The sequence below is a fragment of the Halichoerus grypus genome, chromosome 3 (assembly GCF_964656455.1).
Source record: "Halichoerus grypus chromosome 3, mHalGry1.hap1.1, whole genome shotgun sequence".
Classification (NCBI taxonomy): domain Eukaryota; kingdom Metazoa; phylum Chordata; class Mammalia; order Carnivora; family Phocidae; genus Halichoerus; species Halichoerus grypus.
This window is the reverse complement of record NC_135714.1, coordinates 55061586-55205764: the sequence shown is the minus strand read 5'-3', so window position 1 is coordinate 55205764 and position 144179 is coordinate 55061586. Positions and strand designations below refer to the sequence as shown.

Sequence of the window (144179 nt, the reverse complement as noted above, 5' to 3'; positions counted from 1 at the left end):
TGGAAACCAAGAGTCAAATGCTCAACCGGCTGAGCCACCCAGGCACCCCTTGATGACCTTATTTCTATAGGATTCATAACACAAGAAATATCAAGTATCCTTGAGGGCTTGGGAAGTGATATGATGACAGAAGCTGGTAGATAAATTTTATGAAGATACAGGGGCCTGCACTCTCCATTAATTTCTTGCAGGTCCAGTAGTCGACAAACCTTCTCTAGATTAAAAAAGAAATAAAGTTGTTTTACCATGTACTTCTTGACACTGAGAGAAGGTGGAAGGCCCAATGCTAAGTGGCTTTCTTTTCATTTTCAAGACAAAAATTTCATGTTTGGGTGTTATGCATATATAATATATATTATAGGTAAGATGCAGAGCAGTTGATGGCTTAGGCCATGCTACAGGAAGCCTTCTCACGTATGTTATCACCTGGTAGATACAGTGGTTCTTAAAGGGTCATGGCATGTTGGGTTGGTTGGGAATCTGGAATATACCCTAAAAAGTACATCACACCTGGGGTTTCTAGGATGTCAGAACAAGTAAGGATTGTCATTTTGAGAAAGAGCTCCTCCTTGGGCTCTGGAGGATACTGAAGAGCCCACCCCAGCCACTAGGTGACAGTGTGTGCTGAGGTGACTCTTTAAATGGTTATGACCTAGTCTACCTACCTATAAATCAGTTAAAATCAGGTGGGTTGGGCCCAAATAGGTTCTGATTGCATTAATAAATTGTATAACCGGGTCATTCAAATTCCCAGTGCACTCACAAATGCCACAGAGACGTGGGATGTCCTCATGGGAAATAGTCTGTAAACAACTGACTTCAAATGAATGATCTTGAACCACGTTTATAATTTGCCAGCATCAGTCAGAAGTGACATTTTAACTTTGTTTCATTAAAATGTGATTGAAGGTATCATAAAAAATTTGGTGAAAACAAAATGTTATATACATACTCTTAAAAGGATTGTGTAAATGCTGGTGAATGGAATAATGACAGAAAATATGGACTGTGCTTTAAAATTGTAATTTATTGAAAAAAAAAGGAAAAAAGTCTCAGTCACTGCACACAATTATATGGAATGATGGCACTTACAGAAAAAGCAATTCAAAGACTTTTTACACAAAATTTCCATAATAGAAACTTAGTAAAGACTTCAATACCCTCTGTTTCAGTGGCCTTCATACTGGCATGATACAACTGGAATTTAGACAATAAACTGTTAGGAAAATTTAGCTTAAGGAAAATAATGATAATTCTATGTAATACACAGTAGAGAACTGAAAAAGAAAGATTGCCCTCAATTTGGTATTGTCCTATTCTAAAATAACAGTCGAAGCCTTTGGATAGGATGGTTTTACATGGTAGATAGGAGAAATTTAAAGAATGGAATTTTCAGTCACATCTGTAAATAGAAAAGGAAATATGTGGTTAGCTATACTACATATTTAGAGTTGAAGAGACACTTTTACGATATGCATATTTTAGTTGTCATTTTCTCTTCATTTTAAAATAAAGTTCACAGTGTTATTTGTGTTTTCCTGTTGCTGACAAATATATCCATTGCTCCTAATTTTTAAGTTTTGAAAATTTTTTACTAGATAGTATTTTCCTTTGCAGTAATATAAAAGATATGGCAAGGCAATTAGAAGAAAAAGCTTTCATATGCGTCAGGGTTTTATCATTTTCTTTAGTTTGATCTGTTGGAAAGGAAGTTTCCGCTATTGTGAAGGGAAACACACATACACGCACACATGCACACACAACTAAAAGCTCCAATATAGAAGATGAAGGTGATTTTAAAAAAATCTATTGACGTATCAGTCTGTTTGCCTGTTGAGAGATAATCACTTGGCTTCACTATGTGACTTGCTAAGGATTTCTACTGCAGTGATCACAAAGAACAGGATACAACTGCTGGGCTCACCTGTGTCTCAAAGTCACATCTTCATAGAAAATTAATAACATCCATACTCCTATACTTGTATAGTATATATAAGATATAATTTATCATACAATATGATAAATTATATTAGATAAAATTAGGTAATTTTTAAGTTGCTGTTTAAATATAGTATGACCAGGAAACAAAAATTTGCAAATTTCTAAGCCAATGTAATTATTTAAGTGCTAATGTGTTCACAAGTAGCTGGACTTCAGCAAAAAGAAAAAGAATTATAGCCTACAATCATATCTTTGTACTTTGTCTTCAAATGGAAATGGGATTAATGGTTAGGTAATTTCCAAACTTACCAACAGCCATAATTGTGGAGTTCCTGAGAATTCTTAATTTTTCTGGAAGAACAAAAATTGTTAAAATTATGTGATCAAGGTAGTCAGCAATAAAATGTTATTAGCTCAAAAAAATGGTTGCTACTTATTTTCTGTGTCTATTTTCCCATCACTATACTTTGCAAAGATGATTATATTTAATCACCTTCAGAGTTAAGAAAAATAAACATTGTTATATTATTTTAAGTAAACAAAAAACTCAGGATTTGAATTTAGGACTAGTGGGTACCAAAATCTGTGTTCTATCCTTATGTATATCACGGGTATAACCAAAAGAAAGGCATTCAAAGATTAATAAAAGTGCAAAGAGAATAAAATTGGGTTCTATATCAGGATTCTTTATATTTTTAATTTGGAGAAAAAGCTTTTTTTTTCTACCCTCATCAAGAATGAATTTCACTTATAGAATAGATAGCACTGCTCCACATGATCTATTAGGTTAACATTAACCATAGATGCCGCAGAAAATATTATCAATTTTCCATTTCAGTAGGAAGCACGAAACACTGATTTGCCATGTTGATTCTACATCTGTTTCTATGGCATGTTCTGTAAGTGATTTTCTTTTATGTCTTTTGGTAGAACATCAACATGCAGTAATTTAAATGAACTTACCACCACTCTGGCACAACATCAACGTTTTCAAAGTTCTCAGAGGCAATGGGTTTAGTGATGTCGTAGGATGGTGGGTAAGCAATATACTGCATGATTTGTGGAATATAATGCCAAGCAGCAAAGGGATAAGCATCAAGTTGGTAGAATTGTTGGAAAGGCTAGAAGGAAAGACCATTGAAAAGCAACAATGTATGAACAATTGTTGTTTCGAATCTCTGAAAATGAATCATTTCATTCATTTCTGACATGGCTATTAACAACACAAGAGATGATTGTGAGATCTCTGGAAAGAAAAAGAATCAAAGTTAACTTTCGAAGTCTGAATGAAGCTTCAAAGTTGGAAGAAGCAACCTGTTTGAAATACTTTTCATTTTAGAGATTTGAGAAGCAACACTGATTTTGCCAATCATATTACCTGGAGTCAATTTCTTCGGAGACATATGGGACATCCTCAACAATCTTTATAAGATTCACTAAATGGCAAGTAGTAGTTGGAGGGCTCCATGGCTGGTATGGATTTAACCTGACTGTTCACAGGAATCAGAACTGTACGGCAACAAATAGCTCATAGTGTCTGCTTATTGCCTTAAAAATGAAATCAGAATCCCTAGGAACACTGAGGAATCAATGGAATTTAGGGCAGGGGGAAAACCTGGCATCTGTTATGTATTACTGACAATCTCATTTCACAGATGAGAAAACAAGATCAGAGAGTATTTTGGCAGAGACATTCAGTATCTCTCCAGATGGTTTCTTCAGAAGAAACGTGTGTCAGCCAGTTTGAGAGTTTGAGATTCCTAAATATAAACTGAATTTTATTTTATTTTATTTTATTTTTTAAAGATTCCACTGATTTATTTGAGAGAGAGAGCATGAGAAGGGGGAGAGGGAGAAGAAGGCCCCCCACCGAGCAGGGAGCCCAATGTGGGGCTCAATCCCAGGACTCCGGGATCACGACCCGAGCCGAAGGCAGACACTTAACTGACTGAGCCACCCAGGTGGCCCTAAACTGAATTTTAGAAACAGATCATGGACATAAAGATATAAAATTAAGAAATATGTTAGAAGAGAAATTAATGTAACCATGGAGATTAATACTTCATAGTCCTTATGACTATAAATACATTGTTCCCATCAGCTGAGACACAGACTGGCACAGCTCCCATTCCAAAGAATAGTGAAAAGTAGTTCTAATCTCTCAGATCAATTAATATAAATTATCACTGAAGTTGGGAGTGAGAAAAAACTGCTGGAGAAGAAAACAATCACTTCCAAAGTGTGAGGCTTTTTAAAAACAAACATATTTAAACTTGACAGTATATTATTACTGTGTAATTTATTAAGCAAAATGTTACCGGTTGCAGGAGGTTGTTTTCATTCACTCTGCGAAGTTGTTGCTGTATGAAAGGAAATAAAGTACATTCTTACTTAGATATCTGGTACAACACATTCATTTTACAATGTACCAAGAACATAGCATCATCTGTGAAATTTAGGATAAACTGTATTCTATGCCAGAATTATGAAGAAGTAGCAAAACACTTTCTATTTTTCAACTTCAGAAAAAAATATTCAAGTAAGGCTAGGATTACTACAGTTTGGAAAAATAAAGAATTTGTAAGGTTCATATACTGGGAGAAAATAAACTACCAATTTTCTAAGACTACATATTTTCTGTTCATGGCTACTTATCAATCATTTATTTAAATTTGATCTTTGGTAAATTTTTAAATATTATCAGGTATGGTTAGTAGAACAACTTCTCTCTTGAGATATATTTCTGTTAAAAAAGAGAAGCACATAGTATAAAAACATAACACATGAAGGAAATATTAAAGTATTCTAGATTTAATAAATAATCTTACCTGGTTATGGAGAGCTTCCTAAGGAAGAGAAAACGTTTTATTTTAGTATATTGAGTTTATTCATTTATGAATAACAAACATTTACTAGGTACTTTCATTCATTCAGGGATGACTATGCTAAGCACCGAGGATACAACCATGAAATACGATGAATACCATTAGCAAGACCAGTATAGTAATAATAGTTGTGAAGGTTACCGCTTAGCCATATCATAGCTAAAATAGTAAAATATATCATTCCAGTAATTTCTTAGATCAGTAATGGTGAATTCCAGTGGGGTACTGATATATTTAAATTTATTTGGACTTTATTTTAAACACAAGCAACTTGGACACCGATATAAAAGTAACAATTGAGGTCCAAATTAAATTCATTATTGGCTTTCCTCTTCCTACATTCATAACAGAAGAAAATGAAAAATGTAATTTTGCTAAACTAAGATAGGGCTTTTTCCCTAAAGTCCTAATTAAGTTGATTTGCTGTAACTAAAAGTAAGTTTTTTTTTTCTCCCAAGTGAATGACTTTATAATAATCAAAAGGATCAAAACTAAATGGTTGTGCTGATTGATATGTTTTTGATCTATTCATACACTCAGCATGAAGAGTTTAAGGCATTGTAGTTCAAATGCACATCTTGATAAAAAAAAAAAAACCTTCATAATGTTTTCAAAAAGTTCATGAGCACAGCAAATTTTATAGAGACTGAGAAGTTAGGGCAGGAGGAGAAGGAATGAACATTTTATTGGACTTGCTACAAGCCAGACTCAGGGCTAGCTGAGTAGGTGATTGCTAATTCAATATTCAGAATAACACCAGGGAGCGAGAATAACTATATTTCCATTTCACACACATAAGGAAACAAGTCCAGAGACAATTAAGTTCAACTTGACCATCCTTTCTTAGAGAGCTTTGACAAAAACAATCTGGATGTTTAGGACTTCCGATTCCTCCTACAAAGTCTATACTGTTTCCTTAAATGGAAAGTTTATTTGGCACATCTGTGCTCTCATGAACAGGAATGTTTATGGAGTTCCCAACCAGGGCTGGCCTTGGGAAAATAAACGCATGATAAAGTCCTGAATATAATGCATCATCACAGAGATTATAAAAGGATTTGTAACGGAATTTAGTCAAAGTAAATTTCTCCGTGGTTAGTAATTATGGATAGGATAGACAGCATTAGTCTAGGCATAAATAGAAAAAATGGCTTTGACAGTAAATATATAGGCGATCATATGAATAGTTTTTGAATTATTATTAACTACCAAGGCTAGCATAATTTCTTGAGAAAAATGAATACATCTTTCGAAGTGAACCCAACTTAAAATTTAATGTATTTTAATTCTGCAGAATATGATTTTGTATTATAATAAATAAAATATTACCAGCTGTTGTTTGTTGTATTTGCTCAGTCTACGAAGCTGTTCCTATTCAAAAGAAAAAATATTCTCAGTTGCTTGGATACCATTCAGTACAACCCCATCATTTTCAAGTAATGAAGCTAGAATCCTACAATGCTTTTCCCAGAAGTAAAGAATGAGGAACTATTAATCCTACTTCAGTGTTATTTCTACCACAAATAATTTGGACTAAATCAATTATTTCCTTTTAAAACATTAGAAAAACTACTTTCTTAACTTATTTTAAGCTTAAAATAAGTTAAAATACAGTTCGATATAAGTGAGTATTCAGGCAATTTTACTTATAAAGTATCTTATGTCAGAATTACTAAGAAAATTAAAAATGATTTTTGCTTTCTGACCAAAGATTTAACCTTGGTCAAATGAAATAAAAATATTAGATGAACTGGGGAAGAAATTATGATGTTTCTGATATTAGCCACATTTATTTATCATTTACTTTACACTATGGATTGTATTAACTGCTTTCACATCATTTAATATTTATTATTGTCATTTTAGAATTTAGATTATAGACTTATAGCAGATAAGCAAACTGTCCAACATCACATGCTGGGAAAAGGTAAAACTTAGGGGCAAATTCAAGTCTGGCCAAATCTACAGACTGTCACTTAAATACTAGGCTATTCAGATCCAAAGCAGACTATACAACACAAATATTCAACTGAAAGTGTGAATTAAATACCTGGGATAAAAAAGTTGTTAGTGTTATTTTCAGAGAGGAATCAGTCAATATCTAGAGTCCATCAGACTACTTGTTATGGGTTAAATTTTAGCAGATAACGAGAAGGAGAAATAATTTATCAATATAACATTCTTATTCCTTGGTACATTTGCATTTGATAAGCTTTTAATGAAATTTTACCAGATAGCGTTGGTAGAGTGTGTCTTCTCTTGGAATTTGCTTCTGCTAAACAAACAAACAAACAAAACATATATATATATATATATATATATATATATATATATATATATATATAATTTGTTTATGTAAATTGTAACATATCTTGGATAATGGTATATTTTAAATTTAACAAATATATCTCACCTCAGTGTTATTGGGAACAACTTCCTTCAAAAAAATAGAAACAAGCACACTTTTAATTTTATGACTTATTAGTTTATATTTAAGGTAAGCATACTAATTAACCAGACACTATTACTAAATAACTGTGGTTAACTGATTTTAGCCACAAATTCCTGCATAACTGAGAGAAGATGAATAATTTCAGATACATGTTATATCAATAATTCCTTTTTTCTTCTCCGTGCTTTCACGAGGGAGGTTATTCAGAATGTTGAAGGTGGATATAAAATATTCACCTTTACTGAATTCACAGAAACTCCACATAATTGGGTTGGTTTTATTTTGCGATTTGGGTGAAAGTCTCCCAAAATTAATGGCAGGACCTCAACACCTTCTATGCCTGCAATTTTTTTTTTCTTTAGGATACCAAGAGGCAAAGATTTGTGATTAATTAACCTAGAATTGGTTGATTTCTACACAGGTTATAACATGTTTACATAATTGATTTAGAAGCATAGTCATTATTATAATTTTTAATGACAAGATTGAGTTCTACCAAAATCTGGTAAGGGCAAAATAACTAGGAAAAAAAAATGTTTGGACACCACAGATGGCCAGATATGATTGTTTGCCCAAAAGCAATTCTGTAATTTTGTCTCTGACAAATAATTGCTTTCTTAAGTCTGCTGGGCTAATAGTCACATGTGTTAAAATTAGAATCAAGCCATATACATAGCACCTTGTACAATGAGACCTCATAAAATATGTAACCTTCATGGTACAACAAGCTTTCATAAATGTTTCCTAACTAATTGGGATATTGAATTAACATCAAAATCAATTACCTCACTTGATGAACTGCTGCTAGATTGCTTTTGCTAAGAAAAAGAAAACCAGGGTTACTGATCATGGGACTTTTACAATTGGAAGGAAACTAGTTTTACACTTTCATCCTGGGTTGCTAACTATTGGTTTCCGGTTTGAAAAAAGCAGTTTGAAAAGCTTCAGGGCCAATATAATGTATTTTTTTGAGTGTCAATTTTATTTAAAATATATGGAGGGAAGAGGATAATAACTTGCCCAATAACTTAAATGTTTTTTATTAAAATAAACACAGATATATGGTGGAGTATGATGCAAAGTGGATTTTTGTGATAAAAATGAAGTTTAATTGTACATTCTTGGATATAAATAGTACTATTTGAGAAGTTTAGTCTTGCTCACTTTGAGAAGATAGTTTTGCTAACATAAAGCATACAATATATACTACATATGATATATAAGTGCGGTGTTTATAAAAATAAAGGTGTCTTACCTCAGGGTCTTCCATGGCCTGTCCCTTAGGAAAAGAAAAAAGAATTAATTTTATGTTTCATGATAAATATTCAAATGTAAAATAATAATAACCAAATAGTTTTAAAACAAACGATCGTTCCTCAGTTGATTTATTCTTATTTATTCTTAGTATTCTATCAAGAAAAGATAATCATTCGGGTATGAAGGATAGGAGATATATTTATTTTATAAATTTTGAGTACCTGTGTGTTCTCTTTTTTTTTTAAGGTTTTTTTATTTATTTATCAGCGAGAGAGAATGGGAGACAGAGAGCATGAGAGGGGGAGGGTCAGAGGGAGAAGCAGACTCCCCACCGAGCAGGGAGCCCGATGTGGGACTCGATCCTGGGACTCCAGAATCATAACCTGAGCCGAAGGCAGTTGCTTAACCAACTGAGCCACCCAGGCGCCCCTGTGTGTTCTCTTAATACTAAATCTATTAAAAATCTAGTAGACAATCCAGATTTTAAAAATCATGTTTAAATAAAGTGAATAATCAATTGTAACTATGTAAAACATTCTTGGAGCAGATATATTGCTTTATGTAATAGCCCGAATGAAGCATTTCTTCAGCTTTGGCAACAAGTACAAATAATTGACCAGTCCATAAGTGCATCCATACATGCACACATTCCTTCCTTCCTTCCTTCCTTCCTTCCTTCCTTCCTTCCTTCCTTCATCCATCCATTCATTCATACTAATGTTTTGTCTCCTCATAGCTATAAAGTAACAATAAAATCAGTATTCTTTAGAATTCTCCTCAAAATTCATTAGTTATTTTGAATGTCTGACTGAAAAGTTCAAGGAAACTATAAATGCCATAGAATAACTAATTTTTTTTCTGAATTAAAACAGTTTTCCTATTGCAAGACTACATTTTTTTTGCCATACTATTTAAAGAAAGTTTTTAGTACCTTGAGTACATCATTGTGTTTTTCTCTCAGAAGTTCTCTCTGCTGAAACCAATAAAGTATAGCTTATAAAATCTATTTTTGAAAGGACAAACTTTTAAAATAGTTTAAATATCATTGGTGTTCCTTACCCTGCTCAGTTCACTGAGGTATTCCTGAGGGATAAAAAAGAAAAGAGAAACAACATTCATGCACAGGGACAAAAATGAATGAACATCTATAAGAAAATGTACCTTGCATTGTTCTGCTGCAACTTAAAAAATAAATATGTTTCTTATGAATGTACTAATATTTCTTGCTATATCACTTCTAAAATTAGTTTCTCTTTGCTAAGCCTTCTTTGCCTAAGCTGTATGTAAATATGCACTTAAATAATAAAAAAAAATTTGTCCCACTACATTTTATTGTTATCTTTCATCTTGTTTTAGTCATACTTCTGAGTTCTCTTGATCTCATCTGTCTGGTTCAATAAGCCTATTTCCATAAAAAAGCAATAAAGAAGTGGACAACACAACACTTGCTTCTCTTGGTTAACTTGACAGTGTATGTTGTGGAAACTTCCTTACCTCTCTTAGCTCTCTTGATGTAGGCTACAAAAAAAAGAAAGAAAAAAGAAAGAGAGAGATGGGGGGGCGGGGAAGAAAGAAAGAAAGAAAGAAAGAAAGAAAGAAAGAAAGAAAGAAAGAAAGAAAGAAAGAAAGAAAGAAAGAGAGAGAAAGAGAAAGAGAGAAAGGAAGAGAGAAAGAAAGTGAAAGGAAGAGAGAAAGAAAGAAAGTGAAAGAAAGAAAGGAAGAGAGAAAGAAAGAGAGAAAGGAAGAGAGAAAGGAAGAAAGAAAGAAAGTGAAAGAAAGAAAAATTATGTTAAAAATCACTCAAGCAAAGTTGGGTTGCCTATCAAACTTTTAAAATAGTGGTCTTGAAGTAAAATTTCTATTTATGTTTTATTTGATAATTAAGTCACAAAACTATAGAAAACACAATACATAAAATGGTATTATTTAGAGATAGAGAATGTTCCATCAGAATGTGTATGGAAATTATGTGTTCTGACTAGGTTATGCAAAGGAAAGCATGTGTGTTTGTAAAGAAGCAAATGCACAGGTACAAATTAAAATTTAAAACAGCTCTTTAATATTTGAATATCTGGTTTTAATATTCTTTGTGGGTGACTGGGTGACTGAATGAAGGGAAGATTTGATCAAGCCAAGTGAAAAAAAAATTTATAAACCAAAATTAAAGTAAATTTCCCAGAAAAACATGTTTGTCTTTTAAGAAGAATAAAAGGATAATACTCACCAGGGCAAACCTGGGAAACTGTCTTTCTTTGAGAACTTCCTGTAGAATTAAATTGTGAATGATGAAAAAAAGGAAAACATACCCAAAAAGGAGCATGTTTGTCCATTTGAATGCAAGTTATCAATTTTAATTAGGTAAACCAACATATTTCTTAGGTAGAAGAAAAGATAATTAGTTTTGGTTTTATGATCTAATTTTTAAAACTAAAGAGACATCCTATTTGATTCCTTTTTGACCAGGCCTAGAGATTTAGTAAGTCTATGCTTAACAAAATGTTAAAGGAGGAATTAAATAAGGGTTTAATCAAAACAGAGTTTTGAGAGAGTAAAGTAGCTGAGTACGTGGATACATTTGAAGATAAATAAAAACTGGAGTGAAGAAGACATTCACCATTCATCACAGCTAACAAAAAAGGTTGGGGGCCGGAAGGGGGGTAGAGCAAGAACCTTACCTCTCTGTAGTCTGGTTCATTCTGCAAAGAATAAGAAAAATCAATAAAAAGGTATTATTCAATCAGTGGACACAGTGAAGGATCAATGGCTCTTGCAGAAACATGTGGTAGAGGTATCTAATTTAAAATCTGGTGTGCAAAATGCAATCAAATTATAAATCACATGTTAGAGTGCAAGCAGAAGAGAAGGAAGCAAGAATACATTAAAATAAATCATGTTAACATATTCTGCTTAATTATTTCTCTTGAATATTAAGGTTTTTATTAACCATGAATTTTTATCTAAGTCCATATGCCCTCTTCTCTAACAAAGTTTGTGAAAACAAATCAAAATTTGTCAGCACATGAACTGAAGATATTGTATCTCAGTGAATGTGAAACTGTTTTATAGAGAAGAGAGGAAAAGGTCTAGGGTCAATGTGTTATCAATACATCATCACTTAAATTCCATATTTGGAGGGAGTTCTTGGAACATAGACTAGAATACTCACTTGAATGAGTTCTGGGTGTCTAAGAGGAAGTTTCTGTGAAAAACAATAGAGAATTGTAAAACAAAACAAAAAAAAAAGCAATCAAAATACAATAATAATAATACCACAATACACATATACTATGAATTTAAACATTTCTATTTAAGAAAGGTTCATATTTTAATAGCTAAATTTATCTGAAACCAAGTTTCCCTGGGAACAAAAAGGAAAAAAAAGGAACCATAACTTTTATTAACAAATATCAAAGCAAAATAGGTTAATTATTTTCTCCTTAGAATATGGCAGAAAATTGAGAAAACTATGTAAAAAGACTAAAAAAAATTCTTAGTTTAAATTAATCCAAGGTGATAAATAAGCTACTTAGTTTTCTGAACTACTTACATTACATGAGAGCTCCAAAGGTGATTTTAAACCATTATAAATTTGTGGAGTAAAATGTATGCTTTCCTAATTAAATGTTTGTCTGGATATTATTTTTATCATCAACTACATTATATAAAAATTTTTCTCAATCTACACTCTGACTCTGGGGACAAGGCTTAGGTTGATTAAATGATAGCATAAAAAAATCTGATGTTTTCTTTGGAATAAGGGGTAGAATCTGTTTTCTGAGGAAACTTGATTCATTTCATTTGTAAAAGGACAAGAGAAGAACTACTCCAATGACACATTTCTGAGGACTTGGATCTTTTTTCCTAATGTTAAGGCAGAGATCTCTTTCTATTGGTGCTTAGAGTGTAACATAAACAAAGTTCTATTGGGTAAGAAGTTCAGTTACTGGTGATTTCTCATTATCCTAATAGGGATTTAGAGAGTAAGAGTCTCATCAATAGAATCATGTGTCAGCGCTTCAGAAACTTTTGCTTCTGTATTTGATAGTTGCAATGTTGAAATACCCCAGATCATTATTTTATGAGTTATTTTCTCGTCAGGCGATCCTTGTTTATTCCTCCCTCCTTCATTAGCTCCACATCACAAGGGAACAGAATAACACGTTGCTTCATGTAACTAACGGAATAGCTTTTTTTTTTAAATTATTTTTGAGAAGAAAGGTTCTTTTCATTACATTATCTAGTTTCACTGTCCATGGTGACCACAATAACTTGACCTTTGAATCAGCAGAATCAGCCTCATTTTTTATACATTGGGAAAGAATTGGTTGACACAGGCTGTCTTAAATGAGGATTGACTTTGTTTCCAAAAGTAAAATACACTGGAACATGTGTCTTTATGTTATATTTGGTAAGGAAAACTGAGACCTATTATATGTCTACAAATATGTTAATTCTGTGATGACCCAGGGAAAGAGCCTAATTTTATTCTTTGCTCTTATTTATTATCTTGTGAATACGTTCTTTTTTTAACTGTTCATTTTTAATTTTTTTTACTGGGTAGTGCTTATATTTCAAGTCAGACATTTTATTTAGAGTTAAGGCTTGTGAAGCATTACCACAGTTTTAATACCAAGCCTTTAATTAGAGATCATCCCGTGTTTTAAGATCATTATTCTCTATATTTTGTGTTTGATAAGATATCAGGTCATTTCTAACAAGAATCTACAAGCTTCTAAATTCTCTACTATACTCACAGGCCTGGCAAGAACAACAGCCACAAGGCAGGTAAGGATGAGAAACCTCATGGTTGTCAAGACCTATATAAGAGAAATAAAAAGGAGTTAGATCTTCTAATAAAATGAAAAAGAAATCCTTGATTTTCCAACAAAGGAAAATTTATGCTAAAATACGTTCATTTGAGAAGTGGTATTTTAATTAACATGATTTTTTAAATTTTGCTATTCAGTATAAATTTAGTTTCTGATTCCAGTTATCTTGCTCGGTGCTTATTTTAAGAAATACCAATTTCTTACCAATATTTTTATCCACTAACATTCTAAAACAAAACATTTGGTTCTTGAATATGGTAATATGGTTTTGTCAGAGGACTAGAGAATAATGAATATTTAAATACAATTTTAAAAAACCCAAACTTTTCCCTCTAGATCATCAGGTTTGCTAGGAGGGTAATAAATTGAAATCCAGTAAGAGCTAGCATTTAATTTTATCTGAAAATTTTGGAAAATGTCTTCCTCCTTTAAATCTATCTCAGAGCATCCTGCTCTTTTAGAATCTTCAGGAGAAGTGGTATCAGTGCATTATGTAGAAACTGTTAACCTCCATCAGTTATATTTTTAAAAGAATCTAGCTATCACTTCATGTTTTGCTACACTGATATATCCATGACATGACTGTATGAAGATGATTGGACAGAATCATAATATTCAGATGTCTTGTTATGTTTGATTTCCAGAGTTCCATCAAATTGCAATAATCTATAACTACTGATACTTAAATGTGGTAGGAAAATGGTTTACAGAGAAATTTTTTAAATAAATCATGTTATACATGCAATTTGTTTATGCCTCAGTCAACAAACTAATACTGACATTTTTATATATACTACTTCAGTTTACAAACTGTATAATCTAAACATATTAATAAAGAAGGCATATTTATAAACCCAAAATGAATTTACTATCTTTATCCATTTGCATCATTTCAAATATCCAAATTAAACCATCTTTACAAAAAGTAGTCTTTTATATCTATCATTGACATACCTTTATAGAATTAATTTTGTTAGCCAAATGATATGAAATAAAATTGGCTTTGAAATACTGTACCAAAAATGGTCTCTGTTACAGTAATTAAAAAGACCAGAAATTATTTTGCATAACGAGTTTCCATGGAATTGGGCAAAATAATTCAAACTATTTTCCCACAAGTCTCTACTGAAATTATACATCTGCTTTTTCAATATATAAGGTTTTAGTTACTAAGTCATCAAAAAATGATTTGGTCTTTATACTATATTAATTTTTCATCTAAAGATCTGAGATGGATGGTGACAAAATTTACAAATGCATCTCTAAGCTACCAGTATATCATAAGAAGGTATCAATGTTTGCAAACACTTAAAGAAGTTACAAATGCATCTTAATGAAGAATGAAAGAAAAATTAGACAATGTGAAATCATAGTAATTTTGACAAATGTAAAGACAATACCTTGAACCCAAGACTGGGAAGAAGAAGCAACCTTGGTAGATGACCAAGGTGATGGCAGATGTCTTTGCTCCACAGCTATTTAAACCTAGTGATTAGTAAAATGCTAATTTTGTGGTTTCAGTTCAACCAATAGTTTTATTTAAATTCTAAGAATTCTCTCAAATAGGAAATTAATTTTCAGTCTAATTTCTCTCCCCAGAAATTCTGAGGAGAGTTTCCAACAATGGAGTGATTCATACTATGATAACAGATTATACAGGAAATGGAATAATAGTATTCAAAATTAAAATACAAAAATGTCTAGATTTATTGTTATGATAGGAACATGATTTTATGTTAAATGGACAATTGGAAAGACCAATATGGCAATAAAATTCTCTTTTTTATATTTGGAAAATCTAATACCCATAAAGAAAATTCTTGGGACAAATTAAGGTCTTCAAATTTTTTCAATTTTTATCAACATACTAGATCATGAGAAGAATTCATTATTTATTTCACCTTTTAAAACTCAATTTGTAACATATTATTTATTTTAATTATTCACTTTATGGGGTAACCTACATTGTATGTGCTCAAATCTTTTTTTTCCAAAAAAGAAATAAAATTATCCTATAAATTTTGGTGGCATTTTAAGTACATCGCATAATTTTTTGCTTGCTTTGTTTTGGGAGTGCTAGTTGTGATAGCATTCAGTAATTGAGTTATTATATTGTTTAATTAAAAGTAATCATTATTCAAGAATTAAATTTTTAATGTTGCAAAAAGTAAACGATATCTGTGATTTCTCCATCCTTTAAAGTAAATAAAAGGAAAAAAAAATGAAAGTCCCTCTCTCTAATCCTTAATTCTACTCCTAGAATGAACTAGCATCATATATTTTAGAAAAAATATTATATGATGAAGAAAATATCCATACATAGAGAGGGCTTTTAAAAGTTATTACTGTTGATTATCAGTGCGTTTTTACCAGAAAGGAATCATACTATATATTTTAAATTAAAAAAATAAACTATAATGATATTTACAGCCTAGTCACAATTATAAGACAGGAACATTATTCTGAGTTAAAAGAAATACGGGAGTGGTTCAGTCTCTCTACAACAGCAATCAGAGGAGACTGTGGTTTTCCATGCTAAAGCTCTCTTGACATAGTGTCTTCCTTGCTGACTACATCATATCAATTTTAACAACTTATTAGTGTTTTCTTTTTTTTTTTTTAAGGTTTTATTTATTTATTTATTCTTCAGCGAGAGAGGGTGCACAAGCAGGGGGAGCTGCAGCCAGAGAGAGAAGCAGACTTCCCGCTGAGCAAGGAGCCCAATGCGGGGCTCTATCTCAAGACCTCTGGATCATGACCTGAGTTGAAGGCAGCCACTTAACCGACTGAGCCACCTAGGCGCCCCTTACTAGCGTTTTCTATTTACAAGCATACCTTGGAGATATTACAGGTTGGGTTCCAGACCACTGCAATAAAGTGAATATTGTAATAAAGCGAGTCAAATACACTTTTGGTTTTCCAGCACATATAGATAGCAGTTATGTTTACGTGGTGCTGTTGTCTGTTAAGTGTGTAATAGCATTATGTTTAAAAACCAATGTATATACCTTAATTTAAAAAATAATTAATTGCTAAAAAACACTAACCCATCATTAGACCTTTCAGCAAGTCATCATCCTTTGGCTGGTGGAAGAGGGTCTTGCCTTAATATTGTTGGCTGCTGAGAGATCAAGGTGGTGGTTACCAACGTTCGAGTGGCTCCCCTAGTCTTGCCACATCGGATGACTCTTCCTTTCACATAGGATTTTTCTGTCATGTGCAATGCTGTTTGATAGCATTTTACCCACAGTAGGACTTCTTTCAAAATTGGAGTCAAACCCTGTTGCTGCTTTATCAACTAAGTTTATTAATATTCTAAACCCTTTGTTGTCATTTTAACAATCTTCACAGTATCTTCACCATGAGCAGATCCCATCTCAAGAAACCACTCTCTTTGTTCATCCATTAGAAGCAATTCTTCATCTGTTTAAATTTTATCATGAGATTGCAATAATTCAAATACAGTAATAAGGAAAACGTTTCAATTATTGTGAGAATTACCAAAATGTAACACAGAGACACGAAGCGAACAAATGCTGTTAGAGAAATGGCGCCGATGGACTTGCTTGACGCGGGGTTGCCACAAACCTTCAATTTGTAAAAAATGCAATATCCACAAAATGCAATAAGGTGAAATGCAACAACATGAGGTATGCCTGTACTCTGACTCATTCAAGGGAGTGAGGACAAGCATCCTCAGCTGCATTATAATGCCATATTTTTGTCTTTTCTCAGTAGTGTATCCAGAATGACTAATTTTATGCCTTACTCAGAATCACACTATAGAAAAATCTACTGTGATTTATAAAAAGCTACTGTATCTTCATTTGTTTATTTATTTTTATTCATTTATTTATTCATGGAGGTGAAGAAACTGGGCAAGGTACTGGGGATATAAAAATTCAGCAAGACAAAATCACTGGCCTAGTATAATGGTGGGTAATTAACACACAAAAAGCGAATAATTTTATTATTTTTGATAGACCAAAAATAGAGATTTGAACAGGACCTCCAGAATACCTATGAACAGTTCTGTCTGGAGGCCATACTTTTTGGAAATATTTGATAGTAATAAGGCTTGTCATCAAAAGGAAACAATCAGACTTTTAGAAGTACCTAAAAGTCTGCATCTAAGGCAAGGCACCTCTCAATGAATTTGTGTATCTACCATGGGACTTCTCATGAACTCAAAATCCAAATTTTTCTATCGATAATCCCCAATGGATAAGGATTTATCTCCACATTGTCTGAATTAGGTATTGAAAATAGTTAATTAGGTTGTAATTTTTAATAAAACATTTTATCATTATAAAATATAACTGTTTACTATATTTTGAGAAAACATGGTGTGTTCATTGTAGATTTGTACAATGCCAAGTCCTGAAAAATTTTAGCCTAAATTCACTTGCTTTTATTGATATTTTTTATTTGCTTTATCAGTTAAATTTGATCAGTTCCAGCCATTAAAATAAAGCTCAGATTTGAAACACATATGTGGACCATTTATAGTCTGATGGGCCTTTGCCCTATGAGTAAAGAAAAAATGAGATTATTACCTGAATATCAATTTTCTTTTATAATAGAGTCACATGTAAGGTGAACATATAATTGATCATTCAACAGTGAACATTCATAATAATGAAATGTTCTGCTCTTAGTAATTATAATAGAAAAACAGACATAAACTAGGACAATTTTAAGCACACCACTCTAATATTATCACACAATTGGTTTTGAACTTCCAGGAGTCCCTAAACAAATGAAAGTGGAAATAGGTTAGTTAAGGGACAACTAAATAGAAAGCTTTCTTGTTTTCCAGTTTTTCAATATTGGAAAAATTTTTTCTTTCTTAAATTCATATTTATTAGTAAAACTAATTAGCACAAAAATGAAAAGAAATATCATAGCAATAGACATAGATTTTGAAAACTTACTAAGTGGTAAACTTTACTATGTGAGGTTATGTATATTGTTGCAGCATGTTCTGGTCCAGACTCACACCTCCTTTGGACGACTCACTTGTATGAGACAGTCAATAATTCAGAACATAAAGTTCCAAAATTAGTTTGTCACAATTCTCTCAGGAACATTTGGCTTTATGGCCAGTGAGACTTCTAGGAAAGTGTCCATTAACTATGTGACAAACAGTTAACCTTCCAGAAGGAAATCTACTGAGAAATGTGAAAGATACTTTTGTTTTTCTCTAGAAACCCACACGTCACTTGGAACCTACCAGAGGATTCACAATGGATGCTTAGTAACTGCTCTCGGGTATTGTATGAACAGAACCTTGGCACCCAGAAATAAAATGGAGTTCTTTCCAGGAAGTTGTTGTCTAGTATGAATATATGATATCACTGGAAATATGGAACCCATGTTTACTTTTGTGTTTGTATTTAGAAAAATTTCCTTTTTAATTCTTCAGGGGCCTGTAAATAGGTCTCTGGAGATCTAAAATAAAACACACAATCTGAGTAAAGTGGTGTAAGTGGTGGTTGCAAGGCAAGGGTTTGGGGTGAGAAGGTAAGTTTAAGTCTTGGCTCTCATTAACCTGCTGTTATCTGGGGTAAATCACTGTGCCTCAATGTTCTCATCTGTTCAATAACATCCACTTCTTACATGAGAGAAAAAAAATGAGATTACACACTTCGAAGTGTGCAGTACCGGAAACAAGGGGCTCATTTAAGATTATCCATTATTAGAACATGATTTTTTAAAGGCCTCAACTAATTATTTTGTAACCAAATTATATTCCTACCTCATAGATTTGTAAACTTTTGAGAATTTATGAATTACATTTTTATATTTGTATATGCATAGAAAACGTGTAGAAAGGTAAAGACAAAATTTCTAATAGTGACCACAACTAAAGAATGTTTGGGACGGGATATGAGAAAGGAGTAGAAAAGAGAGCTTAGAATTTTTATTAATGAAATCCTGTCCTATTTGATATTTTCACAGAACAGTGAATTAGAAGGTGCTTCTCAAATTTTAATGTGCTTATGAATCTCTAAGATATCGTGTTAAATTTCAGATTCATGCTCGGTAGGCCTGAGGTGTGTATTCTTAACTGAGATCCTGCATTCTTAACAAGTTTTCGGGTGATGTCATTGTTGGTGATCTATGGGACACACTTTGAGTAGCAAGCAGCTAGGAGATTTGAAAATGTAATGTATAGTCTCCTCCTTTAAACTTACTAACAGTGAAAGTTTGCATATAAAGTTTGCATACTTAACAGCATGGTAAAATTGTAAAAACATGTAACATACATAGCAAAAACAGATGTTAAAAAATGCTGAATCATATTTCCATGAGATTGTTTACCTTCATAACAATGTCTAGAATAAAGCATTTTTCTTACCCAACCCTAGATTCTTTTTGTAGGTAGGATGTTCTATTAGTAACAGTTTGTCTATGGCCAACTTCTTGCCACCTCCAACCAAAATTCATTCATTTTGCCACTAAGGAGGCTTTTACTTACTCAAGATGTCTGGGAAAATTGAGCTAAAATTTAACTAAATGCTACCTAGTGAGTTCTTTCTAAAAGACCTTGAAATTTGATGTGTAAAGAGAGTTTTGCCTATCAGAAATATATCTTCTTCTGACTTGACAAAACATAGCTTTCATTACTAATATGCTTTTCTGGATCTAATCATTAGATGTCCTTGTTTAACAATATTATAGACATCTAATGTCTTTGACAGACTGTATTACCTACCAGAACCAACTGTAGCTGCCCAGACAGAATAATAAGCTATCCACCAATAGAATGGGATATATTTATTTATTAATTTATATGGTTCTTAACAATGCTTAAAGTCTTACAGTTATTATTCTATTTGCCCCTCACAAGAACCATGCAATGTAGGGAAAGCGTGATAAGGAAACCAAACCTTCCCTACGTTAAGTGAACTGATTTGCATAGAAGGTCATGCATCAGCTAATGAGTAAATGGTGATCTTCCAACACACAAGCCTGTGTTCTTACTAATATACCACTCAACAGGAGCACTTGATGTATACAAGGTTTTGTACTTTTAGATAGGCAATAGAGGAAGTAAAATCCTAGCAAGAGAAGAATGCCTAACACGCGTGTAAGATGAACTGATTTAAGCCATCAGAGGATAGTGTGAGAGTAAGAGGAACTAGCAGAATAAAAAATGTCACAGTGTTGCTGAAGACAAACCTCACACTACTTCTGGAGAAGTCGGCGGACTGTCAGATATGCAATTTCCTAACTCCAGCATTATCCAACCACATTCTTCTGATCCTATTTCCTTTTAGTAACTACACCTTTATCAGTATTAATGTTTCTTCATTGATTAGCTAGCCATTAGTAGCTAGTAAGAATGTTTGTCATTCATATGGAAGTACAGAAGTGCCTAAAAGTAAAAATTAGAGCAGAGAGGAAAATTTTAGAATTGAAAAATTTTAAAGATAAAGAAGTTCTTGCTAATGGCAATAAGAGGCTAACTGGTGAAGTGAGGTGAAGGTCTTTTTTTATCATTTATTATTGAAATATAGTTGACATACGATGTTATATTAGTTTCAGGTGTACAACATAGTGTTTTGACAAGTCTATATCCTTCTCAAGCTCACCACGATAAGTAGCGTCACCATCTGTCACTGAACAACATTATCATGATATTATTGACTACATTCCCTATGCTGTACTTTTCATCTCCATCACTTTACTTTATAACTAGAAGTTTGTACCTCTTTACCCCCTTCATCTCTTTCACCCATCCCTCCACTCCCCTCCCTTCTGGCAACCACCAGTTTGTTCTCTGTACGTTAAGAGTCTGTTTGGTTTTTGTTTGTTCTTTTGTTTTTTAGATTCCACATATAAGTGAAGTCATAAGGTCTTTGTCTTTCTCTGTCTGACTTCTTTCCGGGTGAAGGTTTTTTAAGTTAAACAGGTCAGGAGGTCGATTAGACTATTTGTGTGGACACTAATACAGCCCAGGATCATGACAGGCTTCAAGAAGGAATGAATAGGAAACCTGAGCAAGGATAGCAGTAGGGAGCCCGAAGGACAGTAGATGGCAGCAGTGAGACAAGGAAGAGGTTGAACGGCAGAGTCCGAGACTTCAAGGTCAGGAGGCCCCTGGTATACAGTCAGGGCAGAAGGTCCTCAGGAAGTGGAAATGGTTGTGGAATGACAATTCCTTCTCCTCTTTCGGATCTCCAGATAGAGGCGGCAACAGGGGAGGGGCACCTTCTCCGACTTGAGAGAGTTATAGGGTGTTTTTATCTGGGAAGATTCAGGTTCAAATTTCTGTCTTGGAAGTAAAGGAGATGAAGGAGTTTCTAGGAATATCAACCGAATTTTTGTAGACACAGTGCAAGGGACCATGAGGAGGCTGTGGAGCTGGAGTATTTGAGAAGAGGGATAGCTCTGAGGTAAGTAAGGAGGAGCAGAGAGCAGGCGGCGGAGTTTTAACATGGTGAGTGATTAAGTTACAGCCATGAAGGGTGTACCGGCGTGGAAAAGATTTCACAGAGGCACATGGAAAGTCATAAAAACTTAGAAAGTAGTAGTTATTTTAGTTATTTATTTAATTTTTAGATGGCTGATACAATAAGGGAAGTACAACAGAAGTCCAGAAGACAGACTGGGATGAGGTGGTCAAAAATTTAAAACGACTACTAGTATGTGGGTGAGATTTGGAAAGTTGAGGAGTGAGAGAGGCTGACAGATGAGGGTGGTGCTAATGACACGTGGTTGGAGGAATTAAAACTAAAATAACTCTTTTGGGGAAACAAACTTATAAATTATTAAATTTTATGTATTGAAAAGTGCTATAGTTGTTGAGGAATACAAGAACTTTGAAGGCACAAAAGAGGATGTGTTCTGTTTGACTTGAAAAGATCAAGAAGGGAGTCTTGGAAGATGAGTAGAGGTGTGTGAGCTGAGGAGGTGAGGGAAGAGGGGAGGGGGAAAGTGCATTAATAGCCATGGTTGGAAGTGACTGCGCTGACCTCAAGCAGGACACGGAAGACGGCGCAGTTCCAACAGGAACTTGGACTTGATATTGAGAACCAGAATCTCTCCTTCTTGGAGGAAGGCAGAAGCCTGAAAGGCTGGCACTCTCTCCCTCGGCCTGGAGGTGAAGCTCTGCAGTGTTCTTCACATTTGTCCAGCCCTTCCCACCCCAGCTCTTTCCAGGATGTCATTAACTTCCTCTTGTTTCAGATCAGGATGGTCATTGATTGTCCCAACCCGAGTACCTCCAGGGCCTTCCTCTTCCTCTGCCTGCAAGCTCTCTGAGAAGGGTAGAGGACTTCGGTCCTGCCCTGGTCCAACAAATCACATGCCAGGTTTCTGGCCTTCAGGCTCTCTCTTTTCTAAGCACTTTGCTGAGATGACAAGGAAGGACATTCACTACCCTGTACTGGTGGTTACAGAGCCAGTCTTCTTTTTTTTTTTTAATTTAATTTTATTATGTTATGTTAATCACCATACATTACATTATTAGTTTTTGATGTAGTGTTCCATGATTCATTGTTTGCATATAACACCCAGTGCTCCATGCAGAACGTGCCCTCTTTAATACCCATCACCAGGCTAACCCATCCACCCACACCCCTCCCCTCTAGAACCCTCAGTTTGTTTCTTAGAGTCCATAGTCCCTCATGGTTCATCTACCCCTCTGATTCCGCCCCCCTTCATTTTTCCCTTCCTACTATCTTCTTCTTTTTTTTTCTTTTTTAACATGTAACGTGTTATTTGTTTCAGAAGTACAGGTCTGTGATTCATCAGTCTTACACAATTCACAGCGTAGAGCCAGTCTTCTAATGCAAGCAGATTCTTCCAACAGTAATACAACCTGACATTTGTTGAGCACTTTTTTTTTTTTAAGATTTTATTTATTTGCGAGAGAGAGAATGAGAAACAGAGAGCATGAGAGGGAGGAGGGTCAGAGGGAGAAGCAGACTCCCTGCTGAGCAGGGAGCCCGATGTGGGACTCGATCCCGGGACTCCAGGATCATGACCTGAGCCGAAGGCAGTCGCTTAACCAACTGAGCCACCCAGGCGCCCCTGTTGAGCACTTTTAATAAGCTAGGCACTCAGGCAAAAAAAAAAACAAAACATTTTTTTTTAATGTTTTTAAGTTTTTGTTTAAATTCCAGTTAGTTAATGTACAGTGTGTGTTAGCACGTTTTAAAGATTTGCTCATTACGAAGATTTTTCACATGACAATCCAAGGAAGTGAATATTATTTATATTTCAATTTTAGAGATGGAGAAACTAGGCTTACAATAGTTATACAACTTTCTTGGGCTAAGACAAAAATGGCTAATCTGGCTTGAACCAGGTTATTTTATTCCAAAGTGTTCCCTCTTAAGTACTGCGCTTTATTGTTAAAAATTTACCCCCAAAAGTCTTTCTGTGCTCTAGATACGAATCCAACAAATGACCTTATCATATTCTGTGTTTTATTATTTAAATTTTCATAATCAAGTAGATTAATGAAACACTGAGGCCAGTTTTACAGGTTTCTGATATTCAATCTGTAAGGTGAGATATAGTTTGAGTGACAGCTTTCACTTTTGTAGGACAGTTGCAGATTCAAGTTTAGTGGCTATTTAAATATTTATAAAATTTTAAAAAATCAATAAGAAAAAAACAAAATCCGTTAACCCACAACCCCAAAATAACCAATCATTGGTAAAAAAAAAAAATGTGGAGTATGTTTTTGGCTATATATGTGAGTGTTATATATAATAAATTCCATTGATTTTATAAACTGTTTTTTCCACCTTTTCTTATATCATCATTTTCTCACACTGCCTTAGATTTATAGGTTATATTATAATATTTAACACATTTTAAGCAATTGATCCTGTTCTTCAAAGTTCAAAACCTAAATTAGATAAATGTGAATTTGTTTGGTTGGAATAGTTCCCCACCTGATGGAATATTCTCCTTTTCTTTCCCGGAAACTCTTTTATTTATTTTATTTTATTTTTTTAAGATTTTACTTATTTATTTGACAGAGAGAGAGAGATAGTGAGAGCAGGAACACAAGTAGGGGGAGTGGGAGAGGGAGAAGCAGGCTTCCTACCAAGGTGCCCGATGCGGGGCATGATCCCAGGAGCCTGAGATCGTGACCTGAGCCGAAGGCAGAGGCTTAATGACTGAGCCACCCAGGCACCCCTCCCTGGGACTCTTTTACACTCTATAGACCACAGATAGAAAAACCATAGTTCTATGTAATCTTCTATAATGGCTCCACAGTATTTCATCTTATTGACACGTTACAATTTATTTAGCTACCCTTAAAGGGGCATTTATATTTTCAGAGTTTAGTTTTAGCTTTCTGCTATGATACGAACGTATGGTTGTAACATGCATACCATGTCTACTCATTTGAATTATCTCATATTCTTTGTCCTTCCCTTGAGGAATGCTTTTATATTTTTGTAGATTTTTAATCTACAAAAATTTTTCTTTTCGTCATTAATTTTGTGGACATATTTTCACAAATGTAGTTTGCCCTTTCATGTTATGATGGGTTTGATGTTGAGGAGTTTTCAATGTTTAATCAAACAAATCAAATTTTTTTTTTCTGTATTATGTCCCTCTCCCTCTGCTCTTCGCCCCTGCCCCCTCTCCCCCACTTTCTCTCAAATAAATAAATAAATAAAATATTTAAGGAAAAAATGAGGAAAAGTCATGGAGCGCCTGGGTGGCTCAGTTGGTGAAGGGTGCGACTCTTGATTTCGGCTCAGGTCATGATCTCAGGGTTGTGTTAGATTGAGCCCCGCATCCCTCTGCCCCTCCCCTCCTCTTAAAAAAAAAAAAAGAAAAAGAGAAAATATCTAGTCTATCTTTCTAGAAGATTGAGTAACAGTCCCCCATGGATCTCTTATTTTTCTGAATGTCTTGCAAGTAGAGACACTGGCCGCCTCTGTTCTATCTTATAAGAATGTTTTTATAGCAAACATCCTAGGAAGATAGTCTTCCTTCAGAATAAAGGGCAGGCTTGTTTGCTGTTATAATAAAGATAATGGCTCTCTCCAGTGTAAATATCAGGTAAGCTTACTTGCTCATTATGAAAAAACGGAGATCCTGAAGTTTGTGGAGTTCCTGCCCTGTAACACCACGTGCAGGTACCACCTGCCCCTCGTCACGGTAAAAATGGGGAGGAGCCAGTGCAGACCTGAGACGCTATGGTGATGGCTGTGTGTAATAAAGTGTTTTGTCTTGTGTTCAGGAGCCTAGCGTCTTCTGCAGTATCCCCGTGGCAAGCTGTCTCCTTATCTTACAAGGCGGATAAAATCACAGGCCCTTTGAAGTTTCTGAAACTGAAGTTCGGAGACATTTTGAAGTACGCAAGAGTCCGCTCGATGGGAATCTTTTTAAGCAAGCTAAGTTTGCAGATCTTGTTTTGGGCTCTTGATTTGGGGAAAGAAGAAACTAAGGAAGGAGATGAATACCAGAAAGACCATAAAAAATGAGGTCAAGCTTTTCTCTGACGGATGACTCTGGAAAAAAAATAATAAAAGGAAAATAATGAGAGAGGTAGCAAAACACAAGACTGAAGGTGCGACCTGAATAGAATGCCAAAGCTCTTTGTCATTGACTAAAGTCAAGTTACCTTGCAAAATGATAATTGTCATATAAATACATATAAATAATTTCTCTGTTTTGGAATATTATTGATATGACAGCACCAAATCAATAAACCCAGTAAAGGGGTTTTTCAGTATGACTCAAGAAATTGTCAGTCTCTTGGCATCTAGAAAATAATATGGTAAATGTGACAATTTAACATTTAATAAAATTTTAAATAGGAAATCACTCAAAAAAGTTATCAGAACTATTCAAAAAGTTGTGAATCAAGGCTTTCAGTTTTATTCATAATTATACAGCAGCTTTATATTTACCAAAATATATAAACTTGTCTTCACTTTGGGGTTATTCGATCAAGATTCACAATTCCAATATCCCGCTTGGGTCATGTTGGCTATAACAAAACATAAAGAATTAGAATCTGGTTCTTTGAGCTTCCACAGTGAGAATCAGGCATGTGCACATGCCCTCACACTAAGACTACACACAACTGAGGAAAGAAATATTTCCAAAAGGAATTCAGAGGGCTATTTAAAAGTGGACGTTTGAAGATTTACATAATATAAACCCTACCCAAACATGGATGGAAATTATCTCAATTGTACTGATAAATCAAATAATCGGTAGCTTTATATTTCTATAGTCATCTATATTTGATGCATTGGAGCAAATCAGGATGCATACGTTATAGATAGAATTTCATTTATCAGTAAGGAGAGTAACTAGCACATAAGGAAATTTTAATATAGATAACATATATCTGCATGTTATTTATAATCTGTTAATCATGATATATATTTATTCACTTTTTATTTGCTGGATTCTCCATTAGAATGTAGGCAGGAATCTTTTTTGTCTTAATCTTAATACCCAGCAACGTGCTTGGAAGTGTATGTGCCAGACACAGAGGTAATGCATCTCCCCAGATAGATAGGAAATAAATAATAAGGCTAGGGTTTGAATTTCATTTTTCTGAGTTCTTCTCGTATTATGCAGTAATACTCTCACTCTAATTACTTTAATTAACTCGAAAGAAACTGGAAGTCCCTTTAAATCATATATGATTTTCTGGCTTTCTGGCTTTCAATCCCATAAAAAACCGTGCTCAAGAAGTGCTTTGATTTGAATATATGTGGCTGCTTTTCAAATCTATGAAAAGAAATCACTAAAACAGTATTTATATATTGCATTTATTATGGAAAGTTTTTCTTATCCTTATAACTATGAAAGTAATTACCATAAGATGGGGTTTTCTCCAAATTCCAAGAAGATTAATAACCCTTGAGAAACTTACAAGGCTTGACACAAGAAGGGCCTTCTTTCTTGGCAGTGTTATTTCACTTTAAGAATCCTGCATAAAATAAATAAAGTTGTGGAACAATCAGTGCTTTTCTAGCAATCTTGAGAAAGTTAGCATATTTTTATCTTCAGAATTCAGCTGATAACTCTGAATCTGCATTTTGTAAACTAAATAGCACTTTGCAAAATGTTACCAGGTAAAGGGAAAAAAAGAGATCTGTGATCAAATATATTTGGTAAGTGTTGGTTAAAGACTATCAAAGTCAGGGTGCCTGGGTGGCTCAGTCAGTTAAGCGTCTGCCTTTGGCTCAGGTCATGATCCCAGGGCTCCCTGCTCAGCGGGAAGCCTGCTGCAGCCTTTCCTCCCTGGTTGTGCACTCTCTCGCTATCTCTGTCACTATCTGTCTCTCTCTCTCAAATAAATAAGTAAAATCTTATATCAAGGTCTTTTTTTTTTACTGCAAAAGTTTTCAGATCCTTTAACTCACTAATCTGTCTTACAAATTTCCAAGAGAAAGGTTACACAGTGCAGTATTTCCAAAACATGTTTGATAAAGGAACTCTTTCTTTTTTGACCTACCAACTACAGGTCCTTGAAAATTTGGGGAAATACCAGTACAGATAATTAGAAAGAGACCTGTTGATGCATCTTATTTTTTTAAATAAATTATTTGCTTTGATTATTACACATTCTCACCTGTTGCTACAAGTTCTGCACAGACTTCTGTTTTGATAGTGATTTCCCAGCTTCTCAGTGGTTTATGTTGTCCATTCTCAGGTTGTCAAATACATTTTCACTGGCTATTCTGAAATAAAATGATGAATCCCCCGGTGGGATAAAAAAAAGTTTTAGTTAGCAAGTTGAGGGTTTCCAAGATATAGAGTATTCTTTCACCATGTTGTAATCCAAATGTAGAATAGACCACAGACTAAGAGCTTTGAGAATTTGCATGACATGATATAGAACTTTACTTTTCCAGGATCTGTTGTAGTCTATAGGTTGTATTGTCTCATAGCTGAGAGAAATTATAATTCTGATGGTAATAAAAACAAATCAGTAATTATTCAATATATGTCAATTACTATACAGGTAGATTCAACTAATATGTTACTGTTGAATGAATGAATAAATGCATGAAAAGAAGACTTAAAATACTGAGATCATAGTCCTTGAGAACAGAAGGTCAAAAGAATATATATGATAAAATTGCTTATGGAGATTTAATGTCCTAGTACTCATTTTGATCCCTTAAATTTAGTATTCAGAAGAACATTCCAGCTGTAATATTCTAACAGTAACAGAATTTTATGTGATATTTTCATAGTAAGAGAATTATTCTATATTATATTCATATAAAACAGCAATAAAATTATGTTGCATAGGCAAAAAGTAGAGTAGAGGTTATTAATCCACTTTATAGAATATTCTTTAACTTTTAAAACAAAGTTTTCTGGGGGTGCCTGGGTGGCTCAGTTGGTTAAGCAACTGCCTTCAGCTAGGGTCATGATCTCAGGGTCCTGGGATTGAGCCCTGCCTCAGGCTCCCTGCTGGGTGGGGTGTCTACTTCTCCCTCTCCCTCTGCCCCTCCCCCTGCTCATGTGCTTGCATAAAATCTTAAAAAAAAAAAAAACCACGAAGTTTTCTGGCAAATATTGCAGAGATAATGCTGATCTTCCCTACAAAAGTAATATCCATAAACTCACACAATACAAAAACATTGTACAATGATCATATTTTTCTTAGGAAAAATTTTGTAATCTACCAAATGTACCTGGATTGCCAAGATGCTAGGTTTTACACCATTGAGTTAGTTAATTTTTTTAAACGTGGAATTTAGTTAATAATTTTCCAATTTCTTGAAATGGGAAATCTTACAAATCTTACAAAAACCAAGGACCAAGAGCATAAATGTCTAGGCTTACTAGTAGGACCGTAATACTCCCCTTTTCACAAAGAACACTAAGAAAAAAAAGATATATGTGTATACACACACATACACACACACACACACATACATATTCTCTTTTAGAAAGGTAATTTAGCAATACCTGAATAAATGTTTCTAATCTAATCCAGATTTTTTATTCTATTGATTGTTTGTTGCTTGTTTCTAACAAAGCAGCAATGGCAGAGGCTTCATTGAAGTTTTGGATGGTATTAAGATGAAGATCATGTCGTTGGCATATACCCTGGGAAGGGAAAAGTAGAAAATTCATCCTGACTTTTTATGTTATCGTGTATATTATGCTGAATTAAAATAATAAAATTTCATCTCCAAATTTTGGTGTTCTACTAAGAAGTCTGAAAGAACTAGAGCAATGAGGGAGAGGACTTAAAATTACAAGCAAAAACATGGATATATATCTGTGCTTGAGCCCAGTTCATTCTATAGTTAAAGTAGGTAAAGAAACTGGATAAGGAATATAATGAAACAATAGGGCACACAGACCTTTCTGAGGAAAACTAGAAGCCATAGTTGAAAAAAATTAAAGAGATAAAAAAAAATTTTAAATTGAAGAGATAAAATTTTCTTAAAAAATTTAACTGAACACTTAAGCATACTAATTTAACATAACTTTTCTAAAATGAAGGCACACTGTTTCATTGGTTATTCAATTTTCTGTCCACGGCTACTGGGTAGGTAGTCCGGGGCAATCTTGGGAAGCAATGGACAATCTGAACCCTCCAATCTACTATGGCAAAGATAGAATAGGTACTAAATCCAAAAAGAGAACATTTCACTAGTGTCTGGACAATATATAGACTATTTGTTCAAAAGTCGGAACGAAGGCAATGGGATCGGTGTGCAGTTACGTGGGATGCCATGGATGAACAGATACTGCTCCAAGCTGGCGATTTGGACACAAATGATACAGCTCCATTTCCTACATTAGGCAGTGGAACTTTCACATCTAGCTTCTTTTATTCTCCCAAGTTTCCATTTTGTTGGCTACATGGCACCTGATGAATTATGTCCAAATATCTTAGTTTTAATTATTCACATATGGAGTGAAACTGGAATTATCTTTCCAACCAATTCTCACAATATTGTTTTTAACATAACCTGTGCATCATTCAACTGGCCTATTGCTATTTCTCAAACTTTGGTTTTTTCCACCTCTCTGCCTTTGTGACTCTTGACCAAACTATTGAAAGATACTTACCTTCATGTGAAAGAAGTAACTTAATGAAAAAAGAATGAGATCTGAAATAACACAGACCTCAGTTCAGCATCAAGCTCCATAGAGTGGCATAGTTAGGCACCCAGAAAGTCGTTTTTTCATATAATTTTAAGGCAGACAGTTTTCTTTCCTTTGTCATTCCTAAAAACGTGTTTAGTTTCCCTTAGTTTTGTAAAATCTTAGCAAAATCTTGACTGGTAAAGTTTAGGTTAAAGAGGTGTTGAACTGTTTTGTAAAATGATGTGAAAGAACATCTGTTAAGGGTGAAAACATATTAACATATTAACATGCTAGTTCATTTTTGGCTTCCATTAGGCACCTTAGGACAAGGGATACGGGGCCTTGAATCTAGCTAAGTATGACAGGATGTGAGTTACTCTGATTTCAAAAGAGGCAAACAACAGCATATGACAGCTGGTTGGTGCCAAGACAAATGAAGTCTTGTGAAAGATTTTCTGTTGGAGTTTAGCTAATGGATGTCAGGGTCATTTATGATCATTTAGTCTCAGAGGTTTTTATTTTGTTGTTGTTGTTGTTTTGTTTTGTTTTGTTTTTCTTTCCCCTGCACTGTAGTCCCCTTTGACATTATTATGTGGTAAGGGAATTCTGACAAAGTCAACAGCCTTGTGTAATTTACACCTCTGGGAGCAGAGAAAGCATGTGTTCATGCTTGGACGAAAATAATACAGTAAGAATAATCCAACATGAAGAAGTTTTGATGCAATCATCAGTTCAGAATGAGGATTTTAAACTGTTTAGAAAAACCACCAGCAATATTCTGGAGGGGGTCTCAATTTCCTACGGTGACACAGGATGTGATTTTATGGTGTCTCATTAAGATATTTTGAGAAAATAATAGTCTTTGAAAAAGAGAAAACTCACTGTGTGACTTTGGGAAGTTAGAGTTTATGAATCTCTACTGAAAAGTGGAGGTGAGGATAATGATGACTCCTGGTGCTGTTATACAGATGAAGGGAAATAAAAGAAAATGAAAGATCTGGAAATACATCATGAATGTGGAGGTGCTCGATAACTTTAAATTCATTCTTCTTGGCTCCTCCTTTCCCCTTGACGAATAGCTATGTTCTCATCTCCTTGATTGCTTCAGTAGGAAGCAGTTTATGCTCACTCTCAACTTTTAGAGTACATTGAACTTCTACTAAGGTATTTAAAGAACTGTAACATTTATAATGAGAAATTTGTGTAACCTCTCTTCAAACTTCTCCTTTTCTCCTTTCTTCCCACCCTCCCTCCCTTCCTCTCCTCCTCCTCCTCCTCCCTCTCCTTCTTATTCTCCTCTCTTCTTCTTTCCCTGGAAGGTTAAACATTATTTGTTCTTGTCACCCTCGAAGTATGTTGCATCTGATAGAGATGCAATATTTCTAAACAGATATGGAAATAAATATATTAAAAGCTTGGAAGTATTACATTTCCTGGATTGAGATACACCATGATTTTTGTGTCTCAGAGACAGCAACTACCAACCCATAATTATGGATTTGAGGTTGGAGGTGTAAAGCGAATGTTATAATACTGTGCAAACAATAGCTATTCACGTATTTTCCCCCTTTAACGCATGTCATTTTTAGCAACCAGAAATATTCAATGATTCAATCATTTAATGATGAATAACCTGAAACTTGGTATGTGTGTTAGCCAATGAAGAAAGCAGGAAATTAAGGTAAGGAGAGATACAAAAAATAATAAGAGACGTAATCCATGGTAATCTTTGAAAGTTCTAGTCAGCATTCTATGAAGACCATTTAACTATTTTGTTATAATAAGTTGAACTGCAGAGATGAACCCAATTGATGATACCATAATTAAAATTTGAATTGTGCTATCGGCCGAAAAATTTGCCACTCAGAATTAGGTTCTAGACTTTGTTAGGATGGTAGATAAACAGGAATAGCCCTTTAGTATTTATTTAAAACCAAACAGATACAATTTCACATGCATATACTTAATCCTAGAACTTGGAAATAACAAAATAAAGGTGATAACCTTTGAAATATGAGTCCATGTGATCGAATCTATTCTTTCAGAAAACGTTGTTTACCCTGGTATTAGATAGACCTAATTTTGCAGAAATACTCTGTTACCTGAAGTCGTAAATAAATTGGTAGCAAAGGGAATTACATTTGCCATTTGACAAATGCCTTCTGTGTGGCAGGCGCCTTATTCTCACAAGAGGCCTTCACAGCTTTCTTCTTCCCTGACCATCTTACCATACTGATCCCCACCAGCCTGCTTTGTTCTTTCCTTTTCTTTTTTTAAAAGATTTAATTAATTAATTAATGTGAGAGAGTGCACGTGCACGCGTGTGAGAGGCGTGCACGAGCCGGGCGGGGGGCGAGGGAGAGAGAGAATCTCAACAGGCTCTGAGCTGAGCAAGCGGAGTGTAGGGCCCAACATGGGGCTCAAGGCGGGGCTGGATCTCACAACCCTGAAATCATGACCTGAGCCAAAATCAAGTCGGACACTTAACCTACTGAGCCACCCAGGTGTCCCAAGTTCTTTTTTTCCAACAGGCTGCGCCATATTCTAATGTAATGTATAATTTGTATTATGTCTGTTAAAAGTTTATGTTCTGCTACATCCCTATAGAACTCAAGTACTACAAGATAGGCATCTTTGTCAGCGCTGTTCAATAATGTATCCTAAGTACCTAAAAAAGCGCTTGACCCAGAGTATATAGCCAATAAATAGAATTTCAATAGTTAAAAAAAATAAAATATGGTTACCAAATGGTAATTTAGAGATTCTTAAATAATATAAAGGCTATTTTGCCTTATACTAATATGCCATACCTTACAAGTCTATTCTTATTCTAAGAAATCAAATTTAGTTTTCCCTTTCTGGCTTCTGCTATTGATTTAAATAGTGTTTAGCACTGGGCAATGCATGGAAGTGTTGAATCACTATATTGTACTCCTGAAACTAATAATACACTGTATGTTAACTAACTGGAATTTATATGAAAACTTAAAAAAATAAGGTTAGTGTTTATTTATTTTTTTTAAGATTTTATTTATTTATTTGACAGAGAGAGACGTGGCAAGAGAGGGAACACAAGCAGGGGGAGAGGCAGAGGGAGAAGCAGGCTTCCTGCTGAAGCATAGAGCCCGATGTAGGGCTCGATCCCAGGACCCAGGGATCATGACCTGAGCCGAAGGCAGATGCTTAATGACTGAGCCACCCAGGTGCCCCCAAAGTTAGTGTTTAGATGTGTACATTTCAGGAGTATACTAATTGCTTTGTGATCTCTAAATATGTTAAGTTTATGGATATTTCTTTATAAAATTATATGAGTTTTATAAAAAAGCGTTAAAATATAGATAAATGATGAGGAAAATAGTGTATGTTTTTTGGCATACAATCATTCATGAGTTTGAAATAATAAAAAAGATTAAAACGAGGCACTGGGAAATTAAGATGTCACAGATAAAGTGCCTGGAAAATAAACACTGTACAATTCCGAGAAATGCTTTTTTTTTTTAAGATTTTATTTATTTACTTGAGAGAGAGAGAGAGAGCGCGCGAGTGGGCTGAAGGGCAGAGGGAGAAGCAGACTCCCCACTGAGCAGGTAGTTGGATGCAGGGCTCGATCCCGGGATTCAAGGATCATGACCTGAGCAGAAGGCAGACACGTAACCCCCTGAGCTACCCGGGCGCCCCTCAAGAAATGTTTTGAACTAACTGGCAACTATTTAAATAAAGGTAGACTTAGAATCAGGGAATTCTTTGCTAAGCATATTTCAGTGACATGAGGTCTATGGTGTCAAAATCTTTCTTCAGCCAAGATTAATGTGTAAATTTGAATAAGAACACACTAGTCTTTGACTCTATACCACAGACTAATTACACTATGATCAAAAGGCAGATTGTAATCATTTCACATGTGCTCTTTAAACTTGGAATCTCAGAATACTGGAGAGGAAAGGACTAGAAAAGTATTATCTAATTGAATTATATAGTGTAATGGAATTCAGTTCTGCTACTGATCTGCTAATATTGATATATCAGTTCTCACAGTTAAAAATATAATTTGGCAAACCTTATAAATACTTATCCTTCTCAGGATTTGAAGCCATATTGAGCTCAGAAAAAAAATCTATATTTAATTTTTTAATATTTGGAAAAGAAACAGAGGCACAGAAAAATGTTGATCATAATAGATAATACTATTATGTCTTATGATATAGAATATGGGCACTGATCAATGGCTTAGGTAATGGGAAAAAAGACACTTGCATTTTGAAAATATATTCTGAAAGTGATATTTATATTTAATATTCATAAAACAAATGTGTTTGTTAAATATGGTTGAAATTTCTAATTAGCAACCATACGTCATACCTAACCAGTAAATATCAAACCAGTAAATGGCTAGCATGGAACCACAGTAGCTACTGAGGCCCCTGGCAGTCTCAATCAGAAATTAGTTTCACCGAGTTTTTGATTTTGGACTTAGTTCTTCTTTTTTTTTTCCCTCTTTTTTGAGATTTTATTTATCTATTTGAGAGAAAGAGCTTGAGAGAGAGCACGAGCAGCGGGGAGGGGTAGAGGGAGAGGGAGAAGCAGACTCCCGGCTGAGCAGAGAGACCCATGCAGGGCTCTATCCCAGGGCCCTGGGACCATGACCGGAGCCAAAGGCAGACGCTTAACTGACTGAACCATCCAGGCGCCAGTTAGTTCTTCATTCTTAAAATGTATTTTGTCCTGATCGCATTGTTTGGTCCGTGGGGTTCAAACCTATCCTTTCCCCTTACTAACCAGATGAAATTTGTACTATGCTTCATCCCCCCAATTCAGCTGATGATCCCAAGTCTTCCTTGATCCCTTGAGACTTCATCCTCAAATTACCCTTTTGTAACCACCTCTTTGCATCAGGTATTTGATTTTATGAGTGGCTAAATGGTCATAATGATCCTAAATAGGCTTACCTATGCATTTGGGCTCAAATTCGGAAAATATCAAAGATGGGAATAGAAGGGAATTTAATATGTTAGAGGATGTGGTAATTTAGAAGAAAAGAACATCAGAAATAGGAGTCACGGGGGGAAAGCAGAAGGAGAGAAAATAGGGAGGATAAATTTTTGAACCTCTGCCTTACTCAGCATACTTTACAGTATCTAATATGGCTATCTAGTATCCCAAAGGCCGAATATTTCCTTTCACCTGAAACATTTAAATGTTTGCAACATTAAAAAACTTTCATACATAATTCAGTAATTGTAGCCCTTCTAGATTATAGCAGATAACTTGACAAAACTGGGTCTACATTCCTACAGGGCTAAACTGACAGAGATTGGGTTGTGAGTGTGTGCTTTATAGAGGGTATGCACTTTCATTTAACACACTTACTACTAGACCCTTTTAAGTTATACACAGCCTGCCTCATTCATTTCCTTTTGTTGTTAACTGCCTAGACCCATAGAAATTTGAGTCTGCACAAAGTCCGACTAAAGTGCTAGTTATTTACTTATGTATTCAAAAATACTTATTAATGATCTAGACTGCAAATTTTTGTACAAATTATACAAAGATATTTTAAAATATGGACCTTATTTTTGTAGAGACTAGAGTATAGGAAGGGAGATAAATGAGCACAACATCAGCTATAATAAAAGTAGAAGAAGATAAGCATTCCAAGAGATCTTATCACCATATAGAATAGAGATAATGTATTTCCAGTTAGAATATTCAGGAAAGCTTGATGAACAGAATAGAATCAGAACAGAAACTTGATACATAAATGGTAGGTAGATATTATGGAGTTAAGTTGAAAGGTAAATCTTGTTATGTCTCTATAGGACTGTCAGTATTAGGCATTAGATGAAAGTAATTTAGGTTTATTTATATGATATATATATATGTATATGCATATGTATGTAATTTATGTGTGTGTGTTATATTTAATGACACATTTGTATGGTCTATGTAGATATAGAGATTATATTGATATTAGTCACTTGTGCTTATGTGTCTGTGTGTGTGTGTATTGGAAATTTTACTGGAAGATCTCCAAAGTTTTAATGATTATATTGTATTCTCTTCCATGCGCCTAAAAAAAAAAAAAACACCATTAGATTGTTTATTAAAATAATACTTGTTTGTTGAATAATTAAAGTTCCAAGTATTTTACATAAATTATGCCTCTTAATCCTTATAACAACCTATGAAATTATGTCTAGTTTGTGGATGTGGAGTCCGAGTCTAAGAGAGGTTGAACAATTTGTCCATGGCAAGATAGAAAGTGGCAAAGCCACGATTTGAACCTAGATATGCAGCCTCAGAGCTAACAGTACCGTGATATATAATGACTATATTTGCAATAGCAACCTCTTTTGTCAGTGGAAAAGAGAAAACATTCAAATACAAGGCCATCACAATTCAACAACTCAAGGACACATACTTTTCTCATCTGGTTTGTTAATATCTCTTGAGCCTTCTTCTTAGAAATGAATAGCACCCTCACACTCCCCTGAATTCTCCAGGTGACTGTGATTAAAAAAGAAAAAAACCAAAACAAAACAAAACAAAAAACATAAAACATACAAGAGTTTGAAATATTCTGGAACCTATCCTGTTAAACATTAAATTATTCGCTTGAAATAAGAGGAATTACATCTTAATACAACATAATATGACATGTTAAATAAATAGAAATTTAAGGAAGAAAATCATGTATTTTATTAGTCAGCTGGGTTAGTAAAACTGTATCCTTTATGGTACTATTATTTTTTAAAATTTTATTTATTTAAAGTAATCTTTACACCCAATGTGGGACTTGAACTTCCCTGAGAGTTCAAGACTCTTGAACCCGAGACCAAGAATCACATGCTCCTCCAACTGAGCCAGCCAGGCACCCTCTTTTGATACTATTCTTAACAATGAATGTCCTCAGGAGGCCAAGGGATCTTTGAATCGTTACTTTTCAGTCACCCCTACATTCAATTAAATACAAATTTATCAGAGCTACCCGTTTAGTCTCTTGCAAATCAGCCTCTTTTCCATTCTCTTCAGTATAATCCCCACCTTCACACAGCCTCCGTCTCTCTCCATTTGCTGGAGTAACCTCCTGACTGGACTTGACTTTTTCATCCTGCAGCTTCTGTAATGTATCTAAAGCTTAAATATGAAAATGTCACTCTCCTGCCTAAACTCCCAAACCTTCAATAATCCCTAAGGCTATTTACCTGCCTCTCCTCTGTACTCTTAACCTCTCATGCTTATTCTTATCACAACACGTATCTCACTATATTGTCTATTTACTTATTTTTCCAGGACTGTGAATTTCTTTGGAAGAAACAATAACAACAAAGGTTTCTTTAATCCCATATCCTACTGCTAGGGTTCCAAAAGTTTCTTGGAATAATGTCCTACACTTACGCTGCTTATATTCTTCCTCCCATTCCTTATGTACTATAAATTTGCCCTTTGCCTCATTATCCCCAGAAACTGCCTCTTCCGGGGTCACTAATGACCTCCTTCTGGTTGGTTCCCAGTGGATACTCCTAGACTCTCCTGCTAAATTTCTGTGCAGTATTTGTGTCACTGATTCTCCTATTTTCAAAGAACCCTCTCTTCATATGTCGTCCCTAAGAACACATCCTTCTAATTTTCCTCTTCTCTCCCTAGTTTCCACGCAGAGTGGAAAAGAAAGAAAGAAAGATAGGAAGGGAGGGAAGAAGGAAGAAAATCAAGGCTGTATTGATCACTATTCTCAGTTGCTGACATAAAAACCTATTACATGTTTAAGCAAGGAAAAGAATGTATTGAAAGATTTTTAGTAGTTTACAGAATTTGGTTCAGAGATCCAGGTCTAGCACTAGACAGGAGCAGTGCTAAAACCTCAAACATGGCATTTCTAGGGATGCCTAGAAAATAGAGCTGGCTCTATTTCCTTAACCATCTCTTATATATTGATATTTTCAGGGTTTTTTTTTTTTTTTTTATGAGCCATTGTAGGAGATATTTCTTATGTGTGAGTGATACTCAACTTCTTTGGAATGCTATCTATATATTTTGCTAATTTCTCATCTTATGACTCCTCATCTTCTCATGGTGGAAACCTAAAAATTTACTTTGTGAGCCTCTTTAGCTACTGCAAGGCATGTGACCTAGGTCCTGCCCATCAGATTCACTCTCAAGGTACTACAGGTGCAAATTCAGTGAACACGAAGAAGCAGCTCTCTGGGGAATTAACCTCTTAGTGAGGATGATGACGGAGGCTCTAGCTCTTTGCCGGCTGGGGTGGCAGACCTTCTGGTGTTTATTCTCCAGTATTGCCTAAATGAACTATAAGTCCTCAGGGGGCTGGCATATGCTGTGTGAGCTTCAGTGTTTTCCCTAGAAATGCCATGTTTGAGGTTTTAGCACTGCTCCTGTCTAGTGCTAGACCTGGATCTCTGAACCAAATTCTGTAAACTACTAAAAATCTTTCAATACATTCTTTTCCTTGCTTAAACATGTAATAGGTTTTTATGTCAGCAACTGAGAATAGTGATCAATACAGCCTTGATTTTCTTCCTTCTTCCCTCCCTTCCTATCTTTCTTTCTTTCTTTTCCACTCTGCGTGCATTTCTTGAGTGATCGGATTCACTGCCATGACTGTGATTATTATTTTTATTTTAAAGACACCTGAATCATATGACCCATGCAGACTTGTTTCTTAAGCTTCACATCCGTATATGAAGGATGCTCTGTGCCTCACTGGTTCATTTCTCCATTCAACAAGTAAGAAGTGTGTGTTCACCATCTGCCAACATCAGACTAGCTTCTAGAAACCCAAAGATGAGTTAAAGTCAGACTCAGTCTTGTCCTCATGAAAGCTGACACTTAGTGGGTCAGGAGACACGATCAGCATAAACATATGCAAAAGAGCAATTTTGACCTGTTCAGCAAAGGAGAGGTGCATGGGGGCTCTGGGAGCTGTGAAAGAGGTGCTTGATCTAGACAGGTCAGTAAAAGCGTCTTTCCTGAGGAACTGGCTTTAACAGCTGCAGTCAACAGAATGAGAGAATTGAAATGAGTATTGAAGAGCATTTCTGGCAAAAAACAGAGCGTGATGTGCAAAGCCTGTTGAGGGAAGATCAAGAGGCAGCTGATGACTGACAGGACCGGCTGTTTATTGGAGTGGAGGCGAATGGGGGAATGGGAAGCAGAAACGTGATGTATGATATATGAGCTTGGCCATTCAGGGATTTGTAGGCCAATTTAAGGATTTGGCCTTAATCCTGAGAACAACAGGAAGCTATTGAAAGGTTTTGAGTAGGATTATGGCGGGAGGCGACAAGATTTTAGCTCAGTCTGTTACACGCAAACAATGAATCATGGGACACTACATCAAAAACTAATGATGTACTGTATGGTGATTAACATAATAAAATAAATTAAAAAAAAAAAGCTCACTCTGGCTTCAGAGAGGAGTGAAAACAGGTAGACCAGTTCAGAGCCTTTTGAAGTTATCCAAATAAGAGATGGTAATGCTTAAATAAGAAGGTTGGTGGGGATGGAAAGAACTGGACGGATTAAAGAGACCTCAGAAAGGAATATGTATATTGAACTTTGCAGCAATGTTATGGAGGGTAAGGGAAATAACACACGCATGGAGAGTCTTTCACTCACATAGCCAACTCTGAGGTAAAGATCAGGAAAGCCTTATAGGCATGTCAAACTCAGGGTCTCAAAGGAACATACCACCTTCTGCCCTAGCCTAACTCTTGTTTCTCTAGATCCTTCCCTCGATTGCTCAGTTCAGACACCTCTATCTCTTTCCCCAACTGCCAATCTAGCTCTAAATGGTTTTGGGTCTACCTACCAAATGTCCCAGGTCTCGGTGAGCGTCATGAGCGTGCTATGAAGGCGTACACACAACTTGTGTCTTTCCACAATGTCAGCTTTATTCAGTCATAAAGCAAAGTTAATCACAATTACAAAGCACGTTCAGGATTCCAAGCTCTATAACATTTTACCATGTGGTTAAACTTGGCTTCTTACACAGCACACAGAGCAGGGCATAAGATAAACCACACAACCATCGAGATAACAGGAGGATGCAGGAAGTTAACGAAGCGAAGGTGGAGTCAGTCCATGGGCACACAGTTGACATAAGGCCTCTCTCATCTTGGTCCAGGTCAGCTCTCAGCACTTACTGCTTCTTATGTTCAAGCAGTAAAGGATCTCGGTTCTGTTCAGAGAGCAAGGGGGCAGAGCCTGGGGTGGCAGCTGCCTTTTTTAAGTGGTCAGACATAGAGAGGTCACGTCTGACAGTTTGCTGCCAAAATCATCCCCGTTTTAAAGGGATTTAATGGGTTTCAGGCCCCTACAGACCTCCTCTGGTTCTGCCTGGGTGTCAGCTGATGCTGGCCCCAGCAATGTCTTGTAGCTGCAGAACCTTTAACTGCTTGCGTCATTGCTTGACACGGGACCCTACTTGACGTGAGAGACTCCATTTCGCTCTCTATAGTAAGCCACCATCAACTCACTGGAGCTCTCGTCTCTTCACCCCTCTCACTGTTTCTAATATTGTTCCTATCTGATCTGCGTTCCACGCCTGAGCAACAACGCGTCTCTCAAAATGCAAAGCTGACCATGGTACCTGTTTTTCCACTGTCTCCCCATTGCTTATAGGATAATCGTTTGTCACCTAAACTCACCTATAAATCCCTGCATGATATGAGCTAAAGAAAGCTCCACCTCTTACCAACCAGCACACTCATCTTTTCTGAAGGACACATCCACAACAAACTTCTTTTGGTTTCAAAAATGCATGAAGCTCTTACTCCTCCATCCCTATGCATGTTATTTCCTTCACGTGGAATGTTTCCGTGTTCTATTACTACACTACCTCCCTGCTCTTCCTCGCCTACCCCAGCTTTGTCACCACTTCCCCTCCACTGTGTAAGTGACCCTTCTTTGAGGTCTTTTGGACAGTGTTTAATGTCCACGTGATCAGCATATTCTATCAGCACCATATTTTAATTGCTTACTTACACTTTTGTCTTCCCCTTCTTATTTGTGAAATCTTTGAGGGCAATGACAGACATCACTGTTTTATCAGCAACTTACAGCACTTGAAATATAAATTGAACTGAAATTGAATTAGCTACTCATCCCTAACCCCATAGCCTTGACATAAACTCAAGGAAACAAATAAGGACATGAGAGTAACAAATTCATTTGTGTATTTTGATGTCTAGTATACCTAATAATTTTAAATATCTAGGACCTGATCCATTGATAATAGAAATATCTAGACAAATTCAAATTAGTAATGCTTATTTTCTAGCAAAGATAAAATAATTCACATGATTTGTAGAATTTTTAACTGAAGTATTCTGCTATGATCTTTAGTGATTGACAGGTCATATTTCAGGAAATTTTAATAAATCTGTTTAATATTATTTCAATCCAGTCCTGCCTGCCTAATTAAAGATAATTGCTTGCCGGACCTGTTCCGCTTTTCTCTGACTTTACATTTATCTGAGTATATTATGTTGCTCTTTGGTGCCACCTAATGATCAAAGGGGGGAATCAAAATAAAAATAAATCCATTGTCCCTTCTCAAATCTGGAGGGTAGAGGGGAGTATGTCTCCCTGGGGGGTCTGTGTGTGTGTGTGTGTGTGTGTGTGTGTGTGTGTGAGAGAGAGAGAGAGAGAGAGAGAGAGAGACTGAGTGAGGGAGAGAGAGAGAAGGTGAGGAGAAGGAAGTGGAAGGGAGGAGAGGTAGTACTTGGTAGTTTCCCTTAGTCCATTCACGTAACATTGCTTTGCCACCACAACACTTCCCCAGACACAAAACTCAAACATCTTCATTTAGAATGGTCAGAAAGCACCTAACCTAGAAAGCAAAACTCGGCACTGCCTCAAGACTTGTAGTATGTTTCACAAAGGTGCGTGGAATTAAATCTTGAAGTCTGGGTTTCCCCTTAGCTTTCAATGTTTCTTCTCTGATGCTTCCATTTAAAATCCTTAGGTTTTACCTCCTCCTACTGGAACTAAAGAGAATATCACTTGCAACACCATCAGAATTTGAAGTATCAACAATTATTTTTTCTTTGAATATTTAATAGACCTCTCCTGTGAAACTGTCAAATCTGATACTTGTTTTCTGTAAAGTACTAAATTGCTTATTAAGTTTCTTTAAAGGCTATAGTATTATTTAATTGCTTAAATAATAATAAGATCTCAGCCCTCTTTCCCTGAACCCACAGTCACATCACAAATGAGTAAGGGTGAAGCCTTTTGCCTCCTACCTCAAACTTCTCTGTTCTATCTAGTTTTCCGAGGATTGAAATAGTACGTGGCACATGGTAACACTCAATCTATGTTAGATAGAATATAATACAGTGGTAATGTCTCATTAAAATGAAAGGGAAAACTATTAGGTGAGTATGTTTTCCTAGTAAACCCCAGAAAAAGAATAAATCTGATTTCTTTTTATTTTTCAAAGACAACCAGGGTTAATAAAGTGATAGAGCAGATTACTAACCATGGTTTTATTCTTAATAAAATAGATGTGGAAAAATGTAAATAAGATTCTATTTATAACCAACTTGTGTTCATGGAATTGATTATGCCTGAAATTGCAAATGGCAAGTTTTACTCAAGTTTGTCCTTACCAGAGCTGTTTGACGTCATATAATTTGACTTAATATATGGTATAGACATTCACAAATAACTCCAATTGTGACACTGCTGAAAAAATATTATCATAATGCCTTGAGTGGATTGATACTAGGCCTCAATTAGTTCCTGTACTTAATTTACCTGTTAATGTGATCTTTGGAATGAGTTAGACCGGTGGTTTTTAAATTTAACGTGCTTTAGAATCATCTTGAGGAATTAATTAACCTCGAGGGCTAATTAAAACACAAATTATGGACCCCACTTTCAGAGTTTATGATTCACTGGGTTTGGGGCGGGATCTGAGAATTTGCATTTCTCAAATCGGTTGATGATATTGATGCTGCTGGTCCAGGGATATCACATTTTGAGAACTGTTTGGTTAAAACTATGTGGGAAGACTATTAGAAACGTGTGGCATCTTACAATCCTGTAACAATTCATGGATGCCTTTTAAGGTATGGGGTCTTTGAATAAAATGCCATATCAGAGAGTTATAAAGACGTTTCTTATTCACCTACTTCCACAACCCTCTGGGAGAAAAACTGCAAGGTAACCATCCTGACATGTTGTTACTGTAATGGGTGTGTTCTCTGTGTTCTCACTTACTCTTCAAGCTTTGCTCTTGCCATTGCTCCAAGGAAAGCCCTCTATCAAAGGCAGCCAGTGATCTCAGCCCTCTTTCCCTGAACCCACAGTCATATCACAAATGAGTAAGGGTGAAGCCTTTTGCCTCCTACCTCAAACTTCTCTGTTCTATCTAGAAATTAGTCCCAGAGTCACTTAAAATGTCAATCTGAACATTCAACTTCTTGCTTAAAAACCATAAAACCATCCTGAATCTCCTGCCTATAGATATACACAGACAACTTCACATTTTTGTCTTTGCCCATAAGACTTGCTAGCCTTGTCTTGCATTATATTGATCCAAGTTGTGTGAAGTTCCCTTTACGCCCTGGTCTATTTTCCTCACTGCTCCTTATTCATTCACATTGCTTCATGGCCTGGGATGCTGTTTCTCTCCCATTCTCCATCCGATTGGTGAGGGCCTTGGATGCCGATTCTTGGCTCGGACCTCATCTACTGCATGATTCTCAATTCACCAGGTCGAAGTCACCTGACCTTGTGCGTAGTTTGATCTTTGATCTGTAACACTATTTTATTTACGTATGTACATGTCCCGAATATCTCTTCTGAAAGAAACGTGGACACCAGGTAACAGCTGCAAAGAGGACTTCTTTCAGATAATAAACACATATTTGTCCACATTTACAATTTTGTGAGCCTGTGTATCTTACTAATGGAGCATTTATGTAACTTTGGATATGTTGAATGTTTTTGTTTCTTTTTTCAAATGCCAAAATTGAAGCTGAGCTGGGGGAATCTTTTCTTGTTCTTCCAGTCTGGATCCTTCAGCAGACTGAATTCTAGAATCACTTACCTATCCTGGGCTGAGTCATTGCAGCTCTGTCAGTCAATCTGCCTGAGGAAGAACTCCAACACCACCATTCCCCAAAGTTTTAGTTATCTTAGCGCCAAGTCTTACATTACAGTGTTGTGCATGGGGCTTTACCCTTTACTCTGATGCCCACAGGGCTCTCTGCTCTGAATTTTTCTCCTTGATTACCTTCAGATGCCCTACATCTGTGTCCATGTTTATAATTCTTCCATATGCATTGCTATTTTTTTTTTAAATTTCACTATGGAAAAAACATTTCTGTGGGTGTGCTAAATGTGCATATGCAGAAAGCACTTAACTTTCTACCTAGCCATTAGAGGTAGTTGAACAGACCTCTGCCTTTGGATGTCACAGAGTCTACAAAGTGACTTATAATTTGCCCTTCTGATTTCTTTATACCTATGTCTCACGTGGAGAGAAAGGTCAGACTCAACAAAAGATGCTTACTTATCAGCAAAAAGAGAGGTAAAAGTCCTTGTGAACAATCTAATCAGTTTGTTTCTAAATATATTCATGAAAGTTTCTTGCTTAGCAAGATGTAGATAAGTTCTGTTTTCTTCTGCTTGTTTTTTTCATTTTTACTTCTTGTCACTATAATGGTTCGTTCAAAGAAACCTATTTTGTCCCGGTTTATTTTTCTATTTCCTTTGCATTGCATTTTCTCATGTCTAGCTTTCTGGAATACTTATTAAACAGGTTTTTGAATATCTAGATACGTATTCAGTTTAAGTCTTCTCCTACATTTTATGTCCTCTTGACCTTTGCACTAATCCGTCCAAAAAAATTTCTCTTTCATCTCCTAGGTGGCTGATTTGATATTTTATTTTAATATATAGAGAATTTATTTCAATAATCATGTAATTAAGTTCTAGAAGTAATAATTTTTCCTTTTTCAAAGCACTTGATTTTAAAATAGGTATAATATCCTACTGAATAATGATGGGCATACCAATTATTCATTTTCTAAAGTTTTTTTGAGTTTTCTGCATAAACCAGTTTCTTCAGGTATTAATGCTTCTTTTTGTAACTTGGGGGCCTCTCCATCATGCTTTTGGTTGTCTGTTTATACTAGAACATGGTTCACTATATTGCGTATCATTAGTCTCTATATTTAACAGTATTCTTGAGGTATATCACACAATTAACAGCTAGAAAGAGTAAGACATGTATTCAGTGTGCTTTTCTTTACAGTGTACATTTAACTTTTGTTTGACCAAGTCAGTTTGTTTTCCTTAGTGGTCTTAAGTTACCAGGGTTGTACTTCTCCATCTATAGTATATGTTCTAGAAATTTCTGTTACCAACTAAAATTTGATTATTGTAAATTCTGTTGTCAATTGAAATTTGTGTTGGAAAATCCCATTTTAGATAGCTTCACTCCCAGCTTTTGTCCGGGAGAAACATCCAGAATCAGAAGCAGAGCATTAAGACAGCTATTTGGCTACCCATAGATTAAATGCACAGCTGCGTCCACAGGCATCTCCTTCTGTGGGCTTCTGCCGTCTCTGATCTTGAGGTTGTCCTCTTCTGCTGAGATAACTCAGTAACTTTGAAGACTCTTTCTTGTCTCCAGGGGGTTGTAATTCTACTGACAATACAATCTCACTTGTTTTATATATTCCAGATAGTTGTCCCTATTTTGGTCATTTGGTGCTTATCAGAGTTTGGGGGGATGTGTGCTTATAGTTTTTCTATGATTTCAATATTCTTTAGGGAAAGTGAATATGTAAAGATATATTTTCAATCAGCCTTCTTGACCCAATGACTGTTCATTCTTTTCCAGATGTTTAAATATTTTAACATTCTGGACATAAGACATACAAAGGCTTACAGGACTGATTTTTTTTTTTTTCTGCTTAAATACACTATTCAATGGCTTTGGGACATAATGCATGCCCCTTGCCAACTGGAGCTGCTACAAAAGAATTGGGCTGTAATAGTAATCATCCAATTTTATTTCTAAAAGCATTTGCCTTCCAGGTAATCTCTAGAAAGCTTAATCTAGAAGTTAGTTGTTTCACCATTTAACAAACATCTTTATTACTATCTAGCTAAATACTGTGTTCTTTTTCTCTTTTTAAAACATGAGATCTTTTCCCCCTTACACACCACACCACAAATCATCATAAATATGTTTCTGTCCTTCCTCCTTCCCATTTCAAATCTCATGTTATTTTAATGCTTTGACTATGCTTTTTTTTGTTCTAACTGATTCTACACTTTGTTCCTCAGTCTCCCCTAAACAAAAAACAAAACAAAACAAAACAACTCATAATATTTTTCTTCTTTTACATTCATACCTGGAAATAAATAAAATTACAAGTGCCTCACATTGAGTATAAAAACAGTCTCAGTATCAATCTGGAGAAACGGTCTCCCATTGGTTGCAAATTCTTTCATTTGGGACTGAATATATAATAGCATATCCTCAAGGGCTTTTCAATACTTGCAGATAATGTATTGTTGTTCAGAACGTAAAGGACGTGATCTTTTCTTACCATTATTTCTACCAAAGGGCAAAGAATCCCTGATTCAAGCATCTGAGATGACTTTCTAGACAAATTTAGGACTGGGAAGGGTAAGGCTTACATATCAAGTTGATTTCAGAGTTCTGGGAAAAATGTTTAAGGAGGTTCGGTTACACCTTCTGAATTAATAACTTTGTTAACAGATAACTGTCAGTGCAGTGGACTCCTGAGGCTCCAACACAAGCCTAAACATGACCTATGAAGATGTTCCAGAACATATAAAAATCTCAAACATAGGTATAGAATCAGGAAAGCACAAGGTTTGTGTAAAATTAAGAACATACCAAAAAAATGGAGTTTTTGTAAAGTGCATTGGAAGTAAAGCTGAAGCAATGACTAAAACATATTACAGAAAGAAAGAATGTGTTTACACCAAAGATTTTTTAAAGTATTTAATTTGAAAAGTTTAAATCATACTCAAAAGTAAAGATACAACAAGATCCATCTACCCATTACCCAGATTGAACATCATTTTTCAAAGCTTGTTTCACCTACCCCATCCTCAGTTTGATTTTTCTTGGAGTATTTTATTCTTTTTAAAGATTTATTTATTTATTTTAGAGAGAGAGAGAGAGAGAGAGAGTGTGTGTGTGTGTGTGTGTGTGCAGGGAGAGGGGCAGAGGGAGATGAAGAGAGAGAATCCAAGCAGCTTTCCTGCTGAGCTCGGAACAGGTTGCGGGGCTTGATGTGGGGCGCGATCTCAGGACCCTGAGATCACAACCCTGAGATCATGACCTGAGCCAAAACCAAGAGTCAGACACTTAACTGACTGAACCACCCAGGCGCCCCAGTTTTTCTTTGAGTATTTTATTTTATTTTATTTATTTTATTTTTTTAAGATTTTATTTATTTGCGAGAGAGAGAATGAGAGACAGAGAGCATGAGAGGGAGGAGGGTCAGGGGGAGAAGCAGACTCCCTGATGAGCAGGGAGCCTGATGTGGGACTTGATCCCGGGACTCCAGGATCATGACCTGAGCCGAAGGCAGTCGCTTAACCAACTGAGCCACCCAGGCGCCCTCTTTGAGTATTTTAAAGCAAATCTCAGATATCATACCATTTTGCCCCTAAACATTGTAGTGTGAATCTCTAAAAAGTATTTTCAAAAATATAACCACTGCTATAGACTGAATGTTTATATACCTCCAAAATTTATATGTTGAAATTTTAATTCCTAACATGATGGTATTTGGGAATACCAAATACCTAACATAATCACCTTTGGGAAGTGATTAGGTCATGAGGGGGAAGCCCTTGTGAATGGGATTAGAGCTTTATAAAAGAGGCCCCAGGAGAGCTTTCTTGCTCCTTCTGCCACAGGAGGACACAGCCAGGAGACAGCTATCTATGACAAGGAAGAGGGTTCTTGCCAGACATGGAATCTGCCAGCACCTTGATCTCGGACTTCCCAACCTCTAGAACTGTGAGAAATAAATTTCTGTTGTTTATTAGCCACCCAGTCTATGGAAGTTCATTATAGCTGCCAAAATGGACTAAGACAGCCACAGTACCATTTTTATACCCAAGAAAATTAACAATATTTTATTAATGCCATTTAATGTCAAGTACTTACTCAAATGTTTCTGATAACCTTTAAAAAGTCATTTTTTGAATCTATTTTTCAAATCAGGATTCAAATAAGTTCCATTTTTAGTATCTCAGTTTTTTTCTTGAGTCCTTTTTTTAATCTAGAACAGTATCAACTATTTTCATCATTGTTATTGAAACATGGAAAAAATATTTTTAATTATTCTATGTATTTTATTATATAGAATACAAATTTTTTCTTAAAAAATACTCTTGAGTTCTCTGTCACTGATAACATGATTGAGATACTTATTTTATATATTCAAGTCTTCTTGTGATCTGGTACTATTTTGTTATAATGCATCCCAGAAATGAAAATAAAATAGTTTTAGGAACTCATGTATTTCCATCCACTAGTATATTTAGAAATCATATGAGATACATATCTTCAATGAAATCAGTTCATGATATTTTTACTAAGGTAAAATGGCAAGAAAGATTTTATGGAAAAATAAAAATTGAAGGAGAAAAATTACTTTCAACTTAGATTTCTAATGTCTTAAAATAACATCAACTCTACAAATCACATTGTTCCCCTTCCAAACAGTCATGTTAATAATAAGACATAGAAATGGCTCTGAATATGATAAATGGATTTGTTACACTTTAAACCATTTTCTTAAAATAAAGCATAATTTAAATCCTATTTTACATCTCTACTTAAGTTAATATTGCATTAAAATGATTTACATGAAAGACTAGTTCTATCATGGTGGTAGTATGTCTAAGAAACATTCTTTAGCATTCACATAACTATGTTACGGGTATTTCAAAATTCACTTATGTCTTCTAGCATATACCAAACCTTCCAGTAACAAGGATAAAATTTGACAATGCTAATCTCTATCTTGAAAGCAAAGATATTTAATATTTATTATTACTGCCTTTGGAAAATACATTGACTTCCAAAAACATATGTAAATCACCCATAGTAACTGGTAATAAATTTGAGTAATACTCAAAAATTTATCACTTGTGGTTGAATCTCTACAAAGGTACTTTTTGTTTGTTTAATGGACAATTTTTCAAAGAGAATTCCTAGGTGTCCAGAAAAATTGCACAGAAAGTACATAGAGTTCCAATAAATCCTCATATAGTTGGAATCATACAGGCTGCATCCATTTCAGACTGGTTTCTTTCAATTAGCAAAATGAATTTAAGGTGCCTCCATGTCTTTTCATGGATTGATAGCTCGTTTCTTTTATTGCTGAACAATATTTAATGGTATGGATGTGCCACAGTTTGTTTATCTGGTCACCTATTGAAGGACATCTTGACTGCTGCCAACTTTTACTGATTATTAATAAAGCTGCATAAACATTCATGGGTACATTTTTGTATGCACATGTTTTTTAATTCATTTGAGTAAATACCTAGCATTGTGATTGTTGGCTCAAATGGTAAGATTATGTAGAGTTTTGTAAAAAATTGCCGACCTGTCTTCCAAAATGACCACATTATTTTGCACTCCCACTGGCAATGAACAAGAGTCCCTAATGCTCCACATCCTCACCAGCACTTGGTATTGTCATTGTTTTGGATTTTTGCTACTCTAATAGGTGTGTAGTAGTATATCTCACAATGGTTGTAATTTGTAATTTCCTAATGTCATGTAATGCTGAACATCTTTTCATATGCTTATTTGCCATCTATATGTCTTGCTTGTGGAGATGTCTGTTCAGATCTGTTATCCATTTTTTTTTATTTTGAGTTTCGAGAGTTTTTTGTACATTTTGCATAATAATTATTTATATGGCTACCTTTTATTTTATTTTATTTTTTAAAAGATTTTATTTATTTATTTATTTATTTATTTATTTATTATTTATTTGAGAAAGAGAGAGAGCAAGCTTAGGAGCATGAGTAGGGGAAGGAGCAGAGGGGAAGAGAGAGGGAGAGGGAGAGAGAGAATCCCAGGCAGACTCTGCACTGAGCTGTGGGGCTTCCTGGCTGGATCTCGTTACCCTGATCGTGACCCTGAGATCATGACCTGAGCTGAAACCAAGAGCTTGGTGGTCAACCGACTGAGCCACCCAGGCACCCCTATACGGCTACCTTTTTTTTTTCTTAAAGCAATATTTACTTCTGTTAAAAATATGTTTTTTAAAAAGGTGTTCTTTTATCTAGTGAAGTACAATTATGAGAACTAAGAACAGTATTTCAATGTTGGTTTCTAAACTATGTTTTACTGAACTTAAAAAATCAGCTCTCACATTTTTTTGTTGATCAGCGCTCATATTTCTGCTGCAACATAACCAAACCTATTTATTTCATATTAACATACAACATTAGAATGTTTTAAAAATTGTAACTATAATGAAAATCTAAGAATAACATTATTGGCTGACAGCAACATTTTGAAATTCTACTTCCACATAGCACTTTAAAACTTTTTTCTTAAGAAAAAAAAGACAAAACCCCTAATTATCTGGTATCAGCTTAAGGATTTTTCAATATCCTAAACTGCAATTTATGGAATCAAAAAAAGTTTAGGAAATATGTTTGATTGGTGAGGAACAAAGAAAGGAAGAATAATAAGGAAAAAGAAGAAAAAGAAAGAACTAAAATAGCAGCGGTTCCTACAGCCTGGTAAATATCCAACTAAATGTTTCATCTAAATAACATCTTATAAAGTAACATCTTATCTCTCTCTCCAACAGTTTATTAACTTATTAACGGGGTGTGGGGGTGGGAGGCAGGATATTGTTTTTAGTCGTGGTGAAAAAAACTGCTTCATAAATTCGTATGTTATAAAAGCCAAGCTTACGAGGGAATGCCATGAATGTAATTAAGAGATAAACCAGGATATAATCTTTTTGGAGTTCCACGATCTCCACAGACATAGTCCATTTGTTTCTCTCGTGGTAAAACACTTCAGATTCTGCCAAACAGTTCCCAATTGCCTTCGCCCAGGTTTACATCAAACGCACAGAACACTGTCTGTGTTATTACTCCAGCAACACCACAGCAAATCGTTCCTATTTTGGGGTGTTCCTCTTCCACTTGGGTTGCTAGGTACCCTGACCGTGGCAAGAAGATAAGTGTCATATCTCAGTGGATCCAGTTACGTATCTGTGCCCGCAACCAGAAACTCCCAGCTTTGTAGTAGTTAATGTTTTATAATGTTCGGACACCAGAAATTGGATTGAGCTGCAGGGAAAGATTAGAATCATAACGGCTTCCTTCCCTTCATATGATGTCAGGTCCTGCCTTTTGGGGAACAGCTCACAATGCAGAAAATGCCAGGAATGGCATCATGGGAGGGGGTCAGCCACTGCCTGGGCTGCTGCCCGACAGGGAACTGCAGTGGCCAAGGCACGACCCAAGGCCATGGTTACAGGCTGCCTACTGCCTGAGGCTCTAGACAACCCACTTACCATCCCCAAATCCCATTAGCCCTAGGGTCACTTCTTAGCAAATCCCTCACTTTAATTTTTGTCTAAGTAAATGGACCATGGCCTGGATAGTTGCAAAATCTCCAACTATTCTTTCTGCTCTTCTCTCATCCCACTTCCAAGCTCATCTTTGTTTTCGACACTCTTTTAAAATAGAATTTGGATCTCTTAGTCCTCTACTTAGATTCCTGTGATGAGTTCTCTCAGAGGAGCCGAAGTTGCCCTGGGCTACAAAACTCTGAATCTGGCTTCCCATCTCTCCGAACTCGTGTCCTCCTTTCTGTCCCTTTTTCTCCTGCATCCATAGTAATTGGTTGCTGTTCCCCAAACATACTGACCATGTCCTTGACTTGGCACATCTGTATTAGCTGTGACCTCTTCTCTGGAAATGCTCTTCCCCAAAATATCTGCAGGGCTCACTCAATTTATTTGGATCTCTGTTCGAATTCGACCTCCTCAGAAAGGACCTTATTTAAAATAAATATTTAAAATATTTAAAATAAATTCTTATCCTACTATCCTGCCTTAGTTTAAAAATTAAAGCTATTTGACTTTCTAAATGTTTGCTGGTTTATCTATTGTCTGCCTCATCCCAAAAGATTTAGATTTAGATTTAAGCCTGTTTTTTGGTGCCTACTAAGCCCTTAATAGATACATGTGAAATAAATCAAGTGAAAATAATGTCTTTTAATCTCTGTACTGAAAATGATGAGATTTAAAAAACCAGCTGGGAGACAGCCACCTTCAACCCTGGCACAAAAGTTTCACTCTTCGATGGAATGAATACTAGTGCTGTGGTAAGTTTTTGATCCCTATACTTGTTTGTGTTGTCTGAAAGTAAACATGAAATTCTTGGTGCAGGGATCAGAGGTACTATTACAGTGACAATCTTACCAGTCCCCCGTGCCTGCTCTCTCTGCCTTTCTCCTGAAGCAAAGTGACAGACTGGGAGTGCAAAGGCAATTTTTGCACTACAGGAGAGGAACCCCAAAAAGGATACATTTGGGAGTTTATATATGTGTCATCCTTCTCTGGTGCTGAGAGATAGAAGGAAGCTTAATCTCCCCAATCTAAACAAATGATAACTGGGACATGAATAAGAGGGTTTCAAGGTACTTATCCTTTGGAATGTAAAGGATTTCTAGGGGGAAAATAGGTCAAGTCCTGCAGTTTTGCAAACCCAGGAAAGTTTTCTGATTTCAGACTTTACTCCCCTTTGAAATGTAAACACCTAAGTCCAAGGGAGAGTGAATCTCAGTTCTCATTCTCTATTTAGCCATTTTTTAACTTCCAAGCCTTGTTTGTTAACTTAGGTCCTAGATTTATTTGTTCAGAAAGCCTTAACCACACAAAAATATAAAAGTATTTTCTCTACCATCCTGCCATCCAGTCATCTTTTTATCTATGCTCTTTTCTTCTACTGAGTGTGTTTCTTCTTCTCTACAAGTTGTTCTTAATTTCCCAAGGAATACACTAATACATACACACCCACGCACATAATTCTATTTTATCACAAAATATAAATTCAAACAATTAGATAAAGCAAAGTCACTATTCGATCCCACCCAATTTCACATCTTTTTTTGGAGGTCCTTGAAGATCAATTTGCAAACCTTTCCTTGTATGTATACATACACTAAGACACAGATACATATATTAAGAAATACGTAGTATTTTGTTTATTTTACCTTAAGGAGAATACACTCTATGAATTGTTTTTCCCCCAGTTTTTGTCACTCAAGAATATCTTGGAAAGAATTTATTTCAATAGATACACATCATTACTTTTAAGTACTAAGTCATTAGATGTCTTGTGTCTGCTCTTCTTCATTGGAATGCTATTTCTCACTTTCCTCTTTGCCCTTTTAAGAGATCTGAGTGTCAGAATCTCTTCCGGTTAATCTGAAGTTCAGCACAGAATACCAGTCCCACTATATGGATTATGGAAGAAGTAGTTTCTTGTGGATAAACACACTTTTGAGGTTAATGGAAAAGGTTGCAGGAACACAGTGAATAAAAAAAAAAAACTTTTCTGAGTGTTAAAAAACAAAGATTTATTAATTGATTAAATTTGATGATGAAATTGGCTTTATTCAACAATTCATGAATCTAGCAGCATCCCATCTAGCAATGAGCTGTAGAAAACTGAGCTGTAGAAAAGGAGAGACTTTCAAAGGTGGAAAAGGGGCAGAAAAAGGAAATTAGTTGCAAAGAATGCATTGTTTCAGGCAAGGTTGCCTTCCTAAGGAGAATGGAGGGCCTCTGGCGTGGGTGACCTTACTAGTGCTAACAAGGTAATCCCAGGTTAACTGGTTAAAGTTACATTCCTGCCTGGGTGGGTGGGGGGATTGAAAGTGCAATGAGCTTAGGTAGTTAAGTCTTGGTTTGCTGAGGTGGCTTTTAGTACAGGTGACTCCATTCTGAACCTGATAACTCCTTTTCAAAATAAGAAATAACCTAAAATGAGAAAAATAATTAAAACCCTCTTTTCCTCTACCAAGCTCTAGCAGATCTGGTTCAAAAACTAGTTTTTTTATTCAAGCTGATAGCCTGTGTCTTTTGATTGGGGCATTTAGCCCATTTACATTAAGGGTAACTATTGAAAGATATGAATTTAGTGCCACTGTATTGCCTGTGAGGTGACTGTTGCTGTATATTGTCTCTGTTCCTTTCTGGTCTATGTTACTTTTAGACTCTTTCTTTGCTTAGAGGACCCCTTTCAATATTTCTTGTAGGGCTGGTTTGGTGTTCACAAATTCTTTTAGTTTTTGTTTGTCCTGGAAGCTTTTTATCTCTCCTTCTATTTTCAGTGACAGCCTAGCTGGGTACAGTATTCTTGGCTGCTTATTTTTCTCATTTAGTGCTCTGAATATATCATGCCAGTCCTTTCTGGCCTGCCAGGTCTCTGTGGATAGGTCTAATGTTTCTACCATTGTAGGTTACAGACCTCTAGTCCCAAGCTGCTTTCAGGATTTTCTTTTTGTCTCTGAGAATTGTGAGTTTTACTATTAGATGTTGGGGTGTTGACCCATTTTTACTGATTTTGAGGGGGGTTCTCTGTGCCTCCTGGATTTTGATGCCTGTTTCCTTCCCCAAATTAGGGAAGTTCTCTGCTATAATTTGCTTCAATATACCTTCTGCCCCTCTCTCTCTTTCTTCTTCTGGGATCCCAATTATTCTAATGTTTCACTTTATGGTATCACTTACCTCTCGAATTCTCCCCTCGTGATCCAGTAGTTGTTTATCTCTCTTTTTCTCAGCTTCTTTATTTTCCATCATTTGGTCTTCTATATCACTAATTCTTTTTTCTGCTTCATTTATCCTCACAGTTAGAGCCTCCACTTTTTATTGAACCTCACTAACAGCCTTTTTGATTTCGACTTGGTTAGATTTTAGTTCTTTTATTTCTCCAGAAAGGGATTCTCTAGTATCTTCTATACTTTCTTCAAGCCCAGCTAGTATCTTTATAATCATCATTCTGAACTCTAGTTCTGACATCTTACTAAGGTCTGTATTGATTAGGTCCCTGGCAGTCGGTACTGCCTCTTGTTCTTTTTTTTTTTTTTGAGGTGAGTTTTTCCATCTTGTCATTTTGTCCAGAGGAGAATAGATGAATGAGAGAACAAAATGCTAAAAAACATGCTAAAAGGGTAAGAACGACCCCAGAAAAATATACACTAAACAAATCAGAAGAGACCCAAAACCAGGGGGGAAAGGAAGGGAGAAAAAAAAAAAAAAAGAATATGATCAGGCTGGTGAATACAACAGAGCCACACACTAGATTTTGGGTGTATTTTTGTCTGTTATAAGAAATTGCCTCCCAAAATTTTAAAGAAAGAAAAATTATATATATACAAAAATAAGGGTAAATATGATGAAGGTATGAAATATGACTGTTAAGATGAAAATTAAAAAAGATTTTAAAAAAGGAATTGATAAGAAGTTGGCTGAAAAAAGAATGAAAAAAATGTAAAAATTAAAATTAAAAATTAAAAAAAAAGAATGTGATCAGGCAGGAGACTAGGACAATGTCATACACTAGATTTAGGGTATATTTTGGTCTATTAGAAGAAACTGTATCTCAAAATTTTAAAGAAAGAACAACTTATATATATATATATATACAAAAAATAAGGTTAAATACAATGAAGAGATAGAATATAACTGTAAAAATGAAAATTAAAAAAGATTTTAAAAAAGGAATTGTAAGATGTTGGTTGAAAAAGGAAAGAAGAAAAATTCAACTAAAAAAATAGAAAAAGAAAAAATAAAGAAAATTTTAAAAATTAACTTTGAAAGACTAAAGACTATGTGCTGTTTTCCCCTAGCACTGGGGTTTTGCCATTCTCATTGACTGGTAAACTTGGTCTTGGCTGGCTATTCTGGCTGATCTTCTGGGGGAGGGGCCTGTCGCAGTGGTTCTCAAATGTCTTTGCCAGAGGCAGAATTGCCCCGCCCTTGCCAGTCGGGCTAAGTAATCTGCTCGGGTTTGCTCTCAGGAGATTTTGTTCCCTGCAAGCTTTCCGAACAGCTTTGGAGCACGAGTGAAAATGGCGGCCTCCCAATCAGCCCCAGAGGAGCCGAGAGCTCGGGGCCCCACTCCTCAGTGAGCCCCCAGAGAAAAGCAGTCAATAACTCCTGTCTCCCTGGTCTCCGGCCGCACTCCCTGCTCACCTGGGTTGTGACCAGCATTTCTATCTCTGGCACATGACCCCGTTTGGAGTCTCCAAACCCAGCAGATCCCTGTGGTGCGCTCCCATGCTGCTCCTCCCAGAGGAGGAAGGAGAGTCTCCTCGGATCTGCCGCTTGTTGGGTCCCTGCTGGAAGAGCAGTGGCCCAACTGTGCTGCAGATCATGGTTTATGGCAACCCACTCCTTGGCTCTGTCTTTGCAGCCAGCTTCCCCACTCTGATATCTAGGATCGCTGCCCCACTCAGGCACCCCTGGCCTTTCTGTGACCCCGAGGGTCCTGAGACCACACTGTCTCAGCGAGGGTCCCCCCCCCCCCAGCTTAGCCACTGGAGCGACGTCCCTCAGCGGAGCAGACTTCTAAAATTTCCGATTTTGTGCTCCACTGCTCTATCACTTGCTGGTAGCAGCTGACGGAGGCCCCCTCCCCCCGCCATCTATCTTCCCAATATGGCCTCGGATTCACTTCTCCACACGTCCTACCTTCCAGAAAGTGGTCGCTTTTCTGTTCAGAGAGTTGCTGCTATTCTTTTCTTTGATCTCCTGTTGAGTCTGTAGGTGTTCAGAATGGTTTGATAACTATCTAGCTGAATTCCTGGGACCAGACGAAATTTAGGTCTCCTACTACTCTGCCATCTTGCTCCTCCTCCCCAGCAATCTTTGTTGTATACAATTCAATATACTAATGCAAAGTGTTGATATTTAACATATAAAGAGCATTTATGAAATAAATCCTGCAAGACCTTATTAGTTTTTATACTCTTTCTTCTTCCACTGATTCATAATGCACGGGAAGGTGATCTAGTGCTGTTGGATCTATAGTAATGAAATACTAATTTATTTAATAAAATATCCATTTATTTTGATTTTTTTAAGATTTTATTTATTTATTTGAGAGAGAGAGGAGAGAGAGAAAGAGCACGGGCAGGGGAGAGGGGCAGAGGGAAAAGGAGAAGCAGATTCCCCGCTGAACAGGGAGCCCTGATGTGGGCCTGGACCCCAGGACCCTGGGATCATGACCTGAGTGAAGGCAGACGCTTAACTGACTGAGCCACCCAGGCGCCCCTTTCATTGTATTTTAAATATACTGTGTAAAACATTAATATTTTATTATTTTCTACACTTTACAAATGCATTTAGAAATATTTTGTTATAAAGTTAAATAGCTGCTGACTTCAGTATATGATCTCAGAAAGGAGTTAAGACGCCTCAATAAGAATCAATAATTTTAATTTCTCCAGATCTTTTTATGACAGAGTCTTCCAATTTACTCAGTGATAGAGGTAAAGGGAGATATCAGAGAATGGGTTTTCTCTTGCCTTTTATCCACTTAATTAGCTTGAGCCCATAATCAATCAACTATTCCAATTGCTAAATTCCCTAAAGTCAACTTTCCTTTATATTTCTGCTTAATTTCTTAAAAGACTTAAGGACAAGAAGTTTTTAATAAGTACTAATCTTTTTATATGATAAATATTGAAATTACTTTATAGGGATATGTAACAAAGCCTAGGAGGAAACATCTGAATTTTTGGAGATTCTAATGTCAAGATTATAACATTGTACAAAAACAAAGAGATCCTCTCAGGAAATAAACAAATGTACAATACAGACCTTTGAAGTAATAGAAAACAAGCTTGGGGGCACCTGGGTGGCTCAGTCGTTAGGTGTCTGCCTTCGGTTCGGGTCGTGATCCCAGGGTCCTGGGATGGAGCTCCACATCGGGCTCCCTGCTCAGTGGGAAGCCTGCTTCTCCCTCTCCCACTCCCCCCGCTTGTGTTCCCTCTCTCGCTGTTTCTCTGTCAAATAAATAAAAATCTTTAAAAAAAAAAAAGAAAACAAGCTTGTTTTGGCAAAAACTTATTTTTTTCTTTCTTTTCTTACTACATACATTGCTCTATGAGCAATTCACCAATCCCAAATTGTTTGGAACCAAAACTATTCTGCATCTCCTTGTTGAGATACAAGTTTATAAAAGGTAGGGCAGGGGCGTCTGGGTGGCTCAGATGGTTAAGCATCTGCCTTCGGCTCAGGTCATGATCCCAGGGTCTTGGGATTGAGCCCCGCATTGGGCTCCCTGCTTGGCGGGGAGCCTGCCTCTCCCTCTCCCTCTACTGTTCCCCCTGCTTGTGCTTTCTCGCTCTCTCTGTCAAATAAATAAATAAAATCTTTAAAAGAAAAAAAAAGGTTGGACAGTTACTGAAAATATATATGCTCTTTTTGTTTTTGCTATTTTAAAAAATATGTTCATAAGCAGAAAACCATTAAGATCATCTTTGGAAGGTACAATTTTACAAATAGTTTATTTATGAAAGTGCTCTTTGAAGCTGGATTTCTTCTGATATAGTAAAAGCTAGGTGGCTAGATGGCTACACATAAAGTAATTATATACTCTTGGTCATTGTTTTCTTTGATTTTTTTCTCTTTACAAACTGTTAAGAACATGTCTTAAAGTTATTAATATATCAGTTCCCTGTGAATTTTGTTGTAAAGGATCTAAGTCAACTTGCTCCATATATATGGTAAATCATGTGGGTTTTTTTTTTTCAAAAATTATGGAAAATAAACATTTCCAATTTGAAGCATAGCTAAAATGGTATTTCTTTCCATCAGATTTCAGTGGCCATAACTTCAACCATTCACTGACAGGAAATGAAATATGTTCTGTTGTACGTTGGAATATAGGTCTCTTTTTTCCCCATGAATCACTGCTTAAGCCTAAGCCAGATGAGACAACAAAATCTTCAAGGATAGTATTAATTTGACTCACCTTTTTCTTAGCACTGTAATTGTCTGTGTTAGAGGGATGAGGGAGACAGTCTCATATTCATGATTTAGGGATGAAAAGGAGGAAGAATTGTCCACAAGAAAGAATTAAAAAGGAGGCCTAAAGTACTCTAATTTATGAAACCAATCCAAAGGTACATCCTTGTGCAGGTCATTGGCCAAAATCTATGCGGTGCATAGATTAATTACTTAATTTAATTTTTTAGTTTCCACCCATGATTATTCAATTTAGAGATTATCATTCATTACATGTTTGATAAAGAGGAAGGGGATAGGAATAGTTAAGAAGATATTTTTCTCCTATCATTATAATTGCTTTTTCAGCCCAGCCTCAATAACCTGATCATTGAATACTGTAGACAATTAAATAGGCCATATCCTTATATACAGACTTATGATGATGTTACCTCCCTATAAACTCATCATAAGTTGAAAATGTATTTAATACTGAACATCATAGCTTAGCGTAGCCTGCCTTAAATGTGCTCAGCATACTTATACTAACCTGCAATTGGACAAAATTAATGCAAATCCTATTTTATAATAAGTGCTGAATATTTCATGTAATCTTTGAATACTGTACCGTAAGTGAAAAACAGAATGGTTGTGTGGGTACAGACTGGTTGTAAGTGTATCAGTTGTTTATCTTCATTATTGCCTGGCGGACTGGGAGCTGCCGCTTGCTGCCGCTGCCCAGCATCATGAGAGAAAGCTTCATACTGCTTATCACTAGTCCAGGAGAAGATCAAAAGTTAAAATTTGAAGTTCAGTTTCTACTGAATGCCTATGAGTTTCACACAATCATAAAGTTGAAAAATCATAAGTCGAACCCATTATAAGTAGGGGACCATCTGTACTTTAGTTCCATTTCTCAAGACAAACGAGACACAATCTCATAAAGACCAGAGTGACTCCATCCTCTCTGCTCACTTAGGATCTATGGTCTCTTGTTTGTGAGTAGCACCTACTCACCACAGATGCAATCACCAAGTTCTCTTTGTATCCTTTCTTCAGACCTCCACCGAATGTTTTTGCCTCAAGTACTCTTCAGTCCCAGAGCCTAATCATATTTTTGATATTAATAAAAACTCTACAAATTGCTAGTTAGACTCCTTGAAATTGTCTGCTTCCCTCTGCATTCCATTCAGGAGGGTTTGCTACATGACTTACACACTGTCTCTTAAATTACCCATGTCTTACTTCTCTTTTATGACTTACTTTATGATTACTTTAATCCCACTCTCTCACACACAACACATATGTATATGTTCAAGATAGATAAGGATGTTTCCTTAGAAAAATGGGAAGAGAAAAGGGGGATGGAAAGGAAGAGCACATTTTTGTTTTTGGTATTATACAACTTCTCTACCTATATTGACTCTCTTATACCCTTTTTGACAGAAAAGTTTATAGTTGTTCCATTTTTTTCCCCTTAGGAACAACCTGGGTCAGTGAAATATTGGATTTGATCTATAATAATGGGAATGTGGAGAAATGTAAGCAGGACGCAATATACAAACGAGTGCCATTCATGGAATTGATTGTTCCTGGACTCCAGAATGGTATTTTCCCTGAATGTTCCTTTTTACCATAAGAATAAATCCCCTTACCATTTTGTGATGTTTCAAGGAATCATGATGGAATTTCTATAGACAGAACTTGGACAGTTGAATCCTAAGTGTCTATAATAGAAGAGTAAGGATCTGGTTTTACTAATAACCATATTATACTACTCTTGCACCCAAACATAATAATATCTGCATAAGAGGAGATTTTGATGAGTATATATTTTCCTTTTTTTTTTAAGATTTTATTTATTTATTTGACAGAGAGAGACACAGCGAGAGAGGGAACACAAGCAGGGGGAGTGGGAGAGGGAGAAGCAGACTTCCCGCGGAGCGGGGACCCCGATGTGGGGCTCGATCCCAGGACCCTGGGATCATGACCTGAGCCGAAAGTAGACGCTTAACAACTGAGCCACCCAGGTGCCCTGAATATATATTTTTTCTTAATTGCACAGATGGAAGTCTTCAACATTTAAATGTATGATCATTATATGCAAAAAATTCAGAGTTTGATCCAATATAAAATCATGTCTACTGCTTGTTAGCTGATGTTCACAGGCTCAAGAAACAGAATTATGGATGGTCTTGCATTATTAAAATTTTAAAAATTAATTATGAGCTTCATGGCTTAATTGATCTTATAATTTGAATATAAGAAAGCTGGAAAGGGATTTTGAAATCTTCCAGTTCAACTTCCCCATATAGTAAATGAGAAAAAGAAAGATAAATGAAGGAAAAATTTGGATGTCTTGACATTGGCCTATTCTTGTTTCTGCCTCAGCAAGGTGTTGTATCTGAAGATTTTACAGACAGTTATTGTCTGTTCTACATAGGAAATAAAACAGCATCACTAACAAGAATTTATCATTTTTGATCTCATGGTAGATTTTATATGTATCTGAAGCTATATAGTTATTTCAAGACATATAGTGGGGTTAATGTTTACAAAGTCTTAGAGTTTATTGTAATTGACCTTTATGATTCCACATTTATAATATAGATTAACTTTTGTGCTTGTAGGTGTGGAGGAGTTGAAAAAAATGCAGCCTCCTTGATTAGTGAAAACACACCTACCTGTTCAACTTCTCCCTTCTTCATTTTGGAAAAATAACTGCAAGGTAGCAACATTTAAAGAAAAAAAATCCTTATTTGTGTTGAAATTTCTTTTATTCATCATTCAGAAATTAGGATGGGATATTACAACCCCTGGGTAAATCATTGCAAAAATAATAATGTGGTCCCTATATCCAAGGGTTGAAATAACACCAATGGACACCAGTGCTATAGATATATAGATACAGACTTAGTTCCCAAGCACTGAGAATTTCTCAGGTTTTCTGTTCTCTAAAATGCCTGTCTTTCTAAATCCCTTTAATCAGGATCCACTTTTAAATATTTCATATCTAAATATTTAAATAATGCTAGAACTGCTTCTTCATGAAATTACAAATATGGATTTATAATTATATATATCTTATATATATGGGCTCATTTTAGGCTTCTTTTTAAAATAACCATTTTAATTCAAGTATAACACATATGGAGAAAAGTACATAAATCTTAGGCATACAGCTTGATGAATTTTTACAAAATGAGCATTCCCATGAAACCAGCACCCAGATCAAGAAATTGAACATTACCAGCACTCCAAAAGCTCTGTTTCTTCGCACTCCGGGCAGCAATCCCTATTTTCAAAGATAACCACTATCTTGAATGTTTTTATTATAAATTAGTTTGTCTGCAATAGGAAAGTATATAATCTTGAATATTTAACTTATTTCATTTAACATAATATTTATGAGATCAATTCTTATCATGCTGTCACCTTGTTTTTGTTTTGTTTTCTTTAATGTAGCCTGTGGATCACAAAATGTGGTACCCTGAGCAAAAGTAGCCATGTGAGAGAAGCAAATCTTAGGTTCAATTCAGACCTACTGAATCAAAGATTATGGGGATGAGGTCCAGAAATCTGAGCTTTAATAAAACCTCCAGGTGAATTTGAGTCATGCTACTGTTTGAGAATCACTGATATAAGGAATTCCATTAGGTCTATGTGAATATTTCACAACCAACTTACCCACAGTACTATTAATAGATAGTTGGGTGGTTGCTAGTTGTCAGTAATTAAAATAGTACTTCAATGTACGTTCTATCTACACTGAGGTAACTGGAAATAGTCCTCACTAAAGAACTTAGAGGTGATGATGATAGAGGAAAACAGTTGGCTCATTACCATAGTCTCTTGGTATTGAAATAAGAAGTTATTGGAAATGTTTATCTCAAGAACTGTCTCAACTCTTAGAACTCTATACTCAGTCTTTCAAAAAACCTCTTTCCACCCACTCCCTTCTTATCCCAGAATATGAGAACTACTATCAGTGATTTGGGAATATAAAACTTCCCATTTCCTTTTCCCATCAATTGGAAGAGAAGAAGAAAGCTGTTTCTAATTAGAGGAAAGATTTCTTCCTGAATGCATTTTCCCTTAGGGATTTATTTACTGCATGGGTGGCTGAGGCCTCAGTATTATTAGATGTACTTCAGGGGAGAAGTAAGCTTAATGGATTTCAGTGGACTTGCCTGAAAACCTAATTACCACTGAGACATAACAATGTCATTTCTATTGGAAAATATGCTCAAAATTTCTGTTTCTAAGCAATCTTTAGGGCTCTATACATAAAATAAATTTTAATCTCACACCAAATCTTATAAACAGCAATGATTGTTATGTGATCGTGAACAGAATGAAGAATGTTTAATCCTTATTGATTAAATGTACCTGAATAATAATTTATTTTCAATTAAAAATAGGACATTTTTTCAGCTTTAAAAATTTTACTTTAGAGGCGTCTGCGTGGCTCAGTTGGTTAAGCGTACAACTTTTGATTTCAGCTCAGGTCATGATCTCAGGACTGTGAGATAGAGCCCCACATTGGGCTCTGCATTGAGCTTGGAACCTGCTTAAGATTCTGTCTTTCCCTCTCTCTTGGTCCCTCCCCCCACCTCATGCACGTGTGCACTCTCTCTCTCTCTAAAAAAAAGTAATAGTGAAAAAATAAAAAAAATAAAAATGTTTATCTTTTTATGTTTTATAACTTTTATGCTTCTTTTTATATGTTTAATAAGTGACAGAAAAAATATTTTAAATTTAAGAACAATATTAGCTCTTTTTTGTTAATTTAACATTTACTGTAATTCTTATGATACTCATTTTTCTGTGTTTTAAGAGATGTTCTTTTCAAAGGCTAAAGAGAAACAGGGTGTGAAAGTACAAGCCTTTATGTTAAAACAATATATAGTTGTGATATTCTATGTCAGGATATACACGTAAATGCTGAGATCAGGAAATAGAAAAGAGAAAATAAGCATTCTTGCAAGATAAACAAAAGTTTACAAACTATTAAATAATATAAATGAAATGATGATTTCCCATATCTCCCCACAGATGGTCTATGTGGCACGAAATGCTAAGGATGTGGCTGTGCTTTACTATTATTTCTACCAGATGGCAAAATTACACCCAGAGCCTGGCACCTGGGAGTGATTCCTGGATAAACTCATGACTGGGAAGGGTGGGTTCAACTCTTATTTTAATCAAGGAGTTCTATAGTGAAAAGTCTTTTTTCAAGGAGATAGAAAGATCAAATATAAATCTGTGTTTATTATAAACCTAATATGTGCCCAGCACTCTACTGTTTTAGGAAGACTATAGAGGAAGCAGAATACATAGTTGTCTCTTCCCTTTCAGAACTTTTGGGGAATAGGTAGCACAGATATTTCAGTTCTTAGTCTTATTATTTCATTAGTGCTTAGTGGCAACTGGTTTCTTCTCTTGCTGTGCATCCATTTTATTGTTTTGATTTTACACATATTTCTTGGACTCTCTTTTCTCTATCATTCCCTTATTTTTATTATATAAACTGAAAATTCTTGCATAAAGATTTTATCCTCAAGGCTCTGTTTCTCTACCTGTGTATTCTCTCTTTCAGGGAAACATATTTATGCCAATAGTAGTAGCTCTACTTAAAGTTCTCATATAAACATTCTTCTATAAAAACTCTCTTTTCAAGGCAAGAACATCTCAATATCTTGCAAATTTTTACTCCTGCTGCTACCTGGACTATTCTCTGCCCATATGTCTACTCATTCTTATCATTATTAAAACCCAGTTATTCTTAGATCCAAATATACTCTTCCTCGGCAGCCCTTCCTTAACTCTCCATCCCTATGATTTTCTCTCCCTTTCTCCTTCTTCTATGATCTCCCCTGCCACTCTTTTCCAAGTAGATTGCAAATTCAATGAGAACAGGGGTAATTATCCTACCATCCCTCTTTCTTGAAGTAATAAGTGTGTTTGTGTTGATAATGATGACTTGGATTAATATTTAACAATTCTTTATGTAAATAGTTTTAATTTTCCAAAGATTGTATCTTTCAATTTAGTGGCTTATGGTTCTTGGTATGACCATGTGAAGGGCTGGTGGGAGAAGAGGAATGATTATCGTATCCTCTACCTATTCTATGAAGACATGAAAGAGGTAAGAGGCAATTATAATTTCTTTTTTATTTTTTAAGGAAACCCAAGATTCATCTGATTTTGTATCACATTTTCCTTTCTTCTTGATCTATAAATATTACTAATCCACTATCCTGCTAACTCTGCCCTGAAAATCGATCTCTTACTTAATTTACTTTTTTCTACCACTACTGACTCCTGCTCTAGTTTAGGCACCTATCTTGACTTACTTGGAGTATCTCATTTTGCTTCTACTGTCCACTCAGAGAAAATGATCTTGAAACCTAAATGAGAGTATGCCCACTGCCTTCTTCAAATATGTCAATGACTTCTGTCTCTACATGAAATACAAAATCATTAAGATAATTTAGAGTTCAACATTATTTAGTTCCTGTCTATCTCTCCAACCTCTTCTGGTGTCACTTTTCCTCTTCTTACCAAGTAAGCCTGCCTGAAATATTTTTTCCCACTATTTTCAAATTAACTTTTTCTCATCCTCCATGTCTTAATTTCAATGTTAACTCTCCACAGAATTCTGTTCATGTCCACAATGTCAAATAATTCACCTTATTATTATCCATTAAAATCTTTTGCTATTGTTCTTTTCATAGCATCTACCACCACTTCTAATTATTTTATATATGTGTTTCTTACATTTTCTTGGTTTCCTCTAGTATAATGTAAGCTCCTTGGATGTAGGGATTAAAATTATCTTATTTGTGATTGCTTCCCCAAGGGGCCAGCACAGTGGGGAAAATATGTTATTTAATTTATAGAACATCTAGTTTTTATTTTTTCATCTTCTATCTGGTTATTAGCATGAAAAATAATTCACTCTCCAATTTGATCAAAAACTTATCCTGATCTGATTATTTAAATAGTCCATTTAAGAAATGTTTCACATCTCTTAAATTGTATGTGTTTCAGGAAGCTTGTCCACACCCAAATTCCTTTAGATAACTATGACTACCCTTCATCTCTTATTTGGGAAATCTGTTCTATAGCCTCTAGGGAAACCACCTTACCCAGCTAAGGTGACTCCCTCTGGTAGATTCATTAGTTAAATTCCCAGCTTCTTCTACATCCTGTTCAAACCACTTTTTACCTGTCACTCTGGATTAAGGGGTGACATATTACCCTAATTATGTGTCTAGAAGCAACAAGTAGGGATTGGGGTGGATCTTGGAGAAGATAGGTGTTACCTGGAAAGAAAACTACCCACCTTAGGTATAATAAGGTCTTTAAGCAAAAGAAGTTTAGTCTCCTCAAATATGGGAGGAGAATCTACATCTGCTGGCAGAAAAGGCTCAAAACTACCCAAGGGTTCTAGAGTCTCTGTGCCATCAAATCCACCCCAAATATTCCCATTCCAAGCCTGAGCAGTGTACCTTTTCCCCATCACTCTTCCATTTAACATTCACAGGATAGACCTGACATAACTGGGACTTCATTGTGATTAAGATGTGTGTCTGATTTCCACCAAGTTCATTACTGTTTCTACAATGAATAGATTCTTTTAGAGCCACTACAAAGACTCTCTGGTTCTGTTTCCATGAATTGAGATGGGTAGCTCAATAAAGCTAAACAGATCACCTTTCTGCCTGATCTCACAATGTCACTAACATTATGGCTCTCAGCCTCAGTTTGGTTTGGACCACCAAGAAGATCACCTCTCCAATGGGTAACAGGGCACAAATTATTTGGGCTGAGTGCTACTCTTTCACTGTTCTTAGATACTCCAAGCTATCCTATGGAGTCTGAAGCATAGAGAAGTGAAATCATAAGAAATACATCAAATATATCTCCTCTTCATCATTGCCTCTTTCTCTTCTCCACCATTCCTTAGGCTGGAAATGGACAGGATTTTATTTACTTTTCTCCTCATATATTCATACTATCAAAAAAATCTATGTAGGAGTGAGAGGTAGAAAGAGTATCTTCTTTCCACTATAGCTCTAAGTAATAGGTAATCTGTTTTTTTTTATTGTGACATAATTGACATATAACACAATATTAACAATATAATGATTCAATATATGTATATTTTATGAAAGGATCACAGTAAGTCTAGCTGATATCCAACACCACGCATAGTTATTTTTTTTCTTGTGATGAGAACTTTTAAGATCTACTCTTTTAGCAACTTTCAAATATACAGTGCAGTATTGTTACCTATAGTTATTGTTGACTATAGTTCTTGATCTTAGAGGACAAGCTTTCAGCTTTTCATCATTGAGTATATTAGCTATGGGCTTGTCATATATGGACTACTGTTGTGGTATGTTCCCTCCATACCCACTTTAAGAGTTTTTATCATAAATGGATGTTGAATTTTTTCAAATGCTTTTTCTGCACCTTTTGAAATGATCATATGATTTTCATCCTTCATTTTGTTAATGTGGTATATCACATTGGTTGATTTGCTGATATTGAACCACTTTTGTATCACTGGAATAAATCCCATTTGATCATGGTATACAAACCTTTTAATGTGCTGTTAAATTTTGTTTGCTAATATTTCATTCAGGATTTTTGCATTGATGTTCATCAGAGATGTTAGCCTGTTACTTTCTTGTGTTGTTCTTATCTGGTTTTGGTATTTGGATGATGCTGGCCTTGTAAAATGGATTTGGAATTGTTACTCCCTCTTCTACTTCTTGGAAGAGTTTGAGAAGAATGGGAATGGGTATTAATTCTTCTTTAAATGTTTGGTAGGTAGGATTGCCTGCGTGGCATCTGCCTTCCGCTCAGGTCATGATCCTGTGGTCCTGGGATTGAGCTCTGCATCTGACTCCCTGCTCAGCAGGGAGCTTGCTTCTCCCTCTCCCTCTGCACCTCTCCCCGCTACATTCGTGTTCTCCCTCGCTATCTCTCTCTCTCTCAAATAAATAAATAAAACCTTTAAAACACATTTGGTAGGTAATCTATTCTTTATATTCAGTATGATTTAAAAATGGAGGTCAAGGGGGTGCCTGGGTGCCTCAGTCGTTAGGTGTCTGCCTTCGGCTCAGGTCATGATCCCAGGGTCCTGGGATCGAGCCCCACATCGGGCTCCCTGCTCTGTGGGAAGCCTGCTTCTCCCTCTACCAGTCCCTCTGCTTGTGTTCCTTCTCTCGCTATGTCTCTCTCTGTCAAATAAATAAATAAAATCTTAAAAAAAAAAAAAGGAGGTCAAGGATTTTGAAAATTATACCTTATGATAATAGTAGCTTGCTTTATTACCATTCGTTATTCTACAGGTTAATTCTATTTTTGAGTGTGAAAGGTTGAATATCAACACTTTTTTTTCCATTTTTTGAAACAAAATTATGGGTCATAAGGAGGGCACTTGCTATGATGAGCACTGGGTATTATATGTAAGAAATGCATTGCTAAATTCTACTCCTGAAACCAATATTACATTATATGTTAACTAACTAGAATTTAAATAAAAATTTGAAAACAAACAAAATTTACTCTTCCTTTTAGCAGATGGTTGCCTGGCCAAGAATAGGACATGTACTTTGAAAAGCAAAATGAAAAATGCACATAAAAATATAAAATCATTTCTTTCACCACATTGACAAATGTAGAACCTTATTAAATGCATTGCCTATTTCATGACTAAATCTACCTGAAATAATTCTTTTTCTTTGTAATTTTTTTAGGATCCAAAGCATGAAATTCAGAAGTTGTTAAAGTTTCTAGACAAAGATCTGTCAGAAGAAACTGTGGATAAAATCCTCTATCATAGCTCTTTCAATGTGATGAAGCAGAATCCAGTACAAATTATATCACTGTACCAGATTTTGATATGGATCATTCTGTATCTCCCTTCATGAGAAAGGGTGAGAAATCATATACTAGTTTCTATACAGTTCACTAATTACAGTCATGGAGAGTGTAGGTCGGAAGCAAATAGCAATATTATAGGAAATGGAAAGAGATTGAGTATGCTGGCAAGGAAAAAAAATAGGAACAACAACAACAACAACAAAAACCTTAGGGGAAATAATTTGTGGCAAATAAACTATAATTTCTGTAAGCCTGACATGTAAGACAAACCTTCTAATGAAAAATGTTTACTCAAGAGTCTATGCCTTGATAAGCATGAGTCTTGGCATCCTTTGCTGTATCAGAAGAATGTCTTTCATTTGTCTGAACTCTCTAGATATTCTTCATATTCCTTTAAATTTTTGCTGTAGTGGGTAGCCGGGTTAAATGATGTTAAGCATACCAAATGAATAATGAAAAGTGTCAATTCCTTGAGGTTGTTGTTATGATATGGTAAATCACTGCATCTTCAACACTGATCTCAATGTAGTAGCTAGCATCTTGCAAAAAATAGTCCCTTAATAAAGATGTGTTGAATTGAATCATGTGTGTGTAAGAAAGAGAGAGAAAAAGAGAGAGAAAGAGAGAGGAGAGATTCTGTTAGTTGTGTATGTATTAGTTTTGCTATGAAACAAACAACTCCAAATGGCACCTGGGTGGCTCAGTCAGTTAAGCGTCTGCCTTCAGCTCAGGTCATGATCCCAAGGTCATGGGGTTTCTGCTTGGCGGGGAGTCTGCTTCTCCCTCTGCCTCTGACCCTCCCCATGCTTGTGCTCTCTCATTCTCTCTCTCACTCAAATAAATAAAATCTTAAAAAAAAAACAAAAACAAAAAACGCACAACTCCAAGAATCTCAGTGGCTTAAAACCACAAGTTTTTTTTTTTCTTTAATGTTGTTGAATGTTGGCCACCAGTGGCTGCTGCAGTTTTACTTACTCTTTTTGATACTGATCAATTTTACTTTGACTTTCATGGTCTCAGCCTCTTATGTCTTCTCTTTATGAAACATAGGCTGAAAGAGCTACCCACTTGTGGGATATGCCCAATATCATGGTAGACAGGAAGAGCAAAAGAGGCACTGGAAACTTACAATGTCTTTAAAGTTTCTGTTTAGATGTGGTATATATTGCCCATATTCAAATTCCATTAGCCAAAGCATATCCAAAATCCAAGCCCTAAGTTAATGAGGCAGAAAGTAAGCCATGGATAAGTCTTTCTAGGACTATCTGGATCTCAGCCAGGAATGATTCTGCCTCCCAAAGAATGTTTGGCAACATCCAAAGACATTTTTGAGAGTCATGACTAAGGGTATGCTATAGGCATCTAATGTGTACAGGCCGAGGATGCTGCTAAACACACGATAATGCACAGGACAATCTCACATCTGCCCAGCCAATGGTCTGGCTTTGAATGTCAACAGTGGAAATATAAACAAATAAAATAACATACCAAAGTTGGGAAATCCTGGGACAGATTAACAAAGTTATTTTGGCATGTTTTCTTCCCTGCTCTTTTTTTTCCCCCCCAAACCTTGGCTTGCAAATGACTTCTGGATTACCTGTGAGAAATGGCATTGTTTTTATCAGATATTCTTTGCAAATTAATATATGAATATATCTGTCTTTCCTTCAAGGTCTTAAGATATGGTTAGTCTTTGGAAAATTGAGAAATCCTGTGATAATACATATGTTTAATTACATTTAACCCAGTGATTTCCAAATCTTACTTGATCATAGAAATTTTTTTCATGAATTATCACTTGACATTGAAACATATAGTTTTAAAAGGACTGAAAAATTCTTTACTTTTTGTTAACAAAGCTCTTGAGGCCAAAGAATAAAGATTTTGAGACATTGGATTTTCTCCCAGTGACATTTCTTGAAATATTGAAGGGATTACTTCTTTCTATAAGATACTGGAAAAATCCATGGGATTTTTTGGAAAACTAAGAAGTCTTCTGTTATAGTTTCTACGTTAATGTTCTTAAACAGCAACAAGAAAGTAATCAACAAGTTTACTGACTAGGAACTTTTCGCGGTTTTCCTAGTCAGTAAACTGGCAGTGCACACAAGAGTTTGGGAGTGAGGAATGGAGTTATGGAGCAGATATGAAAAGGTTAAAGGTTTAAGAATACACGTGTGGAAATTCAAATGAAAACTGATCTAAGAAGGAAATTTTGTAGTAGTCTCAAATGTACCATTTTATCTTTCTTTTCAGGTATTTCAGGAGATTGCAAAAACCAGTTCACTGTAGCCCAGTATGAAAGATTTGAAAAAGATTATGAAAAGAAAATGAAAGGGTCTACACTGCGGTTTTGTTCAGAGATTTAAAAAACCTGCTCTTTCTCTGACTCCCTCAGCTGGCACTTAAATTAAAAGAAAAACAATTCCTTCAAACATTTAGTGACAAAAATTCTGTATGTTAATATTTCTGTATTTACTAATATTTGTGCTTTGTAATAGAATATTCAAAGAATTTCAAAGTCCACATATGAGAAACCAATACTGTCTCTATGATTTTAATTACCTTCCACAATGTTCTTACTATTCTTAAAGACAAAATAATAAAATGAAGTTTAAAATCTATAAATATACCTGCTTTATTTTTTTAAATTCAAGTTCTAGGTCATTGGACTTGCAAAGAAGATATTTGAGGGGGGGGGTCTTCAAGATGAGTGGATTAGAACCAAAATATTCCTTTAAAAAGGCTTTATTTAGGGGCGCCTCGGTGGCTCAGTCATTAAGCATCTGCCTTTGGCTCGGGTCATGATCCCAAGGTCCTGAGATCGAGCCCCCCCTCGAGTCCTGCATCGGGCTCCCGCGGAGCAGGCCTGCTTCTCCCTCTCCCACTCCCCCTGCTTGTATTCCCTCTCTCACTGTGTCTCTCTCTCTCTGTCAAATAAATAAATAAAATCTTTTAAAAAATAAAGGCTTTAATTTCCTTTGTTATATGCTTAGAATGATACCAGTGTAATATAAGGTTGATGACATTTTTGTACAAGGAGTTCACTGAAAAGTGTTGCCCTAGAATGGTTTAGATCACTGAAAATCTTCTCTGATGGGGAAATAACAGATGTTCTCAAGTTTCATGCATTTTGAGACAATAAGAGAAACTGCTTTGTTTCAAAAATCTTCAATAGAATAAATAATAAATATTCTTGGATTCTGTTTTTACTTTTTCTTGACTATGATATATACACATAGCAGAGATTTAATAATAAAAGAATCTGTATTAAATGCTACAAACTGAGTTTTCAAACTTCTTTTAATCCATATTTATTTCCTATTTTGCCTTACCTTAGATCTTGAAGTGTCCTCACTTTTCTTCACCTTGTAGATATTCTTAATAATTATGACTGAGGTGCCTGGGTGGCTCAGTTGGTTAAGCACTCGAGTCTTGATTTTGGCTCAGGTCACAATCTCAGGGTTGTGAGATCGAGCCCCACATTGGGAGCCCCACATCGGGCTTGCTTCTCTCCCTCCCCACCTGCCTCTCTCCTTCTCTCTCTAAAAAAAAGTAAATAAATCTTTTTAAAAAATAATTAAAAGATAGTATTAATTATGACTATTTTAAATATCGAGAACAATCACAAAGAACTTAAATGATTTTCCCCAAATCATAAACTTAGGAAGTGTTCTCTAATACAAATAACTGACACTGTTAGGAAACAGGGTAGTTATACCTTGAGTACCTTACATTCACCTAAAACAAATAAGACAGTTGCTGTGTTACTACTCTAGACAGAGCCATGTGACACTCTTCAAAGTAAAATGAGAAAGAAAAGATACTCAAGATTAAAACTGTAGGTGGTTGCTTTTATGTTGCAGTAAATGATGTGTAGTCACTTTTCTTACGATATTAATTTAGCAAACTAATAATGTACTGATACATAATTATAAATAGACCTATTCTAGTTGATTACATAATTTTAAAAAGTGTGAAAAACATTTCATAAATTCATAAATTTCATAAATTCAGTAACTATATAATATTATTATACTATTATAATATGATGTTAATAATTATATTAATTATAAAATTATAATACCGTATTATTATATTACATAATGTTATAATATATGTGTACCAACTTAGGTAATATCTTGGAAGGTTTATTGCTTATACAGAGCCCAAAGAAAGAAAGGAAGAAATTGGAGCTGCTCCTAGGAAAGAAGAATATGAATAAAAATATATATGTGATTCAAATTCATGCATATTCTATTCAGAATGGTAACATTTAGAAAAATTAAAACCAAATAAATAGAATTCTTAAGGGATCATTAAAAGGGACTGTTTCTCTAAACCACAATTTCCTATACTTGGTTTTCACTGGTTTCCATCAACCAGTTAATGAACACATGGATCTATGTTTCTCTCACTATACTAGTCAACGTTAGGAACAAACAAATGCAGAGCACGTAGCTTCTTTCTTTGGGGAGCTTACAAATAAATAAGTCAAAGAGAGATATGGGACTACATACTAAGTGTTAAATTGTCTTGTTCAGACATGAAATATCTCTGGAATTCTGATATGATATTTCTTTCAGCTGTGAGAGACAGAGTATATATTGCCTGTCAAGATTGTTTTTGTCTCTAGGAGGAAAGAGGGGGGCATTTTTCTTTAGAATTTTATAAATTAGAACTTCCTAAACAATTAAGTATCACTGGTCTATATGCCAAAAGATAGAGACCAGGAAGATGTGGAGAGAATTATTAGAATCGAAACAATAATAGATATGGACCAGAATTTTCATATTAAATGTTAAAGAAAACAAAGGAAGAATTCGTTAAAATAGTTTTAAAGAATTAGTAAGATAGGAAGAGAAGGAGGAGGGAAAAAGGAAAGAGAGAAAGAGAGAATGAGAGAAGGAGAGAGAGAATTCCATTTTATATATGTGGTCCCTCTCCTATTAGACTACTGCATCCAAAGAGGGAAACAAACTGACCTTCCATTGCTTCTAATTCTTTAGAGAGAGAAAATTTTTCAATATGAAAAGTCAGTATTTCTCTCTAAATCTTTCTAGCAAGTATAGAATTACATGTGATTCTTTGAACAGTTTAAACCAAAAATAAACTAGCGTTATGAATCCTGTCCATTAGTATGCCCTGTATTTTTATTTTTCAAAGTGGAAAAAAACACATAAATACTATGCTGAAGAAAGTGGAAAAATATTAAATTTTTTATCTCAACCAAGGACTTTAAGAAAGTCCTGGTAAAAATATAAGGGTTTATAACTTTAACCAAAAGGTATGGGGGAATCCCTGAAAAATTTTAACCAATATTGTCACAGCCAGATTTATTTTTTAAGATAACTTAAAAGAATGGATTGTATTTTATATATAAACTTGGTATAATATTTACATATAAAATATATGAGACGTATATAATTTATGTATATAATTATATGTAAACATATATTAATATATCTACCTTTCTCACACAGAATAGTTTTACTGTCCTAAAAATCCCGTTTTGCCTATTCATCCCCTCTTCCCCACTAACTTCTGCCAAAAAACAATCTTTTTACTGTCTCGATAATTTTGCCATTTTCAGAATTTCATATAATTAGAATCATATAGTAGATAGCCTTTTCCCATTACCTTGCTTCACTTCGTAATAAGCATTTAGTTTTCCTCCATGTCTTTTTGTGGTTTGGTAGTCCATTTCTTTTGAGTGCTGAATAATACTCCATTGTCTGGAGTTTAATTATCCATTCACCTACCATAGGGATATCTTAGCAGTTTCCAACTTTTGGTCATTATGAATAAAGCTGCGATAAACATCCCTGCACACATTGTTGTGTAGACATAAATATTCAACTGTTTTGGGAAGATGCCACAGAGTGTGATTGTTGGATCATAAGATAAGAGTGTGTTTAGTTTTAGAAGCAACTGCCAAACTGTCTTCTACAGTGGATATGCCATTTTGCATTCTCACCAGCAATGAATGAGAGTTCCTGTTGCCAGGATTTGATGTCAGGATTGCAGATTTTGGTCATTCTAATACGTTTTTTAGTGGTATCTCACTGATGTTTTAATTTGCATTTCCCTGATGACATATGATGTGGAGCATCTTTACATATACTTATTTGCCATCTGTATAATTTCTTTGGTGAGGTGCATGCTAAGGTCTTTGGCCCCTTTTAATTGGGTTGTTTGTTTACTTATTTTTAAGAGTTTTTTCGTCCATTTTAGAGAATAGTCCTTTATCAGATATGTCTTTTGCAAATATTTTCTTCCACTCTGGCTTGTCTTTTCATTCTTTTTTTTTTTACTTTTATTTTTTTTATTGTTATGTTAATCCCCACACATTACATCATTAGTTTTAGATGTAGTGTTCCATGATTCATTGTTTGTGCATAACACCCAGTGCTCCATGCAGAACGTGCCCTCCTCAATACCCATCACCAGGCTAACCCATCCTCCCACCCCCCTCCCCTCTAGAACCCTCAGTTTGTTTTTCAGAGTCCATCATCTCTCCGATTCCCCCCCCTTCATTCTTCCCCTCCTGTTATCTTCTTCTTCTTTTTTTTTTTTCTTAACATATATTGCATTATTTGTTTCAGAGGTTCTAATGAATCCAGTTTATCAATTCTTTCTTACATGGATTGTACCTTTGCTGTCATATCTAAACAGTTGTCACCATGCCTAAGGTCATCTAGATTTTCTTCCTATGTTATGTTCGAGGAGTTTATAGCTTTTCCCTTTACATTAATTTTTGTAAATGGTATAAGGTCTGTGTCCAATAGCTTGCAGTTTTTATTTTATTTTATTTATTTATTTTTTGCAGTTTTAGAACTAAATTTATATCACTTTTCAGTGACTTGCTTTTCTTTAGAATTGGTATGTGTCTTCAAGTCTGTTTTAACTGATCTTAATGTGTCTAATAATTTTTTTCTGATTAGTATTTTGCAGGTATATCTTTAACATCCTTTTATTTTTAGTCTTACTCTTCTTTATGCTTTATGTATTTTCTTGTAAAAGACTTCTGCTGCATTTTTTTTCCTAGTCATCTGTATTGTGATGGTAAATTTAACCCCTTTTTAAAATTACATTGCAGATACATTTGGATTTATTTCCGCCATTTTATTTTATACCTATATTTATTCTCTTTCTCATCTTCCTTCTCTGTCTCCTTTCACCTTTTTTCTTACTTCTTGCTTCTTTTGGATTGATTTTTCCCTATTCATTCTTCCACTTCTACTTGTTTGGAAGTTACATGCTTTATTATAATTATTATTAGTTTAGTAACTTCTCTCAAAATTTTTCCTGGATAATAAACAAGATTTAAAAATAATCAAAATCTTGAACTTTCCCTTCTAAATAATAAAAGGAACTTAGAATCCTATATAACAATCCATGCATCTCTTCAACCAATATGCTGATTTTGTCTTGTATTTAAGTTTTGCCATATATTATTAATCCTGTAATTCCCAGGTTGTTTTAGTTTTACACAATTAAAATTTGTTTATATTTACTATCATGCTTTCTCAGCATTTCTTTTTTTTTTAAAGATTTTTATTTATTTATTTGTCAGAGAGAGAGAGAGAGCACAAGCAGGGGGAGCAGCAGAGGGAGAGAGAGAAGCAGGCTCCCCGCTGACCAGGGAGCCCCACATGGGGGGCTCGATCCTGGAAACGGGGATCATGACCTGAGCCGAAGGCAGACGCTTAACCAACTGAGCCACCCAGGTGTCCCTCAACATTCCTTCCTGAACCTCAGAATTTTCTACCAGGATTGCTTTCTTTCTTCTTGAATTTTATTCTTTAACTTTTCTTGTAGTGAAGTTCCACTGGTGGTACACTCTTAGCTTTTAGTTAAAGGCATAAAATGTGTTTAATTTAGCCTTGCTTTTAAAAAAATTATTTTGCTACACATAACTCAAATTGCACAGATATTTTTTCATGGCACTTCCGTATGTTATTTTACTGCCCCTGGCTCTTATCATTGCTTGTGAATTTGATTGGCAGTCCAATTGTTATTCCTTTATGGTTCATCTTTTTTCCTGTTTTAAAGATATTTTCTTCATTTTGATATTTGCAGCTTCACAACTGGATTTTTTAAAAATATGTATCGTGTTTGCAACATGTATATCTTGAGCCTAAGAAGCCACATATTTCATAATTTCTGGAAATTCTCACCCATCATTTCTTTAAATAATTTATCTCCCCTATTCTTTCTATTTTCTCCTGCTGGAACTTTAATTACACATATGTTAGGATTCCCCTTCTTATCTTATATTCTACATCTCTGTTCTCTTACTCTTTCCTTTCATATTCTCTCTTGCTGTCATTCTTTTTTAGGACTATTCAGTTTTTTAGTGTTGTTCAGTTGTACTCTTGTTGTATGCCCATCTATTGAATTTTTTATTTCTATGATTTTAATTTTTAAAATTGTGTTCCAGTGTTTTCTTGCAGCTGCATAGTCATTTTAATAGTTTAATTTTTACTGATATCTTATTTCTTAAAATATTTTATCACAGTTAATTTAAACTCTCTATCTGATAAAACCAACACTTCACATATTGAAAGACTTAGATCCATCATCTTTGTTTCCACAATCTCTTTTTTGTAGTGGATTACTTCTTCCTATATTATGCGATTTTATTGTGAGGTAATAATCGGGTGAACTTTACATATTGGAACCCTGAGAGACCCGTATTTAAGACAGTATTCCTTAGAGAATATTTGTATTTGCATTTCTCAAGCATCAGTGGCCACTACTAACCTGGAATCATTTTATTGCAGCTTTAATAGCCGGGCTTTAATTTGCAGGTCTGCGGAGATAGGACCCACTTGATCATAGACTCGCATGAAGGCAGGCTTATGGTAACAAATTCTAGTTATTATCAACCCACAGTCTTATCAGAGAGAGACATCTTTCATTGTGGGGTGTCCCTGATTTCATTAGCTCTGCAATATTTGTTGTGATAAATTCTATTTTATCGTGGAGAGATTTTTTTTTGAATGTTAGTTTGTCACTGTTAAAAATCCTGTTTTGTGTTTTCATTCTTTCCTTCTGATTTCTAACAACTCCCGGTGACTAGAGGTTACTACATAATGGAGCAAAAGAAAAGATTTTATGCATCCTTTGCCAAAAAATTTTTAAAAAAGGGACCACACAAAAATTTAAAAATGCTATTTGCAGCAGCACTGGCTTTGGCACTGTGGGGTTTAGTGATAGATGGTGGTGGTTTTTACTGCAAGCAACGCTCCCAGAAGGATGCCCATGAAGGGCACCTGGATGGCTCGGTTAAACATCTGCCTTTGGCTCAGGTCGTGATCCTGGGAGCGCCACTTGGAGCTCCCTGCGCAGTGGAGAGTCTGCTTCTCCCTCTCCCTCTTCCCCTCCCTTCCCCTCCACTCCTGCTCTCTCTCTTTCTCACAAATAAATAAAATCTTTAAAAAAAAATGTGCCCGTGAAACCAGACTCTATTAGTATTCAGCTGGAGCGAAATTGGGAAAAGAAAAGAAAGAGTTTTGTATTAAACGAGCTTTAATAATTGTGAATTCTTGCTAATAAATATGAAGCCATATGTTCTGTTTCACTCTCAGACTACAAACGCTCCTCATTTAAGGCAATGTTAAGAAAAGAGTAACATCTGTGCCAATATGGTTCTGACAGTCCAATAATTTGCACTGATCATTACCTTGTTAGATATCTGCTAAAGATTTGAACATGAGGCCTGATAAATCAAAACCATAATTTAACTCAACAATCCATGGTATGCTTTGCTTTGGAAAGCAAATAAAACTTCTGGAAAACAGATGTTACAATTTTTATCGCTGTGTCTGTAATAAGAGTTTCTATGTCCAAAGCACTACGAGGGCTTCAAAATTCCTGAGAGCAAATTTGGTAAGAGCAAATGTGAACAGTGTAGGGAGCAGTGGATGCCTATGGTGTCTGAGTTTTGGGGGTTCGGTTGTTAAAAAAAAAGAAGACAGTAAGAAAACTGGAGAGGGGAAAGAATGCAGACATGCATTGACACTTTGATGACACATATTGATACATAGTAGCAATGCTGGGTGTCCTGATGGAGCTTCCTGAGACAATGGAATGGAAAACCCTAAACATAATTTCTTGTAGTTTTAGCAGAGTTGAGAGGGAAGCCAGCTGTGGATGGCAGTTCTATGGGAATAAAGTTACTCCTGTTGTGGACAAAACTCTGAGCAGAACTGCATCTGGCTTATTAAAAATTCAGTGAAATAGCTCATTTCTGCTCATAAACCATATCCATTGCTCCAGCCTATCCTGCTATTGAATTAGAAAGTGAATACAGGAAGAATAATGATAAAAAGTTCATACTTGCTTAGTGCTGCCTACCACTGGAGCATGGTAAAAGCGCTTCACAAACACTTTTTGAAATTTGCACATTGTCTTTATGAATTTAGTACAGTATTATCCCCTTTTTTATATAAGACATGACTGAAATATAGAATAGTATGTAGCTTCCCTAATGTCCAACAGAACTGGTATTTGAATCTAGGCAGCTCTGCTTTGCTACACAATCCTACTTCATTCTAACCAAAGTTAGTGCTTTATAACTTAGAAAATTGGCACTGGACAAATTAAGGAATATTTCCCAGGCTATCCTGATAGCAAAGTGACAGAGACCAGGTTAGAAAGTATCTTCAGTTCTGACCTTCAGCCCTACACCTCTAACATAATTGACTGAAAATGGTGCAGACCCGACAGTGAAGTGGATTTATTTATTTTTTAAAAAAGATTTATTTTATTTATTTGAGAAAGAGAGAAGGGGGAGGGGCAGAGGGAGAGAAATCTCAAGCAGACTCCCTACTGAGCACAGAGCCTGACATGGGGCCTGATCCCACAACCCTGAGATCATGACCTGAACTGAAATCGGGAGTCCAACACTTAACCGATTGTGCCACCCAGGCGCCCCAGTGAAGGGGATTTAAAAATGAAGTCATGACACAACAATTTAGATTATATCCTGGACAAAAGAGACACAGGCAATGTGAATGAGGTAAGGGTGTGAGTTGTAATACACCATTCTACACTTTCTATGCCTTTACCCCTCATAGATTTTCTGTGTAGAGCTACAGTTCTTCAGGAAAAGTTAAAAATGATACCAGGAATAGCAAATACATGAGCCATGCATATTTACAGAAGTTTGAATCACCATTCTGTGTTTACTTCCTGGTTAAATTTCTTTATTATTTTCTGAGTACATTGAGATATTTATACGGTGTATATTCAAATTGCTACATCAATTAATATACTGTATGATCAGGTGACATGACATTAAGCTCTATTTCCTTAGAAATATACAAAACCATAAAAGGCCTCACAGATCTCAAGTGAATTTGAACTTTGGAAAGCTCAATAACTAAAAGATATAGTATCACCTTGATTTTACCAAAAGCAAAATGAAAATTTTATTATTATACCTTTTAAAGGAAAAAATATATTTTATTTCATGAAGGTAAAATAAAAGCAACCATTTGTTCTGTATTTCATATAGTCATAAAGTGAACATCTTAGACTAGTTGCTCTTTGATATGTTTACCTCATCGAGTTATGAAAGTTAAAATTCCTAAAAGCATTAGGAATACAACTTCTTCTAAAACAGTAAATGAGGGAAATTATTTGCAAAAACAATTTGAGTAAAAATCTAGAAGGTATGTGATTAAAAGACAGCAGAAAGCTTTTCTAAGAACTTGTTCAGCTATGAAATTATAATTTCTAAAGTTATCTTTAAAATTGGTTATATAGTATTTTTGATTCAGTTACTGATGCATGTCCAAAAAACTACTACTCAATCTAAAACACAAATTATTAAATATACATTTTAAAAAAAAAACTTATACCAAGCAATGTCTTCAATAGGGACTCTTGCCCAACCACACACTTCTGGAGGCTGAGAGTGGACAAAATTCAGATATGGGGTAGGTGTCTCCAAAGCTATAGAAATCAGAGAGACAGAAGCAATGGGGCAAAGGTTGAGATACTAAAGTGCAAATTAAATGTTAACAGAAAACATAATTTCCATGTTTTGCTGAGATAGCTATAAGGTCTCAGGCCAAAAGCTCCCTTCCTGAAAGGAGCTTTTGTTGTTTCTTTTTCAGGAAATGGAAGCCACAGGCAGAAGCATGGACAGTGGAGGCAGCTTTTTCCCAGGCCTGCTAAAGGAAAGAAATAGTCAACCTGTGTTTCTACTTGCTTCTTCCCCCACTTGGAATACGAGGAGGGAAGATCTCCAAATCAAGCCCTTTAACATTATGTTGAACAAGAGCGGGATTACGCTCCTTGTATTTTTGTGAGTCAGAGTGTGTGTGTTGGGCTGGTTCCCAGGAAAGCAGCTTTCTTGTCCTGTCTTTCTGCCTAGAAAGGGAATGTGTGTGTGTGTGTGTGTGTGTGTGTGTGTTGTGTGTGTGTGTGTGTGGGGTGGGTAGGTGTGGATAAATGGGAAGGAGACCAGATATCAGGTAAGAGGTTTCCTTGTTTCCTTCTCTGGGGGCAAGAGAAGGCCAGGGTGATATACAAAACCACAGCTGCCAAATGGGGCTTTTCTCTTTGGCAGCTAAAAAAGTCAACACTCCTGTAACACCCAAGATTGCAACTTTTGGTGCTGAGACATCCACTGTCTATTGTTCTATAAAATCACTTTTACTAACAATGAGAAAGAAAAAAGAAATAATACATATCCATACACACAGCCCCAAGAACCTCGTCTTGCCTAACCAAAAAACCTCCCTTTCTTGAGGAAGAAGAGAATATATGTGACTGGTGGCAGTTATATATAAGAATGTACTTCTGTGCTCATTTTGGTTTCAGTAGGGTTTACCCAATAAGCGACAAGTGGAAGAATTTGAACTCTTTTATCTTCCAGATACATAAGTTCATGATCTCATCACTGTACTATGTTCTCAATGAAGGCTAATTACTTGGATTTTGGAACAAATTAACAATTAGAGGTAAAAGTAATTATGAGATTAATTACATGCTAGTATTTAACAAACACAATTGTCTAAATAAAATCAATCTACTTCCTATATTTAGGACTAAAAACTCTTATTAGTATATCATCTAACTATAGTTATTAACATAAATCTAAAAGCCTTTCATTCATCAAAACATTTAGCAACGCATTCTAAGGGTTGGGATTAGTGCTAGTCTATAGCACCAGCAAGTACAGTTGTGTATGTTGCACACTCTGCAATTCCAGGTCATTCATATCGCAGTGCACAACCTGGTGTCCCTAAGTGAGACCTTGAAAGTCAATTAGTTTATGAAGAGGAATAAGCTCCAGGTTTTGCCATTATCAAAGGACTTTGAGTTAGTGTTAAACAAGTGGATGCCTTTGCTTTTGAAGACATCTAAAGAAAGAAGATCCAGATTCTGTCAAGCCCACTTTTGGATATTTTCACTTAGTTCCCAATGTCAGTAATTTTTATTTCTTGTGGATATTTCTTATCCAATAATGACCCTTCACTGCTATCATTCTTCTTGCCCATTAAAGATGACTTGACAAGGATGTCAATATTCAGATGAGGGACTTCTCCAGTTCTGAAGAGGGAAGTGAGGAGAAAGCATTTTGGTGACACATGTCAGTGTAACCTGCCTTCAGAGAGGGAAGTAGATTCATGTCCATCCTAATCCCTGCCTTCTCAGGTAGATGAGCTATGATGACACAAGGAATTTCAAGGAAGTGACTCTTACCATTATTTCTATCATGAAAAGAAAAAGATGGCCCTATGCCCAATAATTTACATGGAAGCAAAAGTTGCACAAAAGACTGGCTTCTCCTTTGGACTCACACATTTGTAAGAATGGTAACTGAGAAAAATATACATGCAGAAACCACTAGTATAAAAACAAAGAAATTGAGGAACATAGATATTAGAATATTAAATTGTACACTCTTAGATAAGGAAAATAAAAACAAATGTGATCAGAATTTAAAAGGAAACTAGGAAAAACATAATCTGAGAAAAACTGTCATTACCCTGAGTTAAGTGTCATGAAAATAGCATTTCCAGTTCTAACATTTCCTCTCACTTTCCATTTTTGAACTTGCTCTTTAAAAAATTTAGAACATTTAGGGTGCCTGGGTGGCTCAGTCAGTTAAGCATCTGCCTTCGGCTCAGGTCATGATCTCAGGGTCCTGGGATCCAGCCCCTTGACGCTTGGGGGGCTTCCTGCTCAGCAGGGAGTCTGCTTCTCAATCTCTCCTTCTGCCCCTCCCCCCTTTTCAAGCTTGGGCGCTCTCTCTCTCTGTCAAATAAATAAATAAAATTTTTAAAAATTTTTTAAAAATTTTGAAACATTTATTCAGTATTACTAGGTTCACAATTTGAGAATATTGTCTTTTAAAATATGCAGTAAAGAGGGCGCCTGGTTGGCTCAGATGGTTAAGCGTCTGCCTTCGGCTCAGGTCATGATCTCAGGGTCCTGGGATCGAGCCCCGCATCGGGCTCCCTGCTTGGCAGGGAGCCTGCTTCTCTCTCTCCCTCTACTGCTCCCCCTGCTTGTGCTCTCTCATTCTCTCTGTCAAATAAATAAATAAAATCTTTAAAAAATAAAAAAAAATAAAAATAAAAATAAAAAATAAAATATGCAGTAAAGAATACCACGCACTGCGGTCATCATAAGCTTGTGTGGCTACAATTTAGAGGCTCTTTTCCTTACCCATGCTGATATATAAAAAGCAAGTACGTATTCAGCATTTCTTTGTAATTGCCTTGCATATGCCCTGCATATGCAATTTTTTAAAGCATAAGACACATTCTTTGTCTTCAAGGAACTTACCTTCTTATAAGATAAGTAACAAAAAACTGAAATTTATTAATAAATACTAAGATATTATGCAAAGGTAAATTGCATGCCACAATTCCTGTCAAGAAAAGAAATAATTAAAATGACAAGTTTGGGAAATATTTGTTCTATTTATGGAAGAAAAATGATTACGGTCCTTAATATATGAAGAGCTCTTAAAATGATTAGAACATAAATATTTTAATAGAAAAATGGGAAAAGATTAATTAAGTTTACCCACCCCCTTAAAAACAACATTAAATCAGGATAGTATAAAAAAAAGTCAAGCTCTGATATAAGTAAGGAAATGCCAACTAAAACAATGAGATGACTGACAATTTTTGCCTATAAGATTATACAATCTCATAAAGTTTTGCCATATCAAATGTTGGTCACTAGGATGGATAAAAGGTGCATTGGTATTCTGCTGATGAGTATTTAAATTGGTACAAACTTTACAAAGTACATACCTTTGATTCTGCTTCCAAAACGTTTCTGAAGAAATAATTTTTCTTAATAGTAAAATTAGGGGCACCTGGGTGGCTCAGTCAGTTAAGCATCTGACTCTTGATTTCGGCTCAGGTCATGACCTCAGGGTCCTGAGATGGAGACCCATGTCAGGTTTTGCGCTCAGCGTGAGACTGCTTAGGATTCTCTCCCTCTCCCTCTGCCCCTCCCCTCCCCACCGGACATGCACTCAGTCTCTCTCTCTCTCTCTTTCTAAAAAAAAAAAAAAAAAAGTAAAATTCATCTTAAACTGCTGTGTATAATATAATTTCATTGGGGGGGAGTTTTTATAAGATTGAATTTATTTATTTGACAGAGAGAGACACAGCAAGAGAGGGAACACAAGCAGTGGGAGTGGGAAAGGGAGAAGCAGGCTTCCTGCGGAGGAGGGAGCCCGATGCAGGGCTGTATCCCAGGACCCTGGGATCATGACCTGAGCCGAAGGCAGACGCTTAACGACTGAGCCACCCAGGCGCCCCTAGAATATTCTTTAAATATCCAAATACTAATAGTGATTGTTCCTGTAGGTGAATTTTAGAACAAATTTAAGTCCATATTTTCTGTATCTTCTAGAGTTATTTTGCAGTATGCAAATATTATTACCCTCATAAATAGAAAAAAGCAAATATTATACAATGTTAAGTGCCTCTCAAATTTTTTCTTTCCCACCTGCCATAAACAAATTTCCTAATATTTATAACACCTCATTGAATTTATTTATTTACTTACTTATTTTATTAGGCAGTGGCACTGAAAGAATCTAAACTTCTCAAATACTTCTGTTTAGAGTGGTTGATGTATACACAGGACCAATTTCAAGGAAAAAGGAATGCATCCACTGTGAATCTTTTCCACAAATCTTTCTTAATCTCTCTTCCATCTCCATTACTTAAGCCTACATGACTTGGAAGTCACAAGTTGTTTTCTGAAGCTGATTTGTTACCCAGTATTTGTAAGACCTTAGCCAAATGATTTAGAATCTCTGAACCTCATAGGTAAAATTTGAGTTACTAACAGATTTAGAATGCCCTAAATCGATAATTATTTATAAATCAGCAGGGCAAACACAATGCCTTTCTTTTTTTCCTAATATAGTGTCTAGGACATGATAGTTTTGGAAACTAAATAAATCAATGAATGGATAGATGGATTAATGAATGAATTGACCATAGAATACTAGTATCTCCTTGAAAGCAAGAGCAAATTTTTATTCATGGTTCTTAAAAGTATGGTCTTCAAACCAGTATGGTCTTCAAACATCAATGGAGTTTGTTTGAATTACAAATTCTAGGCTCCACCCTGGAGACTGGGGACTGGGACCTAGTAATCTGCATTTTATCAAGCCCTCCAATATCATTCTGAAGCATGCTAAAATTTAAGAATCTCTGACTTAGGTTGCTTTTCAATTGTTAGTATGTACTGATTGGAGTTTGATGAGTTCATTGACAATGTAGCTCCTAGGCAATCCATGCACATCTAAGTAGAGTTCTTCTGAAATTAACACCTAGTGCCAAAGTTTGCAAATTGCATTCTTTGCCATGTGCCATACGAAAGTGTTTATTTATTTGGTGCATGTAGTTGGTTGTCAGTACTTGAACATTTAGCATTTGGACACTTTACAAAAAGAATCTAGATCTCAAAAAATGTTGCCCTCTTTTTCTTCATGGCAAGACATGCTGGACCTTAGCTCCTCCAGCATCATCATCATATTATTCTCCCACTCCAGAGATCAAGTATTAGTTTATTATCTTGCTTGAACTGTTGTTTTTCTTAATCTCAAGCTGTTTCACAAACTGTCTATGAATGCATGGGTGACTCATTTTTCCAGTTTGTCTGGGACAGACTCAGTTTATACCTTTGTCCCACCTAATTATTCATAGTCTTCCCTTTGTCTCCAAAGTATCTTGGTTTGGATGATAAATTATAGGTCATCCTATTCATAGGTATTTGCTTTTGCAATTCCAGACTTACCGTCCCTTTTCAAAGTTAATATAGAAGATCCTCTAACAAAAGACAAAGGTAAATGTGATCCTAGGTATGGGAAGAGGAAAGAGGGCAAGTTTAGAAGCAGAGCCCAAATCATGTATGCCAAGAATAAAATGTCTTTAAATATTATCATTTTGTCTTAAAATCTATGTATGTGGACGTTGGTGCAGTGTGCATGTGGTTTTGATGAAAGCTCCCACTCACAGAGTTTGGTTTCTGTACAAAACCTCATTACATCAGTACAAATGTACACACACTTATTGGTTTGTACACTTCTTATGAAAATAAACATACAAACAAGAATAACAAAATCCTAATTATTATGTGGAAAATTTCTTTACCAGTACTCTTTTCTTCTCATATATTTGACACAATAAACTAAGCTAATTACCACACCTTTCTCTTTGCTGTCCCACAGCGTGGCCCATGTCTACAGCATGGAGTCTAACCATTTCCTTATAATCCTATGATGCATGAACTCATAAGATAATTCTAATGTGGACTTCAAGTAATACTTAAGCAACTTTTAATTTGTTCTTTTAGAATTTGTTTTCTCTTGTATTGATACTAAGCCTGAATTCTCTTTCACATTACAAAAAATTCAGGTGATTTTTTTCCTTTAAGCTTCATATGATTGGATTTTATATGCTGATGGTAGTATGATTATATTAGGTATTATTTAGAAATTTCTCACAGGACAGATACCAAGGTTTCAACTCATTTGTATCTCTGTAATAAGAAATGCTGAATTTTTAACAAACATGTTAATAATAATAAAGTTTTTTGGAAAGATGTCATTGCCAGGATTGATTCTAAGCATGTTGATTGTGTTAACTCATTTAATAATCAGAAGAACTATGTAGAGAAATTAGCACCCTTGTGCATTGTTAGTGGAAACGTAAAATGGTATAGATGTTACTGAAAATAGTCTGGTGGCTCTTCAAAAACTTTTAAATATTTATTACCATATGATACAGCAATTCTATTTCTGGGTATAGATCCAAAAGAATTGAAAGCAGAATTTCAAAGAAAAATTTGCACACCCATGTTCATAGCAGCATTATTCATGGTAAGCAAAAGACAAAAGCAGACCAAGTGTTCATCAATGGATAACTTGATGTGGATATGGATAACAAAATGTGATTTATACATACAATAGAATATTATTCAGCTTTAACAAGGAAGAGAATTCTGACACATGCTACAATATAAATGAATTTTGAGCACATTATACTAAGTGAATTAAGTCAATCACAAAAAGACAACTATTGTATGATTCCACTCACATGAAGTATCTAGAGTAGTCAAATTCATAGAAACAGATTGAAGAGTAGGCCAGAGCCTTAGGGAGGGGGAAATGGAGAACTGTTTTTTCATGGGTATAGAGTTTCAGTTTTGTAAGATAAAATTTCTGGACATTGGTTACACTGCAATGTGAATATACTTAATACTCCTGAACTGTACATTTTAAAATGGTTAAGGGGTGTCTAGGTGGCTCAGTCAGTTAAGCATCAGACTCTTCATTTACATTCAGATCATGATCTCAGGGTCATGAGATTAAGCACCACATTGGACTCTGCCCTGGACATGGAGCCTGCTTGAGATTCTCTCTCTCTCTCTCTCCCCTTCTGCCCCTCCTCTCTCTCATAAATAAATAAATAAATAATAAATAAGTTAAGATAGCAAATTTTATATGATGTGTATTTTCCTACAATTAAAGCTAAAAAAGATGGCATTCTCCATCCCAATGGAACAATGGAGGCACAGAGAGGTTGAAATGGTGGCCTTATTCACAAAACTGGTGGATTACTGAGCTGGAGATTTAAAGCCCAGGGAGTCTGGGTCTGTAGACCATCCTCTTGCTCCTCCCACTGCTTTCCATGTGCCTGATGTCGTTTTCCATAGCTTCACTAATTGCAGCTGGGATAGTGCCATCAGCTATTTCACCTATAAGTTCATTTAAGAAATGAAGGTATAATTCCTGTAATTCCTGAGGTATAATTCCACAGCTCTCTAAGTTTTGCCTGATTCCAGGCAGTCTAGATATCCATTATTATCTTGCCTATGTAGTTTTTTCAATCATGGATCTGTATACCTAATTGAAAGTACAATGACATGAGCATTTGTTTTTGGTGGTCCACTGCTGCACGTGGAAGAACTGTGTTGATCCTGTATCTTTGGAACGTGTCATTTGATTACATGAAGCTTGGCAGGAAGGGAAGGTGATTTGTGGGAGTCAGTGGCTTTATGCACATTGTGTGTCATCAAAAGGAAAAATAAAATCCTAACCTTAGTTTAGAGTCACAAAATCATACAAAAATGGACAAACTAGCTCAGAGAACATCTCAGAAAAATCAACAGTTCAGGATCCCTAATCAAAGAGAGCCAGATTAGCATTACTACGCTCAGTCTCGATGTTCTCCAGATTTGTGAACCTGATGCACCATACCCCGTGCACATAAACATTTTTTCTCTCTGTTCTTTCACACACTCCTACCCTCCACACAAACCAAAAATGAAACAACACCGGCTCTCAGAGAAAACTAGGAATTCGTTGGCAACATGTTTTAAAGACACAAACACGTTTTTAAAATGTCCTTAAAGATCTTAAGTAAAATGGAGGGTCTTAAAGAACATGCTAGTTTCCTTCTGGGCTTTTCTGTATTTCCCAGCTCTGCACAGGTATAATCTCCACGGCAAGGGCTGGGCAAGCGCTGTATACAGATCGCGGGATCTGTCTTGTTAAGGGCCCTCACCTAAAGGATTGATACTGCAACTAGACCGTAAGAGAATCTCACAGGGTGGCTGAAATAACAGGGGTAGAGAACAGGAGCATATTTCTGGGGCAAAGTTTCTTCCCCTCCACACACAAGCTTGTTGTTGTTTAATCCTTCTTTGTGTATATGTGACTCAGCTTACAAAAAAAATAAAAACAACAACAACAAAACAATATACTGAGAGGTTGTAGAAATGATTAGAGTGACAGAAACCATCAGTTCTACCCTGTTTCCACTTGCTGAAATGGAAATTGTTTAGTATTATCTTTAGTAAATGTTTGTATATATTTGCCCTTTCCGTGACATTGGAAACTTCGGTTTCTTTCGGATGAACACACACACACACACACACACACACACACAACACACACAGACACACTCACACACAATGACTTTTTATCATGATCAAAGTTATTAGAAGACATTCCTACAAACTGCAGAGAAGCAACAGGCTTCCGTACACGGATGCTTCAGATCCTTCCCCTAGGCATTTCTCTCAGACCCTTTGAAACCCTGGGGAAACCTTCAAGTCCAGGCCCTCTGACTGTGCTTGCCTCTGGCCACCACCCTGATCCATTTCCTTCTCAGGCCTTCCCGGCTGCAGCAGCTGTTGAAACAGCAGTGCTGCCTCTGTGTGCGTGTATGTGTGGATGGGTCAACCTTTTTATATCTTAACTGCCTGTAAAGTCACTGACTACTACCTTCAGATCAAATCCGGAACTGACTTTTCTCCCGGAGACAGAAGTGAGCCTCCCAGTCTCCCCCGGCCCTGCCCTCCTGGGACTACCACCACCTCCATCCCAGGGTTCTTGTCAGCACCAATACCACTGGCTGAAAATGAAAACTGAAAGCGGAGACTAAAGCGTGAGGTAAAATTTGCTTTTTAAAATCTCTTTTCTTGAAGTTTTTGTCTGGCATCTGCAGAGCATTTTGGGCTTCTGCAGTGATTTCTGCTTTGAACACATGCTTGCAATTTAAATACTTTTGCCTAATTCCAATTTTCCCACAGGAAACTCGGTATTGTTGTTTATGCTGTGCACAATCTATCAGGCTTTCCGTGATCACTTTTATTTTTCTAGGTTCAACTGGACTCTTCTGAAGCATGCCAGTATTGGGGGTTTTCGTATGAAACTGTAAGCCTCATAAAGGAATAAAGCTGGACTTTATTAGAGTGAAATAAATGGAAGAAATATTCTTTTCTCATTAAAAGAACCATTCAATTTTATTTTTTAATTTATTTTTATAATTTTTTAAAAGATTTTATTTATTTATTTGAGAGAGAAGGAAAGAAAAAGAGAGAGAGAGAGAGAGCACAAGCAGGGCCAGGGGCAGAGGGAGAAACAGACTCCCCACTGAGCGGGGAGACAGACATGGGGCTCGATCCCAGGATGCTGGGATCATGACCTGAGCCGAAAGCAGACACCTAACCCACTGAGCCATCCAGGTGCCCCAACCATTAGGTTTTAACGTCAGATATCTCGGTTAGTTTCTCCTAAGAGGGGTGTTGTTTTTCATTTTTCTCTTTTTTTATCATTGATCTTTTTAGAAGCCAATTCTAGACATTGTAATTTTCAGCCTATCACTCAACTAGGAAGACCTGTGGTGTCATGTAGACTCTCATATATAACCACATAAAATTCTAAGTTTTTGGTAGGATTTAAAAGATTTTTATAAACTAATTTTTATGATTTTAGAAGTCACTCTTCAGGGTATCTGGTTCAGTGACATTCGTTATGTTATGTCTTCCAGCCTTACCCCCTGCATCCATCTTCCCGTGTGATTCTGAACTCATCATCATCCATGGGTCACAACAAGAAGTGCAATTCAGGACTACTAGTCTCAGATTCCTAAATTGGTTACACCCACTTCCCAGATGTGACTAGGATGTATTCAGAATCAGCTGCCTTACTTTCATTTTGTTACTCATATCCATGCTTCTCTGACAACATTTTTGCAGCATGAAAAGCTTGAGGTGTTTGTCAGAGGAAGTTTGCTTTGTCAAAGTAAAATTTCCTTACAGAGTGTGAACACCCTGATTTGGATGAGAGAAAATCACAGACACTTCGACTCTGGTGCAGGCCTACCCACAGTAGATTTGTGATATGACCAAGTGCTCAGAACTGGGGAAACTCATCTATTTCTGGTTGCCACTCACTTGTCATGTGTCTTTGAGCAGACTCTCTGAACTTGTTCCTTAATCTCATCCACAAAATGGAAGTAAGACTTATCATCAGGGTGGGTAGCACAGTCAATACCATTTATTTTCTAGAAGACGTTAATTCATTTTGATAAATCATTTATATACACCCTATAGAGAGTAGATGAAAAGTGGCTTAAAGTCATACTTCCCATTTTTCTTGAGCATGCTAATTACTTGGGGACTTTGTTAAGATATAAATTCTGATTCTGGTTTGGGGCCTGAGATGTTGCATTTCTAACAAGCTCTCAGGTAATGCCAATAGCACATGGTGCTTGTACATGAACTGTATTTGAATAGCAATAGTGAATTGATTATATAAATATAAAACAATAGTACAAATAAATCAAAATTAATAAAGAAATGAAAAAGGATGAGTGAAGACATGAATGGACCCAGGAATGATGTTATAAATGTATAAAATAATGTTAACCCCCCACTAAGTGGGGAACAAATTTGTCCACATGATTTGTAGCAGATAGTATAAAAATGGGAACTGTGTCCTCAATATTTATTTGCTTTCCCCTAATAATCTGTATGTATAATAAGAGTTGGTTAGTGCAATTATACCACTACTAAATTTTATATTCTGGAGCCAAAGAAGAAAAAGAGAGCCTCACTTATTTTCCTCAACTAAAAAAAAAAAAAGCATCCAAATGATATTTGGGATCAATATTTACCCTTATATAATCTGGGAAGAAACAATTAGCTAAGAAATTAGTAGAACAAAATGTTTCAAGGAAAACTGTTTCATTTATTGTATGTAACTCAGGTCTAATACCCAAATATACTATGTTGACTTCTGCTGTCACTCATTCTTATATATGTATATTCAAACTGGGAAGTAACACTATCCCCAAGATCTTAGAAGATTCTGAGTGGGACATGCAGGTTCAATCATTCACTCTTTCAGTTCATTCAACATCTGCTTCATTCCAACTACAGAGCTTACAGACTTAATTTCACTTCTTTGCACTTCCTGCTTCTGCTGGGTTCCTGACCAACCATATTATTTATTCCTTTCCTGAGGCTGCTGACATATTCCACAGTAACTCATGCTGGAGAATTTCTTCTACTGGACTCTGCCCCTTCACTAACAAGGGACTGCGAAGGCAACCAGACATTTACTACAAAATAGAAGATAATTAAGAAGCTTACAGAAGGCAACAATTTAATATGGAATTCTTAATATAATTTTCCTAAAATGCCCTGGCCACTCAGCTTTCATCAGCATTTCACCTCAGGATCTTGCCTTCTCTAAATTTATGTGTGTCTACCCATGCATCTGCTTTTCCATCAATATACTCTTCTTCAGGTCTCTGAAGGACCCAGCTCTTTTACTTTATGAGGAGTAATAAAGATGCAAAATTCTAACTATTTTTACTGTTTTTCTAGCATAAGATGACATATGTTTAAAGACAAACCCATGATTTAATAACAACTTTTCCTAGAGAAACAAAAAGACACATTTTTGTGTGCATACCTATTAACTATAAGATATAAAATTATGATATATAATGCATGCCTTACAATGTAAAATGAAGAAATCTTTGTCCAGATTTCTCTCTTCTAGACTGTTTTTTAGGGGGTGTGTGGAAGAGTTGCCTCTAAAACATCAGGCTGTTGTATTAACAAGGTTTTCCTAATAAAAAACATACCTCTTTCTGTACAAACTTATTTTAGGGATAACAGTTTAAGCAGCAGCTAGCTTTTAAATTAGGGATTTTGTTTGTAGCTCCCATTATACAAGTAAATATTGAGAGCTTAATAAGTACAGTCACTGTTTAAAGTACCATCAAGGAATTTTGGAATCACCAAATTACTTACAAAATATTTATGTGATAAAACCTCTGGTTGGCAATCTTTGAAGCCCAGTTATAGTTATTTTACTAGCAGCAATAAGAGTTCATCTAAGATATTATATAATTCAGATGGTTATTAATTAAAACGCTATTCATATGTAGTATATATTACGTATTATTGTTGATTGACAGATTCTCTGAAATAAATGGAACAATAGATTATGAAGGATCTTATAACTTCTACATTTTACATTTCCATCTATTTCTAGGATGTTTACATTCTGTGTGTGTGGAGGGAGAGTTGTAAAATGAGAAACAGTGGTTAAAGCAGTTAGAGTTTCACTTACAAAGTTCAGTGGAGATGAAGTGGAAAAAATAAACAATGAATAGCTCTCCGTGATGGCCAATTTTATGTGTCAACTTGATTGGGCCACAGGGAACCCAGATATTTGGTCAAACATTATTCTAGGTTTGTGAGGGTATTTCTGGATGAAATTAACATTTAAATTAGTAGACTGAATAAAGCAGATTGCCTTTTCTAATGAGAATGGGCCTTATCCAATCAGTTGAAAGCCTGAATAGAACAAAAAGGCTGACCTTCCTGGGAATGGGGGAGAATTCATCCTGTCTGACTCTCTTAGATGAGACATCAGTTTTTTTCTGCCTTCACACTCAAACTGAAGAGTTGGTTGTTCTTGGGTCTCAAACTTGCTGGCCTTCAGATTAGAACTAAACATTAGCAATCCTGGGTTTCCAGTTTGCCATCTACAGATCCGGGGAATTTTCAGTCTTCATAATTGCATGAGCCAATTCTTCATAATAATTTCTCTCCAAACATATATATAATATTGGTTCTGTTTCTCTAGAGAACAGAGAATAATAATGTAGTCTCTTCCCAGGACTCAAAAATTTTGGAAGATTTAGAAGAGCAATGAGATTCTAATTCAGAGTTAGTATTATTAGTATGCTTAAGATTAGAATAATTACTAATCAAAGAGTTTGCAAAGCAATTTTTATTATATATACATATGTACATTATAATATAATGTATATAATGTACACATGTACATTATATATATATATATAAAGAGATTTATTATACCTAATTGGTTTATGTAGTTTTACAGGCAGGCAAATTGGAGATCCAGCAAGATAAGTTGGCAAGTTGGAGACCCAGCACAGCTGATGATTTAGTTCCAGTCTGAGACTAAAGGCCTAAGAACCAGGAGAGCTGATGGTGTTTTAGTTTGAAAGCTGTCAGGTACAAGACTCAGGAAAAGTCAATGTTTTAGTACCACTGTGAAGACAGGAAAAAGCCTGATGTCAATTCAAAGATTGTTAGGCAAGAAGCATTCTCTCTTATTTGGGGGATGGTCAGCCTTTTTGTTCTATCCAGGCCTTTAACTTTAAGAAGGGCAATCGGCTTTAGTCAGTATACCAATTTAAATATTAATGTCATCCAAAAAACACTCTCACAGAAATACTCAGAATAATATTTAAGCAAATATCTGGGTATCTCATGGTGCAGTCAAGTCTATCCATAAAATTAACCATTGTAGTTTCTAAGCGAGATGGAGTAACAGGAACTAGATTTACTGTTTTGCATGAAGCAACCAAATGAAAGATAGTGGATAGGAAACAAGCAAACAAAAATTGAACCATATGATTTACCCAGATTACTGCCTTGAAGGAACTCCCAGGCCACACTTCAAGGAGACGATAGCAGACACCCAATAAAAAAATATCAAGCATGCAAAGAGGTAGAAAAAAAGAAACCATAATTTAAAAAAAATTATTCAATTGAAAGCAACCTAGAACTAACATGATGTTAGAATTAGCAAATAAAGGCCTTAAAACAGTCACTATAACTGTATTCAATATGCATCAAAAGTTGAGACAATAAAAATATAATCATTTCCAAAATGATATTCTTGAGGTGGAAACTACATCTGAGGTAAAAATGCAATAGGTGGGATTAACATCAGATTACACATTGCAGAAGGAAAGGTTAGTGAACATGAAGGCACAGCAATAGATGTTATTCAAAATGAAACATAAAGGGAGAAAAAGATTGTTAAAAATGAATAGAGCATCAGTGAGCTATGAATAACTGTATGTGACCTGGGGTCTCAGAAGGAAAGAGAAAAATTATTTGAAGAAATGATTGTAAACCCACAATTCCAAGAAGCTCAATAAATCTGAAACATACACACACACACAAAACTTGTGAAAATGACCACACCAAGGCACATCATAATTCCATTGCTCAAAATCAGTGATATAGAAAAAAAGAAAATCTTAGTCACAGGAATATAAGGCCCAGCATAGAGAATATAATCAGTGATATTATAATAATGTTGTACAGTGACAGATGGTAGCTACACCTCTGAGGAACATAGCTAAGTATAGAGAAGTTGAATCACTATGTTGTACACCTGAAATAATGCAACATTGTGTGTCAACTACACTAAAAAAAAAATTTAAAAAGAAAATCTTAGAAGCACACAGATAAAACACATGTGTTATGTACAGAAGAACAAAGGTAAGAAAGAATGGATTTCCTAAAAAGAAAAATGAGGTACAACTAAAGTGTAAAGATGAGTGGAAGTTTCATTTTGCTTTAAGTCCAGATAATTCTTAGCATATTTCTGTAAAATCTGATTTTCAATTCTAAGATGTGTAGTTTCATTTCTGTAAAAAGCTTCCAGTAAAGACCTTTGTACTGCTTGTCACTGAGCCAGTTGCTGCACTTGCAATCTACAACTTCATAAACACAAAAATGCCCTTTGTATTTAGATCTCTGCATGCTGAGTGTTAAAGGTCAATTTCACTTTATATCAAGTAACAGTGTCTTAAGAATAGCATTAGTTATTCAGCTTCTGATTTTGATCTTCTTTATTTTCCCATGATTGGATTGTCAGAAAATATTCTATTAAGTATTTGTACAACGTGGTACAAAAATGATTTCTCCAAAAGATCTCCTGAGAAAAAATCTGAAGATCATTCATGGCTATCCCCTGACCTATGCTTTTGCAAACAACTGGGAAAGGATTGAAGAGTTCCACAGCAGGCCAGATGACATTGTGATAGCCACTTACCCCAAATCAGGTGAGTTTTGTGGACTGACAGATGCAGATCTGGCTTCAGTCTTTGTTCCTTGAAAATCAGCTTCTCTCTCTAAAATCATTATCATCCTATATAAAATTAATATTCCTAGCAGTCAGTCTAGCCGTGTACTTTTGAGTTAATTTAAAATGAGCATTTGGGGCACAGAAAGGGAATTTGCAGAATTAAGTTTCTAATAGAATGTATTAAGATGGCAGACTACCTGTAGGGACCTTTGCCCCCAGATTCAAGTGATGGTTACAAAAAATGTTGTCTTTCACTACAGGTACCACTTGGGTTAGTGAAATTGTGGACATGGTTCTAAATAATGGAGATGTTGAAAAATGTAAGCGGGATGTTATAACAGTTAAAGTTCCAATGTTGGAAATGGCCATCCCTGGACTAAGAACTTCAGGTAATTTTAAACTACTTGAGAATTATAATTTTTAATATTATTATTTTTTAAATTTTTATTATTTTTTTAAATTCAAAACCAGATTTTCTTTTTAATTTAATTTCAGTTAGCCAACATTAGTTCTCGATGTAGTGTTCAATGATTCATTAGTTGCTTATAACATCCAGTGCTCATCACATCACATGCCCTCCTTAACACCCATGACCTAATTCCCCCAACCCACACCCACCTCCCCTCCAGCAGTCCTGTTTGTTTCCCTGAGTCAAGAGTCTCTCATGGTTTGTCTCCCTCTCTGATTTCCTCCCATTCAGTTTTCCCTCCCTTCCCCTATCATCCTCTGCACTACTTCTTATATTCAACGTATGAGTGAAACCATACGATAATTGTCTTTCTCTGCTTGACTTATTTCACTTAGCATAATACCCTCCAGTTCCATCCATGTCAATGTAAATGATAGGTATTCATCCTCTCTGACGGCTGAGTAATATTCCATTGTATATATGAACCACATCTTCTTTATCCATTCATCTGTTGAAGGGCATCTCGGCTACTTCCACAGTTTGGCTATTGTGGACATTGCTGCTATGAACATTGGGGTGCATATGGCCTGTCTTTTCACTACATCTGTATCTTTGGGGTAAATATCTAGTAGTGCAATTGCTGGGTTGTAGAGTAGCTCTATTTTCAACTTCTTGAGTTGTCTCAAGAAGATTGCCTAATTCGTTGGTGTATACTTGCTCATAATATGTTCTTAAAATTGTATTTCCTTGGTGTTGGTTATGATCTCTCCCCTTTCATTCATGATTTTACTAATTTGGGTCCTTTCTCTTTTCTTTTGGATAAGTCTGGCCAGAGGTTTATCGATCTGTTTTCCAGAGCGGCTGCACCAGCTCGCATTCCCACCAACAGTGTAAGGGGGTTCCCCTTTCTCCACATCCTTGCCAACATTTGTTGTTCCCTGTCTTATTAATTTTAGCTGTTCTAAATGGTGTAAGGTGGTATCATTGTGGTTTTGATTTGTATTTCCCTGATGACAAGTGATGTGGAGCATTTTTTCAAGTGTCTGTTGGCCATTTGGATGTCTTCTTTGGAGAAGTATCTGTTCATGTCTTCTGCCTGTTTCTTGACTGGATTATTTGTTTTGTAGATGTTGAGTTTGATAAGTTCTTTATAGATCTTGGATACCAGACCTTTACCTGTAATGTCATTTGCAAACATCTCCTCCCATTCCATAGGTTGCCTTTTAGTTTTATTGACTGTTTCCTTTGCCATGCGGAAGTGTTTAATCTTAAGTCTCAATAATTCATTTTTGCCCTTGCTTTCCTTGCCTTTGGTGATGTTTCTAGGAAGAAGTTACTGTGGCTGAGGTCGAAGAGGTTGTTGCCTGTGTTCTCCTCAAGGATTTTGATGGATTCCTGTCTCACATTTAGGTCTTTCATCCATTTTGAGTCTATTTTTGTGTGTGGTATAAGGAAGTGGTTCAGTTTCATTCTTCTGCATATGGCTGTCCAATTTTCCCAGCATCATTTATTGAAGAAACTGTCTTTTTTCCATTGGATATTCTTTCCTGCTTTGTCAAAGATTAGTTGACCATAGAGTTGAGTGTGTAGATTGTTCTGGGCAGCATAGACATTTTCACAATGTTTATTCTTCCAATCCATGATCATGGAATGTTTTTCCATCTCTTTGTGTCTTCCTCAATTTCTTTCATAAGTGTTCTGTAGTTTCTAGAGTACAGATGCTTTCCCTCTTTGGTTAGGTTTATTCCTAGATATCTTATGGTTTTTGGTGCAATTGTAAATGGGATCAATTCCTTAATTTTTCTTTCTTCAGTCACTTTGTTAGTGTATAAAAATGCAACTGATTTCTGTGCATTGATTTTTTTATCCTGCCATGTTGCTGAGTTCCTGTATGAGTTCTAGCAATTTTGGAGTGAAGTGTTTTGGGTTTTCCAAATAAAGTATCATGAAATCATCAAAGAGCGAGAGTTTGACTTCTTCTTTGCAAATTTGAATGCCTTTTATTTCTTTTTGTTAGATGATTGCTGAGGTCAAGACTTCTAGTACTATGTTGAACAAAAGTGGTGAGAGTGGGCATCCCTGTCGTGTTCCTGACCTTAACGGAAAAGCTATCAGTTTTTCCCCACTGAGAATGACATTTGCTGTGGGCTTTTCATAGATGGTTTTTATGATATTGAGGTGTGTTCCCTTTATCCCTATGCTTTGAAGAGTTTTAATCAAGAAAGGATGCTGTGTTTTGTCAAATGCTTTTTCTGTATCAATTGAGAGGATCATATGGTTCTTGTCTTTTCTTTTATTAATGTGATCTATCATGTTGATTGATTTGTGAATGTTGAACCACCTTTGCAGTCCAGGAATAAATCCCACTTGGTCGTGATGAATAATCCTGTTAATTGGATTGGATCCCCTTGGCTAGTATCTTGGTGAGAATTTTTGCATCCATCAGGGATATTGGTCTGTAATTCTCCTTTTTGTTGGGGGTATTTGTCTGGTTTGGGGATCAAGGTAATGCTGGCCTCATAGAACAAGTTTGGAAGTTTTCCTTCCATTTCTATTTTTTGAAACAGCTTCAGTGGAATAGGTATTAGTTCTTCCTTAAATGTTTGGTAGAGTTCCCCTGGGAAGCCATCTGGCCCTGGACTCTTGTTTTTCAGGAGGTTTTTGATTACTGCTTCAATATCCTTGCTGGTTATTGGTCTGTCAGTTTTTCTACCTCTTCCTGTTTCAGTCTTGGTAGTTTACAAATTTCCAGGAATGCATCCATTTCTTCCAGATTGCCTAATTTGTTGGCGTATACTTGCTCATAATATGTTCTTAAAATTGTATTTCCTTGGTGTTGGTTATGATCTCTCCCCTTTCATTCATGATTTTACTAATTTGGGTCCTTTCTCTTTTCTTTTGGATAAGTCTGGCCAGTGGTTTATCAATCTTATTAATTCTTTCAAAGAACCAGCTTCTAGTTGTGTTGATCTGTTCTACTATTTTTCTGGTTTCTATTTCATTGATTTCTGCTCTAATCTTCATTATTTCTCTTCTCCTGCTGGGTTTAGGCTTTATTTCCTGCTCTTTCTCAGAGTCCTTTAGGTGTAAGGGTAGCTTGTGTTTTGGGATTTTTTTAAGTTTTCAGAGTGGCTTGTATTGCAATGTCCTTCCCTTAGGACTGCCTTTGCTGTATCCCAGAGGTTTTGAACTGATGTGTTTTCATTCTCATTAGTTTCCATGAATTTTTTAAGTTCTTCTTTAATTTCCTGGTTGACCCATTCATTCTTTAGTAGGATGATCTTTAACTTCCAAGTGCTGGAGTTCCTTCCAAATTTCCTCTTATGATTGAGTCCAAGTTTCAAAGCATTGTGGTCTGAAAATATGCAGGGAATAATCTCAGTCTTTTGGTATTGGTTGAGAACTGATTTGTGAACCAGTATGTGATCTACTCTGGAGAAAGTTCCATGTGCACTGGAGAAGAATGAGTATTCTGTTGTTTTAGGATGGAGTGTTCTGTATATCTCTGTGAAGTCCATCTGGTCCAGCATATCATTCAAAGCCCTTGTTTCTTTGTTGATCTGCTTAGATGATCTGTCCATTGCTGTGAGTGGGATGTTGAAGTCCCTACTATTAATGTATTATTATCAAAGTGTTTCTTTATTTTGGTTATTAATTGGTTTATATGATTGGCTTCTCCCATGTTGGGGGCATAAATATTTACAATTGTTAGATCTTCATGTTGGATAGACCCTTTAAAGATGATATAGTGTACCTCTACATCTCTTACTACAGGGTTTGGTTTAAAGTCTAATTTGTCTGATATGAGGATTGCTACCCCAGCTTTCTTTTGAGGTCCATTAGTGTGGTAAATAGTTCTGCACCACCTCACTTTCAGTCTGGAGGTGTCTTTATACCTAAAATGAGTCTCTTGTAGACAGCATATGGATGGATCTTGCTTTTTTATCCAACCTGATACCCCGTGTCTTTTGATTGGAGCATTTAGCCTATTTACATTCAGAATAACCATTGAAAGATATGAATTTAGTGCCATTGTATTGCTTGTAAAGTCCCTGTTTTGTAGTTTGTCTCTGTTTCTTTCTGGTCTATGTTACTCTCGGGGTCCATCTTCACTTACAGTATCCCCCTTAATATTTCTTGTATGGCTGGATTGGTGGTCACATCTTCTTTCAGTTTCTGTCTGTCTTGGAAGCCCTTTGTCTCTCCTTCCATTCTGAATGGCAGCCTTGCTGGATAAAGTATTCTTGGCTGCATGTTCTTCTCATTTAGTATCCTGACTATATCAACCTATCTCTTTCTGGCCTGCCAAGTTTCTGTGTATAAGTCTGATGTTATTCTGATGTTCCTGCCTCCATATGTAAGGAACCTCCTCTCCCAAGCTGCTCTCAGGATAGCTTCTTTTTCTCTAAAATTTGCAGGCTTCACTATTATATATCGGGGTATTGATCTATTTTTATTGATTTTGGGAGGGGTCCTCTGCCTCTTGGACATGAATGCTTGTTTCCTTCCCCAGATTAGGGAAATTCTCAGCTATGAGAATTATATATACTACATATATACCTATGAGAATCAAATATGCCTTCTGGCACCCCACCCCCTCAGGCACCCCAATAATTCTAACTTTTTTTTCTTTTCAGGTCATCAAATTCTTGAAGACTTCCTTCATGAGCTCTGAGTTTTCTCCCTCTTTTTCCTCAACTTTCTTCCTTTCCATCAGCCTGTCCTTTGGAACACTTATTCTCTCTTCTGCTTCATTTACTCTAGCTGTTAGAGCATCCAATTTAGATTGCATCTCAGTTATAGCATTTTTAAGTTTGGCCTGATTAGATCTCATTTCTGTCCTTAGAGATTCTCTACTGTCATTTATGCTTTTTTCAAGCCTAGCTATTAACTGTATAATTGCTATCCTGAATTCCATCTCTGACATCTTACTTATATCCATATCTATTATCTCTATGCCAGAGAACATTGCCTCTGGTTCTTTCTTTTGTTGTGAATTTCTCCTTCTAGTCATTTTGCCCATGCCTAGGATAAGTGAGTGAGCAAAGTCCAAAAAAACCATGACCCAAGCAAAATATACCCTAGACAAATCTGAAGTGGTTGGAAACCACAACAGTAAAGCAAACTAAACCAAACCAAACCAAACCAAACCAAAACAAAACAAAAAAAAGGAAGTGGGGAGAGAGACTATAATCTCATAGGGTGGACAAAGCAGGGTGATCCACTTGTTCCTTATTGAATATTGATCTCTGTGTTAGACACTACATCCCAAAATTGCAAAGAAAGCAAAACTTATATATATACAAATAAAATTGAATAGAGTGGAAAAAAAAGACTAAAATGAAGCATATATCTATAAAATGTAGATGTAAAAGATAAAAGTTAAAAAGTGACTTAAAAACATAAGTTGGTAAAATAAGAATCTAGTTGAAATGGGAAAAAGGTAAAAAAAAAGAAATGGAAAATTTTAGACTGAAAGATAAACGAATTGTGAGAAAACACGGGGAGATTAATATACTATTTTCCCCGGGTACTGGAATTTTACAGTCTTGTGGGATCCATAAACTTGTCCACCTTTCTTTCAGTCTGTTTTCTGGGGGAGGGGCCTGCTGTGCTGCTCTTCAGGTGTCTTCGCCTTGGCAGAGTTGCCCCACCCCTTGCCAGGGGGCTGGGCTCAGTGTAAGCTGGTCCTCTGTGTGGCTTTTGTCCCTGGAGGCTTTCTGCCCCTCTTTAGAGGATCAGAGTAAAAATGGCCATGCCCAGATCTCTGGCTCAGAGCTGAAAGATCGCGTTCCCACTTCTTCAATAAACCCTCTGGGACAAACAGTTCTCACTTTTGTGTGTGCCAAACTCTGCAGACTCTTGTGGTACAAGCACACTGTAATCCACCCTGCCACACCGGAGGGAGTCCCAGGGACCTGCGAGCATCACTACCTTTTGGGACTGCGAGCGGTTGCAGGCTTGTACATGTACCCTGTCCCTGCTCCCAAGCCATGGCTGGGTGTCGCCCTACTGTCCTTTCTGGGGCCACCGCCACCCTGAGAGCTGTTGCCCAGTTGTGGGTGCAGCCATTTCACCCCTCCCAGGAAATGGTAAATGGCCTGTGAGTCCCAGTCCTTTTCAGAGTGTGCAGGCAGAGAGCGGTCACCCGACTGGCCCTGCTCAGGGCTTATGGCGACCTGAGCTGAAAGTCCCCTCCTGGGCTCGCTGACCATAACCAGTTTCCCTGCTCCACTGCTTGGGCCATCTACTGGGTCAGGCACCCCTGTTCGTTCTGTCATCTGGAATTCTGAGACCACAATGACCTACCTAGAATTCTGCCCTTTTCATCCCTTGAGCCCCTTTCAGAAAGGGATGTCTCTCACTGGAGCAGATTTCTAAGGGTTCGATTTTGTGGTCCAGTATTATATCACTTTCCTGTAACCAGCTTATGGAGGCTCCCTTCCTGCTCCATTTATCTTCCAATATCTCCCCATAGATTCATGACTCCATACCTCCTACCTTGCAAAAAGCAGTTGCTTTTCTACTTGTAGAGTTCTAGATATATTTTCTTACATCTCAGACTGAATTTGTGGGTGTTCAGAATGGTTTTTTTTTTTTTTAAAGATTTTATTTATTTATTTGAGAGAGAGAGAATGAGAGACAGAGAGCATGAGAGGGAGGAGGGTCAGAGGGAGAAGCAGACTCCCTGCTGAGCAGGGAGCCCGATGCGGGACTCGATCCCAGGACTCCAGGATCATGACCTGAGCTGAAGGCAGTCGCTTAACCAACTGAGCCACCCAGGCGCCCCAGAATGGTTTGATAGATATCCAACTAAATTCAAGGGACCAGATGAAACGAGGTCCCCTACTCTTCTGCTATCTTGCCTCCTCCTTATATTATTTATATAGCACATTAATTATTGTATTTGTGATTTACATTCAAAGAAAATGGAGTGAACTTGGTAACATAAAATGGAAGTTTGTAAGCAGTACAATCACCAAGACGTATAGAGAAACTGTAGTTTAATTCATTGTATATCCAAGTACGATGACCTAAGATGAAAGAGTTTTGTTGTAGAAAATAACTAAAAATTTGGTTAATAACTTAAAAAATGTTCCTTATTTTTTATTGACTTTTGTTGTATAGAATGTGGTAGATTAGATTAATAAGTTCCTAGTTTAGGACATTGCTGTAGTTAAGTAAGTAAGGAAGTACCAACACCTCTCAAACATAAAATTTATTATTAATACAATTCATATTTCATTCCACAAATATTTATTGAGTGCTTCCAAAGAATTATGCACTGTGCTATGGGCTAGATATAAAATGATTAGTAAATTCAATGATTAATAAATTCAAGGAGTTTGCAGTAATATCATGCCATTAAATAAGTAAATAAACTAATAATATGTGAATATTTTTAGGTTCATGTACCCAAAGAATAGGGAACAACAAGAGAGTTTACTTTAGATTGGATATTTAGGGATATCTACTCTGCATTGAGATGTAGAGCTATGCACATAGTTGGAGAAAACATATTTCATGAAGGTGAGTATTAGGTATGAAGGCTTAGATACAGAAAGACCCTGGTGTAGTCTAGGAACCAAACAACAACAATGAAAGGGGAAAAGTGAGATAAAAAAACAACTGGAGACTAGACAGGGACAGATCATGTAGGGCGTGTAGTTTTCAAGAACTATTCAGTGATCTAAGAGAGAATCAGGAGTATGGTGTCCGGTAGGCAAGTGAGAAGGGCTCAAAGAGTGAGACCTAGCCTTCAAATGCTGCTGGAAACCTGGGATAAGAAGACATAAGTATGGTGGTGAATGTTATTTCAATTTAAAGAGCAGAATCTAAATTCCCTTCCCTACCAGAGCTATTTACTTCCATAGGCAGAGAAGAACCAGCTGAGAGGGTGTCATTCCTTCCATGTGGTTGCCTGAAGTCAGAGCAAATGATGAATCTTGGAGCTAAAATAATTATTCTGGGATAAGCAAACAAAGTGAGTGCAAGAATGAGATAAGACTCCAGAGCCATTAAAAAAGTAGGAAATGAAAAAGTGATAGAATCAAAGTAATTGGGGTGGGGGAGTCAGGGATGACTGGTGGGAAATGGGGGTTAAAGGTGCAGAATGAGGCTGTGTAGCATCACCAGAGAGCGAGTAAGTGAGTAAGTGAGAGTCAGCAGGTAAAAGAGGGTAAATTGTCACTTAGATTTACTCTGGGGCCTGAATATGAATGTGTGTAATGTTATTACATATTCCTAACATTCATATTGTGCAATAAAGGGTTGATTTAAAGACCTTACATGGCAAAACAATTACAACCTAGAGTTTGGGTAATCTTTCAGTGAAGTTGAGGGAATGAAGAGGAGCAACAGATAAGGGGAAAACGTCATTAAAAAAATGTGAAAGTTCATGTCATGGGCATTGAGGAATAGTGGGTTGTGGAAGATGATGATTTCTCATTTCTATGCTGGATAAAGTGGCTGTAGTTACCAGGTTAGTAGTAGCATAATAAAATACTTGGTGGAATTTTATAGGTGTATAATTAATGTTTCCAGATAAAACTGAAGATACCCAATTAAATTTGAAATTCAGATAAATAGCTATTTTACTTAGCATAAGTATATCCCAAATATTACATGGAAGATACTTACACTAAAAGGTATCTGTTGTTATCTGAAATTCAAATCTAACTAGGATTTTTTTTTTCCCAAAGATTTTATTTATTTGATATATATAGAGAGACAGCTAGAGAGGGAACACAAGCAAGGGGAGTGGGAGAGGGAGAAGCAGGCTCCTGGCTGAGCAAGGAGCCTGATGCGGGGCTCGATCCCAGGACCCAGGCGCCCCTTGACTAGGATTCTTGATCTTTATTTCCTAAGTCAGTCAACCCTATCCCCATTAAAATTAAGAGATTCTTCCTAATACAACTACATACTAATACAACTATGTGCTATGCATTGTTCTCTACAGAACATTCAAATTGAGCTACATCCTGGCTCTTGGGGAATCTCCATTCTAGTGTGTGTGTTTGGGGGTGGGGATGGGGAAGAAGCATGGGAGCTGACAACAAACAAATAAAGAAGTAAATAGACTGAAACAAAAATAAGCATTACATAGAATATTTTAATAAAAGGATGTTTTAATAGAGATTGAGTGGCTTTTTAGCATATGTAATAACTTTTTGTAAACGAATGAAGCTTAAGATTGTTTTAAATGAGTGAGTCAGATGCAATTTTGAGCAGGTGTGCCTTTGTATGCAAAAGGTGGGAAGGTAATGTAGGATTAACAGGTAATCTAGAGGTTAGACTGGATATAAGTAATATTGCGAAAAAAATGCGTAGGACTCTAAGATTTATTGGATATGAAATCTGAAGGAGATTTTAGGTGTTGATGACTCTATAGGATATGACATCTTTAAAAGATATATCTGGGATATGATAAAGGCCACTGAATGCATTAAAAGAATAGTTAAATTAAAAGGGTTTGCCCCACTCTTCCTAGTCTATGTCAGGAATTCTGAGTGTGCCTTTATCCCAGAAGTGCCTTCAGACTGACCAAGCCACTTATTTGTGAGATCCAAGCCCCTGGGATCATCCTAGCTCTGACTAGACAAAATAAATGGATATTTTCTGTCTCAGGGAAGTTGACAAACCCCTTATCCAATGACTTGATTTGCAATCAAATTCTCCCACATATTAGTTGTGTGTCTTTGGTGAGTTCAGCTAACACCTAAAAATTACACAACATTTTCATTTTGCATGTATGTACATTTGACACATAGAGGAAATAATGAAAAAATGCAGGTGCAACAGCTGATGCTCTCCGAATGTAACACGTCTATACCGTAACAGCGGATGCAAAACAATAGCTGATATGAGAATTGTTAGTTATCCATATCGCTTTGAGAAACAGAAACTATTTTCATAATGATTTATAATAATGCAAGGTATGATAAAACTCCAAATTGCTAAAGCTGATATTATTACCCTTCATTTTGGAGGTAAAAAAAGTGAAACACAGAGACTAGCATACTTTCAAATGTCTCACAATGAGTAAGTGACAGACTTAGGATTTGAACCCAAGGAGGCTAAACTCACAACTATGCCCTTAACCATTATGCAATATTGCCTCTGAGAATCCAGATAATACCTGTGATTTGTTCAAAATTTAGCAGCATTATATTCTGCTCGAAAATATTTTAAATGGTCAGAGAAAATCAGGAAATGCAAGCTCCTTGAAGGCTCTAATGTATTAAAATAAAACTAAAATTTTCCCAGGAATAGAACAATTAGAGAAGAATCCATCACCGCGACTTGTGAAGACGCATCTACCAATTGATCTCCTTCCTAAGTCTTTCTGGGAGAACAACTGCAAGGTATACTCTACACTGCAAGTCATTTTTTTAAAAGATTTTATTTATTTATTTATTTATTTATTTATTTATTTATTTATTTATTTGATAGAAAGAGACACAGTGAGAGAAGGAACACAAGCAGGGGGAGTGGGAGAGGGAGAAGCAGGCTTCCCGCAGAGCAGGGAGCCCGATGCGGGGCTCAATCCCAGGACCCTGAGATCATGACCTTCAGGACCCTGAGATCATGACCTGAGCCAAACGCAGACGCTTAATGACTGAGCCACCCAGTTGCCCCTGCAAGTCATTTTTTAATGTGACCCTATCCCTTTAGTCATGCACATAGTAAATGATTGCTCAAATGTTTTGTTTGATACCATGAGAACTGAGCTACATAAGAAAGTGCTTCAATTAAAAAATATATATATTTCAGTCTAAACCTACATAATCAAGTTTGCCAAAGGTATGTAGCAACAGGATCCCCATCTCAGCACAATATTGCTACTATTATTCCCCAGCTATCCCTAGATATTCTATCCTTCTCTGAAAACTCAACATAAGGATGTCAGTTCTTATTTGATTATTTGGTAATATTCTCCAGTGAAATATTTGTGCCTGGATATTTGCTTCTGGGGAAATTTGAAATTTGAAATTCAATTTCTTCAATCTTTGTGGGACTATTCTGATTGTTTATTTCAACTTAACTGACTTTTGCTAGTTTGTGATTGTGAGGAATTCTAAGTTTTGGAATTTTGTAATGAAAAGTGTTTCATAATTCTCTTCATTTTTTAAAGATTTTATTTACTTATTTGAGTGAGAGACAGCAAGGGGGGAGGGGCAAAGGGAGAGGGAGAAGCAAACTCCCCGCTGAACAGGAAGCCTGACGTAGGACTAGATCCCAGGACCCTGGGATCATGACCTAAGATGAAGGCAGACGCTTAACTGACTGAGCCACCCAGGTGCCCCCATAATTCTCTTCTTATTCTTTCTTTGAACAGACTGTATTTTTTACAGCAATTTTATTTTTAGAGCAATTTTAGGTTCACAGCAAAATTGAGTGGAAGGCAGAGATTTCCCAAATATCCCCTGCCCCTATACCTACATAGCTACCTATTATCAACATCCCCCCCCAGAGTGGTGCATTTATTACAACTGATGAACCTACTTTGACACATCATAATCACCTAAAGTTCATAGTTTACATTAGGGTTCCCTCTTGGTGGTGTACATTCAATGGATTTGGACAAATGTATAATGACATATATATACCATTATAGCATCCTACAGTGTAATTTTGCTGCCCTAAAAATCTTCTGTACTCCACCTATTCATCCCCCTCACCTCCTAACCTGGCAACCACTGATCTTTTTTATTGTCTCCATAGTTTTCATGGAGGCAATAAAAAATACATAGACCTATGTATAGAAGGTCTAACTATATGACCTTCTGTCATATGGTATGTAGCTTTTTCAAATTGCATTCTTTTACTTAGCAATATGAATTTGAGGTTCTTCCATGCCTTTTCATGGCTTGACAGCTCATTTCATTTTAGTGCTGAATAATATTCCATTGTCTGGATGTATCCCAGTTTATTCATTCACCTACTGAAGGACATCTTGTTTCCTTCCACGTTTTGGCAATTATGAATAAAGCTGCTCTATACATCCACTTGCAGTTTTTTGTGTGGACCTTATTTTTCAACTTTGGATAAATACCAAGCATTGCGATTGCCAGATTGTAGGTAAAACTATGTTTAGCTTTGTAAGAAACTGCCAAAATGTCTTCCAAAGTAACAGTACCGTTTTTGCAATCTCACCAGCGATGAATGAGAGCTCCTGTTGCTCAACATCCTCACCAGGATTTGGTGCCAGTTTTCTGGATATTGGTCATTCTAATAAGTATAGAGTGGTGTCTCATTGTTGCTTTAATTTTCACTTCCCTGATGACATGTGATATGGAGCATCTTTTCATACTCATTATAATTTTAATGGCTATAAGATTTGTTGTGATACTTCCTGTTTTTTTCTTGACGTTAGTTGTGTCTTCTTTTTTGTTAGTCTTGCTAGATGTTTATCAAGTTTGTTCATTTTTTTAAAAAAAGAGACAGCTTTTTGTTTCATTAATTTTCTCTAATTTTTCCTGTTTTTAATTTCATGGATTTTAAATCCATGTGCTTTTCTTCTTTTTTTCCCCACAGATGATTTATCTGGCTCGGAATGCCAAGGATGTTGCAGTCTCATATTACCATTTTGACTTAATGAATAATTTGGAACCTGTCCCTGGTCCCTGGGAAGAGTATCTGGAGAGATTCATGACTGGAAATGGTAGGTAGCCCTGGGCTTGAAATCAATAAGTACTTTTCCTTTTTAATAATATTAATAACTATTACTGGTGTGACTTTTCCTATAAAAATATTTACTTTTCCAAGCTAGTAAAAAGTACATTTAAATAGCATTAAAAAATTAGATTAACTTAATATTTTACTATGATATCAATATATAAATTTGGTATTTAACATTGGCTTGATGAGAATATTCTCAAATGTTTTTTCAGTTGCTAGAAATCTATTCTCAGTTCCAGTTACAATGGGAATTGTTCAACTTGCCCAAACTGAGCTGAAGGCAGACGCCCAACAACTGAGCCACCCAGGCGCCCCTGCCCAAATCTTCAGTTAGATTTGTTATACATATATTTATAGTATTTAGACAAATAGTTAATATGAGTAGTAGAATGGTTTCCTTCCATGTGAGGCCAAGTAAAACCCATACGGAGGCCAATGTATTGGAATGCTTCCTTTGTACTTTATATTGTTTTAATCTTACTGTACATCCATAAATGGCAAATTATATATATATATATATATATATATTTAAAGATTTTATCCATTTATTTGACAGAGAGAAAGAGACAGGGAGAGAGGGAACACAAGCAGGGGATGTGTAGAAGGAGAAATAGGCTTCCCGCTGAGCAGGGAGCCCGATGCAGGGCTCGAACCCAGGACCCTGGGATCATGACCTGAGTGGAAGGCAGACGCTTAACGACTGAGCCACCCAGGTGCCCCAGATTATATATATTTTTAATTGGTCTTATATATTTAGTTCCCTTGGTTACTGAATTCCACAGAATATTTGTACTATTTGATTTATTGTTTAGAAACAAACCTTTAATTTGATGAAAGCTTATGGTAAGACTGTTTCTCTGGTTTTAGTGGCTTATGGTTCTTGGTTTAATCATGTTAAGAGTTGGTGGAAGAAAAAGGAAGAACACCCAATACTTTTCTTGTTCTATGAAGATATGAAAGAGGTAAAATCATAGAAATTCATTCTGGATAATTCCCCCATTACATCCTGGGGTAAAGGGTTAATATATATTTTCAACTTAATCTATGGAGTTAAAAAAAAAAAAAAAGATGTGATTATATTGCCTCTTCTCCATGCCTGCTTACCCAAATCTTGCTAAGATCATTAGTGACTTCTAATGGTGAAATCCATGACATTTTTATCTTCTTATACTTTTTAAACATTGTGTTTATTGTGAGCACCTTCTCTTGTTGAAATTCTTTCCTACATTTAATAGGTTATCACGCTCTCTTGGCTTTCCTGTGGATCTCCGTCTGTCACTTAGCTTTCTTTATAAGCTGTTTGCTACATTTTGGTGATCATACCCCATGCCTACTGTTGCCAAAACTCTTTATGTCCTAATGATCCCCCCAAAACTTCATTTTAACTTCTACCCTAATTCAGACACATGCTTTTATTAAAATGACCCTTAAATTTAACATGTTCAAAACTAAACTCATCTTGTTTCTCTGACTCCAACATTTAATCCTTTTCTTCTTTTATTCTCTCTTGGTTAATGTTGTTATTTGTCCATTAATTTTCTTTTTTTCTCTAAATTTTTATTTAAATTCCAGTTAGTTGACATGCAGTGTTATATTTGTTTCAGGTATAGAATTTAGTGACTCATCACTTACATACATGTCCATTAATTTTCAAAATTTGAAAATACATCGTCCTCATTGACTTCCATATAGTGGATGTGGTTCCACTATATTGTGAACATCCCATTGGTTCACATGCCCTACCTATTATAACTTTCAAATCCCTCTCCTTTACTTTCTTACTATCTCCCTCTTAGTTTGGGGACTCATGAGCATTCATCTAGTTTCCTGTATGAACTAGTATCAGTTCAAATATTGCTGCAAAGTTCCAGGCCTAGTCTGAGGCCATTTTACTCAAATTAGGCAAACACACACACACACACACACACCCTGAGAAATATGTGGAAACCAAGTTCCTCTATTTGAAGAAGATTGGACTTACAAATGAGGGTACATTTTAGACTTTCAGATTCATGATGTAAGGTACAATATCTACCATTCTTGAAACTACATTCACAGTACAGAATATAGCACCTTACACACATAGGGGCTCATAGAATCACTTGTATGAATAATTGATTGCTTGAATGAATAAATAAATGAATGAGCAATAATAACAAACATCTTAGAGACATCAATCTTCCTTTGCATAGCAAAAATCATGTTCCATGTAAAATTTCTCTTGATCCAAGTATTTCTGAAAAACCCCCAGGGTATTCTCACATCTCACACTTTTAACAAAAAGAGTCCTCTGAATTTTTCTGCTGTGCCTCGGCTGTCACCTTCCATCACACTTGTTTGCAACTCTTAGAGAATCTATTGTTAAAACTTAACTATTGCCCATTTATACAGGGCTTGAGGCAATTAATTTCCAATTTGCTGGCAATATGCAGCTGTGAAACTGAAGTGGTTTTATGAAAACACTTTTAAAAAGTGGTGATATCCCTTGAGTATTTGATTAGCCAAAGTCATGAATTCTTTATAAGGAGAAAATTGTCCTTCTGTACTCTTTCCTTACTTTCTGGACACCAGAGTAGCACTTAATAACTTTATGAAAAGAGCAATTTTAGCTTCTAAATATAGTCTCTTTTCTCCATAGGATGGGGAAATACACTTTCTGGGCCAGGCTGGTGTCCACATTCTGAGTCCAACATCATGCTGCCCCCCACAGGACACTCTTCTGTCAACCATTTCTCTCCTTATTCAGCTAAAATGCGTTATTCAAATACACTCATTCATACTGATTTACAGTCTGGCCCAATCAGCTTTATAAGCATATCTAGATCTTTTGAATCCCACTCAAACCTGTACATTCATCATACTTAATAGATGGTCTTTTTCTCCCGTCATACAGTCATTTTTAGACAATGTTATATAAAGAAGTTTAACAACAATAGAACAAAATTATAGTTACATATCAATAATAAAATTCCAATAAAAGTCTAATAATTGACATTGGTTTATTAGCTTCTGCATAAATTCTCAATCAATGAGGTGAAAGAGAAATACAGCAGGAGATTCAGTAGGTACCAGCACTCTGCTTTCACTTCTACTGCAACATAAACTAACACTCATTGATACTTTGGAGGCGGCCAGATTATTCTCCAAACGCTTTGAATCCCTAATAGAAATTGCTGTCTATTTGCCTATCCATCTGTGGTTTTCCTACTACCATTATTAACTTTTCTTTTGGCCTTTTTCCCACTATCATCATTTCTGACCCTTTACTTATTCCAAGCACTCACACCCCTTAATTGGTCATCTCATTCTACTCTCATCAAGGTCTGAGACATAATATATTGCCAGAACTTCCCTTGTAAGGAACTCCCTGCCAAAACATATACACGTGTATGCAATGAACACACACACACAGTTAATGACATATTATTAAATGCTGTGGCTTCCCTGCATAAGAGATAAAGTCCAAATCCTTCAGTGGGACATCCAAGGATTTTCTCATTTCTACCCCAATTTATCTTTCCAATTTTATAGCCTCTCTTATTCCTATGAACAACTCAAACCTAACTTCAACCACTTTGCTTTTTTTTTCCTCCCTTCAAAACATTATGAGACCCTATACCACCAAGAATTTTGACTATTTTCTCTACTAGAAATTCGCTCTCCAACACCTCAGCAGACCACACATCATGGTAAATTATGACTCATCTTTTTCAACTCAGCTTGGATATCACCTTCTCAAAATATTTCTAGACGTATCCATATAGAGTTTAGTTTAGCTTCCTAAAAGTTATAAATATTAAATTTATGTCATTAGAATCTGGAAAATGATTCATTTCTTAGATTTTGCTCTTTGTATCTCCAATAGTTAATGAGTAACTTAATGCACGTTCATTGGAGTTTTTTTTAAGATTTTATTTATGTATTTATTTATTATGTATGTATTTATTTATTTATTTACTTGAGAGAGAGAGAAAGAAAGAGTGTGAGCAGAAGGATAGGCAAAGGGAAAGGGAGAGAGAGTCTCAAGCAGACTCCGCACTGAGTGTGGAGCTTGACTTGTAGCTCAATCTCATGACCCTGAGGTCATGACCTGAGTTGAAACCAAGAGTTGGATGCTCAACTGACTGCACCACCCAGGTGCCTCTGCAGTTTATTTTTAATAATTTACGTCCAAGCAAGGTCTAAGGTATAAGTACTCTAAGGCAAACATACTTGAAGTTGTTCACGAATTTATTATTTTTGTTTTTAAATATTGTAATTAAAAACAAGAAAAGAATTTTGATTGAGAACAAATAAATAAAGGCAGGAAGAATAAAAACATACTTGGTCCCTAAATATTCACTGTTCAAATCTGATTACAACTTGAGCTTAAAATAGCTGTTATTTTTTTCTCCAAATATTGCTAATATTTAGCCCAAGCTTTGTTCTTATTGTCCTTTTGATATAAACTAAAAATATGAAATTTAGAATAAACAAAATATTTCATCTATTTTTGCCAAACATAAATTATTGATTTTTTTCATGATTCATATGATTAATTTAAAAAAAAACATTGATGACCCAACAAAATATGGATTGAATATTCAGAACCAACATTTAAGAAAACAGATTATAGATATTATAGTTTTCACATTATGTTAATGATGTTTTGTTTACCGTTTTCTTGGGTATGTCTCTTTAACCACTGATAGAATCCAAAGCAGGAAGTCAAGAAGATTGTTAGATTTCTAGAGAAGAATTTGAATGATGAGGTCTTGGATAAGATCGTCCATCACACCTCATTTGAAATGATGAAGGATAACCCTCTGGTGAATTATACACATCTACCAAGTACAGTGATGGATCATAGCAAATCCTCTTTTATGCGTAAAGGTAAATATTTTGCTGAGTTTAATTTCCCTTTTCACTTTCTTATGAATTACTCTGAAATGAGGAGTAATGATCTCTAACAAGTTACTTAGCCAGTTTTGGCACCAATTTCTTCATCTGTAATATAAGGACACTAAAAATACCTACCACAAAAGTTGTTGAACCAGATTAGAAATTAGTGAGGAAATAATGCATTATAAACCCATTACCAGAATACCTTGGGTATTTGATGCATATTTCTTCTTCTATTTACTGTGCTACTAAATGGGTATAGTTTTGTCAATTCTGATGTGAGTCATTCTAAAATTGTTATTCCTAATTCTTAAATCTTTGCCTAAATAAGCATAGGCCTCCCTCTTCTCTTCAGTGATAAATTAATGTCATTCAATACAAGACCATCTGCTTTAAAGACCCCATATCACTTAGAAAACAGTAGTCACTTTGTTAAGGATTCACAGAGAAAGGACTTTTCTTTACCCTATGGGAAGATTTTGCTCCCTAAAAATACTGTCTGAATTATAGGAAACGTGGAATCTAAATTTAATGTAAAAAGATAACAATAGAGGAATATGGCATTTGCTATTGATTCCACTGAAGCAAATCCTGCATAGTATAGCTTATTGTTATGATTTGTGTCAAAAATGTAAATTATTAATGATAAAAATAATACACTTAACAAAGTACTTACTTAAATTTGAGAAGCTCTCCACCTAATAATGTCACCCTCTGTTTTCAATATTCTTTATTGAAGTAGAGATGAAGGGGTAGAATTTCAATCGGTGTGCTAGGAAGTAAACATAACCCTTAAAATGTACTGTACATATGAACATATGACTGAAAACCCTTGATTTTCAAAGAATTATATGGTTAAATTTTTTCTAAAACATTTTTCTAGATTACTTATCATAATAGCAAATAGTGCTGGTGTTTTCAAATTGTTTTTATTTTCAAAAACATTACATTTAACTTTTCAAAACTAACCTCTGGTATAAGGAGGCAAAGTAAATTTTTCATTGTAAATGGTGTCTAAACAAAGACTGATGCTCACATACACACATTTTGCTGATGGAAAAAATCAGGAAAAAAAAATCCTCCTTTACTAAACAAGGCAAATTCTCATTTTGTCAGATTATCTGAATGTAACTTCCAGGAGGGTTTTATTCCTAGTCATATGAAAATTGGTACCACCCCATGATACCTCATTAGGGTATAGAGGTAGATAACATAAGTTCAGTATCGGGGTTCTATGGTTTCTCCAACTTCAAGCAGAAAAGACTGCATGCTAGTCTCATAATAGAGATGGTCTTTACATCCCCTCTGGAAGTGATAAAAAGACATACCCTTTGTGGTCAGATTGATGTGGGGTTTATCCAGGCTTTGCTAGTCTCATAGGGGTGCATGGGGTGGAGTCTTTTGGGTTTTCCACATAAAGTATCATGTCATAGATTCAACTCCCTGAATCTATGACTTTGAATACATTTAATCAATCTGCCAAAGGTCTGGTTACAACACTGAAAATATGGAGAAAGTAACAAGATCTGTGGCATAAGTTTTGGGGGAGGATTATGGTAAATGACATGTAAGCATTTGAAATGTTTTTTCTGACTGTAAATAATACATTAAAAAGTAGCCCATCTTCTTAGTCTAAATAATTCAAGATTTGTTTACTCATTTATTCATTCATGTAGTCAATAAACATGTAAATAATACCTATTTATTTGTTCATTTCATGTTTAGGAAACACTCTTCATGAACACCTGTATGCAGCACATATTCTCTAGAACATGCCAGGTTGAATGACACATGCATTTCCTTTAAGAACCTCATAATGTAATGCAAGAGGCATGCATGTAAATGGATGCTAAACAGGGTTCAAAGTGATGTATGAACAAAAGGTTGAGTACACTCAGTCTTGAGGGATGCCATATTGGCTAAATCAATGACATAATTTTTTTTTAATTTTATTTTATTATGTTATGTTAGTCACCATACAATACATCATTAGTTTTTGATGTAGCAATCCACGATTCATTGTTTTCGTATAACACCCAGTGCTCCATGCAGTACATGCCCTCCTTAATACCCATCACCGGGCTAACCAATCCCCCCTACCCCCTCCCCTCTAAAACCCTCAGTTTGTTTCTCAGAGTCCATAGTCTCTTATGGTTCATCTCTCCCTTCGATTTTCCCCCCTTCATTTCTCCCTTCCTTTTCCTAATATCCTCCATGCTATTCCTTAATGTTCCACAAATAAGTCAAACCATATGGTAATTGACTTTCTCTGCTTGACTTATTTCACTTAGCATAATATTCTCCAGTCCCATCCATGTTGATGTAAAAGTTGGGTATTCATCCTTTCTGATAGCTGAGTAATATTACATTGTATATATGGACCACATCATCTTTATCCATTCATCTGTTGAAGGGCATCTCAGCTCTTTCCACAGTTTGGCTATTGTGGACATTGCTGCTATGAACATTGGGGTACATATGGCCCTTCTTTTCACTATATCTGTGTCTTTGGGGTAAATACCCAAGTAATGCAATTGCTGGGTCATAGGGTAGCTTTATTTTTAATTTTCTGAGGCACATCCACATTGTTTTCCAAAGTGGCTGTACCAACTTGGATTCCCACCAACAGTGTAAGAGGGTTCCCCTTTCTCCACAACCTCTCCAACATTTGTTGTTTCTTGCCTTGTCAATTTTTGCCACTCTAATTTGTGTAAGGTGGTATCTCAGTGTGGTTTTGATTTGAATTTCCCTGATGGCTAATGATGATGAACATTTTTTCATGTGTCTGTTAGCCATTTGTATGTCTTCTTTGGAGAAGTGTTTGTTCGTGTCTTCTGTCCATTTTTTGACTTGATTATTTGTTTTTTGGGTGTTGAGTTTGAGAAGTTCTTTATAGATATTGGATACCAGCCCTTTATCTGTAGTGTCATTTGCAAATATCTTCTCCCATTCTGTGGGTTGCCTCTTTGTTTTGTTGACTGTTTCCTTTGCTATGCAGAAGCTTTTTATCTTGATGAAGTCCCAAAAGTTCATTTTTGCTTTTGTTTCACTAGCCTTTGGAGATGTATCTTGAAAGATGTTGCTGTGGCCAATACGAAAGAGGTGACTGCCTATGTTCTCCTCTAGGATTTTGATGGATTCCTGTCTCACATTGAGGTCGTTCATCCATTTTGAGTTTATCTTTGTGTATGGTGTTAGAGAATGGTCAAGTTTCATTCTTCTGCATGTGGCTGTCCAATTTTCCCAGCACCATTTATTGAAAAGACTGTCTTTTTCCATTGCATATTTTTTCCTGCTTTGTCAAAGACTATTTGACCATAGAGTTGAGGGTCTATATCTGGGTTCTCTATTCTGTTCCATTGGTTTTTTGTCTGTTTCTGTGCCAGTATCATGCTGTCTTGGTGATCACAGCTTTGTAATATAGCTCAAAATCAGGCAATGTGATGCCCCCAACTTTGTTTTTCTTTTTCAACATTTCCTTGGTGATTCGGGGTCTTTTCTGATTCCATACAAATTTTAAGATTGTTTGTTCCAGCACTTTGAAAAATGTCATTGGAATTTTGTTCAGGATGGCATTGAAGGTATAGATTGCTCTGGGTAGCATAGACATTTTAACAATGTTTATTCTTCTGATCCATGAGCATGGAATGTTTTTCTATCTTTCTGTGTCTTCTTCAATTTCTTTCATGAGTGTTCTGTAGTTCCTAGAGTATAGATCCTTTACCTCTTTGGTTAGGTTTATTCTGAGGTATCTTATGGTTTTTGATGCTATTGTAAATGGAATCATTTCTCTAATTTCTCTTTCTACAGTTGCATTGTTAGTGTATAAGAAAGCAACTGATTTCTGTGCATTGATTTTGTATCCTGACACATTACTGAATTGCTGTATGAGTTCTAGCAGTTTTGGGGTGGAGTCTTTTGGGTTTTCCACATAAAGTATCATGTCATCTGTGAAAAGAGAGAGTTTGACTTCTTCTTTGCCAATTTGAATACGTTTTATTTCTTTTTGTTGTCTGATTGCTGTTGCTAGGACTTCTAGTACTATGTTGAACAATAGTGGTGAGAGTGGGCATCCTTGACATGTTCCTGATCCTAAGACAAAGGCTCTCAGCTTTTCCCCATTGAGGATGGTATTCGCTGTGGGTTTTTCATAGATGGATTTTATGAACTTGAGGAATGCTCCCTCTATCCCTATGTTCTGAAGAGTTTTAATCAGGAAAGGATGCTGTATTTTGTCAAAGGGTTTTTCTGCCTCAATTGAGAAGACCATATGGTTCTTCTCTCTCCTCTTACTAATGTGTTCTATCACATTGATTGATTTGCAAATATTGAACCACACTTGCATCTCAGGCTAAATCCCACTTGGTCGTGGTGGATGATCTTTTTAATGTATTGTTCGGTCCTATTAGCCAGGATTTTGTTGAGGATTTTGGAATCCATATTCATCAGGGATATCAGTCTGAAATTCTCCTTTTTGATGGGATCTTTGCCTGGTTTGGGGATTAAGGTAATGCTGGCCTCATAGAATGAGTTTGGAAGCTTTCCTTCTGTTTCTATTTTTTGAAACAGCTTCAGGAGAATAGGTATTATTTCTTCTTTGAATGTTTGGTAGAATTCCCCAGGGAATCCATCAGGCCTGGGACTCTTGTTTTTTGGGAGATTTTTGATCACTGTTTCAATCTCTTTACTGGTTATTGGCCTATTCAGGTTGTCAATTTCTTCTTGTTTCAGTCTTGGCAGTTTATAGGTTTCCAGGAGGGCATCCATTTCATCCAGGTTGCTCAGCTTCTTGGCATATATTTGTTGATAATAATTTCTAATAATTGTTTCTATTTCCTTGGTGTTAGGTATGATCTCTCCCTTTTCATTCATAATTTTATTAATTTGGGTCCTTTCTCTTTTCTTTTGGATAAGTCTGGCCAGTGGTTTATTGATCTTATTAATTCTTTCAAAGAACCAACTTCTAGTTTCGTTAATCTGATCTACTGTGTTTCTGGTTTCTAATTCATTGATCTCCGCTCTAATCTTAATTATTTCTCTTCTAATGCGTGGCTTAGGCATCATTTGTTGATTTTTCTCTAGTTCTTTAAGGTGTAGAGTTAGATGGTGAATTTGGGATTTTTCTATTTTTTTGAGTGAGGCTTGGATGGCTATGTATTTCCCCCTTAGGACCGCCATTGCTGTATCCCATAGGTTTTGGACCAATATGTTTTCATTCTTACTGGCTTCCGTGAATTGTTTAAGTTCTTCTCTGATTTCCTGGTCGACTGAAACATTCTTGAGCAGAGTGGTCTTTAGCTTCCAAGTGTTTGAATTTCTTCCAAATTTTTTCTTGTGATTGGGCTCCAGTTTTAAAGCATTATGGTCCGAGAATATGCAGGGAATAATCTCAATCTTTTGGTATCAGTTGAGACCTGATTTGTGGCCCAGTATGTGGTCTATTCTGGAGGAAGTTCCATGTGCACCCGAGAAGAATGAGTATTGTGTTGTTTTAGGGTGGACTGTTCTGTATATATCTATGAGGTCCATCTGGTCCAGGGTGTCATTAAAAGCTCTTGTTTATTTGTTGATTTTCTGCTTAGGTGATCTCTCTATTGCTGAGAGTGCAGTATTGAGGTCTCCTACAATTAAAGTATTTTTATCAATCTGACTCTTTATTTTGGTTAACAGTTGGCTTATGTAAATGGCTGCTCCCATGTTGGGGGCTTAGATATTTACAATTGTTAGATCTTCTTGTTGGATGGACCCTTTAAGAATGATATAGTGTCCTTCTGTGTCTCCAACTACAGTCTTTAGTTTAAAATCTAATTTGTCTGATATAAGAATTACTACCCCAGCTTTCTTTTGAGGTCCGCTGGCATGGAAGATGGATCTCCATCCCTTCACTTTCAGTCTGGATGTATCTTTAGGTTCAAAATGAGTCCCTTGTAGAGAGCATGTGGATGGGTCATGTCTTTTTATCTAATCTGCAACACTGTGCCATTTTATGGGAGCATTTAGGCCATTCACATTGAGAGTGATTATTGAAAGATGTGAATTTATTGTCATCATGTTGCCTGTGAAGACCTTGTTTTTATAGTTTGTCCCTGTAAATTTCTGTTGTATATCACTCTTGGGGTCTTTCTCCTTTTATAGAACCCCCCCTTAATATTTCTTGCAGGGCCGGCTTAGTGGTCACATATTCTTTCAGTTTCTGCTGGTCTTGGAAGCTCTGCACCTCTCCATCCATTCTAAATGACAGCCTTGCCGGATGAAGTATTCTTGGCTGCATCTTCTTCTCATTTAGTACCTTGGATATGTCTTGCCAGGCCTTTCTGGCTTGCCACGTCTCTGTGGATAGGTCTGACGTTATTCCGATGTTCCCCCCTCTGTACATAAGGAATACCTTCCTCCTAACTGCCCTTAAGATGGTATCCTTGGTTCTAAGGTTTGCAAGTTTTACTATTACATGCCAGGGTGTTGACCTGTTTTGCTTGATCTTGGGAGGGGTCCTCTCTGCCTCAAGGACACGAATGTTTGTTTCATTCCCCAGTTTAGGGAAGTTCTCAGCTATGATTTTCTCAAATATATCTTCTAATCCTCTCTCTCTCTCCAGCCCCTCAGGGATTCCAATAATTCTGACATTGGAACGCCTCATGGTGTCACTTATTTCTCTGATTCTATTTTCATGGATTCTGAATTGTTTTTCCCTGGCCTCCTCTTTTCCCTTTTAATCTATTAATTGGTCTTCAAGGTCATTAATTCCTTCTTCTGCCTTGCTTACCCTAGCTGTTAGATTATCTAGATTAGATTGGATCTCATGGATATCATTTTTAAATTCTGCCAATTCAGCTTTCATTTCTGCCCTTAGAGACTCTATGTTGCCATTAATTGATTTCTCCATTCTAGCCATTGTCTTCACAATTGCTAGCCTGAAATCCATCTCTGAAATCTTGGTTATATCTGAATCCATTTGTAAATCTGTGGCATAAGTCATAGTCTCTGAGTCTTTCCTATTTTGGGGGTTCCTCCTCCTAGTCATTCTGTTAAGGGGTGGTTGAAGGAATGTATAGAGTCCAAATTATTGACCAGAACCCAAGCAAGATGCACCTGTTTTCTAGGGACCTTAGGGTTGCCAGCCTCTTGTTTTCCCAGCCTGTCTTCTGGGAAAGGGCCTGCTGCACTGTTACTCAGGCAACCCTGTTTGGGCAGAGTTGCTCTGCCCCCTGTGGCGGGGGATGGGCTCATCGGGAATCAGTTTTGGGGGCTTTTGTTCTCTGGTGGCTTTCCCTGGCAGCTTTCTGCATCTCTTCCGTGAGTCAGAGCAGAAGAGACCGTTTCCAACCCTCTGCCTCAGAGCAGAGAGATTGCAGTCTGTTCTTCAGTGAGCTCTCCAGGCTACACTATCTCCATTTCTGGCTGTGCTGCTATAAACTGCAGTGTCCTGGGTTGTGCACCCCTCTGCAGCACTCCCAGTCCTCACCTCCAGGTCGGGGTACGTCTCTGCCCTTTGTGCTTCTAGAACCACCAGCCACCCCCGGTTTGCACACAGGGCCCCACTCCAGCTTTCAGTCTGGGGGGCTACCCTAAAGTTCTTTCCCCGCTGCTACTGGTCTGCGACTCTGCCCGGTCCCCAGCTCGGGAGGCTATCGCTCACCTGTGGTGTAGGATCCCCACAGCCAGGTTCCCTCCCCCTGCCATTTATCCTCCAAAATCTGCCCGCGGAATCACGGCTCCCAGCTTTGTACCTCAAAACCAACTACCTGCGATATTCTGTTTGTAGAGATCCAGATCTATCTTCTTACATCTCAGGCTGATTTTGTGGGTGTTCAGAGTGGTCTGGTAGATATCCAGCTCAATTCTGGGGACTGGTTGGAATAGGGTGCCCTACTCTTCCGCCATCTTTTCCCAAGCCCCCAGTCTATGTAATCTAAATCAATGTCATAATTTAATCACACAATGTAAAAGTAGTAAAAGTAGGAAGAGGACAGATAATGTCCAGTGTTTATACTTATGTCCCAAATTGCAGCAAAACAGAAAAATCTGGGCTTTGGTCAGCATTTACTTTATCAAAAAAATTTTTATACTTCCCTTACTCTTGTGAAGCAAGTGTGTTTGTGTATATTATATGATTAATACTCAAAATAGAAAATCATTAGAATACTTTATATATGACTTTTTATTGTTTAATTTGTGCTTTTTGTTTTTAATGATATCTTTACAGATGAACTATTCCAAATATACACTACTATCACATTACAAAGAGCTCTTACCTTTTGGTAAACACAGAGCAAAGTATAATAACCAGGGAAACAACATTGTTTATGGGGATGTTTTTCATTAAAAGGATTTGAAATCTTCATCAAGGCATCATGGATTAATGTGGCTTGCAATTCAATAGGACATATTTAATATTTCATAAAATAAAGCAAATGTTTATCTCCAAGCACATTTACAGTATATTAAGAATTTATTTTTCAGATAAATATTTATCAGCATCCAAGTATAAGAAATTAAATTCAAATTTGTTCCCAAAAGTTTTGCTTTTGTACAGATGGTTCAAGAATGTTCTACATTTGACTTTAAATGCTATTCTTCTCATCTAAAATGCAAATACAGTATAAGTCTAGTGAACTCAGGGAAAATGGTATCCTTCAAGTATCATACTATCTTCATTAATAAATTCATAGGAAATGATACTTATCAACTTTTTAGTTCATGGATTGGTTGCATTGATGACCAGTTATTTGTGCAGTTTCCCAAACTAATTCATGAAATAAAATCTGCCCTGACCATTGATTGAGTGTTCAGTAGTAACCCTATGACCCATGACAAACAGAAACACTAAAAGAATCTCTTTCAGGAAACTATTGTATGTTCTATAAATTTAGACAGGAAAATTAACCCTTCTCAGAATGTATCTTTAAAAGTCAGTCAAAACCATAATGAGATACAACTTCACAGCTATCAGAATGGCTAGTATCAAAAAGACAAGAAATTATAAGTGTTGGCGATGGTGTGGAGACAAGGAAACACTTGTGCACTGTTGGTGGGATGTAAGTTGGGTTGGTGCAGCCACTGTGGAAAACAATATGGAAGTTCCTCAAAAAATTAAAAATAGAACTACTGTATCCAGCAATCCACTACTGGGTAACAAAATGAAAACACTAATTCAAAAAGATATATGCACCCCTATGTTCGCTGCAGCATTATTTACAATAGGCAAAATATGGAAGCAACCCAAGTGACTATCAATAGATGAATGGGTAAAGATGTGGTATATACATACAAGTGTATACTACTTGCCATAAAAAAATAATAATAATAAAACAAAATCTTGCCACTTGCAACAACATGGATGGACCGAGAGGTTTTTATGCTAAAGTGAAACAAGTCAGACAGAGAAAAACAAATATCATACAATTTCACTTACATGTGGAATCTAAAAAATAAATAAATAAAACAAAACAAAACAGAAACAGACTCATAAATACAAAGAACAAACTGATGATTGCCAGAGGGGAGGGGGGTGGAGGAATAGGTGAAATAAGTGAAGGAAATTAAGAGGAACAAACTTCTAGTTATAAAATAGATAAGTCACGAGGATACAGAGCACAACATAAGGAATATAGTCAATAATATTGTAATAACAGATGACAACTCCACTTATCATGGTGATCATTTCTTAATGGATATAAGTGTCGAACCACTATGTTGTACAATGGAAACAAATTTAATATTGTATGTCAACTATATTTCAAAAAAAAAAAAAGTCAGGTTCTATTTAGCTCTAAACGACCTTTCTAGATGGCAGGAATGACCAGTAAAGGAGAAATGGCATTTTAAAGTATTCAAATACAAGGAAAGTCTTTAACTCTTTGAACCTTTTCTTTTGGTATTCATTAGATTTCCTTCATAATGGAAATACATTATTCCTTAATATGTTTTCTTATTTATTTTTAGGGAAAGCAGGTGACTGGAAGAATTACTTCACAGTGGCCCAAAATGAGAAATTTGATGTCATTTACAAGAAGGAAATGTCTGGAACCGAGCTTCAGTTCCGCACAGAGATTTAGAGTCTATGTGACCAATCTGAAGAACAGAGCTATAATTTGTTAAAATGGGGGCAGTTATGACCTGATTTGGGCAGTCAAATGGATTTATAAAGGAGAAAATGTGCCTTTAAAACAGATTTGTGTGCATGTCATCAATCAGGTCTCAGTTTTGCTCCTGACTCTGAGCTTCCAAATTCCCTAAATTTAGGGCCAATTGTTATGTTTTTATAGGATATTCTTGCCTTTTCCTAGACTAGTATGGACAACAGAGAAAGTACTTATCTTATTCAACCTCTGTGTGTTATGGCTTAGAATGAAGTTCCCCTCCTCCCTATTAACATGGTCCAAGAAGTGCTGTTTCCATGCTGACACTACTAATGATATGGTGACTAACATAACATAATAAAAAATAAATAAATAAAATAAAATAAAAATAAAAGCACCCTTTTGCATGGAAAAAAAATAAGGGCCTAATTAAAAAAATAAATAAATGACACAAATTAAATAAACATAGCATATATCTATTGCACTAATAGATCAAGGCACTTTTCCATGCTGGATTAAATTATAGCTTCAGACTCCTTTTTAACACAATACTATATTGATATATTCATTGAGGTTGGTATATGTGATCGTCAGTTTTATATATCAACTTGTCCAGGCTATGCTACCCAGCTATTTCACCAAACTTGAATATAGGTGTTGCTGTATAGACAGTTTATAGATATGGTTAATATCTACCATTAGTTGACTTTATATAAAGGAACTTATCATTGATAATCTGTGTGGGCTTGACCCAATCAGTTGAAAGGCTTTAAGAGTAGAGCTGAGATATCCCTGAAGAAGAAGAAATTCAGAAATTCCATTTAAGGAATGCAATATCATCAGCTCCTGCTTTAGACTTTCCAGTCTCAAGGTCTGCCTTACAGATTTCAGACTTGCCTACCTAGGCCCTACAATCATACAAACCAACCCTTTGCAATAAATCTCTTGATATATACATATATATAGATAGATAGATATAGATATATATATATGTTCATGTACGTATATACACACATAAGTGTATAAAACACACACATATATACATGTATGTATGTCGTGTGTGTGTGTGTATCCCCATTGGTTCTGATTTACGTGACAAAAATCAAATGCCAAAAATCATCAAAAGAATCAAAAATGTTAACAATTCATTGGATGACAACTCTCATATCATAGGTCTTCCTTCCTTGTTATTTGTTGAAAGCAAAGAATTGAAGTCTACCTGATGTTGAAAGAATTTTCTTACCAGTAATTACAATAATACTTTGTCTTAATTTCTAAGAAGGATGAAAAATTTCCATGCTGAAAACCATAATATATTGATAAAAAAAATCAAAGAGGACACAAATAAATGGAAAGGCATCCCATGTTCCTGGATTTCAAGAATTAATTTTGTTAAAATGTAAATACTACCAAAAGCCATCTATAGAGCCAATGCAATCCCTATCAATATTCCAATGGTATTTTTTACAGAAATAGAAAAAAGCACTCACAAGATTTATATGGAATGACAAAAAATCCCAAACAGCCAAAGCAACCCTGAGAAAGAAGAACAAAGCAGGAGATATCACTCTTCTTAATTTCAAGCTACACTATAAAGCAATAGTCATCAAAACAGTATGATACTGGCATAGAAACAGACAAATAGACCAATGGAACAGAATTGCAAGCCCAGAAATAAACCCGAGCATATATGGTCAACTAATATTTGACAAAGGAGCCAAGTATATATTCACTGGAGAAAAGATAGTCTTTTCAGCAAGTGGTGCTGGGATAAATAGATACTCACATGTAAAAGAATGAAACCAGACCCATATTTTACACCACTCACAAAATTAACTTGAGTGAATTAAATCTTAAATGTAAGACCTGAAATCATGAAACTCTTAGAAGAAAACATAGGAACAAAGCTCCTTGCGTTGGTCTTGGTAACGATTTTTTGGAGATGACACCGAAAGCACAAGCAACAAAATAAAAATAAATAAGTAGGAATACATCAAACTAAGAAGCTTCTGCACAACAAAAGAAACCATCAATAAAGTGCACAGACAACCTACAGAATAGGAAAAAATATTTGCAAACCATATATCTGGTAAAGGATTAATATCCAAAACATATAAAGAACTCATACAACTCAACAGCAGAACAACAACAAACAAACAAACAAATAATCCAAACAATAAATTGGCAAAGCACCTGAATAGGCATTTCTCCAAAAAATATAGGCCAATAGGTACATGAAAATATACTCAACATCACTAGTCATTAAGGAAATGGAAATTAAAATAAGAATGAGATATCACTTCATGTCTGTTAGCATGGCCATCAACAAAAAGATAAGAGATAACAAATGCTGGTGTAGACGTGGAGAAAAGGGAAACTTTGTGCACTGTTGGTGGGATTGTAAATTGGTACAGCCACTATGAGGAAAACAGTGTGGAAAATCCTCAAAAAATTAAAAATAGAACTACTATATGATCCAGCAATTCCACTTCTGGTAATATATCCAAAGGTAACAAAAACACGAACTTGTTAAGATGTCTGTACCCCACAGCATTATTTACAATAGACAAAATGTGGGAACAACCTAAGGGTCCATTGCTAGATGAATGGATAAAGAAGTTATAGTATATATATACATATAAAGTAAAGATTTTTTACAATATTTACAATAGGCAGGACATGGAAAAAACCTAGGTGTCCATCAACAGATGACTGCATAAAGAAAATGTGATATATATATATATATACACATATAATGGAATACTATTTAGCCATAAAATATAAGGAAATCTTACCTTTTGCAACAACATGGGTGGACCTTGAAGGCATTATGCTCAGTGAAATAAGTCAGACAGAGAAAGACAAATACTGTATGATCTCACTTATATGAGGAATCTAAGGAAAAACAAACAAACAAATCCATAGTAAAAGAGATGAGACTTGTGGTTACCAGAGGCAGAGAGTGGTGGGAGAGGGAATTATGGGAAGGTGCTCAAAGGTACAAACTTCTAGTTATAAGATAACTAAGTGCTAGAGATGTAATGTGCAACATGATGACTATAGCTAACACTGCTTATGATAAATAAGAAAGTTGTTAGGAAAGTATATCCTAAGAATTCTCATCAGAGGAGAATTTTTTCCCTTTCTTTTTTTTAATTTTCCTTTCTTCTTTTCTTTCTAATGTATGTATATGAGAATATGGATCTTAACTGGACCCACCGGACTCATTTACATTATGTGTAAATCAAACCAGCATGCTGTATGCCTTAAACTTATGCAGGAATGTATGTCAATTATTGCTTAATAAAACTGGAAGAAGATAAAGTGAGAAAACTGAAACTTTAAATTAAGATTCAATCTAAGTCTGTTTTACTCCAAAATGTCATTCTTAACTATTCTGACAATATATAGAATTATGTATAAATAATCTCCTTCAGATATTAGATTAACTCTCAAAATACTCTCATAAACATATTCATGTAACGATGCCCAAGCTGACAATGTAAACGTTCTAAGCTCTTTCCACTTTCAGAGACCCACTGTTGCAGGTACACTTCCTGCAAACTTGTGAAAGATTAGATTTGTGAATGCCTTTCTCTCATAAGCTATGGTATTATTGGCATTTGTTTATCACTTTTTAAAAGATGGCACAGTTCAAGCTCATCTAAATTAATGTATGTTTTGAGTGTTGATTTAAAAACTCACTAATTAGAAAGGAATGTTTCTGGTACAATGCATAGAGTCCAAATACATGACTAATAAGATAGTTTTTGTAATGCAGCCTATTCATAAGATGAGGACTGACTGTCCTGTTCTCTTCTATTCAGGGAGGAAGAGAACAAGCTGTCATAAATCTTGTTGAGAAACTTCTCATGCAAATTTGAGTAGGGGAGGAAAAGGAAGAGAAAGGACAAATATTTCCTTGCAACTTGTATCCCCTATATCTCCTTTCTTCCTCTAGTCCTATTAACAGGACTATCAAAATTCTTGAGCATGTTGAAGGCATTTGTAAAGAAAGTAAAATTCTTGTGCTTCTCCTTAGAGATTCTAATGTAGCCTGGACAGTGACCTCAGGTTATGCATTTTATATAAACACAAAAGTTAATTCAATGGTTATATTACCTATTGTTATTTCCAAGTGATGAAGATGAGCTATTTCTTGTTTTCCAAGTAACTACCAGATGGATAGATGAGAGATAGGTAGACAGGATGATAAATAGATAGATAGATAGATAGATAGATAGATAGATAGATAGATAGATAGATAATAGATGATAGGTGATAGATACAGATAGATGAGATAGATGATAGATAGATGATAGAGATAGATAGATAGATACATAGATACATAGATGATAGATAGATGATAGATAGATAGATGATAGACAGATAGATGATAGATAGATAGATGTAAGAGTACTGACTGGATTCATATTTGGAAATGCAAAAAATTAAGTAAATAAAACTTAAAACTGGTGATTTAATATAATTTGAAAGGAGGAAGTTTAGTGAATTATACAGCTCTACCCTGGGCCTATAGCCAAATGTGTACTATGTTTCAAAATAAAAGAAATTAGTAACTTTTCCAGCACAGTTTGCTCAATGTGTGACCTATTCACTAGCTTAAACTATTTGTGCAAATTCCATTTCATTAACATTTTTGCTTATTTCCTGCGTACTATTCCTTCCATTGAATAAAAGCTAAATTTCTAAATAGATTGTTATATGTGAAAATTACTCGCATTTTTTTGCCTGAATTGTTCTTATTAATATATGTTGAGGTCTTAGGCTTGAAGCACACTGGACTTCTACAACAAAGCCAAAACACAAGGAAAGTAAACCAGAAAAAGGCAGGAATACATAACAAAGTCAACAGATATAAAGTAAAATTCAATGCAGCCTACTGGTGAAGGTAATGTTCAGTGTTACAGAAGTTCTATGGCAATATGTGAATTTTCAATTGTCAACACAGTTTTACATTTTGTGAAGCATAACATACTCAGAAGAGTGTACAGAACTTAAGTATCCTGATAAATATGCCCAAATAAACACATCTGGGTAACCAGATCCATATCTCAGGAAACAGAATATCAGCATATCAGAGCCTTCCCCTCCATTGTACTCCTTTGCAGTCAATAATCCCCACAATGAGAATCGCAATCCTGATTTCCAACACCATAGGTTAGGTTTGCTTTTTTGAAATTTATGTTATTGGAATTATATAGATGGATTCTTTGGTTTTCTGACCTTTTTCCCTCAACACTATTATTGGGTGATTTATCCGTGTTGCTTGTACTATTAGTTGTTTTTTTTTTTTTTTTCATTTTCATTACTATACATATTTTATTGTGGGAATATACAAGTATTTATTTGTATATTGAAAGAGTTTCCAGTTTGTTTTTTATGCATACTACTGCTATGAATGTTCTTGTTCATATTTTTGGTATACATATTTTTGGTGCATTTTCCTTGAGTTCAACCTAAGGATTAAATTACTAGATATGATATGCATAGGTTTAAGACATACCACAAAAAGAGTTCTAAGTATACCTACCAATTTCCAGGCTTATCTATTTTCTTATTTATAAAATAATTTCATTCAGACAGAATATAGGCCAACCATGGCTAAAAAATAAGGTCTATAGAAGTTCAGATGCATAAATTTTCAGCTCTGAAATACTATGTAAGAAAATAGCTAAAATATGTAAGCACAGATTCAGATGATTATGCACATGACAACTTATGAATATGTTTTTATCTGCCAAAGATATGTGGTAATAATTATTTCCTTAACTGATATAACAGAGAATATATTGAGAGCATTTGAGGCCTGAAGTTATTTTCTTAACTAACACTTGCACAATGAAAACATGACTTCTATTCCAAAGAAAACTTGGAGACCGCATACAGAAGAGGAAAACAACTTATGTACTAAACAAACTTCTATCTACCTCACCCATAGTAAATTCATGACTCTTTTCCTCACTTACTATTTCTTTCTTTTGTAATAATAGTTCATAATCAGTCTCAGGGCTCAGAATTAGAGGAAAGTCTGAAGATGTAGAAATATCATCTCCAAAGTAAATAATTCTTCTTGAAAGAAATGTAGTAAAAGATTTTTAAAATTGTCGCCATCTATTGGATACCTCATAATCTGGCTCCAATAACTGGCTACAGACTCTATCCAACATTTTGTCACTTTATTATTTTTGTTACTATTATTTGCACCTTCTCAAATCGCTATCTTAGACCCAATTTGTCTGTGCCCCTCTTAATTGATAATTAACCTAATGGGCTCACAAGAATAACAACAACAACAAAAATAATTTGAGGAATGTCATACAGTTCTTACACTTTATGCCTCAAGTCTATGAGAACTCTTTTGCCAGATGGTCCCTGAAGACCTATTTGACCCTTTATTTTATTCCAATAGAGCTCATTAACCATAGCCTTTTCTTCAGATACTTTTCTTCAAAAAATCTATTTTTCTTTAACTATGCAGTTAGAATTAGATTATAGGTTCAAAAAGTATCCTTCCAAGGATTTAGCAGGACTAGGAACCAAGAAATATTTGAACTGCCGAACTCCTCCCAACTGTGTGATTCCCAGGACAATAGTGCTGCTCATGCTTTCCAGCTAAGCACCAGGAAACACCCTCTCAGGCTGAGCCATGCCCTCTTTAGGGCTGGCCAAAATCTCAAAATGATAAAAAATTAGCTGCTGGGGCAGGTGAGTGAACGGATGAGCATTGCCCAGTAATAGTGAGGACACTTCTGAGATTTCCTCAAAGTGAAGGGAGCTTGGTTGTTTTAATTTTGAGTTGCTATTTTCTCCTTTACTCACTCTGCTCCTGGAGAGGTGAAGTGTCTTATCTAACTGATAAATTTGAGAGAATGGCTGGCATGTTTTGCTCATTGCTACTCTCTTCTCCTGGGAGTGAGCCTGTACTCTTTCTTAAGAGAGAAATTCTGTCTAACTCTCTGGTTTAGTAATTCTCTTTGGCTAAGACCTAAAGTCATATTTTCCAGCTTGGTCTCTGTCAATAATAATGACAATAATTTAGCTTCATCTTTAATCATTTGTTTTATTTCTTAATATTGTACAGAAGCTGGGCCAAGAAGAGTAGTCTCTGTTGGTCTGTAAGGGACCCAGTTGTGCTGGACTGAGAACCTTGAAAAATGAAATAACAAAATTGTAGATAAAGCACACATGAGGAGAGGCTCTTGGAATGAAAAGGGCATTTGTTTCTGTTCCTTAATCTCTGGTATAAAGGGAGAGATTTGTGACTTTGGTGCTTTAATAAGGATTGTTTTGGGCCAGTTTTGACCCCTGCAGCTTTGGTGAGAAGCTTTGGATCAATCTATGGCACCGTGGCCTTAGAGGTAACTGCAGCTTACGTATGATTTAACCTTAAGTGAGTGGTTCTTTTTGAACAGGTCTTGGGCAACAGTGGTATAGTCCAGGAGAGCAGCCTTGGTAAGAGCCAGAAGAGGACCCAAGCCAAAGGCAGCCGAATGAATGGCCTCAGAGAATGCACGGAGGTCTGCGAGACAGTTTGCAGATGCCAGCAGAACTTTCTGCTTTGTTTTAGGAGAGTCAAAGACTCAGTTGTAGGCACAGATACGTAAGAACACCAAAGGGGTCTTAACAAAATATGGCCCTGAGGTCCTTTAGCAAGCCCTGCTTTTCCTCAACTGTAACAGCTGAGACAAACATGTCTTATAGAGAAAAATCCCTTTAGCCTTTTTAGTCATTAGTTGGCAGAACAGTATTGGCTGCTTCTTAACTGCAAAGCAATTGAGCTCCTTGTTATTATAGAAATCAGGTTCTAGAAAGCAGATATTCTAAAAATCAGGTTCTAGCAGGAATCTAGACAATGGTAGAACCACTAACTCAAATTTTATTCAGTGCTCAGGGACACAGAGGAACGGTAGAAAAGCTAACTTTGGACCCATCTGGTGCTGAACACAAACTCAAGGCTACCTTCCTCCCATGACATGATTTTAAGTCAGCTATTGACTTATTTAACAAGGGGAATCTTAGATGGGTCCCCCCCATGTACTCACCTCTCTCTAATCTTGTGTGAAAACCAACATCTTTCTGGGAATTTGTTCACAGCTTAATTAAAGTTTACAGGGAATGGTGTGATGGTTAATTTTATGTGTCAACTTGGCTAGACTATGTTGCCCTGTTGTTTGGTCAAACACTAGTCTAAATGGTGCTGTGAAGTTATTTTGTGATGCGATTAATGTTTCTAATCAGTTGACTTGAAGTAAAGGAGATTATCTTCACAAATGTGGGTCGGCCTTTTCAGTCAGTTGAAAACATTAAGAACAAAAAACTAGGTTTCCCAAAAAATGAAATTTTTTTTTTTTTTTTGAGAGTGAGAGAGGGGGAATGGGAGGGGCAGAGGGAGAGTGAGAGAGAGACTCTTAAGCAGACGCCATGCTCAACATGGAGCCCAATGCAGGGCTCCATCTCATTACCCTGAGATCATGACTTGAGCCAAAATCAAGAGTCAGATGCTTAGCCCACTGAACCACCCAGGTGCCCCCCTAAAAAAGAATTCTGCCTCAACACTGTACATAGACACCTTGCCCTAGCATTCAACCTGACACCTACAGATTTCAGACTCAGGACCGTAACATCAACTCTTGCATAATTTTTAGTCTGCCAACCTATGAATTTTGGACTAGCTGGCCCCCAAAATTATATGAATAAATTTCTTAAAATAAATTTCTTTCGGGGTGCCTGGATGACTCAGTCAGAAGAGAGTGTGACTCTTGATCTCGGGGTCATGGGTTCAAGCTCCACATTGGGTGCAGAGATTACTAGAAAATAAATAAATAAGCTTTAAAAAAACCTCTTTACACATCCACATACCCACAGTCACTCATACTCCCCTTCCACATATCTGGATATATAGGGATATACGTGTGTATGTGTGTATATGTATGAATATAAATAAATGAACACACACACACACACACACACACACACACACACACACACACACATTGGTTTTTGTTTCTCTGGAGAATCCTGAAAAATTCACATGGTATCTGGGTAACTGGCATAAAGTAATTGGCACCCTGGAAAGGTTAAAACAAGGAATAATTTCTCCTTTCCTTGAATATCATTGAATTTCTGCTATGGTCTTGATGAATACTAAATATTGTGGTTCAGAAGCCCACATTTACCTGGAATAGTTGCTTTAGGGAATAGTTTCTTTTCTAAATGTAGTATAGGCAGTGATGGGGTTATGATATTATTTTGTGTGCTACTAACTCTTTGAACTTCTAAATATAATGCACATCAGAAACTTGCCTTAGATTTTCTGAGACCCTGAAGAAACTAGGTCCATTCTAATGACAAAATTTAGGTTACAACTGCTGAAAGAACCCCAGGATCTACGAAATTACTAAGAATCCATCTAGCTGTGACTCTTGAGAATTACAAATTGAGAGAAATTTAGGCTTTGGCTTATGGGCGTCTATCAGAAAGGCAAGAAAATTTTATTTTGGTAGTTAGTTTCTTTGGACTTGGAGTTGCAATGGGACTTAATGTTCAGCCTTTAAATTTCTTTAGGAATTTGACAAAAGAAATGAGAATATAGTCAAATTCGGGATACCTTTATGCTGTTAGCATTTTTTAGGATTTTTTTTTTTTTGCATTTTATCCTAATTATCATTTAATTTCATTACAGAATCTCTGACAACCTGATGATAATCAGTAGGGCTGGACTAATTTGGTTGAAAAATAGAATATGAGATAAATTATAGAATGGCCTTTCAACTGACTTAATTAATGTGCTGTTTGGGTAATTTCATAGGTTTCTAAAGGTAAAATCTAACTTCCCACCAGCAGTTCAAAGAATAGACTGGTATTAGAAGAGTGGCTTGCAAAGGAGGCACCGGTTAATCCTGATTAAACTGCTAATCTCATTCAAGAGGAATGACCTTATCCCTAGTAAATCATAGTTTAATGATTAAACCAAAGGGAAAAAAGAGCAAATATTGAAAGAGTGTTAGTGGGAGTGTTCCCTCTTCTTTGTGTTTTCTTTCTGTGGAACGAATTCTGATGGTTAACTCAAAGCCTCTTTCTTGTACTTTACTAATTCTAAAACTGAAGTTAAGTCATATATCTAATTAGAAAACTTGGGGAAAATAACTGGGCAGGTTTTGTTCAGCTGTACTCTTTTACCTTCTGACAGCAGTTCTGGCCACCAAGATATTCTGTTCTGCTCCTCTAGGTATAGACTACTTCCCTTTCCCCCATATAGACCTATAGACCTACCCCATTTCAGAATTACCTGCAACTAAGTCTGCATAATTTCAAGGCCAGTATAAACAAGCCCATTTGTCTGACAAACATAAAATTGAATCCACTGACTTGGTTTCAATCAATAATGAAGTTATTTTACCTTCTACCTTTACGTTTTATGTCCTTTCTCAGAACTTAGGTGGGGAACAGGGATTCTCTATATTGGGGTCTATTTAGAGATCTTAATATCTGGTTTCCATAATTGTATTATTTTTCCCAATTATGCCAGGTACAACTATTAAACAATGGTCCCAACATCCTTTACTGCTTTTTTCCCTATATGGAACTTTTAGCCACATTTCTAGTGCATGTGATTTTTCAGAGCAACGAACTAGCTAAATAGTTCTCTCAATACCACTTCATCGATCAGATCACCCTTCCCTCATTGATTTAACAACCCTATCTTTTTTATGTCACATATTATACACATACACATTTCTGGAAAGATAGAAAGAAGTGTAAAGGAAAGTCACAGTCTTAAGTATGAAAGTTTCTATATACATGTATGTATAGTGTGTTTATTATGTTATCCTTTCCTGAGCACATTTTTTAACCTCTTGTATTTCTTACCACTCTGGATTATGCATTGATACATAAGTAATTTGTTTTAATTATCTATAAATGACAGTATATCTTATCTATTTCTATTTTTTTCCCAGTTCCTAGCACAGTAAAGTCACAAGCTAAGCATTCACTAAAGGGTTGTTGAATATATTTAGGTAAACTGTAAACTTTTTCACAAATATAAATTGGAAAAGTGATTATGGGTATTATTGATATATTTGTTGATTCTAGAATATAAGACAATTGTCTTGTTGTTGTTTTGTTAAACCTTGGAGAAAATATATTTTCAAATTTTTGTTGATAAGGGTCATAAATGGGTTGGCTTATAACGTATGAGTTGGAAACTTTATCTCCTGGGTTTTATTGGTAGAGGTTTTAAGAAAAGATGACACTGGCAAATACCCTCCCCCCACCAAAAAAAATCTTTGTACTATAATGAACCTCTAATACATGGTGATACATATGGTGAGTTTAAACTTACCTGCAAGTTGCATAGTTATATCTGTAGTGGCATCAAAGATTTAAATATGCTTACCCAATAGCAAAGCGAGTCTAAGCCCAAACTTTAGTTCATAGACTGTAGGCCAGAGTATGAGGGGTGAAGTAATTCTTTGTGTTGCATGGGAACTGTCATTGGATTTCCCTGGATCCCTGTCATTCAGAATTTCACACCACAAGGTCAGATACAACTAAAGAAACTCCTTCTTGGTTTCACCCATCAGCATACTGAATATGGAGACTGACAATTACTGATAATTTCAGGAGTCATGGCCTTTAGATGGGCACTGTAAATGATTACAATGTGGACTTGGCATCAGAGGAGATATGTCTCCATGAGCTGAGATGAAAGAGAGGAAATCAGAAACTACGACAGGAGCCTGGGACTAGACCAGAGACATCCCCTGACAATTCCCAGAAAAATCCTGGAGGAATTTAAAGGTAACTAAAGTTCTTGCAAAGTGGATGAAATGAAAACAGAAGAGATAGTGTTTTCATAATGTGTGTATAACCCTTTCTTTACCCCTATGTTTGTGGTCTAAGATGGGCATAATCTATACTTATAGGTTTCATTGTGGTAATTCTCACTTGAATCAAAATGGTTACCAGTTTTGAATATCATAGGAAGCAGCAGACCCTCCCTAGTTCGTAGGAGATATGAAGTTACTTTAAACAAATTGGTGTTCCTCTCACTACATTGAAGAATTTATATATAAAATTTATATACTTTTATGTATAAAAAAGTCTTTTCATCTACTTGTTTTTGGATCCTTAATATAATAATTCACTTTTTAAAATGAGATGTTGATTATTGTTTGCAATGAAGTGGAAAACTAGAATTTCATGTCTGGAATTTTACTTTTCAAGTATTTTGTTTGGCCAGCAGAATTCTTGGTGTTGTTATTAGTGCCTGGGTTTTGTTTCTTTGATCTTTACTTTCTTAGGAACTTGAATATCTATAGCTGGAACATATAGTCTCCAGTTCAACACAAGCCCCCTTACTCCCTCTTGTTGCTTTACACATTTATATGACTTGTCTAATCCCCAAAAATCATTTCGGATTTTTGCTTGTCTACAAATGTCTCATCTAGATTTTTTCTCTAAGATATATGGTTCCCTTCAAAGCAATATTTTCTATTTGTACAATGTGGTATCAGATTTAATCTTTTATTTGAAGCTGAAAACTATTATTTTATTTAACTGTCCAAAGTCCTCCCTGTTATCATGAAACACACAATTATAAAACAACAGAAAACAGCAAAGTACAAACGTAAAATGATTTTAGCCTTTAGATTTTTCTGAAGAAAAATCTTAGATCAACATTTGGATGCTCCAATTACTAGCTGCATAACCTTGGCCAGTTAGTTAGTATGTCTGATTCCATTTCACCATCACTAAAAAATATGTCACATTATTTTAAGAATAAAATAAAATAATAATGACATATGCAAAACTTCATATGTAGTGCATAAAATCTTATGCATGGTACATAAAAAGCATATGAGGAATGTTATTGCTAATATTGGTAGTACTTTATTGAAATTATTCAATAAAATAGTATGTTAGAATTGTTAAGATTGTAAACTTTGGAGTTAAGTGCCTATGTTCAAATCATGGCCATGCCACTTATTGGCAGGATGATGTTGGTCAGGTGACTTAATCCCTCTGCCTCAGTTTCCTCCTCTGTAAAAATGAGCGTAAGTATAGTTCTTACTCATGGTGTTGAGATGAGGATAAAATTCGTAAACATGTCAAGCTCTTAGAACTGTGATTCACACATAGTAGGACTCAAAAAATTTTAGATACTCTTCTCATTAGTGAACTCATTCTCCGAGGGAATTGCATTTCAGAGAATGAATATATTACTATCTTTAGACACTGGCTTGGGAAAAACACATTTAATTCTGAAAGCAACATAATTTTTCTAAAAGCAAAGATGAGATAATATGCCTAAAACAAACATGGCAGAATGGAAAATACACACTCGCACATACACAGAGCCAGTAGATTCCCATGGAGAAAATGAATATTAAAAGGAGTATTAATCTCCATGCTACTAATTTATACTGTGAAGGAAGGACCACATTGGAAAATAATATATTATCAAAGTTTTCTTATAGTGTCTTGCATCAGTAAATTCTTAATGGATTGTAATGGATGGAATTGTGTTTTCAACTTTTAAATTTAATATGTCAGAATTCCAAAATCCTTAACATTCTGAAAAAAGCTGGGAAAGAAAATGAATTTTAAAGAACATACAAAGAGCAATGCCTCATAATTCTTATCAAATCCATCTGTCACAAGTATACCATGGAGGGGTGCCTGGGTGGCTCAGTCGGTTAAGCGTCTGCCTTTGGCTCAGGTCATGATCCCAGGGTCCTGGGATTGAGCCCTGCATCGGGCTCTTTGCTGAGCAGGGAGCCTGCTTCTCCCTCTCCCACTCTCCCTGCTTGTGTTCCCTCTCTCACTGTGTCTCTCTTTGTCAAATAAATAAATAAAACCTTTAAAAAAAAAAACAAGTATACCATGGAAAACAAAATTAAATATGATTAATCTGGTATAAATGTACACTTAAGAACACATTCCAAACCCCCCCAAAAAAAAGAAGAAGAAAGAAAGCAAAAAAGAAAAAGAAAAAGAAAAGGGGAAAACACAGGCATGCTTGGAACTGGAAAGCATTTCTGAATTGCCTTAGGTAAGAGCTTGTTTTGTAGCTCTGTTGAATCTGCCCCATTCAACTACCAAGGTGTGTTTGCTTAAAAGCATTTCTCCAGTGAAATTTCTCAGATAGTGAGAACATTCTGACATAAGTAATAATGAGATACTTTGTGATGTGATTGCTAAAAAACAATGGTATAGCAGCCAACTTTTAAGACTCCCACATGAATCCTCTGAAGAGTAAATGAAACCTCTAAAGTAAACAAGTGTCAAACTTTATGTTTCACGACTTACTTATTAGAGACAAAAGAACTCTTGGATTCTGAATGCCAATATGACAAGATTCTGAAGGAAAATATAATACAACACTATAGAGGTATGAATGATTTTCAAACTGAATTCATGCATATTTTCTCTTTTTGTCTTGATAATCAAATGCCTTGTGAAATGATGTACAAAGTGATGATGCAGATGAATAAGGGCTGTATGTAAAAATTCTAAAATGGAAGAAAGTTTCTTCTTTCCTTTTCAAATTTCCTTTCTCTCACAATATTAGTGCTAGTGTACTCCTGTCTCTTCCATCTCCCGACACATACATTTGACTCTATAATCTAGTTATAAATAGATTAATTACTTATTGTAATAGTTGACATATATTCATACATATGCAGAACACACACACACTGAGGCAATTGTTGTCTATTATCTATTTTTATGTAACAAACTATTAAAGAATGTACTGGTGGAAAACAGGACTATATGATCCTCAAAGTTGCTGTGGATCAGGGATCCAGACAAAATGAAGAGACTATAGCTTCTTTCTGCTCTGTGATGTTATGGCATTCAATCAGGAAGACTCAAATCTCAAGTGCCTGGGTGCCAAAATTTCCTTGGGACATTTTTAACCTCAGGTTGGGAGCCTAGGTTGTGTTGACTTGAAGACTACACTCAATGTGTAAGGGAAACCAGGGAGCTACATGTTCTTTCCTTGTGGCTTGGGCTTCCTCACAGAATGACAGACTAATTGTAGCTTGACTACTTACATGATAGTGAAGGGCTCTAAGAACAAATATTCTGGTAAATAAGGTAGCAGTTACATATCATTTTATGGTTTGGCATCAGAAGTTAAATAGTGTTGGGTGCCTGGCTGGGTCAGTCGATTAAGTATCTGCCTTTGGCTCAGGTTATGATCCCAGGGTCCTGGGATCCAGCCCCACATCAGGCTCCTTGCTCAATGGGGAGCATGCTCTTCCCTCTCCTGATTCCCCTGCTTGTGTACTCCCTCCCTCCCTCTCTCTCTTTCTCTGTCAAATAAATAAATAAATAAATAGATAAATAAATAAATAAATAAATAATCTTTTAAAAAAAAGTTAAACAGTGTCATTTCCAATGTCTTTTTTTTGGTTAAAGTAGTCACAAGCTTACCCATACTCAAGGGGAGGTAAAGAATACCACTCTTACTGAGATGAGTATTAAAAATTTACATCCATTTTTTCTAAAACCACTACAATAGTGTCAAAGATAAATATCGAAACAAAACTTGCTATTATAGCTGAAATCTTGATTTCCCTTTATTTCATTCATTGGAATAAAAAAAATCCTTAGATTTTAATTATGACTGTTTTTTCCTATTGATTCTAAGTAAAAGAACAATGGAATCTTTAGGAAGGATTATTGATTACTCCCCCTATATTTTCTATCCAGTATTGAAATAACAGCAAACAGTGCTATGAGCTCTCCTTAGGGATAAAAATTTACAGGTAAGTTGTAAGACAGCTGATTTTTACTGTGGGCAAAGGAAGAGCAAAGTTCTGCCCTACTAGATTGAGATTTCATGGAGCTACAGTTCTTTTCCTTTCATCTTCTCACATGTTTCATCCTCCAGAATCTTCATCATTTTCGTCAGTCATACTTTAGTTGGAAGAAATATATTCTTGGCCATTACCTGCTCACAAGCTTTAAGAAGCCATACTCTTGGCCTTTTTCTGGCTGTACCTTTCTCTATGCAGCAAGGAGTCTGGGGAGCCAAGGAATTTGTTCCTCCTTCTAGACCGTGTCTTAGGGGTCTTGAACCCTGGAATTCCCTGCCCATATAGTCCTTGCTTACTCTCAGATCTCTAAAAGTTCTTCCCAGGTCAGTCCTCCCCAGGGCAGACCTCTGCTGCAGGCAGGTACACCCCTAGGCTTAAAGGATGGTCAAGTGGCGGCTTTCTGCTAAGAAGGAGGGGTGTGGACAGAGCTTGAATTTGTGGCTTAGTTGGTCCAAATACATTTCTATGAGGCCTTTTGGCTGGTAAATGAAGCTAGGTGGGGCTGTGGCCAGGGATCCCATTTGTGCTCTTGTTCTGGCCTCACAAATGTTAGCAGTGGGCCAGTTCCAGGCTGTTTTTTTATTTGGTAAAAAATCAGAAATAGTAATTTATAAAATGGCTCTTCTTTTCTAATTTGTCATCACACTGGTGTATTAATTTATTTTCCTGACATATGAGTCAGTAGAGATGGAAATGTTAATATATTTCAGCCTGTGTTGTTTTTTGTCTGAATAAAAGGTACCGGGGGGTACAGTCACCAACAGGGACATCTACCATGCTTGGCACTTCCAAGTTGGAACTCTGAGCACACAATCCAGAGAGTTATTGTTGCACAGAGATTAAGACATATAGAATCGTTTGTCACATACGATATTTCATTAAGTTAATCATTCCTAGGAAAAAGCGTTTTGTTTAGGTTGGGTGAGAACTATACAACAGATAAGACCAGAAAAATATGTTCTAAATATGTGATTTACAAATGAATTTTTTGGCTACAATTGATTCATACATGGTCACTTATATTGAAATAGATAGCAAAACAAGTTTACCACTTAAAATTTTTCTGATTAAAATAGTACAATTTAACTTGAATTCATCTAAATATAGAAACTTCTCAGAAGACTACAGTACAAAACTGGAGAAACAGTGATATTCAGGTTAAACCAGCCAGTTTAGGTCTGGTTCCAGATGCCTCTGAGCTCTGTGGGGGTCCTCTATCTGAGTCAGAATCCTGAAGGCTGAATACTTGAGGCTTTCAAAATTTTTGTTGCCATTGGTGACTTGTTTTTATTAAATTGTTGAAAGACTTATCTTTGTGTCATCCTAAATCATATACTTCTTGCAAAATGCTAAAGCTAAATTTGAGAAATAAAAGTTTAGTGATAAAATACAGTGCCCCCTTGATTAAAGAAGAAAAAAGAAGGATGGCATCTTCATACCTTGGAAGTTTGCTGATCTGTTGGGCTAGTTACTTTTCAGAACAATGTTCACTTGAAAAAAAGAAAGTGCTTTCTCCTTATCTACACTGAAAGCAATGAGGAGAAGTATGCACTTCCATTCTTGTTACAGGGCGTATGATGTAAATTTTCACTCTTATAATGATTTTATTTTAACTAATTCTCTCCAGGACTCTGGAGTTTATGCAAGGGCATGGGGCTTGAGATCTAACTAAGGACTGCAAAAATAAGTTCTCCTCAACAGTCCCCTGAGAATCTTCAGTAAACTGGTGTGTTAAAGTTATTTTGGATCCCTAATGGATAAGAAGGCTTACTTAAAGTGTTGACAAACAGCCCCAATGTGTACAATCGTTTTACATCACCATGAAGCCCTCACAAAATTGAACCTGGGTAGACTTGCTATAAAACGATTCTGTATGTCTTAATCACTGTGCACTGTGTAAATATATTTGCCACATGTCTGAGTTGATTAAATATATTGCTTAATGCACCTTCCCCACCATACTCTGAATACCACGAGTTAAAACATTTTAACAAAAAGGAATATAAGGAGTGGGGTCTTAAAAAATAAAATGGAGAGTAGAGCAGAAGAAAACAGCAAAAGAGATGTGAAATGGTTTTCCAGAAGAGTAGGAGAGTGACAGGTAGGGAAATAGAGGAAGACAGCTAGGGGTATGGCCATGGCCTTAAATTTAGAATAGGACCAGTGATCATGGTAGTGTGTTTTTTCTCTAGTCTTGTTTGGGCACAAAGTAGGTGAAATGTTAAATTTAATCAGGGTCGGGATTTTGCAAAACAAGTAAGATGAAGGGTGAGAGAAACAGCAAAGCTGAATGAATAAACAAGGGGGGTGATTAGAATGAGGTATCATGAAGTGTTTACTAGCTGAAGTCTCTAAGATATTCTTCAAGCAGGAAGACCACATGAAAATACACCAACAAGAAGGTCTTCCTTAAGTAATATTGAAAGAACGCACAGAACAAGAAAATCCTACTTAAACAGACTTGATGGGGAAAAAAACAAAACAAGAGATTTTAAAATGTAATGAAAAAATTCTTAGAAATGTGACAAAGAACAATTAAGAAAATCAGTTTCCAAATTTAAAAATTCAACAGCAGAACAGAAATAGACATTCATGAAAATCAAGTTATCTTAAAAGTTAAATGAAAGAACTATCCTATAAATAAAAATACCAAAGGGAAAAAAAAAAGAAAAATATAAGTGACAAGATAAGGTACTGGAGAGATGGAGAAGAGCACTCTGTAAGGAACAATAAGGGATTCACAGAGGCATAAAGAAATGGGAAAACAAAATCAATAATCAAAAAATTATTTAAAAAATATTTTGCTGGTTGAAAATGAATTGAAATTTCAGATGAAATATGCCAGTGAATTTAAGGCAGGATTTAGGAAACAAAGTCTCACACTGGAAAGATTTCAAAATTTGAAGAGAAAAGTTCATGTTCTGTCAGAGTAAATTGGTTGCTTTGATTTCAAAAGGAGGAAAATCAGAGCACTTCTGGTGTCTTCATCTGTAACACTGGAAACTATAATGTTTGAAGTGTTTTAGAAAAATAAGTATTTGTGCCCTAAGAATCTTAGCCCTTGCCAAAATACTATTCATGTAGTAAGATCAAAGGAAAATATTTGGGGAACATTTAATGATTCAAATACTTAAATTCATTTACATTTTTGAGGAAATTATTAGAAGTACTTATACCAAAAATAACTCAGCCAATATAAAGATCTCAGAATAGGAGAGGATGAAATGAGCAGTGCTGAGCAGAAACTAATGAAATGAATGATAAAGCATACATGTTACTGTGCTTGGAAAGGATTCTTAAAATAGAAAAGGTAATTGCAATAGATTAATAAAAATATTTGTAACATATGAATGTTAAAAGACTATTACTCAAAATATAAAAATTGACAAAACAAATCTTTTTTTTAAAAAAGATTTTATTTACTTACTTATCTTTTTGACAGAGAGAGACACAGCGATAGAGCGAACACAAGCAGGGGGATTAGGAGAGGGAGAAGCAGGCTTCCCGCGGAGCAGGGAGCCCGATGCGGGGCTTGATCCCAGGACCCTGGGATCATGACCTGAGCCAAAGGCAGATGCTTAACCGACTGAGCCACCCAGGCGCCCTGACAAAACAAATCTTAAAAAATGTGAAGAATATAACTAGAAAATTTTGGGCAAGGAGATATCCAAATGTTCATTAAACTCACTCTAGTATTATAATT

At 35.8% G+C, this 144179-nt stretch overlaps 1 protein-coding gene and 1 pseudogene across 3 annotated transcripts; both read left to right on the top strand.

The window, feature by feature from the left end:
- Positions 1-57163: 57163 nt before the first annotated feature.
- On the top strand, positions 57164-71724 carry LOC118525391 (sulfotransferase 1 family member D1-like; annotated as a pseudogene).
- An 18194-nt stretch (positions 71725-89918) lies between these two features.
- LOC118525390 (sulfotransferase 1B1) lies at positions 89919-124714 on the top strand. Of its 3 annotated transcripts, XM_036076111.2 has the most exons (8): positions 89920-90311; positions 96363-96549; positions 96833-96961; positions 107248-107345; positions 109519-109645; positions 110530-110624; positions 114354-114534; positions 124486-124714. In XM_036076111.2, exons 2-8 carry the CDS (start codon positions 96402-96404, stop codon positions 124596-124598), a joined length of 891 nt encoding a protein of 296 aa, XP_035932004.1. In that variant the 5' UTR covers positions 89920-90311; positions 96363-96401; the 3' UTR covers positions 124599-124714. The 3 variants fall into 3 exon arrangements, with proteins under 3 accessions (XP_035932006.1, XP_035932004.1, XP_077924312.1); XM_036076113.2 differs by lacking the exon at positions 96833-96961 and having other exon boundaries at positions 89919-90311; XM_078068186.1 differs by lacking the exon at positions 96363-96549 and having other exon boundaries at positions 89921-90311.
- The last annotated feature ends 19465 nt before the right edge of the window (positions 124715-144179 follow it).

What these genes read in the sequence shown, in the direction of transcription:
- LOC118525390 (XM_036076111.2), top strand. Translation starts at nt 96,402, where the DNA reads ATGATTTCTCCAAAAGATCTCCTGAGAAAAAATCTGAAGATCATTCAT. An exon ending in CCCTGGACTAAGAACTTCAG is followed by an intron (nt 96,962 to 107,247) that starts GTAATTTTAAAC and finishes AAATTTTCCCAG; the next exon opens with GAATAGAACAATTAGAGAAG. An exon ending in TCTGGGAGAACAACTGCAAG is followed by an intron (nt 107,346 to 109,518) that starts GTATACTCTACA and finishes TTTTCCCCACAG; the next exon opens with ATGATTTATCTGGCTCGGAA.